Source organism: Marmota flaviventris, chromosome 3, assembly GCF_047511675.1.
Source record: "Marmota flaviventris isolate mMarFla1 chromosome 3, mMarFla1.hap1, whole genome shotgun sequence".
Taxonomy (NCBI): domain Eukaryota; kingdom Metazoa; phylum Chordata; class Mammalia; order Rodentia; family Sciuridae; genus Marmota; species Marmota flaviventris.
The window spans coordinates 30,112,340-30,256,518 of record NC_092500.1 but is presented as its reverse complement, the minus strand read 5'-3'; the positions used below and the strand labels follow the sequence as shown (position 1 = coordinate 30,256,518).

The following is a 144,179-nucleotide window of genomic DNA, read 5'->3' as shown; positions in this document are numbered from 1 at the left end:
ACTTCAAAACTTATGCCTTGCTGAGTTCACCAGCTTTAAATTTTTAGACCAGAAATTCATCCCCTGATGAAATCAGTTTCTCACACTGAAAATTCCACCTTAAAGCAGACTCTCCAATCTTTACAAATATCTATGCTTGAAATCCTTCCTCTGAGATGCAACTAAGATTCTGTCAAGGAAGCATTCTTTCTATTGCATTAGCAATAAACTTGACTTGGCTTGACTAACCGGTTATTTTGTTGGCCTTTGCAACAGGTAACAGGACAAGGAGATCAATGCCTGTGCCCACATTCACTAATTTTACACAGAGAAGGAAGTAAGGCCAGGATTTACTGTCCAAACAGACATGCAAATCACTTGAGTAAAGAAAGTTTTAGGAAAATTAAAGGTAGAATTCTTTGTATCTCTTACAAAGCTTAGAATAATGCTAAGCTGAATTGAACCTGAGCCTAGACCAAGGACAGAAATAAGGTACTCAAATGATTATAGCCAAAAGCATCATCCAACCAGTCAGATGAGAGAAAGATCAGGGTGGGTAAATTCCCAAGGCACTATCAGGCAGATTAAAAGCACTGTCTTTATTTATTTATTTATTTAGAAATTAGTTCTAAGAACTGTTTTCACCATTTACTAGTGATTTGACTTTGGACAGTTAACTGTTCTGAACTCACCTGTAAAGTGGAAATAATATTAGTGCTAACATTTTAGAGTAAACATGGGGACCAAGTGGGACAAAGTCTGCCAAGAATTTGTCATGGTTTAATTGGTGGCATTGTCTTTTTTATACTTTGCAGTAAGATTTGAGGGCTGCGGAGGAGGGACGATATGATGAGTGGTATACTCAAAAGGAATTGGAGAATTTGAAAAGAAAATAATTAAAATTTTTCCCAGTGGGGAATTCAGGTTTAGATTTTGCTGTAGTAATTTGGGGTTTTTTTTTTTTTTTTCATGAAAACTGGTTACCAAAGCCAGCACCCCCTTTCCAGGCAAAACTCTCTCCATTTGGGTGCTAAAATGCCACACTTTATTTCAGAGGGCTGCCTAGGCAGGGTGTAGGATTGTAGCAGGAGGCTGACCTTAAAAGGTCAACAATTTGGAACCCTGAGAGAGATGAAATCTGTCAATGAAACATCGTGGGATGTGTGGGAGGTGGAGCTGTTGCTCTCCAGATGCTATCACTGGTGATGCAGAAGAACATGAGCTCACTGAGCCCAAGATTGTTCCTTTCCAAATGTGCTCATTCACCCACCAGGCAAGCCCTGCCCAGAAGTGCTTCTCCACACTTCAGTAAACCCAGCACTTTCTGCCTGCCACACCAGTTTTATGTGTGGCCTCCAAGGACAGAGAATCTTAGGGGGGAAGAGACTTGTTATTTCTGCATCTACAGAGATGGTACATATAGTGGGTTTACCATATGACTCTAGGTACTGTGATTTATATGCATTAATTTATTAATGATTCTTACAAACCTCTGAAGGTCTTATTATCCCTTCCATTGAACTCTTAACTTGATTTCTTTGTGTTTTCTTATTAAGTATGACTTTGTGAAAGACGTTTTTGAGATCAAGAACAATTCAGTGAGTTGTAAATTGACAGGAGGGATACGATGTGGTGTTTGGCTAAATTTTGGATCAGAGAAGAATATAAAGAATCTAAAATACCAAGTTCAAATTAGTAAGTGATAAGATGGGAAAAAGGCAGGGTGAATAAGAAGGGCTTATAGCCTCCATTTTTTTAAAAAATGGAATGTATGTATAGGTTTATTTTGTTCCATAGTTCAAGTTTTTTAATCTATTTATTTTAGTTTCTTATATATGACAGCAGAACGTATATCAATACATAGTACACACATAGAGCACAATTTTTAATTTCTCTTATTGTATACAAAATATAACTTCCATTTTAACAATGTGAATTTAGTAACTACCCCGCCAGGAGAGAGTCTCATAATATAAAAACAGAAATCTTAAGCCGGGCACACACCTGTAATTCCAGTGGTTCAGGAAGCTGAGGCAGGAGAGTCGTGAGTTCAAAGCCAGCCTCAGTAAAAGCGAGGAGCTAAACAACTCAGTGAGACCCTGTCTCTAAAATAGGGCTGATGATGTGGCTCAGTGGTCAAGTGCCCCTGAGTTCAAACCCCAGTACCAAAAAACAAAACAAAACAAAACAAAAAATACCCCAGAAGTCTTTTAGGTAATCTAGACATTATGAGACTGGAAAAGTTGGATTATTTTCTGTTTCTGATGTCCCTCTCTGAAATTGGGTAGTTTTCTAAATCCCTAAAGAATTTTTAGAATATGGTTAAAAGTTGTAAAATTTGATATTATATGTATATTCTTGCCCTCACTTCCAATTTTACGTGACTTGAGTTTTTAGTTAATGCCATCTCAAAATGAAATCTACTGGGTTTAATATTTTTCATTCCATCTCTTATCTCCATAAGATATAAGAATGATTCATTTCTGTGCTAGTAAATATCATTCCTTTCTCAGAAATAGTCAAAATACTAATAAAAGTTTTTCAAAAGTAACCCAAGGGCAATAGCTGAGCTGTGCTGGTGTGTTAAGTAAACATCATTCCTTTCACAAATGTTTTAACGTGTTGAGCAGTGTGCATTTCCAACTTACAAAATTACTTAAAGGTCCTTGAAGTAATTTTTTTTTTAAAGTACCCTAGAAATAGGAGATTTGCCCAACTCTTCATGTGTCCTTCAACAACAACTTAGCAAACATTCGTGAGCATCTTCTGGACAAAAACTCCAACTCTAAGTTGGAGATGAGTCAGTGCTGGAAGTTGCACCAAGGTAATGATGTCAGAGAAGGGAGAGATCGCTAGATGGAAAGCCCTTGTTGGGAGGTGCATTTGAATTTGAATCTGAGATGGGCAAGTGGGGTGGGGTAGACGAGGGGAGCAAGGAGTGGGTGGCTTAGAGGAAGTAGAATGGTTGGTTACTAACCTATTTTGACTAAAGTGGGATTCAGGTTGTTGGGGTCTCATAGTGTAATGCTGTGAACTCACTGGGATGCTTTCTAAAGAGAGCCATTGAAAATTGGGTAAGGATTGATTTCTTTGCATAATGTTAATAGATCAGTACAAACACATCCATTTGCCCTTCATATACATTTTCTACCAGTTCTTCTCCAGGTCTCTAGAGGTTACAGGAACTAGGATCTTCTTTGTCCTCTGGTTTGGCCAATGGGGTAAATCGCAGGAGATGAAATTTATTTCCCAGTTTCCCTCCTTGTGGGGTCATCGACGGTAGCTGCAGTCCACAACTTTTCTCAGTGACTTTGGGTTTTATCAACTCCTCCTCCTCCTCCCTTTCTGGTGGGCCTGGAGGTGATAATAGCCTGACTTGATGCCTTCTCCCTACCATCCATCCTGCCACACCTTTGTAAATTGTGCTTTTTTTTTTTTTTAAATTAAACTTTTCTCAGTTTCTCTCAAGGTGGGTCTTTCCCCTGCTGAGACCTCCACCAGACTGGAGATAAAGAAGCAATGGGATCACAGGAACAGCATCAACCTGCGTGTTTAGGCTGTATGATCTCACACTCCAGGCAGAAGTTTATTGGAAGAATGGACACCTGACACAAATTGGGCTAATCAGCTATTCTGTTCAAGAATCTTCAGGAAAAAAACTCTCCATATAGATGGAAGAACTCAGGAAGTGAACTCAGGAACTGAACTAATTTTTGTACCCTACATGCGTTGAGAGGCAAAGGAGCTTAGTCTATAGAGAAATTTACTTATTGAAGTTGTCTGAATTTGGAATGGCTTTTTGGTCTTGGGTTCCAGTCTCTCCTGAGCACCAGGTAAATTCTTGTGCTCAGGTCTTATGAGATAACTCTGTTTTCTTACAATAAATACCACACACCCCCACCACCACATACACACACCACACTAATTTTTTTTGTTGTTGTTGATTTAAGCATATTCAAGTTATTTTGTTACTTGTAGCCAGAGTATTAACAAATACAATACCTAATGCATATAATCCTAATTCCCATTTACCACATATGAATTACTGTGTGCAAAGTTCATGTGAATTGTCTTGTTTAATCCTCTCAACTCTACTAAAAATTGTTTTCTCGTGATTCAGATCCTTCTTGACTTAAGTGTTTCTTCCAATAAATCTAAGTGCCTCTCAACTTTTTTTTTTCTGAGTGTCCCCAAAGGGATGTCTCACAGTTTTTCATAAACCAGTGTCAGACTCCGCCATCATGCAATCTGTTCTGTTCTTTGTGTTCATTGATGATTTCACTCACAGATGGCACTGCACATCATGAAAATGACAATATCTACATTCAAGATATCACCTGGAGATGCTTCAGAATTTTCTGGTCCTCTAGGGACTCAAACACCTCTGAGTTTGGTGAAGTGATAGGGAATGTGTCTCATTTCTCGTCTCACCTCGGCTCTTTAGCAGTTCTTCCTAGGGCCAAAGGCTTGCATATAACCTCCAGATGAGAGCTATGAGTTAGTGGCCGAACTCCCCTACTTTGTGCCATGGTACACTGGTGTATCCCCAAGGTTACAGGGTTGCCAGAAGAACTCGTTGGCCACTGGGGCAGTCTGGTAGTGAGTAGAGTCCTATCATTTGGCCTTGAGTCATCTTATTCTATCAACCCCAGTGTGGTCTCATTTTTATAAGCACAGTATTAGAAAAGAGCTCAGTGATCTATTCGCTCACACAAATTTTCTTCTCTATGCTAACCAAAGGGAGTTCAAATCCAATCTGGACCAAATCAACAATAGATACAATGCCATCATTTGCATGCATACATTTTCTGTTTCCTGGTATCTCTTCTTTATTAGAAGAGATATATATATATATATATATATATATATATATATATATATATATATATATATATTCATTTATATCTTGTATATAAATGAATCAAGGCAGGTTATGGTGTGTGTGTGTGTGTGTGTGTGTGTGTGTGTGTGTAGGAGAGAGATGGAAAGAAAGAGAAGGATGTTGTCTAGGTGTCTCATTAGCAAGCTCCAAATACCCACATTATACATATAATTTCCTACAAGGACAATCTTGAGAGTTAAATTGCCTACATTATCCTACTCTTTCCTACAAGGATTCTGTCTCAGCAGGTTTATTGAGAGTTAGGTCACCTACATGAGGTCACCTATTAAGTGACAGAGCTGTGATTCCAGCCTATACTTGGTTGACCCCAAAGCCATGTGCTCAGTTCCTCACTCTTGCCACTCTTCTCCCCAGTGTTCCATTGAATAGGGTAAGACTTTCAATTCCCCATCTAGGGAATAAGTGTAGGGCATTCATGGAAGTATGTGTTCCAGAACTCCCTTCAAGAGAGAAATGTCAGGAGTTTAATCAAATGACAACCTTTAGCTGCAGCAACCTGGGGATCTGGTACAATATTTGAGGCAAGGACACAAACTCTCCAATTAGCTCCAGCCAAATACCGACCATGACTGGGGAGCTAGGGTCTCACCAGCTCTACTTAACCTGGGGCTCCTCATACAAGAGATCTGTAAGCTGGAGTGCCCCATGGGGCTGGCCAGCGTGGTCTCAGAGCTGCACTATGATCAGAGACTTGCTCCCCAGCCCTCTATCCTTCTTCCTTCATAGTCATGCCTGCATTTTGGTCTTAAGGCTCGCCATGCCTACTCCTGCTCTCTCACCTCTTTGTCACTCAGAGGCATTTCCCCCAGTAGATACTTCACAGCCCTAACTCCATTGATGTCTGTCCCTGATACAAGGTCCATGAGAGTAGGTGCCATGTCACATAATTCTGTTTATACTCAGTAGCACTTAATTTTGAGCGTTTCTGGATTTCATTTGCATGAACAAGCAGTTTTACATAGTGGCAAGTGGGCAATTTCAATGTCTTCCTACCAGTTCTGGGAAAGCTTTTAGCCTAAAGATACAGAATGAAAGATTAAAGATGGCTTTAGAGTATGAGACTCACCCACAAATTTTGTTTAAATGACAACTCCTGGGTCACATTTTCAGATTCTGGCTCAGAAGCATGGAGGAGGATGAAGATCCCCCATTTCTAGTGAGTACTGCCATTGGATTCTGAGTGAGGTGACCCTCAAACCACATTGGAAAAACACAGGTTTGAGAATCACTACAAAGTCCCCACTCTCACAGTCACCACTACTACATTACTATGGATTAAATGTGTCCCCCAAAGGTGATGTATTGAAAACTTGATCCCCAATACAATTGTGTTACCTTTTTATCTCTTTATTCCAATGCCTTGTCCTTAATCTAGAAAATTGAAGGAGTTGAAATGATGGTATGAATAGATGGATGGATGGACAGATGGATGAAACGAAGGAAGGTTGGGAGAATGGAAATTGGGATAAACTAAAGGTGACCAGACACTTCTTGGGATTGTGTCATTTTACCTTATTCTCACATCCATATCCAACATCACATTAACTTCAATAAAAATGATATCACAGAAATATCATTTATATCAATATCATTATACTCAGTAGCACTTAACTTTGAACGTGCTTCTGGATTTCATTTGTATGAACAAGCAGTTTTACACAGTGGCAAGTGGGCAATTTCAATGTCTTCCCACCAGTTCAAATATTCATTTGTGTATTTTAAAGTAGATTTAAATCAGTTGAAAATATTTATGAGAATATTTTTAAAACTAAATTGAAAAAGTGTTGTCCAGTCAAACTGAACAAATTTAGACTATAGGAAGTAGTATAGTGGGATCAGTCTGAGGTTAAAATCCCATTTTATTACTCACTGGTTGTGTAGCTTCAGCTTTCTCCTCTATAAAATGGGATCAATAATATTTGTACCATAACATTTATATAAGCCCAAGCCAATCGCCTGGCATAGAGTAGGTGTTCCACAAGTATTAATTACGGTCTTCCTTTCTGGCCAAAACTTAATAGAATTCTGTACTTGGAGATCAAACTCATCATTTTTTTTTAAATTTCTAAATACATAGACATAGAGTAGATGCCCAAAAAGTACATGTTAACTGAATGAGAAAATTGTTTCATTGCTGCTGGCTTATTTCAATTTCTAATTTTAGTTCCCTTCGGCATTAGGAAACGAATCTAAAATCATAGCAACATAACTCAAAAGATTAAGATTTTCTATCCAGAAATCTTGATTTAAATCTTCAGTGTTTGACTTTTGAGGAGAGTGCAAATGTTGGCATTATCTTCTTTATTAGCAATTTGTAAAGAACTGGGATCTCACACAGCTGCGTGCATCTCAAAGATGTACCAAGCAAAGAATAAATTTCCTGCCCACGCAAACTCCAGGCAAAAAAACCTCAAGCTGTTTTATATTATTCTGACAGCCTCAGCAAGGTTTTCTTGTTTTTCTCATACAGAAACTTGACAAAATCACAAGAATTCTCCACTAAGTAGCATTTTTACCTTATCGGACTCTCAAGGCTGGTGATACATTTGTTTTAGGAGAGACTAAAGACTCACAAATGACAGAATTTTACAGATCTCACTGTAGCAATTCAGTAGATAAGAATTCCTCTTTTTAGTATCCAGCTGATGAGTGGTTTGAAGTCAACGAGATCTGCTTCCCTCCCCTCTTCAAGGTGCATTCTGGCTGATAGGAGTACTTCATACAGCTAGAGCAACTCACAGCTGAGGCCCAGGTTAAGGTAGTCAGCCCCTCTTAAAGTCCTTCTGGAGCCCACCTCTTATTTAAAGTATATAGCAAAAGGGGATTGAACAGATGGGAGTTTGCAGAGAGCTCCAGTTCCTGGAATCCATCATTAATACAGAACACTGAAGAGGGCTACAAAAATCTAGTATTCTCAGTACAGCTAAGTACTAGGCAAAGACCAAGGAAACTCATATACTGGGCATTAATTATGTGTGAAGCATCTAACATTGTTATGTATTTGTGTATATACTAGGCCTTTGCCTAGTCCTTAGCTAAACTGAAAATACTAGATTTCTGCAGTCCTCTCCGTGAGAGATACTGACAGATTCCAGGAAATAGAGGTATAAGCAGAACCACTCTGTTGAATTCTCCTTTCCCACTGCTGTCCATTGTTTATACTCTGACTTCTTTCAAAAGGAATATAAAGCTGCCTATGGGAAAATATTTAGGATATGTGGGGATACAATACAGCAGGAAATAAAGATGCAGCCAAAAGAAGGTACAAGCACACAGTGCATGACTCCTGGTCCCCTGGATCAGCATCAGGCTACAATTCTAATTTGGATATTCCAGCCAGCCGATGAATGATCCCTTTACATGGTTTGCAGTGTCCAAAAGATAAAAGCAAAATGGTGGTTCTGAGACACGTAACAATTCTTTTTTATGTTTTTATTTTTATTTGTTTTTTTAAGATATACATGAAAGGAGGATGTATTTTGACATATTATACATACATGGAGTATAACTTATTCTAATTAGCATCCCATTCTTATGGTTGTACATGATGTGGAGTTTCACTGGTCATATATTCATATATGGACACTGAAAGTTATGCCCAATTCATTCCACTGTTTCTCCTATTCCCTTTTCCCCTCCCTTCCCTTCATTCCCCTTAGTCTAATCCATTGAATTTCAGACACATAACAACTCTTAGTACTGAGACCCAAGGGAGGTATTTTCTCACTCATGAGTGTGAAGGATGAGAAATATTAGTGTATTGATGGGGTGGAATACAACAACCCAGATGTGCCTGAATATGCCAAATTGTCTCTGAGCTCATTGTAAAAAACCCTGTGTACATAAAAAAATATCAGAATGGAAATCAGATTATTACTTGATTAATAGATGTTCAACCACTTGATATTTCCCCAATTCAAGGCTGTCTCATAAAAGCTGACTTCGACATGAAGCTAAAGTGAGTTCTCCTATCTCCTCCTGGAAATGCACATAGTGTCTATTAGGAAGGATTAAGACACTCAGGTTTTCTGAGTCTATACGTCTATACTATATGAAGTAGGAGAAAGAAGAGAAGTGGGCAGTTGTTAGCTATGTAAGAAACCACTCCATCCATTGGGGCACAAAACAATTATAGTCTCTTATCATTACCATTATCTCTGATAGTTCTGTGGGTTGATTGGGCTCAGCTATGTGGTTCACATTCAGAGGCTGCTACACAGTGAGTCAGATGATGGCAGGGGCTGGAGTCATCTTCAAAACTTTCTCATCCATATCTTTGATGTTTGATGCTGGCCATCATTTGGGATCACATCTGGAACTGTGGCTAGAATACCTACAACAAGTACACCTCTGTGGGCACTGGACTTCCTTACAGCATCATGTATGAATTCTAATTCTAAAAGCAAGTGTCAAATGAGAGAGAGAGAGGGAAAGAGGGGCAAGGAAGAGAGAGAGAGAGAGAGAGAGAGAGAGAGCGCACACCAGGTGGAGGTTGTATTGCCCTTTTATTTTTAAGTACACTTAATTTAAGACATAAAAAGTTGCAAAGCACAGAGAGTTTCTCTATGCACCCCCCATCCAATTTCCCTTATTGTTACTGTTTTTCCATATTGTGGTCCATTTGTCAAAACTAAAAAACTAACAGAACTTCATAAATATTAAACTCCAGACTTCATCAGGATTTTACTAGTTTTCCCACTAATATCCTTTCTTCTGTTCCATGATCAAATCCAGGATCCCCACCTTGCACTATTTTCATGTCTCCTTGGTCTCTTCTGGTCAATGAATCTTGTTTTTCATGATCTTGACAGTTTCAAGGGAAAGTGGTCAGTTATTTTGTAGAAATTTCCTTAAATTGAAACTGTCTAATATTTTCCTCATTAGACTGAGGGAAGGTCCGAGGGGTAAAGTGCCCTACCCTGGAGTACATGATATTTCTGTGATGTCACTCTGTGATGTCATGGTCATGTTAACTTTGATCTCTTGGTTAAGGTAGTGTTTGCCATGTTTCTCCCCAATAAAATTGCTATTTTTCCACCTTTCCGTATTCTATTTTTTGGAAGGAAGCCACCAAGTCTAATCTACTTTAAGTCTTCCCCTACTTGAAAAGGAAGGCTAATTTCCAACTCTTGGAGCGGTAGTATCTATATATGTTATTTGGAATCCTCCTGTATGGAAGATTTGTCTTTCCTCCCTCACTTACTTGTATCATAATTCAAAACTATGTTATTTATTTTATAGTTTGATTTTTTTCCTGTTCTGGACATTGAAGGTTCCCTTAGTTTGGCTCCTGTGCTCCTTTGACACAACCCCTTCCTTTAATTTTTTGATTACTTCCTTACATTCTAACACTGCAAGATGCTCCAGGCTAACTTATATTTTCCTTACCTTAGCTCTAAAATGAGTCATTTTTTATAAAGATCATTGTTTGAATGGTATTGTCACACCCAGCTTCTAGTGGCCTAGTGTCTCTTTTGGTGGAGGAAGTCACAGAGGTCCACCCAGGTTCATGGAGAAAGGGACATAATAGACTCCATGTCTTAATGGGGGAGTAGAAAAATGACATCTTAAGAAGAATCTCAGGATGGGAGATATTGTTATGGATATTTGGAAAACACAGTTATAACAATATCACAGGCACTCAGTGACAAAGTACAATTAGAGCAAAGATTTACACAGAGTGCAGAAGTCAGCTATGTGGCTCTCTATGGGAAGAATGTTCCAGAGGTAGCAGTTAATGCGGAAGACTCATCTAAGACCCTATTTGATGTCTTTAAGGAATAGCAAAGAAGCAAAGGAGCCCCAGTAGCTAATAGTAGTGAGGTAGAGAGTCACAAATGAGCATGAAGAGTAAAGGGAAGAGGGCAGATGATTTAGGGTTCAGAGGACATTTGGGTATTTAGGTGAGCAGCCATTGCAAATTATGGACTGGAAAATACCATGATCTGGTCTATATTTTAACTAGGACTGAGAATTGACTTTGAGGGACAAGGTAGAAGAAGGGAAACCAACTAGGATCCAATTTCATTGATATACATGAAATGTAGTTTGGCTCAGGGGCTAACAGTAGACAGATATGGTTAGATTCTAAATATCTACTGAAGTTAGAACTAACAGCATTTCCTATTGGATTGGAAATGGGATATAAGCAAGAGGGAAGTCTAGGATGACTTCTAAATGTGACATGAGATACTGTTAAAAGTGGAGCTGCCTTCAACTGATGTGAGAAAGACCATGGATAGGAGCTTATTTGGGGCATATGTCTGTTGGATGTCCAAGTAGAGATGTCAAGTAAGACTCTGGTACAAGTATTTGGAATTCAGGAAAGGATCTAGGCTGGTAATGAATGTGACTGTGTGTAGACTGAATGTAAGAAGGAGATCATCAAGGAAGTGAGTAAAGATAGAGAATCAATGACTGATCCTTGAGACACTCCAAAATTAAGAAACAGAAACCACCAAAAGAGACCGTAACCAATAATACAAGAGGGTGTGTTGTCTACAGGAAGCCAGTGAAGAAAGTGTGTCAATGGAGAAAAGAGTCATCAGTGTGATATGAAGTCACGAAGTTCAGTAAGATGAAGACTGAGACTGAGCATTGGATTAAACACTATGGACATCACAGATTTTCTTGTCAGAAGCAGGTTAAGAGGAATCACAGGGGGCAGAGAGCTGATAGTAGTTTTAAGGAAGAGTGTAAAGAGGAATTGTAGGGATTATAGAGGAATTTTATACACACACACACACACAGAATGTTAAAAAATAGTGAGTGGTAATTAGTAGAGGAATATAAGTTCATGAGAAGGTTCAAGGTCATGGGAATAAGCCAGCAGAAGGTAAAAGGCTGATGACTTAGGCAGGAGGTGGCAAATTACTGAAGCAATGTTCTTGCATAGACGAGGGGGCCTAGGATCTGTGCACAGGGGCTTTGGCAGAAGCACATCTAATCCCTTGGATTCCAGCAGGAAGGCAGAGTGCGTGTGTACAGATGCTGCTGGAGTCCATTGGAATTCTCTTCTGATTGATTTAATTTCTTCAGAGAAGTAGGAAACAAGATCAACTTTTGAGAGTGAGAACGTGAGAGGGTTAGATGTTTAAGGAATGAGGAAAAGGTGTAGAATAGGCACCTTATGAAACAGGAGAGTGAATTGATTAGTGTCATGGGGCTATCTGAAGACCCTCGTATAAATTCAAAGTGGGATCTGTCAGTGTGGCTGTTTTTCTCCATCTTTAAGAGCCAGGCCTGAGGAGGCAGACATACGGATGTAACCAGGATGGGATGAAATGAGAGAGGGTAATGGAGATGAGAATGTAAATGAAGAGAGAGAGAGAGATTATAATGGCTAAGTATTTAAGCTGAGTAGGGAGGATAGTGGAGGCTCATCAGGGGATGAAAGACAGTGAAGAATTTGTGCCATCATGGTGTTGAATGTTTTGATGACAAAAAGCTGAGGAATATCATATATTAGGGCTAAATTTTATACTGAATGACACTGCCTGCTAGCAACATCTGCTTTATGAGTATACCAATCAGGTAACCAATTCCTGGTCCCTTGAGCTGGAAAGCTTCCAAGAGAAGAGTAGAGAGAAACTTGAAGCAGGAAGGAAGACACAATTCCCCCCTACTAATACTTGCAAAAATTAGACCAGGTAGAAAATGAAGTTCTTTGTAAATGCAGTAATGAGTTTCATAGAGTCTTTTTCTCCTATAATAGCCTGTAATGAAGTCTTCTGGAATCATGTGAAGGCACTACACTGACATTTAGTTGGTACCATCTTGCGGTTGCCCCATGGAGGGTGTGTACCAATGCTGTTTGCCACTAGGTTGTTGGATGTTGAGCTAGATCATGCCACTCACACAACTAACAGAATATGAAGAGATTTGTCCCTCACACCTTAAGGCTTTCTGGGGAGAAGAGGGCAGTAGTCACACAAACTAGGCAGAGAATAACTGGAAAGAAGGAAAGGGGGAGTAGAGTATGTGTGTGGGGCCAGGAAGTAGAGGTGGAGTGTGGACTTCCTGGCTGGCACTAAGAGAGTGAACACAAGCTTTTTCAGGCTTGCCTAGAGGTGTGTGTGTGGTGGGGGGTGCAAAAAAGGAGGAGGAGGGAGTTGGGACATGAAACCTGTAAGTGAATGAACATTAAAAAAATGGAATCAGTCTTTATTATGAATACCGTATATGCCACAAATCTGTTGGGCAAGGACTACTGTAGGGGATTAAAATCTTAAACTTGGAATTAGGTTGGAATTCAAATCCTAAATCTTTAGCTATGTGATCTTTATTAGCTATCTGACCTTAGACAAATAACTTAGGCTCTCTGCTGTGTATAAGTATCCTTGTCTGGAAAATGGCAATAAGTAATGGACTTCTGGGTTGTTTTGTGGCTGAGTATTATTGGTAAATTGTTTAATATGGTTTTGCAACTTAGTGGGCCACATACTAATTTCTGGGGATTGATGTTTCCATTTCATATATGTGTGATCCTTGTGGCTGAACTATGTCTTGTTGCCAATTCACCTGAATATGTAATTTTTCAAATAATTCATTTTCTTTACATTTGAAAGCATTACATAGTTGTTGCACAAAATCTAACTTTTATGTTCTGTTTAAGCATCTCTAAGATTTTATAATTAGAAAACAAAACTGAGCCCTAGATAAATCAGGGAGAAATCTTGGGTGAATCTGTTTCTGAATTAAAGGTTTCTTTTAACTTAGGTGTTACCAATTTATCTTTGAAATTTCATTGTTCATAGGTAGATTTTCTGAAATCATACAATATGGTTTTTTTTTGAGACAGAACAAGTATGACTTTCCAGTATTTGATGAGTGAATGATCTCCTATAGTCATTCATTCACTCATCAAATAATTATTGAGCACCAATTATGTGTGGAACAGTAGGATAGCTCCTAGGGATAATGCAACATGAACAAGCAGATATAGCCTCTACTCTCTTGGGGCATGGTGGTCTAGTTACATACCTGGACAGTGAAAAGATGTCACTTTTTAGGATTTTTAATTGAAGCAAACAAATAAAAAACAAAACAAACAAACAACAACAAAAAACCCAAAAGACAAACAAAACAAACTCAGGTTACCATAAAGAAAGAGGCAGTTTTACAATAGTGCTCTGCCCCTATGGATACCCCAGAAACCCATAGAGCAATAACACCTATAATGGAACCTTATGAAGGTAGTGTGGGCCCTGGAATCAGGTCAAAGACTAGTTGGGGCCTCTCTGCTACCCCTGCAGAATCCTGACACCATATCACTGCTATCATGGGACATCTCTGTGCAGTGACCATGGTGGCCATTATGAGCCCTAGGCTGCCCTGGCTTCTTTCAGCACTTGCTCTGTATTCATCAGCCCAAGGGGGCATCTGAGTGCTGAGATGTCATCCACACACAGCCTTGTTGAGGCGGTCAGGTGTCTGACCTCCTGGTTTTCTGTGCAGGGAGGTAAGAGATGCTGGGCAAGCACTCAGCCAAACAGATACAGTTATTATTGACAACACACATAAAGAAAAAATCTGTGATGATAAGTGCTTGGAAGAGGTCCTGGAACAAGGTACCAGCTTGGGGACAGCTCATTTTATCTGAAGCATACCACATTTTAAGTAACACACACTACTCTGGGTGCTTCACCATCAGATGCTGGAGGTTATGCTGGTGGGGAGGCAGCTTCATCCAGGAACCATTTCTCCCACCCAGGTCATCCCTATCCTCCCACCTTAGGTGGTCACAACCTGTATAACATCTGCGCTTGCAGCGGCAACTGCTCTTTCCTACTTGAATGCACTGAAATTTATCACCCTTCTAGATGGAAAGACAGTATCATTTGCCATAAATAGAAGGTAAAAGTAAGAATAAATACAATGGAAATGAAATTATGAAGACCGGGAAGGTATCTTGCTGCAGGGTCTGCCACTGGGGTCCACTTTCAACAAGTGTAAGGTATTGAGAACATAATGGCGCCACTCAGTGACATTATCCTTGACCTTGTTGGAAAAACTAAGAGGAAGAACAAGGGAAAAATCTTTAAACTTTACATTTTAGTGATTGATTTAAATGCTCGCTGCGCATCACCATCTAAAATGACTATACATAGCACTAGTAGTACCATGTTCCATGATTTGGGTAGTAAATAATAGAAAGAATATAATACACAGTAGGAACAGGCTTTAAAATGGGCAAGACTTTTTAAAATTTTAGCTCTCTCACTGATTGGTTCTGTGCTTTTAAGCACCTTATGGAACTTTTTGAGCCTCAATATATTCATCAGTAAAATGGATACAATACCAATTTTCCTGATGTGTTAAATAGACCAGTGCTGCCCAGATTGTATATACAGATCATCTGAGGATCTTGTTGACATTGAGATTCTGATTCCATAGTGAGGCCTCAGATTCTGGCTGTTAATAAAATCCCAGGTGATGTCGACACAGCTCCTCCTGGTCACACTTTATGTGCCAAGGCTGTAATTCTGTGCCATCAGTGTGGTAGTCCTCAGACACATGTGGTCATGAACCCTAGGAATGTGGCTAGTATATTTGAAAAAATGAAGGCTTTATTTAATTTCTGTTAATTAAAAAATTAAAAATCTGACATTTGGCTCAGCATAGGGAGATCATTTTTTAGCACACCTGGAACAACTTATGGATCCTTCTTTTTAGCTGTGAGTTGTATGAGATTTAAATGAACCAAAAAACGTATTTCCAATGAAAATTGAATGTTGAAATTGAGATATACTGTAAGTGTAAAATAAACACGAGATTTCGAAGACTTGGTTTTAAAAACAATATATTTACAATATCTTATAAATTTTCTATTGATTGCATGTTGAAATTATTATATTGTGGATATGCTGGGCTACAATATATTATTTAAATTAATTTCTTCTGTTTCTTCTTCCTTTTTTAAATGTGGCTACTTGAAAATTTAAAATTACACACGTGGCTTGCATTATGCTCCTGTTGCAGTTTGGGCACATACCAGTCTGCACAGGGCCTGGCTCTCTGGTCAGCTGCCCCTTTCCTGTCTAAATTTGGTAGGTGACCTCTGGCTGGAAAAAGGAAGTGAGGGGTGGAAAGAGACAAAGTTTCTTCCTTCCCTGCAGGAGGCTGTGGCAAAAAGTCAACATTGGACATTTGCAGCAAGTTCTTCAGCTCGGACTTTTCACTGGTGGTTTGTTTCTACTACATTCCAAGACAGGCTCTGCTTTTTGGAGAGGTGAAAAAAGAGACTTGATGGCATTCCAGAGTGAACTGCTCCAAGCCGGCTCTCCGGAGGAGATGCTCACTTTCCAAGAGTGAAGGGTCATGGCAAAGGGCCTGCTTACCCGCCCTCCTCGGTGACATTAAGGGGAGTTAATTAAAACAGCGTGGGCTCCTGCAAATGTACTCCATTATCTCCTGGTTGACTCAGCAATTCCAAAGGAAGCTAAAACGTTTTATGAAGAACAGTAATGAAGACATTTGTAAATTTGACAATAACCAAGAAATTAGCAAAAAGAGACATGTCGAAATGAAAGTTAGTTTTCTTGTATCATAAGTTACATTATGGTAACCTCACCACCCGCCCGCCCCCCCACACTTGTAAAGAAAAAGTTTTTTTAACCAACTCAGTCAAATATTTACATGCAGAATCAGACCTGGCAGCAAATTCAAAGACAACTATTAAGGCTGGCAAAACTTGCTTCTGTATCAGAGGCTTTGAGACTCCAAGTCTCAATTAACCTTTTTAAACAGGAACTGACAGCCTTGGATGGAAAATGCGGGGAGATGAAAATGTTTTTGAAGAATGTTTGACTACAAAGTAAACAGCTTAAATAGAAAATATTAAATCAGATGCTGCCTCCACATTCTATAAAACTGAACACACAGTAAAATGTACTGGAGAGTTAAAAGACTTGGATAAATGAAATCACAAAACAAGTTGCATTTGGTGATGATACTAGCTTCGTGGAATTAGTTGTATTGGAATAAGAGAATTCAATTTTTAAAATTATATTAGAGCTTGACATGACATTGTTCAACTGGCAATAAAGGCATAATTTAAAGAGAGATTTACAACTAAACCTTCTTGTCATTTTTGTCACCAAATCAGCATGAGAAAATATTTACCAGGTATATTATTTATTAAAAGAGTAGAATGCCCTTTTAGTAATCAAAATATTATTTTTATTTTGTATGAAGTAGCACACTATTCTTCAGAGTCAGGGTTTATTTGGTTTTAGATGGACACAAAAGGAAAGTGAGTTTGGCAAATTCGTGGTAAAATGATTACACAGGGAAAAGATTAAATTCTAGATGTGTTAGTGTTTCATTGTGGTGATCAAAACAAATGACCCCAACAACTTGGAAAAAGAAAAGATTTATTTTGGCTCATGCTCTCAGAGGTCTTAGTCCCTGGTCAGCTGGCTCCATTGCTCTGGGCCTGAGGTGAGGCAGAACATCATGGTGGAAGGGCACAGTGGAGGAAAATTGCTCAGCTCCTGGCAGCCCTGAAGCAGGGCTCAGGCAAGATACAGTGCTGAAGGGCACACCCCCAGTGATTTACTTCCTTCAACCAGGTCCCAACCTCCTGCAGTTTCCTTTACATTATTAATCCATTGAGGGGGACCTTGCTGCTTCATTTTCCAGTCCTCTTGGAGGGAGGCTGCCTTTATGAATAGTTGCTGAGGGCTTGGATCACACAGCTCTTCACTCTCACTCTTGATCAATGGTTGCCTCTGCTTTCTTCCCCTTGGTTGGTCTGGTTGCCATGATTAATGGGCCATGGCTTACTCCTTCATACATGTGGATTTTTCTTTTTCCTTTCAGGTACCTCTGGTCCCTCCTAACAATTTGGATTGCAGTGGGCCATTTCTAAGCCCATCCAACTTGTTTGTGTTTACAGTATCTAAAGTTGCAACTGTGTACAGTTTCAATGTCTGGCTAGATAGAATAAAGCTTTTAAATAGATGCACCAAAAGTTGAAGTCTGGATATTGGGACTAAAGGGTAGTTTTGTCATTATTAACTTTCTAATTTAACAATGGACATGGGTTATTCTTATAATCTGAAATAAAAACAAAGCTAATTTACACTTATAATGCAAATTCTTATGATACGAATTCTTCTATAAACATGTTACCAATCCAAGGTAAAAGTAATCTTCCAAGAGGTAAAGTGTAAAAAGCTGAGACGTTTTCTTAATAAAGCTAGAAGCTATAATTTTTTAGTTATATCACCAAATTAAGTCAATTAGTCACAGGATAAATCTCAAAAGAGCTTTATATTTTATATATACTAACATGGCTCTTTTATTGAGCAGAGGTCCAATTGTGAATTACCCATGTCATCTGCTTTCCAACTCCTGTGGGCTGTTTCCCCTTCCAGAAACTGGTAAGGGGAAGAAAAAGAACACAAAAATAAAATGGTTTAATTCAGTCATTTGTTATTTGCACTAAGCACTGTTTTGGAGGAGCTTGAAATTATATATAAATGTGGATTTGTTATTATTGAAGAGCTACTTACAAAGACTTTCTGACATGCTAAATCCAATTTACAAACTATAATCACCTTCAGAGGTATGCTTTAAGGTTCTATGCTTTCAGAGGACAAGTTCTACTCAGGTTGTCTATTCCTAAAAAAGGAAAATGCAATATCTTTCAAGTGATGTCTTCAAATTTGCTACAAACATTGCAGCAAAACTAAAATGTACTAAGCTGAAAAGTTTCTTGTAGCTGTCAGAAAATCTTTCAGAAAGCCAAGAATTATACAGTGTTTTGTAGAAGGAAGAGGCATTAGAGGGTCAGTTTACCCCAAAGAGAATTTATCTTAATTTTTATTATTTCAAAATTATAACAAAAAAAATTAAAAACTATTTTTTTTTTTGGTTGTTTTTGTCAGTGCTGGGAATTGAAACCAGGGCCTTGTGCATGCTGGGCAAGCACCCTACCACTGATCTATATCCCCAGATCTAAAAATAAAAACTTTTTAAAGACCAACAAATATAACTAGAAACACCACTCCATACCAAGAGCCAGCCTCAACTTGGGTCACCACCTCTCTGGGGTCTTAACCCATTCATCTATACCAGGAAGAGTCTGATTATCTGATCCAAAGTGCTGGTTCCATGTAACTTTAGAATTTTATGGGAGGTTGGATATTCCACAAAGGCTCACAGGACCAGCAGGTAATGCATATAAATGAAGATGACCAGCGTCAGAATTTCTCTTTAAAATGAATTCTTAACAACTTTTCATTGTTTAAAATTTGATAGCAATGAAACTTTTTTTTAACCTTCTTCTTAGTTCTATTCTAACAGGGAGATCATATTAAATGGCCACTAGGTAAGTGACAGCGATTGGAACCAACAGGGTATGGTGAGGACAGTGGGAGGGGAAGAAACATACCATGTTACTGTCACCATGTGGGAATGAAGGCCTAATATTTCCAAATGACAAAAAACGTGTGGATTTTTTAGTGAAGTCTAATTTATAATGTAGGCAAATCATTAAAAAAAATATATATGCATATATATGTAAACCCAACCACCTTATAGGCAATAATTATGGCCAAATATAACACATCTATGGATTACATAGGACTCAGGGTTACCAGTTTATAAGTCTCTCATCTTACTAGGGCCAGAACATATTGAATAATTTGCTAGTAATACTACTTCAATGAAAGTTCTTACTATCATAACCCAAAGTGTAATTACTGAGTTTCTTTTATAGGCTGTGATCTGTGCTTGGACTTTCTGACTCTTCACTTCATTTGATCATCATGATAATTTGGAGAAGTAGTCAATATGCTGATATCTTCATTTTACAGATGGAAGATGAAGTAAAGCTGAGGCCAAATAATGTCCCAACCCATGGAACTATTTTTTTTTCTCCAGAATCAAGACTAGAATCTTAACATGGAAATATTTATAATACTCCGATGAATGAAAAAAAAATCAGGCTATAAAAATATGTATGATTAAAATTTCTTTGCATTTTTCATGATTGCATATTATTTCATCATGAAAATGTTATAAAATGCTTATTAAACCTCTATTATTAAAAACTTATGCCACTCTAAAAAATCTTGTAGGGAGGCATTTAAAAAAAAAAAAAAAACAATTTCAGGGCTGGGGTTGTGGCTCAGTGATAGAGCACTTGCCTAGCATGTGTTAGGCACTGGGTTTGATTCTCACCACTCTTTATAAATAAATGAATAAAATAAAGGTCCATCAACATCTAAAAAAAATTTTAAAATTTTCACTCATTCATTTAAATCATTAGTTGATGGCCTCTATGTCACTTTTTGAGATGCTATCCTCAAAGGGAAGTCAGATGTACAATGAATCTCTGGGTGGCAAAATTCATTGTTAAGTAAATAAAGGAAAAAAATCCCACAGGTTTCTTTGAACTTTAAGAAGGCATTTGGCTTAGCTCAATACATTTTAAAGATGTTTAAGCAATCAGCTCTGCATCAATAGCCAAGTTTCCAGTTATACTCTTGGTCTCTTAGCTTTTGAAGGAAGGTAGGCCTCCTCAAGAGTTAAACTTAGAGCCTCAGCAGCGATTGTAGCAATCATCTTTACCAGACACTGTACGAGGCTTCATTGAGATTCACAATCTGTCAAGAGATACTCATATATAATTTTTTTTTTTTTAATTTGCTGGGGCTTAAACCCAGGGTTTTACACATGCAAGGCAAGTGCTCTACTACTATGCACATCTCTAGCACAAAGCTATTCCTATTAACAGGATAAACTTATGAGCCCCTTTGTCACCAATACAGATGACAGAAAATGGCTCTGTGTTTTTTCTTAATGTTTCACTTTCATGTTTGCTTTAATGTTTTACATAGTAAAGAATTCCATACTACACAATTTCTAAATAGCTGCAGAGGGATACAAATACATTGGTGGAAAGGAACCAAGAAGATAATACAACTTGAAAGCATGCAATTTTGATCAAACAAAAATACTTCTGAGTGTGAAAGGGGTTGTTCTTAATCATAATGGGATGGCAGACTTCTGTGCCAAGACCATGTTTGGTAAACTGGGACATGTGGGCTCTCTACAGTGGTAGAGCTAGAGACACTGAAGGTGGGAAGATGAAGATGGAGCTTGGGACTGGGGGTCATGCAGAGCTGCTGTAGTGCATCTGAAGAATTCCATGATGAACTAGTTTGATGTGATTCTGGTTTTAACATTTAGAGTAACTGACCAAACTGAAGAGGCTTTATGGTTTATGTAGCGAAATGGTCATAAGTTCAGCTGTTGAACGATCCTGGAATCAAATCCTATTATAAAAGAGGGATATCTTGTAATAACTGTGGTAAAATAAGAAAGCAAGTGATCTAGAACAGGGATCAACAAATGTCAGTGTGCACACTGCAGCTATTGCTGGAAACACTGAAGGCAGGAACAACCTCCAGTTCTGGATGTTGTATTACCTGTTAGGGGTTAATTAAATGGATGGGTGCAGTGAACATTTTTAACTAACTGGACTTAAAAACTGTCCTCAAAAACAGAAAAAAAAAAACCATTTGTAATTTTTAATGTAAAATTGGGAAGTATATTCTATTATATGTATCAATATTTAAATATCAATATTTTAATATGCTTAATATTCACCATGATATTTCTGCCAAGTTCTTCTAAAAAGGCTTATTGCTTGATTTTGAAACTACATCTCTAAGTGTAGACTAGAATTTTAAAAGCAAATAAAGTTTCATAATCTGATATTTGAGATCCTTTTGTTTTGCTTTCACATAACCAAGTATCTTATTTTTTAAATGGTCATAAGTTTATTTTAAAATATGAGATGAGGTGGGCATATTTCCACAAAATATATTATTTCAAGTTAGTTTTTTAAAAAAATTTACTGCAATTAAAAACTAAGTTTAATCTAGTGCATTCACTTCTTGACACTGAACTTTAGTGTGTAAAAGATGTTTTTTAAAAAGAAATTTAGAGCAAGTAAACCATTTCTGTTGCTAAACATCAATTTTGAAGGGCAAACTTACAAATTACCTTTTATGTTCTTCATTAAGTTCTTGCATTTCAGCGTTGTGGTTCTCAAAGTTTCCCACTGTAGTTCCCAAACTTGGGCTGCAGATTAGAATGATCTGAGAATTCTAAAAGCATGCCAATGCTCAGGCCACACCATGGACCACAATGCTTGGGGGCAAAAGTCAGGCACCAGGATGTTCTAAAGCTCTTAAGTGACTTCAGTATACAGAAAAGTTTGGGAAACACTGATTTTTTTCATGGTTTATTATGGGGATAAAGATATGACAAGGAACAACAGCAGCTATTAAATCTGGATAACAGTCCCACACCATCAGAGCACTAGGGGTGTTCAACTAAGTGATAAGTCGTAAAAATTAGGAGACTGAGTCACTAACACACTCACTTGATCTCCACCACCCAGATGTGCAACCAGTAAGCAAGCAGCTGCTTTTTAAAGGGAAAAATGTTTCTGTTAATTGACTAAACACAGGAAAAAAATGGACAGAAAATGAACATTATTTCTAATGAAATGACTCTCCTGGCTGGTTTATATAATGCTTGGTTAGGATTTACAAGCTCTCTTCAACTCAAAATTATAAATTTAAATTAAATCTATTAGGAGAGGCAGGGATAGCTCTTCGCACAACTATTTTAGTTGCCAAGTTAACAGTACCATTTTGCATTGTCCTTTTAATTGTTAAAATGCTTCCATGTTTCCAAGTTCATCTCAACAACTATGGTAGGGCAGGAATCCTAATATTCATATTTCTGTTGAGGAAACTGAAGACTCAGGTACTAAAGGTAGCACAAGACACAGCAGGAACCAGAACCTGGTCTGCTGATGGCTAGGCAAATGCTCTTCCCATATACTACTGCCTTTATTGCCTGTCCCTAAACCTTTGAGAGCCACTGAGTCTTGGCACCCTCTCCCAGAAGGGTGATTTTCTGAAAAAATGCAGTCTTGACCATGTCTCTTACAGGTCTGTTGTATTCAGGAGCAGAGATAGGAACAAGCAGAACTCAGGGGAACTTAAAGGGGAGGGAATAATAGGAATACACAGCGTGCTCACAGCAGCAAAGAAAGGGGCAGGTGACAGCTATATGAGGAGTGCTATTCAAAACTTTTTTGGGGTTATTTACTTACCTGGCTTTGAGGAGGAAAAAGTGATGTGGGGAAAGTGGTGATTTAGGAAGATTTTGAGTGTTGAATAGATTGGTGACAGGGGAGAGAGAAGGTAGGATTTGGAGAGCACAGTTAAAAGACCAAATGTGTAAGCCTGAGGTAAAGAACTTGGAAATAAGTTGTCACTGAAAATAAGACAGTGACAAAAAAGAATACTTGAAACCAAGGAAGAAATATTTGTAGCCATACGGGAAATGTAGCTGACAGCATCTCCATAAGGCCTCATCCAGTTTTGGAGTTGATGACTTTTGGATTCTATTTATATGTAGGATGATGGATCATTTAATTAGATGATCCTTAATTGATTGAATGACTGAATGACTGCAGAAATATCAGCCCGGTAATGGTTTTGAGGAAAGCAAGACAAATGGTTGTTTACCTATCTTATTTTTGTCTTTCAGTTTTACTGTGAAAGCAGTTGTTCTAGGAAAATGGAGGGAAAGCTCCTTACTATCTTGTGTGAGAACAAACTAAATGACAAAATTCTGCGGTCAAAGTGATATGCATTGACTAAAACAATTGTTTAATATGGATAGGTGCAAAATTCTGCTCTTAAGGACTAAAACCCAGTAAGAAGACAACAAGGGAAAGCAGAAGTTTGCTAACCTAAGTGAAGAAATCATAAGTTTGCACAACAAGAACACCATAGGTTTTGTCAACAGAATGGAAAAGGTGCATCTGAGTCTGACAAACCAGGCACCGAGTCTTGGCTCAGAAGTAGATATAAAGATTTGCATAACTGTAATGAGAAAAGGCTCTGAAAGAATAAAGACAAAGTTTGCTCAAAGCATTGAGAAAAGCCAGGAAGTAAGTGAATCTTTATTACTGGCAAGATGGTGAGCATAGTCTAATGCTTAAAGTGGTTCAGGTTTGGGCACCAAAGTAGAGTAGGAGGCAAAGCCATGGAGGCCAATGACAGGGCAGGATGAAGAAACCAACTCAAGTGCCTTAGGCAGGACCAGAGCAGATAGAGTTAGTAAGCTAAAAAAGACTGGGGAATCAAGAAACTGGCCATCATGTCTAGGAAAAGAACAAGATCAGCAGGTTTAATGAGTTTTTACAAAGCAGATGAAGGGTAGTTTGGAGAAGACATGACCACAGCCTTGGAGAATGAAGAGAAGAGAAATGGCTGCCTTCTGTTTGTAACCATGTTGTTGAATAACAGTAAAAGTGAAGGCTGCTGTGATCCATGTGGAAACTTGCACATGGACTAAGGCAAAAATGAGGAAAATATGTGAGATGACTAAAATTGATGCCAGACTTGGTGTAAATTAGATAAGCATGACAAGCATAAAGTTAACACAGCAAAAGGAAATAAGGGTCCACAAGATTCTACACAAGAGACTACAAAGAAGTAGAAAAGGTTAAGCTGGACTGGAACCCGTTTGAAAAAGGCAATCTCTTCCTAACTGGTTTTCTAGCTGTCAATCTATCCCTGGTCACAGAGAAGCTGATGATCCTTTTAAAACCAGGCCATGTTGCTCCTCCTTAAAATCCTCCATCACATCCTGTCGAAGTTCTTGCTGGGGCTTATGAGATCAGGAGAGGTCTTCCCATACCTGTCTAAACACATCTCCCACTCTCCTGCTGGTTCACTCCACTCCGGCTACACTGGCCATAACTCCTTTCATTTCCTCAAACTTGCCAGGTGCTATCTAATGGAATCTCTGACGGGAGGCTCTTCCATATAGCTCAACAGTGATTTATACCTTATCTGTGAGGGCTTCCTCAACCACTGTCACATGGCATCAACCCCTACAACCTGATTTAGATCTGTCTTTCCCACCCAACAGGATATCAGCTCTTTTGAGAGCAGGGACACTGTTTGAAGTCTCCCAAAACAGTATGAATTCCTCATGACAAATACCAAGTGTGTGTTGAATGAATGAATGGAGAGCAGAATATGTGGACAGAGAAGTGTCAGCAGTAGCAGATAATTCTGGAAGCTGTGAAAGTGGGGAACATCAGGGTAGTGTTATCTATAAGACACTGAAAGGATCCTAGGCTCCAGAGACTTGGTGTGGCTTTATTATGATTCACCCTCTATCCTACCACACTAAGGTTGAGAACTAGCACCCATCCCAAATCTGCAGCAGAAAATGAGTGATCAAGGGGCTGGGGATATAGCTCAGTTGGCAGAGTGCCTGCCTCACATGCACAAGGCCTGGATTCAATCCCCAGAACCACCCCCTTCCCCCCCCCCCACACACAGTGATCAAAGCTTTTAGATAGACTATTGATTTTCCCTTCTTGGGGAACAGGCTTAAGATTAAAATTTTAGAACACTAGATATATTAAAAGGATCTCAATTTAAACTTCAAATACCATAGTTTTCCCTGAGTTCTTGTTCTCATTTTTGACTCCATCCCCAGGCTATTTGTTAAGACATACCTATGACCAGATACTTAACAATTTAAAAAGCAGTCTAACAGGAAAAGTTTCAAAACTCTTTATCTTCATTAAGCTATCTTAATGAGGTCATAAAAGCCAACCAACAAGCATCTAATTTTTATAGACTAAGGGGGACTATTCACAAACCATAAACCACATTGCTCTAAAATGACATTAATATGGTATTGAAAAAAATGGCTCCAATTTTATTTTAAAAATGGCCCATTTAAAAATCAAATGTGCAATAAAGTCACTCCCTTGGGTTTTAAATATTAAAGCATTAAAAATTTTCATCAAGGAAACTACTAAAGGAAAAAAGTCTTTCTTCATTTTAAAAAAAAGTGAACTAAGAATATTCTTGTCAAACACAAGAAACACCTTATTGAATAGGTCATTAAATTATTGCTACACATGAAACTTAAACATACCCATCTTTAAAGTACCAAGTCACAAAATTCTCTAATTAAGAATGTTATTATAATAGAACATTCTACTGAGTTAATCTTTGACTTCTCAGCAAGAAGTCTGAGAGGAAAGCTTGGATTGATTATAAACATTTTAATAGGTGATTCTTTGCCTCAATGTTTTGAGTTTTTCCTCTAGGAAGGGTATGAAGACTCCTTAAGATCATGTCTAAAGCATTTTCTATCAGGAAAAAAAAAAAAGGGAACACAAGATATAAGGGCCCTGGGCCCTGATTCATGTTAACAAGATGCTAGTACTATGGCAAAGACCCATTGCTGAGGCCCGCTAAAGGGTCTACATCAAGAGAGAATCCCAGCCCTACTACCTTACCATGGGACCCAGAGCAAGCAACTGAACAGAACTTTAGTCTGTTTCCCCATAGGAAATAACAGCAGTTCACAGGGCTATGATTTACATAATGCATAGAAAGTGCTTAGCTATAGCAAGTCCTCCTAAAATACCAGTTTATGCTATGACAATAACCCTTTTAATAACCATTCGCTATTAAAAGTTAATGATCTGAAAGGTGATTTGGAAAAAACTGTGGTTCTCAAAAAACACTGATTTAAATCAAGAGAACCTTTGTTCTGCATTGAACCCAAACTTAAATGTGCATGTTAATTACTTGGGAACTAGTTTAAATAGGATAGTGCTAATTAAATAAATTATATCAGAGACTGATACTGTATAAATATCTACATATCTATATTTTTATATGTTTATATTTTAGGTTCCTATTTTGGAGCCATTACAATTAAATTGTTCAATAATAATACCTTGAATTCAGAGAACACAGATTAAAGATGCATACATTTAGAATATTCATCTATATGTTGAAGTGGTTTTTAATAGGGACAATGCCTAAAGTAATATTTCTTATGACAAAAACATAGAATACTAAGTGCAGTAACATACTAACCATCATTGACTTCCCTTACCATATGAAACATTATTTATGATATAAAAACACTTATTCTAAAAGGTCATTTTTCAGAGATTATTTTTAGTAAGTTATGCTAATAAGTGTTTTGTCTTCAAGTATTTAAGAATAATTTTAAAAGATAAAGGTTAATATGGGGTTTGGTTATGAGAGTCTTAGAGTGGCATATGTTACAGAAAAAGATAGCTACAAAAAGACACGCGCTCTCTAAAGGATGGGGAAGGAAAAATGTCAACAAGCAAAAGTTTAGAGAAACTCCCCTTTCTTATTCAATTAATTTTACAGAGAATGTAATTCAAAATTCAATTCTAATACATAATACATATATAAAACCCAATTTGACAAAATGAAAATATCTTTCATGTCATAAATGATATTTAAATATATTCAATAATGTACTAATAATTTATACTATCAAAAATATGGTATTTATAATCCTTTAAAAAGTTACTCAATATTTCAACAAAAATGTGAATTTATGGTAATAATTTATTATAAAAACCAACTAAGGGCAATTTTATTATTTTTTCACCATAGAGTTCAGATATAATTGTATTGACAAGTTTGTATTATCTGATGAAAAATAAATTCTTAATAGTTAATGTGAAAAACTAATCTGTTCTACAACGAAAGCATTACATTCTCATGGACTGCAAAAGTAAGCTATTGTACTAGAAGGATTAAAGCTGCGGGTAGGAAGAGTGGGGAAAATGTACCCACTTTCATTTTAGAGGCAAGACCATGCATATTGATATTAGAACACTGATTCACTGTAACACAACCATAACATTTCAAGTACATTATAGAATTTTCATCAATCAGATTTTAAAAATCTCAAGTAGAAAAAAGTAATTCCAAAATAAGATATTTAAGTAAATTTCAATATTCAAAGAGTTCAGTCCCCATTCAGAAACAGATAAACAGTATATTTATTAAATGAGTTAAGACAAATAAACTTTACAAATAGACAAATAATAAAAGGCTCAGTGGCTAAAATAGATGGTAAGCATCATTGAAAGAAATCAACACCATCACGGTATCTCAGTTGGCTTACACGTGTAAAAAGAAATTTTCAAAGAGCAATTTCACAGAAATGTAGCCAGTTTTTTTTCTTATAAACAAATCACCATTTCTTGGTTCAAAACTGACATCTGTTATGAAAATTACCATATCACATATTTGTAAGATGACAAGGAGTAACTCATCTTCAAAGTGCAAGTAAGTCTATTTACAACCACAAAAAAGGCAATGATGAGGAGAAAAGGATTTTTAAAAAATATACAAAGATTAAAAACATTTGGGATGCAAAATTAAACAATTTTTTGGTTAGAGGATAAAAGAGAAAAAGTGATTGAATTACAGATGCTGATTTCAGCTATACATACTATATAATGGGATCCAAGATCTTTAACAGCTTGCTTGCATTTTTTTTTTTTTCTACTTACATAATGCTCTGGAAATTTCTGGTAGAAATTACAGTGTCTCAAAGAGAGAAATACACATTAAGCATGTCTTGCTACTACTTCATGGATGTCTTAAGACCCATTTATGGATTAGAGTTGGTGTAAAAAGCCATTGCCTTTAGTTGAAAAATGAATACTGTAAAAGCTCAATACAAATCCTCCAAAGCACATGCACTTCTAAATCTTTTGGTAATTACATTCATATTTAAGCATAACCAAAATAAAAAAGAAAACTGAAAACATTTCCCTTTTCTCTATTCCCTATGCCTTGTAGTTAGGCTTCTCCAGTTGATAGGGTCAATGTTTAGAGTTGAAAGGGTTCTTCAAGGTAGAGTCTAATCTACCACCCTCATGTAGGGTAAATGATTTTCCCAAGATCATGCAGCACATTAATGGCAAAACCAAGACTAGAAACCAGGTCTTGACTCCTAGTCTAAATATGCTTCCCAGCATATCATGCCTCCTCTTTTTACAGTATGAATCACTATAAATACCTGATGAATAAATGTACAATGACAAATGCTGACAGAGCCAATGTGTTTCTAAGACTTGCAGAGGATTACTGCAAAAAAACTGATGGAGAGAAAACGATTTCCCCCACCCACCAAAAATATCAAGCACCATCAACTAAATTTCTTTGCGGGGTCAGCACTCTCAGATGGAGTAGTCCTCGTAAACTTCACAACAGCCTGAGGATTGTGTATCTGGTGAAAGCTAGGCCCTAACATGATGCCAGTTTATACAGGGTAAAGACAAGAGGCAAACAAGGGAAGAAGGCAGACAGGAAGAAAATAGCTAAGGAATCCAATTGGCTTAGAGATGGGCATTCCTGCATATGGTTAATTATTATAATCTCATTTTACCATTTGTTATTTGGCCACTTAAGAATTAAAATAATTGTATCAAAGACAATGGTAGTCATTATTTTTTTTTTAAACTATGAGACTATTTTGGACCAACTAAGTTCTATGAAAAACATGTTAAATGGCAAGATTGTGATCATTCACTTAATCTGATTCTATTAGATTGCCACCATCTTCAAATTTATTCCAATTGTGGCTTAACAGGACAGACATATATGCAGAACTGAGGAAGGAAGCTGAAATGTCAAAAACATTGTTGTGTATTTATTTAATAAAAGGGCATATTTATTTATGCTTACAAACAAGTTTCAAAAACAAAAGAAAAACATGTATGCTTCTACTTATTAACCTTTTTCAAAATGCCAACGCCCTCATGCTGTATGAAGGTCTCTAAGAATTTATTAGAAAAATCAATACAGTTCACTCACAGTTCACCAAGACATCACTGAACTAACATATTTAGACAAAAACAAAAAGGACTAAGGTTCTCTTGTAGTTTGATAGTTTGATTTAATCTGATTTGCCTGAAATAACAAAAGCATTTCAAGCACTCTTTCATTGTGTAGTTGATGTCCTGCATTAAACAATCTACTAAATTCTGAACAAAAGGTTATTAGCAAGTTTTCAAAAATTTTAAAAATTAAACAGTTGTTTCAAAACCATTAAGTAGTAAATGTATTTAAGAAACTAATTAGGACAGATGCCATAACTTCATTAGAACACCACTGCTCATGTTTTTTTTTTTTTTTTTGTTTTGTTTTGTTTTGGTTTTTTTTAAACAAAGCATTAGTGTTATCTATTTGGCTATTAGTATTAGCAATTTATCTACAATATTTAACAAGGTAAATTGTAGGCAAAAATTTAGTACAGTTTCAATAGAAACACCCCCCCCTTTTTTTTCCTGAAAATACAGCAGTATTTGAAGGACTAATTTTTCTCTGCATCAGTTATAATGAAGCTTCCCATCTATGAACAGGAACAAAAAAAGTATCTACAAACCTTGTAAACAGATCTGTATCATTTATAAACATAAATAATCCAAATTATTAACAGCCAACAGCAGAAATTAAAGTATCAATTCAATGATCCAGGGCTCTTCGTCTGGCCCAGCTTTACTCCTCCCTCTCTCCCATCAAGGATTAAGATAAACTAAAGTTCTGCTAATACACTGTTCAGGACCATTCTTGGGTACTACTGATGATCCACGGGTCACTTATACTGAGTTACTGTTTATCTGTCAGTTCATTTCTCCCACCCCCCAAAAAGCACCCTCAGTCTGGCAGAAAGCTTTGCTTTTTTTTTTTTTTTTAAAAAAATAAATCTACATTCGTACAAGTGTGTCTTCTGTTGAAGTCCAAAGACAAGAATACTATCTTGTCCGTCACAATATGTGAAAAGACCCAGTTTCAATTTGTTTCTTTACAATGCAGCTAGTGTGTTAACATTCAGCTTACAATCAGAGTGATGTTTCCAAACTATGTAGTGGGCTTCCTGGGGATGAAGAGGTAGCAGACTTGTTCATTTCTATTGTAAGGTGAATTCCGCTGTCAACAGCATTGTTATTTTTGTTGGGAGAGGGTGGAGGGCTGGAGTTACGTTTTGTAGGAGCATCATCTTCAGCATCAGTGTCATCAATAAGGGGTATATGAGGCTCTGAATCTTCTATCCTAAACTCAGGATGTGTCATAAAGTTGTGAATCGAACTTCTTGATTCTGGTTTTTCTAACCCTTCATATAAAGAACTACGAAATGCATTCACCACTCGAATCTGTAAATATCAGAAAACACAGAAAAATGTCAGTATATAATCAACTTAACTTAAATTGGTTCATTTATGAGTTTGAATCCACAAACAGCTAGGTATGAGTGAATCAAATTTGCATGTAATGCAGTGGAACTTGCAATACACTGTAAAAAAAATGAATATTTTAGTAGGACACTACAGAACAACAAAACCACATACTCTACGAATTTAAGAAGTATAGATTCAAAGTAATACTAAGAAAATCTCATTGTCACTGGCTAAAAATTTAATAGCCATTTTATAGGATTTTTTTCCCTAAGAAAACAAACAAAAACAAACAAAACAAAACTTAACCATACACAAGCTTAGCCGACTTTTTAAAAACTAAAAATAATGTATATTTGAAAACAATTCAAATAAGTTAAAGTCAAGCACAAAGGGTTACTATTTGTCATGCTAGGAATCAGGGTGTCACCGACTATGAAAAGCCAAGCAAATAGAAGCTGAATGCCACATGAACTCACATCTACCCGCCACTCCCTGAATCACAAAATAAAAATACAGACAAAACCCAAGTAAATATCTACAAAATGCCATTAAACAGCTATAAATATTTGAGTATATGCCTTTTTTTTTTTTTTACAAAGTGTTAAGGGGTTTTCTCTATCATAGATTACAACTTAATCACTATATTCTCTAGAAGAAATAGATTTTCAAAATGAAAATTTAAAAATCCAATGGAAGTCTATGAAAAATATCCCAAAGAGAATACATAAAGTTTCAAAGTTTTCTAGTACTTTTACTCTAAAACATAAAGTCAAAGAGTTGTCTGTCTAGATTAGAAGTCTGTTATATAAAGGAAAAGAGGCTAACGGTCAATTAAACTGAAAAAATATTACCCCAATGTGGACATCAGGTCTCATTAACCCAGTGTCATGCATATTTAGGGAAAAAAGATAAAATCTACTATACATCAATTTAAATACATTGTTTTGGTTTCAATTCTAATGAAGCATTTAATAATGAAGACATCATCTATTAATAATGCTAAAGGAGGTAACTATCACTTATGGTGCCATAAGATACGGTCACCAAAATCATAAGACAATGATAACGAATAAATTAATAAAGTTCTTCAAATGGACATCTGAATATATATTAAAATATGTCTAGTTTAGGGCCATGTGTCCATTTCCAATTATTACTTATCTCTCCTCAAATCTATCTTTCTTGCTAAACAGGTTACAGCTCTGCCAGTTACTAGTTGAGGAACGCTAATCAAATGGATTTTCTCCACTATAAAATGGGAAATAACAATGGTACCCATACCTTATGGGGTTGTTACAGGAGATTAAGTTAGTATACTACAGACTTAGAAGAGTGTTAGCATGTAAGTATCAACCCAGTGCTTCTCAAACTTTAATGTGTGTATGAGCTAGCTGGGGATCTTGTTAAAATGCAGATTTGGATACAGCAGGGGCTTGAGATCCTGCATTTCTAACAACCTTCTGGGTGATGCTGATGCTGCTGAATCATGATTTACACATGAAGCAGCAAGTATTTAGTATATATTATCTTGTTATTTTATTACATATTATAATTCTAGTCCATTCATATTTATACATTAGTTCCTTAATTTGACAGACTAATAATAACAAATACATTGTCAATTTATTGCTCTGTTCCCTTTACTTTTTACTAAAATGTAATGCTTAACATAAGGAATAAGACAATGCTTGCTAAATATACTGTCATAACCATTTATTTAATGTTAATTGTGCACTCTTGCAATTTACATTTTAATACATGCAAACATTCAACAAATATCCTGACTGTTCTAGTACTAAACCATAAAGTTTAAAAAGCAAAGAGACAGCTTCAGAAGAAAAATCGGTTGGTGTCAAAGCCAGCAGGCACAAAAGAGAACAGAAACTGTAGGATCAGCCAGCAAATTTGATGGGTGGCTAGAACTGTTCAAGGGGACTAGGATATCTTTGCAATTTGGACTAGGTTGCTGGTACTGCTGTTAATGGTGTCAAAGTTTTCTGTGATTTTTTTTGTTTACTTTTAAATCAAAATAGGTATAAAAGCAAACAGTGAAGGGTCAAAGAGGAAATAGACTGATTTTTTGAATATATTTAATTTAGAAAATAGAGCTCATAAGAAAGGTATGGGAGTAAGACAGATATCTGTGAGTTCCCAAAGCTCTAAGAGGGGCAGAGTATAGCCTGCGGGTGAGGATAGCAGATGTATATACACACACAATCACACACATATCTGTAGCAGGTGAAATCAGCGAAGTCCTTTTTACCCAAACTTGGTAAATTTTTCTTACTCACTCAGAAAGAAATTACTGAAAGGATATTAGAGATGTTTTATTCTAACCACTTCATAAATATAATAAAACTGAGCAACTTGTCAAGTCAAGTCACTCTTAGTGCCAGAGATTCTTAGAACCTAGGCTTCTGAACTCCCAATTCCAGAATCCTTGGAAGTCAATAAAAGACAAAACAGAAGACATTCACTTTATCACTAACTCACTAGGAAAAAAAAAAAATCATAAGATTAAAGTTAATGCTTCCTTCTTTCTTCTCCTTTACGTAAGCCACAGAACTGTGGTTAGTAACCAGTAGAAGAACAGCTCACCAGTGTTCCCCAAAAAAAAAAAAAAACACCCAAAAACCAAATCTCGAAGGACAGTCTCACAGGAAATACATACAACAAAATCTAGATTATAAAATATATGAATAAAACACCCCTGATCTAAGGCTTAAGCCTGAGCACTCTGGTTCAGATCTTAAATGTCCCCAAAGACTCATGTATTAAAGGTTTGGTCCCTATGATGGTGCCACGGGGCGGTGTTGGAACCTTTGAAGGGTGGGGCCCTATAGAAGGTCCTTAGGTCACTGGGGGTGTGCCCTCAGGGGATCATGGAATTCTGGCCCTTTCTTTCTTGCTCTCTGGCTCATGATCCATAAGCAGTTTTGAACCACCATTCCCTTCTTGCCATGATATGCTGCTTTGCTACACTCCAAAGCAACATGGCCACTTGATCATATCTCAAAAGCTGTGGAACAAAATAAACCTTTTCTTTTGATAAATTATCTCAGGTATTTTGTTATAGATAGCAAACTAACATACTGAGCTAAACTTACAATTGCCCTGAACTTTATTATCTTCTTAATACCACAAAGAATCCAGTTCAAGTGGAAACCCAAGACATAACTGTTAATTTCCCATTCTTGACATCTAATTCCTCGCTATTTACTGTCTTTTAATTCATTTCCCATTTGGTATCTATTGAGACCTATTATGCACAATATAATTATACCCCCTAAGATTATCAAAATTAAAAATTTTAATAACACCTATGTCCAGAAAAATTTTAATAGGAAAAAAAAAAAAAACTGAAGAAAATACTGCATGAAGTACATGATTAAAAAAAAAAAAATTAAGGTGATTATCATAATCATTAAGTAATTTCACTTTAAGAAATTAAAATCGATTTTCAAGGTAAACAATTAACAAATCAAAATTTAATTAACGAATCAAAACCAGGTACTCTAAAAAAACATTTTCCTAAATATCCTCCTAACTCTTTTATTAAGTATATTTTTTTAGTTGCAGATGGACATAATATCTTTATTTATTTCTTTTTATGTGGTGCTAAGTACCTCGCATGTACAAGGCAAGTGCTCTACTACTGAGCCACAACCCCAGTCCCTCCTCCTAACTTTTGATAGCAGATAAGGTTAACAATACTGTTGCCCAAAACATGGCATATAAGGAGACAGCTCTAAAATACAGAACTATTTCATTATAAACCAATATGTCTTATTTTTTATAACAGCATGGTCACTTCTAAAATCTGTATTCATCATTATTTTTACTATATGCACTAACTTAAAAACTGCAATGATAAAATAAAGGTTTTTTTTGGGGGAGGGGCAACAGAAAAGAAAATTTTAGGCTGTTTTCCAGAGTTGAATAATTTACATGTTGAATTTTCTCAAAGGAAGACTCATCTCTACTAACTGATGTTTTAATTATCAGAACAGGGGTGGAATCTTTTTTTTAAGCTACAAAGTCTCTGTTGTTAATTACTCAATTTTGCTCTTACGGTGCAAAACTGCCATAGGTATACTTTTAAAGGAAAGGGCATGGCTATGTTTAAAAAAAAAAAATATATATATATATATATATATATATATATATATATATATATATATATATTTATTCCCCCCCCCCCAAAAAAAAAAAAAAAAAACAGGAAACAGGACAAATTTAACCAACAGGGTGTAGTTGGATGACCCTTTGCTTAGAAGTACAATTTTTTTTTTTCTCCTCAATTTCTCCCTTCCAGGAAGATAAGTTATAGATTTAGCAAGAAGAATTCAGTAATGGTAAAAGGGATATCAGAATGATATAATTTACAAATAAAGAAAAACTACATAATTTTTCTTTAGAGATCTTATAAAGATCCTGCTAATAAATGAGGGGGAAGAAAAGATGATCTCTGTGAAGATGTTTCAAGTCTAATATTTGACAAAGCTAAAATGGATTACCATTTCTTCTATTTAGCAAAGAAAGGGCTACAAATAAGAGTAAAAAAAATTGACGTTTGTAGATATTTCTAAGATTATTCAGTGTTAGGTCAAAAGCACAGTGAAAATGAAACTTTTCATTAAACATACTAATACTCTTTATTAATTTTATATATTGGCTGGTATCCTATACCACCAAAGACTATGCTTCTCAGGCAAAGCTTCAAAGAAATTTAAAAGAACAGCAATATAATTACTGCAATAGTGTATAATGATAATTACTGGCAGGATATGATCTAGTCACTGAGTACTTCCTCATGTCCTGAGAACACAGGATATAGAATAAAGAAGTAAACATCTCAAAACTTGTGAAGTAACAGCCACAAGCCTCCTTTTGCCACTTTCTGAAGTGTATTGCTACTTCCCTAAAATATAATACCAGATGGGTCCAACAACTCAGATGTTTCAAATACAGCTGTGCATCAGAAAACAGCCTGGGGCAGATGTGTGCATGTGTGTCTTAAAACAGAGTTTGTAACTGATCTGATATTTAACATAAAGCCTGGAACACAATCAGACTGAGAACTATAGTCACTACAGTATACCTATGATCATGTGACACCCTCCCAAACTAGAAAATAAATTAAAAATAATTCAGCAAAATATTGCTGAAATAAAAATGAATACCCAACACCCATGAGATAAACTTGTCAAAAAATTTAACATGCAGCTAATCAGTAGGAAATAAATCACATAAATCTGGAATGTAGGACGCTTTATGAATGGCCTTGATTCTTCAAAAAGGACCATATCATGAAAAACAAAGGCAGGGAATAGATCCAGGCTAGAGACTAAAGAGTAATAACAAATTGTTGTTGATGATCCTTTCTTGGATCATACATCAAAACAGCTATAAAGAATACTTTGGCAGAAACTGAAAAAATCTAAATATAGACTATATATTTGGTAATAGGAATCAATGTTAAATTTCCTGAATATAATATAGTATTATTGTTTGCAAGACTTCTTAAGAGGTATATGCTAAAGTATTTAGGGATGAAATGTCAAATATGCCACTTTCAAGTGGTCTAAAGAGATTATTAATATATAGACAAGGTAAATGTCATATTAAGATGTGGTAAATTCAGGTGAGATGTAATCATGTATTAATCTTTCAACTTTAAAATTTTTCAAATTTAAGATTTTGGGGAAAGGAGGTCTTTCAGTACAGCCTTAGTTTGGCTGCTTCTTGTGATACACAGATGTTCATATTTGACTTCAGCTTTATCAATTTTCTATAGTTTATCATTTTTTTTTTTTTTTTATTACTAAACTATTGCCATAGAGGCCTGCTTTTCTCAATTAGCAAAATTTACCAAGGAGCAAGTTGGGAGTCATTTCCTTCAGGTAATTCTTTCTGATTTCCCAGGGTAGATTAAGGATCCTGCTATAATATTCTGTAGGTCATTGCCATGTAGGAACTTCCAACTTCTTGCTTGTTCTCTCACTAGACTGCACATTCTGGAGGTTTTAAAATAGCCCTTACATATGGTAGGTCTTCCACAGAGGTTTGTGAGGCATTTACCATCTAGGGCTGCATGATGAGAAGCCAAAGATAGTATGAATTCTACATCTGACTGACAATGTACAAGTGTAATGCCAGGCAATTTACATTTGCCATTTCATTCAGGTAGGTAATTTTTAAAAGGAAGACTCCTATCTGTCCATGTAAATGTTGCATCCTAATGTTACAAGGTCAGTTTGTTTTTAGGGAACTTGCCTGCTTTTTGTTTTATACCATGTTTATTAGTTATAAGCAAGTCATTTAATCTCTAAGTTAGTGTTCACACCTGTAAAATGGGGACAGTTCTGGTTCTACCTGTTCTACAACATTGTTAAAAATATCAAATAAAAATTACTTAAGCTAATAGGCAATAGGTAAACAGTCTGTGCTGCTTTCTCCCTAGATTGACTCTATGTCCAGCTCACCCAAGACTCCTCTAGTTTTTCTCTGGCTGGAGACCAAACGAAAAAGATAGGTCTCTGCCCAAAATATAAGTCTAACCCTAAGAATTCTGGCAATTGTATGAGTGGAATTTGGTATATATTTTTATTGCCTCCAATATACTGAAAACAACTGTGAAATCAGAAGACCCCAATTTACAATAGGGTCATATAAGGTTAAAAGGTAGTTTGCCATTTACTAAAAACCTAACAGAAAATATGTTATTCAATTAGTGACATTATAAGATGAATATATTATTATATTATTGAAATATTGGTTCAATAATCAATCAATATATTTATCCTACTTAGAAAACAATAGAAATTTCTTACCTTTGATGTCAAACTAAATTGATTATGCAAATGGGAAAAAACCCCAAACTAACCATAAATACCATAAAAGTTTATATAGGTACTCTCTCTTAAAAAACACAAAGTAAGATAGACAAAGTTCAAATTAAGAAGACAAACAATTGACTATATATACTTTTTTATATAGAACTTTTCTAAGGCTACTAATTTACTTTCCAAACCGGACAAGATAAAGCTGAAATACTAAATTCATATTTTATTTTTACAAATGCAATTTCCTGGTTCTGTTAGCTCAGTTTCAAATAACATGCTTCTGGGAACCATGCATATGAACACGTTTAAAGGCATATACTCAAAAATTTATAGTAGTTTCACAAATTCTAAGCTATAATTTTATTCCCCATATTAACTGTAAGAGTTAGCATAGAGACAAGCTCACAGAATTCATAGCTAATCTTTGGTTGCAATTGTTCCACCTGTTATCTAGCCCTCTAAGAAATAAAACAACAACAACGACAACACTTTGAGGTCTCAATCCACTTTACGAAAAGAAAGCTTTATGAAAAGCCTGAACAATGAGTTTAAACATTAAGGAGAAAATGAGAAACGTTAGGTGTGTGAAGTAGGAAATGTTAATTTCATGCACTTAGGAACACACACTCACACCCCACAGTAGTAGAAGCAGTAGAAGAGGAAAACACTACATGTGTAGGGGTAGAAATATTTGTTACATCATGATGCTGGCTGGCGATGGAGGGTTGCCGCCTTAGAGCCCCCTGAATGGAACTTCCACTCTGGAAAGCATTCACTACATCCATCTGCAAGGAATCAGAGATTGTGACAGCTTGCTCAGCAAGAGAGAGAGAGAGAACAAGAGAAAGGACCATTCCATCTATCAACATATAAAAAAGTAAAGAAAAAGGCACTTTTTACAGAGCAAATAGGCAAGAATAGCATTTTGAGATGAAGGGGGTGGTTAAAAAAAAAAAAAAGCTAGGAAAAAAGGAGCTTAGGGGCATATAAGACACATTCTTTCATAATCAGTTAAAAGTTTCATTCATTCCAGCCACCAGTAGTATTTTTTCAAAAGAATAAATTTTGTTGGTTGGGAAGGCTAGAAAGAAAGTTTAGGAGCACATGTGAACCTCCTCCCCAGGTCAGAAAGCCCTTCTCCCATCACCTCTCCTACCTCTCTTCCAGGCCCATACCTGTGTCTGGATTCTGTTCAGACCTCTAAACCACAAGATCTGGCCACGCCGCAACTCCCTTTCAGCGTGATCAATCTCTTCAACGTCCTCTGCTAATTCCTCCTCAGGTATTTCTTCCTTTTGTGTTCCATGACCAGCTTCTTTTAGGAATTTTAAACGACTAGTTGGAATTGTTGAAATAAGCTACAACACAGGGGAAAGAACTTAGAAATGTATCATATTGAGTACAGTTAAAATGAGCAACTTTATACAAAAGGTTATAAAAATTGCAAGAGTATCCACCTATCTTCACCAAGGAAGCAATGAGATCCTGTTGATCAGACTTTCTCTCCCAGAACAAAGAATAGTCTTCTTTTAGTTACACAAAAGATTTAAGTTTGAAGTACAAAAGTTTTCCTGAATAGGAATTCACCTGATTACATTTTTTTATACATTGACTTGAATATTTACAACAGTATATTATATAATCATGCTCTAATATACATATGTTTACTTAAATTCCTATTAACTATATTCACTCCAAATAAAAGGAAAATGCAGGTGGTCTTACTGGATGTAAAACAAGCTTATGTTTCATGAGTGCTATAAAAATTCATGAGGAAAACATATTAGAAATTAGAAAGTCATCAGTTATACTAAAAACAGTTTTAATAAGTGTATTTATTTTTATGTAAAATGCAACTATTTAAAAATAAATTAACACTGATAATGAAGTTAACACTATAATGACACCAAATAGAAACAGATGCCTAAGAAAACATAAAGGATATAAAAACACCGAGTATGTATTAGCTTGTAAGTGTAAAGAACCATTCCTAGTGAAAGTTTATCAGAGAGAAACAAGCATTGAGTCATACAGAACCAACTCATTTTACTGAGGTGAAACAGGCTCAAAGATACTTGAAGTAACTTGCTCATGGAGTGCTAAGACTCCAGGTCTCCTGGCCACCAAAATCAGTGTTCTTTCTACCATCATGCACTTAAAATCAACAGACAAGATCATTTTAATCCTGCTGGGTATGTATACTGTATTGCATTTCTACTTCCTGAATTTGGCCAGAACTTTGGAATTTGTGGGTTTTATTCTGCCTAGCAAAGAATACTATGAAATAATTAGAATGGTAAATCAAGAAAGAAATGTGGAACAAGCAAGGATTCCATTTAAAAGAAGATCTCTAATAATGAGGTCTTCAAAATGTATAAAAAAAACTCAAAATCTAAAACACAAGAGCAAGATTAGATAAAAGAAACAAGACTGAGCAAAGTTTAAGGAAAACCTGAAAGTTTGGTTTGACTTACATAATGACAATAAAATGAGCTTTATATAAGTTATATATCATAATTTGCTAACCTGAATTTATGAAAATGATAGTATAGACTCTCTATCAGCTAGTTTTATACTAATGATAATGGGTTACAGTGGACAATTACAGAGTATTACTACTCATCTTTAAAAATAATGACATGCATTTGCAAGGAAGTTGAAAATAATAAAGATGAGGTTTATCTCATTTTTCAGGAATTAGTATTTTATAAATATACTGTTAAGGTTATTCAATTAAAATACTCTAAAATGACATTTTGTAGCCTTACTGTCCAGATATCATAATTTTTATGGAAATGTTCTCTAAATTAAACCCCAAGTTTTCCAATGCAACATCCTAGAATAAATTACACAGCAAAAATAATGAAGTAAGTATATTTTATTTTCACATTTGTGTAAAAATTTTAACCTGAAAATGTAAAAATAGGTGATAGAGTAAAAGATACAGATATAAGCATCCTAACCAGTTATAAATACATTATCTTTAATAACTACTGAAAAACTTGTTCTAAAGAAGCTAAAAATAAACATAATAAACAATAGGCATGATAAACAACAGTGATGTACTGGAACAAATACAAAAAACCCCCAAAACCCCCTAAATTCCTTTTCTTTTTTTCTCCCCAGAATTCCTTTTTTTGACCCAAATGGTCACTATTTAGAATCAATTAGCAAAACTGATTAAAGAAAATATACAGTAAAAAATTTTAAAAAAAAGAAACAATTCAATTTTAATGAAAAATGAAATTTTTACCTGGCCCCAGAGTAATGTCCCCATTCCTAGGAATATTGACCATAGCCACTGTTCTACTGAAAGTTCTGAACAACTGAAAGGTTTTCCACCAAACTGCACAATTATTATCTGAAGGAATAATCAAAGAGTTAAGTTTATTTAAATCTTTTAAATTTTAAAGTCCACATTCTTAAAAAAAAAACAACTTTATATCCTCTAAAACACAAGGTGAACAACCATTATTAAAATAGTCACATCTGTAAATAAAACAACTGAAAAAAAACCTCTGCCCAAATTTCAAATGCATTCTTTTTTCACGCTTAAATTACACTTCTAAAAATTAAAATTCTCATGGTTAAGAAGTATAACTTTATAATGTTTCTAATATAACAACAAGTAACAACATTTCCTTGTATTTTATCCACTTCTTTGAATAATTTATGGCTTTTACAAAAGATGGTAAATATTTTTGTGAAAAAGAACTACAGAAAAGCTGACAAAACATTCAACCCCATTTTTTCCTTCTACAGAGTTGTTTCATTTCTGGTTAACTAATGTTAGGATAAATATAAATGGACTGTAGAGAAGAAAAGCAACTTGTAAAGTTGTATGAAACATGGGCCAGCCAAAGTGGTATACCCTTAGACATCTACTCTCCTTTCAAAGTAAAGTCCGTAAATACACATAAATAAAATTCATAATTCTTTTCTCCTTATTCTAAATGTCCTAAAGTAATGTATACGGGAACATTAAAGATCAAGTAACAAAATATTCGCTCTTCTGTGAGTCTGACAAGCTTTTCCTTGGCAATTAAGCAGATGTCAAATATTGAAATTAAAAAGAATAATTTCAGTAGATAACAGTAGTTAACATTGAAAATTTCTTGAAAATAGTAAAATTCCATTCTGTTAATTCCACCATATTTTAAAGTCAAGATTATTTGAACACTTACAAAGATAGTGTCCCAAGTTTTGTTAGTAGTCCACTCAATAAGATTATAAGGATTTTGACAGTAAAGTCTAGATTTTCAGAGATAAAACTGAAATAATTTTCTTTTGTAAACCAAGACAATAATGTGAAAAAGACCAACATTTACTTTTATACAGTGTTCTTAATTTTTAAAATTTTTTTTAATATAATAAGGGATGTAAAAAGGAGGATATTAAGATGCTGGGGACTTTTTCATTTGAGAGTTGGAAAAAATAAAATAATTTATCTAGTCAGTTGTGACTCTGACTTCTAAGAACAAGGGACCAAGTTTCCACATTTTATTGTACATCTTAGATAAACACGAAAACTACAGGCATCATCAAGGCAATATATAGAAGACCCACACACACATCTGAAATTATGTTCTACAACAAGGTACCTGTTTGCTGACTATCTCCCATGTAATAATCAGTTTTGAAACCATCTTTTCTAATTACCCACCTGTACCACAAAAGTGCCTAAAACAATCGTGCAGAAGATGGCATTATTAAAGATTCCTTCAAACACATTTCTTTCACCATGAATTTTCCGGGCATTTATTTCATTGAAAAGTTGCATCAGCACAAAGGTATTAAAAACAATAGTATAATGTTCCGAAGGTGGAGCATGCAAAGGAGCATTTCTTCCACTATCAATATCAAAAAACTTTTCTCCTGAAAGAATGAAAAAATTTTTTGTAATTACCATACAAAATCATAACATGTCAAGGAATTATGCAATAATAAAAACTAGCCAGACTTTTTATTTGACCTGGAATGACAACTATTCTGTTTTATAGATGAGGACACTGAAGCCCCAAAACTATGTTGACATGCCAAGTTCAGACACATAAGTGGCAAAGCCAGGATAATGATGATGAAGATTCTTTGTCCCTCCCTACCCCGCATCACACTACCTCCCAAAATTTACCAAGCACTCCCTGATGAGAAATTAAAGATAAATAGGGAGTCAGGAACAGAACTCAGACTCAAAAATTTTTAACACTAAAACATGTTGAATGTTATTAACATGGATTCGAAAAAATTAACTGAAGCTTAATTAAGACACTGAATCCTTACCAGCAAATAAGAGTGTAAAAACTACTACAAGTTGATAGAATGCATGACCCAAAATATTCTTCATCATTGTGCGTGAGATGAGAGGCTTATTTCTACCATAAGGTTTCCGAAGCAAGAGGGATTCAGTGGGTGGTTCCGTTGCCAGAGCCAAGGAAGCAAGTGTATCCATTATGAGGTTTACCCACAGCATCTGTACAGCCTTAAGCGGTGAATCCTAGAAAAGATATGTTTCCTAATAGACATTCACAACTGTTTAGGGACTCAGAAATTCTCAGGAAGCCTTTAGGATTTAAAAACTTAAGGAACAGAATAGGATTACATTTTTTATGATAATTAACCTAAATATTAAGTTTCAGCTTATTTAAATACTTAAGTACTTTAAAAAAGTTTTTTTGCTTTAAAATAAGCAAGTTTTAATAAATAAATCATCACCTACTTGAGTAATACAAGCTCCCGTGAAAGCAACAATGACTGCTACTACATTAACAGTAAGTTGGAACTGAAGGAATTTTGAGATGCTGTCATAGACATTTCGTCCCCACATAACTGCCTTAACAATGCTTGTAAAGTTGTCATCTGTGAGAATAATATCAGATGCTTCTTTAGCTACGTCAGTTCCAGCAATCCCCTGTATAAGAAAAAAAAAATCTATTAGACTAATTGTTTAGAATATAATTCTTATATACTCAAATGAGTAGTATAAAATAAATAAAAATTTGCCATTATACTTAACAGTGACTTAAGAGTCAGGCTAGAAGAAGGTATTATAGATGTCTGGCTTAGCAGAAATCAAACAAAGAGGGAAGTATGGAAAATAAAATTCAAAACTCTTACAGACTGGAGGGCTGGAATTGTGGCTCAGTGGTACAGTGCCTGTCTAGCATGTGTGAGGCACTGGGTTTGATTCTCAGCACCAAATATAAATAAAGAAAATAAAGGTTCATCAGCAACTAATAAAATATTAAAAAAAAAAACACCTTACAGACTGAAAATGGATAAACAAATGGTAAATAACTCAGCAGACTCAAGAAAGCTGAATCTGAAGCCAATGGTAGGGACAGCAGAAAAGCAGTCCTATTTCTGATAGTATGAAATCTTTCTATCAGGCTCAGGAAGTACCAGGTTGCACTTGTAGGGGTAAAGGCAGGGATGAAAATAGAAAATCTCTTTAAGTATCTACTGAAGAAGCACTCAACTTCTAATAGTAACAACGTTGTCAACAGCAGAAAGGGATATGTTAATATACTGCATATTAATAAAGATGAACTACAGCTAAATACGTAGATAAATTCTAGAGACATAGTGCTAAATAAAAGATGATGAACTCCGATCATTCTGTACAACATTCAAAAACAGGCAAAAATAATGATCTTAAGGACACTGGTTATCTCTGCAGAGAGATAGAGTTGACTGGAGTGTCTGGGATATAGGTACCATTCTATTTCTTGCCTATATAGAACAGGTATGTTCACTTGTGTTCAGTTGTATTCTTATGATTTAGGCACTTTTCTGTATTAGTGTTAGTAAAATTTTAAAAAGGCAGTTTGATCCTCAGAGGCCTTTCCCAAATCCATGTGATAGGCAATTTGCCATTCCCTCTGCAATGCCAGATTAAACATGTCAAGAGGTAAAATAGGGATGTCTCTAAGTAGGAAAGAGTGGTTTCAAGTCTGAGCTGCTAAGCACTTACTCTTTCCTCTTTATTTTGGAGATAAATTTAGACTTTTGATGAATTATCATTAAAAAAAAAGTGGTAAATTTGAATCTAAAACCTTCAGAGCTTAAAAACAGAAACAGACCAGTCATTGTGCTATACTTTTGTTTGCATTACTGTATTTATCCACATTTATTAAAACCCAGGCTATCTGTCACATACTCAAGTTTTGGAAAGAAAGCTTTTTTCTTTCTTTTTTCGTTAAAATGCATCCTACATAATGTAGTTTTCTGGTCACTGTCAGATAAAAGCAGCAATAAGAATACTACTCAATGGCTCAATGCCCAACTGCTGTAGTTAGTGATCCTGTTTGCCTGGAGTACAAGACAGAGCACCTAATTATTTCTTCTTCAGTGACTCTTCACAAGTCTTCAAAAGATCATTCCAAAGCAGCTGCCTATGAATTTGGGACATGGCAGGGTAAGGATCTCTGGATGCAATCTTTTTTGGTTGAAGAAAATTTACCAATATAATTTCCTTTTACCATCTCTCTCACACCTGTTGAAAGGCTGCCAGGGTGGTAAGTCTCCTTCTAAATCTCTATTTTAGCAAAAAAAATATCAGAGGGACAAATCATGTAAACATAGTGGTGCACACAAACATTCTCTCATCTAAAACTTTAGGGCCAGATTTTGTTTCAGAATTCAAAGTGTCCCATATGCTAGATAATAAGGCACATATCTCATATCACAAAATTTCCCAAAGAGTTAAGCAACATTAACACATTAAAATTTCTACAATGGCTATATATATTCATGCTAACGGGACAAATAATAGCCCTACATCAATTCAGAATAGATTTTATAAGTCAAACACAAAATTTTTAAATGAAATGTGAAAAATGACCAGGCAGCCAATTAGGGCAAAAAAAATTCAGTTTTCTTATAGTTTTGGATTTGAGAATTGTGATTATCAATCAGTATTTTCCAAAACTAAAGAGAAAATAATTAAATTGAGGATATGGGGGGAAACAAGAATTTTTTTAATCAAAAAAGATTTTATGTGTATATAAAAAAGACAACATTCTATTATTCTTTAAAAGAACCTTAAGTATATTTTTAATGTAAATGTACATCTGTTTTAAGCTTGTGTTCTGATTGAGAAGGTTGCTATATAAGGTTCAGATGACATGAGAGATGACAACTTACAGAGTACAAGGTAAATTTATGACATTATTTCAGTTGTCCAAAGAAATCATCATCTAACCAGATTTCATGGCATCAAATAAAGCTAGTGTATAAACTAATTAGACTTACAAATCAATTTAGGTTTATCGATTATCCCTCAAACTAATCTTGAGGGACAGCATTTAGAATCAATAGTAATACAGTCAACAAACAAGCAAACAACACAGCTAGCAAATTACATCTGAATACTTGAATAAGTTAATTCCTACCATTGCAAATCCAACATCTGCTTTCTTTAATGCTGGGCCATCATTTGTACCATCACCAGTTACAGCTACAACTTGGCGTTGTTCTGAGACAGTGCTGTCGATTATACCTTAAATAAAAGTAAATATTTGTGCTGTAAAAACATTTTCTTTAATTAATAAGGTGATTTGGCAGAATATCCTGACTATCCTGACTGGTCAGTTTTATAGTCTCAAGGTTAAAAATACATAATTAAACAAACACAGAAATGGAAACTGCTTGGATGTTGAACAAGGATCAACTCAAGAAACTAAGGTTACATTAGGAGCAATATCCTGTTTTAATCAGAAGATAAACACAATTCACATAAGATATCAAAAGGAAATGTATTTAAATTTTATTGTAAAATATGAGACTCAATCTAATATTCCCTATCTATTACTATTTTTGGAAGCAAAACATATTTTTGTATTAGGAAATTGTGAAATAATTGTAAAATCTACTTACCTTTAACAAGAGTATGTTTGTCAGTAGGAGATGATCTTGCAAGTACTCGAAGCTTTGGCCAAATCTTGTCTATTCGCTCTTGCTCAATCTATAAAATTTTATCAAAGTTAAAATGTGTCCAAACCTAGTTCCATAATTCTAAATTAGCTATCTACCATTATTTATCAGTGTTCTCAAAAGTACAGAGCAATTGCATCAGAAACTCCTGGGAACTTCTTAGAAATGCAAATTCTTGGGCACGGCCCAGGTTTATCTCATCAGATACTCGGTAGTGACTTCAATCGATACAAGCTCAAGTTTGAGAATTCTTACTATATACATCATAAGATCAAAATTTTAAAAATTTGCTCACTGTCTATAAAACTGGAACTTCCTTAATGTGAAAAGTTCTGAGTTTGGAGTCCCCTAAAATATATCCACATCAGCCTTTCCAAACCCATCTCCCTTTACTCCCTTGCATACATTGTACTTCGGAAACTGGTCTTGACTCAAAGCAACTACTTTGATAAAGCATAATAGCAACATATGCTCATTCCCTCTAGGACCAATTTCTTTATCACCCCTTTCATCTAGAATGCTAGTTTTTTGCTTCTTAAGATGTGGACAGCATTTATTCATGTACAGTGCCTAATATATACTTCATAGTCAATATGTATTTGTTGAATGAAATTCTTAATATACAAGTTAATCAACTAAAAAACTTTAAAAAAAAAAATCCTTACCTCTCCCTTTTCATTTCGTATTCTTCGGTTAAAATCTTTACCTTCCAGGCATAGGAAATCTTCCCCAGGATGTAAAATACCACATTTGGTAGCAATAGCCCGAGCAGTATTAATATTATCACCAGTGACCATCCGTACAGTAATTCCAGCCCTCTGACATTTTTTAATTGCATCTGGTACCTAGTTTATATAGGAAAAAAAATCACATTACAATAGAAAATTAGTATTTCCAAAGTGGGGGGAACACTAAACAATATATAGTAGGTAGTGTACAATCCCACAACTAATGACAATTTTAATTTCATCTTGAGATATTTAGTATTTCTTGAATTATTCCCAATAATCTCTTCTTTCCTATTCTACAACTGCAATCTTAGTTCGGGCTTCATTTTCAATTGCCATCATTCCTAACTTGTTCGCACTACTTATCTACCAAAAGCTTTTAAAAGCACCTTTTCCCCCTGACAACCAAAAAGCTATTCCTTTCTGGTTGGCTTTCTACCTTTCTGGTTTCACTGCCCACATCACACCTGAGTTGGTGTTCTTTACAGTGTCTTGTTTTTCCCTTCCCAATTCACACAATTCATATTTGTTAAGGAAATATGTCACCTACTCCCATACAATTTGTGTGCTAAAGAATTTCAAATCTACATCCTTCCGTCATCTCACTTTGAGAGGGAATCACGGTGCCACCTGAAAAGTGGGTATCAGAATTTGAGTGTGTAAAAAGACACCATCTTTTCTAAACTTACCTACAGAAGCCTAAGTCATCTGTACCTCCTCTTCCATTTTCCTTCTTCCATGCATCCCTTAAGGATCAATATAACTCCTATGGATTCTTCCCCAAACCTCCCTTGTATCATGTTCCCAGTGCTTACTGCCTGAGTTACTGCAATGGCTTTTAAATTGGTATCACTGCCTTTATGCTGTTCCATATATACTTTATTCTTTTTTTAACACACCAATATGCTTCCTTAAAAATACATGATTCCTCAGCTGTTACACATATACCACAAAATTCTTAGTACAACTGAGTATCACAGTTAAGCCTCAGAATATTTTTCTAGATTCATCTAAAATTTTCTCTATTATACACAAGTTGTTAGATGAACAGTTTATATAATTATTTCTGTGCCCGTGCAACTACATTCCTTTTTCCTAGAAAATCCTTTCTGGCTGGGCATGGTGGAACACACCTGTAATCCCAGCTGAGGCAGGAGGGTCAAGGCCAGCTTCAGAACTTATCGAAGCCCTAAGCAACTCAGTGAGGCCCTAAGCAACTCAGTGAGACTGGTATCAAAATAAAAAGGGCTGAGGATGTGGCTCAGTGGTTAAGTGCCTTGAATCCCTGGTACAGAAAACAAACACCCCCCCCCCCCAATCCAACAAACTAAAAACAAACAAACAAACAAACAAACAACCACATCCTTTCTGGCTCTAATTGGAAAATCCATACTGATCCTACCAGGGCTTGAGATTGCAAAAATTCAAATGGCTACAGGGCCATGCTGGTAACATCAATAAGGAAAACATGTTGAAAATGGCAAACCCAAGAAAAAAGTTAATGAAAGAGCTACTCAATTCTAGTCTATTTTTATCATGGTGAAATGAGAGCTCAACATTAACAGAACTTAAGATTTCAAGAGAAAGGAGACACATTCTAATTTTGTATATAATCTCTCAATACTTAATGATTTTTATACACATACAGATATCCAAAGATAACTTGACAGAATACTAAATTAGGTCTGCAGACTCCCTATTTGTGATTTCTATTCTAAATCCAGTTTAAATGTAACTTCTCTGGGAGCTTCCTTGGTCTACATACCTAGACAAAAGTGTGTCTTCTTATTACAGACTTGTTATAAGTCATTGCATCATATTATAGATACTCATTTGTCGAGTCCTCTGCAAGTCAATGAGCTTCTTGAAGGAGGACCCTTACCACATCTTTGCATCACAATTAATTCATTTATTTAACAAAGAAGTGTCTGGCATATAACCAAAGCTTAGTATTCATGCAGCTACTAAATTACATATTATTGGAGAAACAGTCATCACTGGGGCATTCTTCAAGGTGTGGGTGGAAGGTAAGGGGGCACAATTCTAGACAGGGTTCCACAGGAACAATGTCTTAAAAAAACATATGCAATTTAATTACTAGAAACTTAAATATGTATAGGCTTAAAGATTATAATCCTAGCAGTTCCTCAGGCTGACATATTAGGATCACAAGCTCAAAGCCAGCTTCAGCAATGGTAAGGCGCTATGCAACTCAGTGACACCCTGTCTCTAAATAAAATACAAAATAGGGCTGGGGATGTGACTCAATGGTCAAGTGTTCCTGAACTCAATCTCCGGTACCTCTCCCCCTGCCCCCCCCCCCCCAATTCCTTCCACCCTGTCTCAATTCTCAATCATTCAAATCACTGAAGGGAAATCACATATATTCATACAAACTAATATTTACTGTATGCCAGGCACTGTGCTAGGTCCTAGTGATGGAGTAATGAATTAAAGGAAAGAGGCTGCTCAAATTCTTTTAAAATCAGTATTTGATTTTAAAAACATTAGGTTACCAAGCCAGATGCAATGGTGCAACCTTTAATCCTAGCTATGTGAGAGGCTAAAGAAAGAGTTTGTGGGCAACTTAGCAAGACCCTGTCTCAAAATAAAAACTATAAGGACTGGGACTATGGTTCAGTAGAAGAGCACCTCCAAGTTCAATCCCCAGTACTGTGAAAAACAAACCAAAAAACACATTAGCTGTATAAATGCATATAAAAGATCTCCTGACATCTCATTGGAGGTAAGATGTATCTTAAATTTGCATATCTAAGTAGTCACCGATTAGGAAGTATCTAGGGAACAATGATTAAGAGTGACACACTAGTCTTGGGCAAATAGTATTTAAGAAGGGTAGAGAGTACAATAGTGGTTGACAGGGGCTTGGGAAGTTACGGCAGAGAGGCAAAAGGGAGATCTTGGTTAAAAATATAATTATAGTGAGATAAGATGAACATGTTTGAAGTATCCAGACTGGTAATTACATAGCCAGAAAATACAAAAGTGTTTCCCTGAGGTTGGGGAAAAATGGGGAATGGCTACTGACAATTAGGGAGTGTAATTTTTGGATAATGAAAATGTCTACAACTGATTGTAGTGATGGCTACAGAACTCTGAGCATACTAAGAACCATTAGGCCATACAATTTAAGGGGTAAAGTGTATAATATATGAATTTTATCTCAATAAAGCTGTTTAAAGAAATAAAAGCAAACTAGTATTTACTGACTACTAATCACCAAATACTTCCAATTTAAAAATTCAGACACTACCTCCACTTTTACAGATAAGGAACTGAAGGAAGGCTAAGTATCTTATTCAAGTACCTATGCATATGCAAGAACACTGGATTTGTTCTAGATACCTAATTAAAGATCCTCTACACCAAGAGGATCTTTAATTAGGTATCTCACTCTGCACAGCCTAGAATAACCACTCAAATAAAGCTGTTTCATATTAGTCATATTTTAATATAAAAGTACTCATCTTATTTTGTGATAGTGAAAGAAAAAAAAAAGTGTTCCTTACATGTTCAAAAAATAAAACAATAGGGCTGGGGTTGTGGCTCAGCAAGTGCTCGCCTAGCAAGTGTGAGGCCCTGGGTTTGATCCTCAGCACCACATAAAAATAAATAAAATAAAGGTATTGTGCCCAACTACAACTAAAATAAATAAATAAATAAATAAGTAAATAAATAAATTCTCCATCAATTCAAATGCTAAGAGCATAACAAAGTTCCCAAAGTTATAGACATCCTGATTTAATATATATATATATTAGGTTAAGATTTAAATACAAGCCCATGTATAAAACTATATATGTTTTTCCTGAGATCAAAAGTTGCCAAACATTACACAGCTGAATGAAACTCTAAAACCTAAAGCTGAATTTATCTTGATCTCTCAAAAGGCTGTGTCTTCTGATTCTCTTATAACACTGGTAACACCCTCTACCACCCATCAAATACTGCAAGAGAGAGCCTATCTCCTCTTCCCTATCAAGACTTCTAGTTATGTTGATACCTTGGCATTAAGGCCTCTCTTCTGGCTACACATTTTCCCCAGGAGATTCCTTTTAGCTTATAAATAATTATTCCACCCTAGACCTCTTTGTGACTCCGACGTCCAAATGCCTGCCTGACACACATTTGGATATTTCATATACTTCAATGATATTGAAAATATCATACACAAATGCAGTATATTCATTCCTACTGGACCACCTCCATTTACTTTGAAATTATCCCTCTATTTTCATCTTTTCTGTCACAACTGTAGTCTAAGTCATGAACATTTATTGTCTGGGACCACTGCAATAATCTTAATGGCTTTCCTCTGCTTCTACTTCTCTTTAATCTCTTTCTTATACAGTATTCAACAATACAATTCAAAGAGGTGCAATAATCTCTTTCTTATACAGTATTTTAACAATATATGTCATGTTACTTCCCAACTTGAACTTGAATTTTAGAATGAAATTCGCAGAACTTACATCCTAGTAATGCTGAAGATATCTCATCTCCCCATTTTTTACTCTGCCAGCCACACTCCTTTCTATTTTTTAAAAATCCCTCAATACTTTTTCTCACCTTCAGGTCCCTGCATTTTCTGCTGCTTGTCTGGAATGTTCCTCTTGTAGTTATTTATTTCCTTGGTTAATTGTGAGCCATCAGATCTCAACTCAAATTCTCAATGCAGTCTCTCTCAGTTACCTTATTTCATCACCCAGTGTGCATCCTTTATAGCCCTTAATACACTTGTGATCATCTTATTTTACATCACATTTCCACCCTTACCCTCAGCCCTCCCCACCGCCTGGCACCCAGAATGTAAGGCCTACAAAAGCAGGTATTTAGTGGTATTTCTTAGTTTTGTTTTGTCTTTTTTTTTTTTTTTTCATCCTAAATCTCTCCCTTGGCTTATATATAATCATTCTACCTATTTGGTTGTCTTCTTTCTCCAGAATATAAATTTCATGACTACTTTGTTCACTGAAGTACTTACAGTACCTAAAACAGTGCCTGCCACTATACATTAAGATTTGAATCAATTAGTTGGCAGTTACTGGACAAAAGCAGTTTTTGCACTAGTGCTTTTACTTGTGTTGCTTATTTATTTGAATGTACTTACTGCTCTCTCTTGGTTTAGCTAATGTCTCCTGATCCTTTAAGACTCAAATCAGGTAATTAATCTCTAGGAAATCTTACCTAACCCCTCCAGTGGGTAACAGAGTTTAGTGTTCTTTTAAGCACATATTTTAGACAAAGTTGGGATTTGAAAATACCGTGTCAATGATTTAGAGCTCTATAAATCCCAACTGTTTTATCTGTCAATGAGAGTAATAATACACCACATAGAGGTGAATACTAAATGAAATAATACATGTAAAACACTTGCTATAGTACTAGGCACACAGGGAGACCTCAATAGACTAGGTTGAGAGGTCACATTCTCTGCTCATACAACAGGCTCTGTATGTACCCAGCCATGTACAAACAGCCTCAGTCAGAACATGTCTGTCCACCCTCATTCAAGACAGTGACTTCTTTGAGGCTAGGGATCACATTTCTAAACTTCTAATGTTGCTAATGCCTAGGTTTATAAACCTAGTTTATGTTCTATAAACTTTTAAGTGACTTAAAGGAAAAAAGCAAAATCTAGAGATGCATGCCATCTAATACAGAAGCCACTATCCAGATGTTTAAATTTCAATAAAAAATTCAGTTTTTTTCAGTTGTGCTAGCCATACTTCAAGAACTCAATCATCACAGGTAGCCAGTAGCTACTACCTTGAGCAACATACAGATAAAATATTTCTATCATCATAGAAAATTCTACTGGACAATGGTGGTCCAGAGATTGTGAGAACAAATCACTTAAGGACATCAATCATTAATTTAAGACAAGTGCCAATTGAAAAACCTACTCAGTTCAAAGCACTGCGCTAGGTTATGGTGCTATAAATACACAGGATCCCAGAAAGAAGCTGTCTAATTATACACCATAAAAAGGATATCATATCATCATAAGCACTATTATTTCACTCATCTTGGGTTCACATAGAAAAAATAAAATCATAAACATCAAATTTTACTAGAAAGCTGGTTACACTTAGTGCCTTGAGTCTCTATAGTTAAAAATATTCTGCACATGCAGAGCACAGAATGTTTCACCACCTCAGGTCTCACAGGATCTTCAATGCCCACAACAGCAATGCATGTAAGGCCGGTGACAATATCATTTTCATTATCCCACTCTGGTTCTGGTTCTCCTGCTGGAAAATCTCTGAATGCAAGACATATGGTTCTCAAGCCTTCTGATGCCATCGGTTCAATCACAGTTTTTACAATATCATCACGATCCCTTGGTCTGAATACTTTTGCCTCACCATTAGCACTCAAGATTTTGAAACACCTAAAAGGAAATGTTGAATCCAAACATCAATAATTAACAAAAATAATGGTTAATGCCATTTAAGTGAACTGGAAGGGCGAGAAATCATGGGATCTGATATCTGGAATTTAGGGAATTACAAATGTTGCATTTTATAGACTCAAGTCATATTTACTTTTCCCTTTTTAAAACAGTTCTAAACCTGCATAGTTCTCTACTTTATCAGTTACTACATTCTTTAAAGCTCTTTTAGAAACTATTCTGGTTAAGTTTTCACAAATTCTGACTTGCAAAATAGAATAAACTATACACTTGGCCATTTTGGTACAAAATTAGACATTACTTTTATTTAACACAAAAATAAAATAATTTCTTCTTTTAAGGTAAAAGGCCAAGTTCATTCAACCCCTTACCTGAGAGGCTGTTTCTTCACCTATATTGTTTTAACCATAAAAGAAAACAAAGTCCTACTGTTAAAATAAGCAAATAAGCATTCCACTGAGGAGGGGGGAGGGGAATAGAAAGACAGAGACAGAGAGAGCGAGCAAGCGAGAGAGAGAAAATGAATGAGAATGCCAAAATAGTTTCATTTTCAGTGAAATTAAGTACAATCTTTTTTTTTTTTTTTTCAATTGGATAGTAAGATCAGAACACCTCTTTATACCTGTCTCCCTTAGTGGTGCCACTTCATCCTGCTTCTATGGAGGTGCTTCCCAAATCCATATTTTCTGAAACTTTCTATCACACCCAGATGTTATGTCAATACTTTAAGCTTAATGCACGGAGGGCTGGAAGTCACCACCTCACTGCCCATGTAATAGGATCAACATTACCCAAACTACTCTGAGATAAGTCTAAATTTCACTTACTTCCTCATCCTCTAGGTAATATCAGCTTTTAAGTCCTATATATCTTTCTTCTGAATAGTCTAAATGTCTGCTCCTTTCTATTCCACTTGCTACTATGCTCTTTTGCCTCTTCCAGCTAGAGCTATTACAATACCAATAGCCCTTCACTGGTATCTGTCTCCAGTCCATTCTTTCCCCCCAGCCCACCTTATCCTTTGATGGAAGAATTATTTTCAATCACAGATTTGATGATTCTACTATCTGATGAGAAAAAACTTCAGTTGCACTATCTGGCCTAATTAAGTTTTAACTGCTCAGCCTAACATATAAGTCTCTAATAAAATGTAAACATTGCTGTGGGAACTTTTATAGTGTACACTCACTATACATTATGCTCCCCAACAGACATTTTATTTGTATTATTTTACTTCACTGTCACAGAGTTGGTGGTCATCATTCCCTTTTTCCAATATAGGAAAGTGGAAGGTAAGAGGAAAATCTGACCTAGATTCCAAAGCTAATTAGTTGTAAAGGAAGGATCAAAATCTGGTTAGTTCTGATTTAAAAATCCCTCCTTTACCATTTATCTACTACTAAGCAAGCTAGGAATGAGATTTCTAACCCTTCACACTGAAATCGAATAACCAAGCATACCATGGAGGGAACAAAGCTTCGTGTGGTCAGTGTGCCAAAAGACCATCTCACTCTTCTGCTGAGCTACACGGCTAGGCATTCCCTTAATATCATTGGCATATTCTCATTGTCTTTCCTCTGCTGTGGCTTCCTTTACCTAGATGTTGTTACTTCACACCAAAACCTATCTTAAATGCCACATCTCTCATCCTGAAATTTTCATTCATTTATCATATATCGTTCTTTCAGTTATTTATTTATATACTTTTTTCAGACTCTTTAGACTACAATCTGTCAAGTGTTTACTAAGATAACAGTAGATTATAACCCACATACAAGCAAATTAGAAGTAGCAATATTTTAAATGCTGTGAATTCAAATGAATTGCAATTTTCAAAAAAAAAAATTTTTTTAAACAGTCTCTATTGGAATATAAGAAGCCAAAATTAATTTCAACACCTGTAGTAATAGATAAACATTAGGGAAATTATAAGAAAATATGAAATGTCAAAATGAAAGCTTCTGGTCTGTAAAAGAACAGTAAGAAACAAGATTACTACACAAAATGAATGAGATATTTAAATATGACATTGCAACAATAAAAGATAAAGGTCACTGTGATATAAAAGGGAAATTTTCATGATCTTATAAAACAATAGAATCAACATGCCTAAGACCAAACATTGAAGTTTCCTTCATTAAATTTACCAGACTGAACACAATAGGCTTAATTTCCCTACAGCAAAATAGTAAGAAATAAGAGAAACTAGAGTGTGAAAATGGCAGAACACCATAGTGTAAGTATCTAGATAACATAAAGTACTCTAAAGGGCTCTAAGATTCCATCAAGTGCCTGATACTCACAAAAAGAAAACCATAAGAAAAACAACAGAGAAGGTTTTCTATAAAGCATGGATAGGCAGAAGCTTATTCAGCTAAGCATTTTACTTACTTTTTCAGAATTATCTCAGATGCACCCTTGCTGAATATTCGAAAACTTCCATCTGAATTTTTCAGGACAGTACTCATGGACTTCCTGACAGAATTGAAGGTATAGACTTTGTACAGTGCTTCTTCTGGTATTTCATTTCGAACATCCTGATAATCCCGTTTTAAATCCAAGAGAAGTCCCAACAAGGCACATTCAGTTTTATTACCAACATGACGAGGTAATCCACCCTCTTTCTCTGGTGGCTTTAAGAGAAAAAGGATTAGAAGCTAGTGTCATTGTATTTCCCTATGAAAACTTAAATTTATAGTGTAAAATAGAATGTGACATTCTAAAGCAAAATTATATTGAAATGTCTGTTAATATCAATATTTAAAACAACATAGAATGGCAAGGTAGAAAGGAGCTTGAAGTAAGACAGAATGACATGAGTTCCAATTGCTAGGCACTAGCTAAGTAAACTTCTGGCAAGTTACGCGATTTCTGGTCCTTGGCTTCAGCATCTGTAAAACAGGAGCACTCGTGACCCAAGAATTAAACAAAATAAATATGTAGTTTATAGTTGTTTCTTGATGCACAATGGGAATTAATTATAACTCCTTTTTCTCTTCCTGTTTTAATTGACTTTTACTTAATAATTCAAAGTAAAATCTACATTACCGATTTTTACATCTTAAAATAAGGTACTATTGCCTTAAGTGCATTAAGAAGTTTATTTTTTCCCCCATAATACCCTCACAAACATTTCCTTATATAATCACCACAACGATATTAAAGGCAGATGTGATTATCTTTTTTTAAATAATTAAAGCAAAAGCTCAGACTTTCAGCTAGTAAAAGACAAAAAGGGATTCAGAACCAAGATCCCGTAACTTTCCAGTCCACTCATCCAATTCAAGTCACTTTTCACAATATAAACCATTTGTAATATTATTTTGTTTACGGTTTATATATACAAATCATTAGTATATATGAAGTTGAACATAAACTTTATGCTTTCTGTAATAAATGTTTGGAATCTGCAAAGTTGAAAATATTTTATTCCAAGGTGGCACAAGCCTATAACTTTATTGGCTGTAAGTCTACAGACAATTTTAAAGATAGGGACTACTGAGAAACAGGGCATATTGCAGGCATTTATAAAAAACATGTCATTTTCAATTGAAATTTGTCTTCAAAATTATCTCTGAAAACTGACAGCTGACTTTCTACAATCTGGTCTTTCCTCAAATGAGCTTAATAAGAATTTAAAATTAGGAACGTGTTCTGGTGTTCTGATTCTAAGACTTGAGATTTCTAAATACTCCCTGGTACCAAGAAAAAAAAGAAAGAATGAAAGAAAAAGAAAAAACACATAAGTAAATAGAATGTGTATGTTGATTAACAAATCTTACTTATATTACAAACTATATCAAAAGAAACATATATTATTATAAGGATGTCTTTTAAAAACCTAACACTATGCAGTTCAAATTATAGATCTGAAAGATTACATGCAGTCTAATCATTACAGATTTAAGAATTAATGTTCATATATATATATTAATTATTAAAGAAACCTTACCAATATTTTTGATGTATAAGCACAATTGACTGAAATTCCTGTTACAAGATAGGACAAAATATTTGGTGGAATAGCTTCTGGTTCAGGAACCTTTTTATAATGTTTTTCATTTATATAAGCTTGAACAACTGTCATTCTGTTCATTGTCAATGTTCCTGTTTTATCTGAACAAATGGCTGTAGCATTTCCCATGGTTTCACACGCATCCAGATGCCTTACTAAGTTATTATCTTTCATCATTTTCTACAGTGACAAAAAAAAAAAAAAAAAAAAAAAAAAAAAAACAACAAGAGTTAAACTACATACAAAACCTATCATATCATTATAGTAAAATGACAAAATCAGCATTAAAACTCTCTGCCTTACATAAACACATTGTAAAGAGTACCAATTTAATACTGGAAGAATATTAGTTCATTTGACCTATTCAAATAAACTACTAGATTCTCATGGTTTCACTTTTCTGTGCATAATATAATCTAATAAATGAATATGGATACCCATACCTATATGCAACTCACAGTGACTATGCACCTCCAACAAGCTCAGGAAAATATCTTCACATTATAAAAGCAATGACAATATGTACAGGTACAGTGGTTTTCAGAGTACTCTAAGATAATATGGATGAAGTCTCCTTATTTAAAGTTTAAAATAAAAGACTGCTGTATCAATCAATCACCAAGGAAAAAGTTAATTCATTAAGATAAACAAAGAGCTTATGAGTATGCAGTTGCTTCTTTCTTTCTTTTTTTCTCCAACTTGATAGACTAAGTTAATATATCAAAACCACAACTGGATCATTTTTATCTATTCCATATGCTGGAAGATTTGATATTTTTATACTAAGGATCAAAATGTGTCTCATCACTTTCTCTCATTTACAACTAGAAAAGAAACCAAGAAGCCAAAAGTTTTCATGACTGTTTCAAAGAGCATTTAAATATACTTTATGATTAGCTTTCAACACATGTAGAATGGGTTAAAAACTAAACAGAGTTCTTTTACAAAGTTGTTTTTCCCCCCCTTGTGACTATCAACATGCAAGATGCTACAGAAAATCAGTTTGGTGAAGAAATAAATATGGGGAAGAGAAATGTGTTCTTCCCAATTAGTGTTTAATTTTGCAAAACACTAAAAGAAGATCCATGAAGATTATAATGTAAAAAGAACAGTAATTGGTAACATCAGGGCTAAACATTTAACAAAGGCTTAAAAACATTCACTTAAAATGTTTAAAATGCTCTCATTCATTTTCTATTCAACGATACAAATCAATCTACTTATATCTTTCTCATCAATTGAAAAATTAATATCATTAATGACTACTCAAAATGAACTAATTATAGTATTGACAATGACTAATCAATGTGCCTAAAACTTGTATTTACTTCAATTATTTCTAATTATTTAAAAATATTTTTAAAAGGACAAATAAATGATTATGTTGTACTTTACCATCACTTTGAAAATAAACTCAAAACAATAAGCAAAAAACATTCTTATCTTGTCCGGCCTATCTACTGTAAAACCCTTTGGAATAGTTGAAGACAAGAGTGCTAGAGCAGAAACTATGACTAATTACTTTATATTTCTCACTGTTAACAATGTTATTTAAGGAGAACTGCTAATTAACATTTCAAAATTTATGAGAGCAGCATTCTTTTTTCTTTTTTTTTAAACCTGTAAAACCAGATCACAGTTGGACTGTTTGAAAGCCAGCAGAAAGGCTGGGCCGGAGGGAGAGCTGAACATATGAGCACTAAGTCAGCAAGGGCCATATTGACCACAGTAAAGAGTCCTATGGTTTTACATAAGGAAATGATAAAAGCTGAATTATTTTTTGGAAACATCAATCTGCCTACAAATATGAAGACCAGATTGTGGGGCAATTATGGGAATGGATGAGTGAAAGAAAGAAGGCCTCAAAAAGTTGAACCTTACTGAACCCTCTTTGCTTTTGTGCCACAGGAGAACAACAAACATCCTTACCTTAATTTTACAGGTAGGAAAGAGGAGGTGATGTGACATGACCATAAACTATAACATAATGAAATTTAGGTTAGAACTTGGCCTAGCAGAGTTGTGCTTAATACTGTATCAAGGATGCCTTCCACATGTATAAGGTCTCTATGAAAAGAGATATTCAGCTAAGGGCAGGTACAATCAGTAACTGCATTTCTAAAGAAAACAATGTACACTTACAGAGATCCTCCATTTTCAGAACCAGAAAAGAGAAACTGGATGTGCATTTTCCAAACCAGCTGAAGTTTTAAACATAATACATCAACTAACTATTTTGTACTAACCTTGACTGAATAAGCCAGTGAGATAGTGACTGCAAGTGGAAGACCTTCTGGCACTGCAACCACTAAAACTGTAACCCCAATAATGAAGAACTTCACAAAATATTGTATGTAAATCGGTGTGCATTCAGCAAGCCAAGGTTTCTTCTGAACCCAGAAGGTATCAATTACAAAATATAATACTAGAATGATAACTGTGATGGCAGACATCAACAAACCTTTCAGGATACAAAAAAAGAGAGAAATATGCAATTATTTAAATATTCCAGACCCTACCACTGCCAGTTATATATTAGCTACTGTAAAGAAATAACTGACTCAATAATATTTATTTTCATTTCTGAAAAACTGTTACCTCCTTTTTGCACCTAACTCATCACTTAACATTGTCAGATTAATTTCTGCTTCCAGTATAGCCCTGACTCTAGGAGGACTGGGAAAAATGTATTTACAATTCTTAGATTTAACTGTATACTTTGCCTTCTACTAAGGCTGAGACAAAATAATAGTTAATGAAAAGAAAATACTAGATGCTTAGCATAAGCTGGAGCTTTACAAATTCAAGAGGCAATTTGTCTAACACTGAAACAGAAGCCAGTAAGAATCTGATCAACTGGGAAACTTGGAAATAAACATGCAACACTATGGTTGAAACAAACATGCATGTATATGTGTATACACACATACACACACACAATCTGAATTATTATTTCTCAAATTATTTTTTGTTATTCTTGCTGCTTCACTGACTTGGAAAAACACTAAAGGAGTCAGTATTATGATTTAGCTACATATTATAAAAACAAATATTTTTTACTAGATAATAAGCTTATTGAGGATACAAGAAAAAACTTGGGCTGGGATTGTGGCTCAGCAGTAGAGTGCTCGCCTAGCACGGGTGGGATCCGGGTTCGATCCTCAGCACCACATAAAAAATAAAATAAAATAAAGGCATTGTGTTGTGTCCATCTACACCTATAAAAAAAAAAAAAAAAGAAAAACTTTACCCAACATCCTCCTGGAAGCAATAGAGTGATGCAATTTAAGTGATTTTAATAATGAGTATGAGGATTTATCCATATAGTATTCTTTAAAAAGGTGATAATGCTGGGGCATGCTCTATCTTTTAAAAGCTCTGCTTTTTTTCTTAAAGAGGGGTTCTATTAATGATGTTCTCTAGTGAAGAAACTCAGTAGCTTCTGCCTCACTACAAAAATTCCATTGGGCTTGGCTAAATTATAATGTTTAAAGAAACACAAATTTTTCATAGGTAGCTCATAAAAGTATAAACAAAGTGTGTGATAAAATTTCTTTTTATAGTTAGATAATCTGTTGAACAACTTCATAGCAAGCTCTCTCTCTACTACCATACTACCCCCCAAAATTTGGAGAAATTTAGAGATGAGTGTATGGCTTATAAACTGGGCAAATTCAGACATAGATTCTAACCTGATCACTTACTAGCTAAATGATGAAGGACAATTCCCTTTATGTAAAACAACGATAACAGCCTAAGCTGCAATGCTATTCTGAGTATCTATAGTAACTCAAAGGGCCTGGTACATTGTGGCTAAAAATAAAAAACTATTTTTAATTTCCCTTACACTCACAAAGCAACAATTTTCAGCCTTATCTGCATCAACCGATACTTTCTGAGCAGAAAGTGCGCATTTTAAAACAAACACCATTTTCTTCTATATATCTTACCTGCTTTCCCAATCTGGACAGCCAGTTTTGTAAGTTTCCCTTGTAAAACAGATTTTTCCTTTTTTGGCAAATTTGCTTTCTTTTTGTCTTTTTCATCACCATCTCCACCTTCTTCACTTTTTAAAGGCTGCATTTCCATGGCTGCACCATCCTGGGCTTTAGCTACATTTGCAAGCAACATAATTTCACTGCATCTTAAAGGCACCTATTACTATTAATACTTTGAAGCAATTTATTTAAAAAAATCAGATTCTTAGAAAACAGAAGAGGTAAAAACATTCAGTTATGTCTGTGTTTATGTGCTCACATACAAAGAATAACACAACAGTGACATTAGGGTATGAAACTATATCAGATTTGAGAATGTCATACTATGAGATGGAGATGAAAATGATCACAGGGTCCTTAGGCTAAGAACTAAAGGAATACTAAATAATTTATTTTCCTGTATTAATGTTTTTAGGTAACATCCAAAGTCTATAAATGCCTCTCAGATTAACAGAACATTATGACCACACATATGGAGAAATATGCATATATTAATATTCACATTATACATTGTTTCTTATGCACATATGCCACCAGCTATAAAAGAAAGAAGATTTCAGGTATGTTAAAATATTTGAAATGCTTATGTAGAAAGTTACCTACATAAGCTTACTACCACAAATCATAATTAAAATCTTCTTAGCATCATAAAGACAACATGACTAAGGCACTAGCAGGAAGAGAGGTTAATCCAAGTTAATAAACATTGTTGATGTTCCCTGCCACATGTATCCTAATTTTGGATGGATATAGTACACAGTAGAGCTATTTCTGGATATAATGAAAACAAGCTAACTGTACTTTTATCTTCTTGAATTTACCTTTGTTGCGATTCTCAATAGCTCCATCTTGTTTCTTATCTGTAGGAACAAAATGGGAATTAAAGCTTTCCAAAAGAAATGAATACAGCCCTGCTAAATTATGCAAAGGTAGTTCACATTTCTATAACAGAACTGTTACACAATGGGGTATGTGTGTGTGTCACAGATTAGAAAACATTTAGTTTGCAATGACCTGCTGTATCAATCACTCCCTAGGTTTTACCATAGGGGAATAGTCCAAAATAATTTAGGGCATCTATAATTGTTTGATTTTTTTCATAAGGCTTCAATCTTTTATCAGCTGTAATAAACCCAAATATGGTACAAGAGATTTTCAAACTAAATACAGGAATAACCTTAAGAAAGCAGAAAAAGGCTGGGATAAAGAGGGAGGGAGGAATGTTACAAAAAGACAACAGGCACATAGGAGAGCTTTGGTAGGAATGAAAACAAAAAAGGCATGGATACAAGACAGGAGAGGAAATATAGCAAAACCAGAATATAAATGTACAGAATAAGTCAGACTTACAGTGAAGGTGATTCCCCAAACTACCTTGGATTTAGGAAACACAGAAAAATGAGCTATCTGAAGTAAAAGTAATCACGAAGGGGATGAGTTTTTTTTGTTTGAAGCAGGCAATATCTTAAAATGATAAGGGAGAAGCATTCAACCTATTTTCTTCCACCTTCTCTATCAAACAGAACTATCTTCAAACTGGAAAACATGGAACAAATATGGTCAGGAAGGAACAGAAGCTCAGGACAGATGAGGAGATAGTAAGAGAATACCTAGCTACTTTCAAAGAGTTTAAGTCTGGAGAGACCAGCCAGCCACATCCTGGCTGCTGAGGAAACTGAGACAGTTCACACTGGACTGCTTTTGAGTTAGTCGCCAAAGTAGTCAAGAGAATGGGAGAAGAGTTATAAGTCCACAGAAGGAAAAATGTCCTGTTTTATGAAGGGGGAAAGAAAAAAACCAAAGAGACAGACAGCAATTCCTAGGAATCTTAGGGAAAAAAGGGTACTCATTAGAAAAGATACTGTGGAATCAATAAGAATAAAGTAATGATGTAAACATTTTTTTTTTTAAATAGGATCTAGTGACTTTTAACTCTTGTACATTAATATGGAGCAGAATGGAGAAGGTTGGATCTGTCTCTTACTAATGCTCTGACCTGGAACAAGTTTACACAATCTCTATAAGTCTCATTAGTAAAAATAACAACCGTCTTTACCTCACATAGCTGTAAGAATCTAAGAGAGGGAGCATGCAAAGCACTTAATCACCATCACCACTGATTTTCAAACTACACTACACTCAGTCTTCAGAAACCTATGGAGGTTCACTGAGGGCTTGAGGAACAGAGTAAGAGAAATCTAGAGGCTTGCCTCCCTCACTTGCAAAACTTTCCAAAAACATTTTTGTTTGAAATAAGGATTTCATGGCTAAAGATAAAACTCAAAGGAAAAAAAATCCATCCAGATATTCAACACTGCTGCAAGGAGCTGGAGAAGACTGCCTGCCTAGCAGGCAATGTTTAATATTTGGATGGATTATTTTTGCCTTTGAGTTTTATCTTTAGCCATGAAAGGTCTCTGAATGGACTATTAAGTTTAAAAGAAAAATTCTCTCCTTTAATACTAGTATTTGGAAGTATAGTATTAGGTAATTAAATTTCTATAGAATTTTCCATATCAGAATCTCACGAAAGGAGTCTATTTCTATAGAAGTTCTTATGATCCTGCTGCTGTATTTCTAAATAGTAATTTAAGAACAAATTGCTATTCTTACTTTTCTTTTCCTTTTTCTTCTCATCTTTCTTCTCTTCCTCTTCACCTCCAGCTCCAAGTAAGGTAAAGATAATTCCAGTTTGAGAATTGACACCTACAGCAGTAACTACCATTCTTCCAGAGCCTTCCATCACATGAGTACCTATAACAACAAAAAACTTTGTAAAAATTATAATACATTTCTCTCCCACCATCAAATTGAAGCTTTAGTAATACTTATCCTTAATATCAATATTAATAAAACAAACCGATTAAGACATTAAATAAATCTAAATTCTTGTGCATAAGATTTTAACCTAAAGAATCATTTGTGTTCAAAGCTCACTCTATCAACACGTGATACAGGGCAAATTACAATATCTCAATTCCTCATCCATAAAATGCAAATAAAAATACTTAACACTTCACAGACATATAATAAGATCTATATTTCTCAAACAAGCCTATATATGTCAAGGGTTCAATGAATGCTTATTATTATTAATAACATAAAGTGTGAGGAATACTTTGAGAAATACATTGTTTATAAAGAAATGTGCTTATATCCAAAAATAATTCCACTGCAATGAATGTCGAATTTCTCACACCCAACCCTATAACCTTTATCTACCCCTAGAGTCTCAGTTCAGACTGCCTAGATTGCAAAAATAGCCCCCTAGCTAATCTCTCTTTCCAGCTCATCCTGAAGTGTGTTTTTATATTCTTATAATCTGATTTCATCATATGCTCATGCCTCAAAACTTTATGACACTACATTTCTTACTGAATTAAGTTCAATAACTTGAGAATATCCAACCTTCAAACTTTCTCACCCACCATTCTAACATAAAATTCCATTACAGAAAGCAAGGGAGCAGAGATAGGAAAACTGAATTCAGATTATGCCTCTCACACCACTCTTATAGTCAGAAAAGCATTATTATTCTTATTTTCTAGAAACTTGCCCAAGGTTATATAATTATCAGGTGGTAAGGCAAAGATCCAATCCAGCTCTGTCAAAGGACAAAGGTTATCTTCCTTTTATAACAATGATGCATATTTATAGTTTTCCAACTTGTACATGCCTATTTCTGCATCGTTCCTTACTCATTAAAAGACTTCCCATTTTACTATTCCAATCCTTTTTTTTTTGATCTGTACTAGGGATTGAACCCAGAGGCCCTCTGCCACTGATCCACAACCCCAGTCCTTTTAATTTGATTTTGAGACAGTCTCTTTAAGTTGTTGAGATTGGCCTTGAATTTGTGATCTTCCTGACTCAGGCTCACGAGTCACTGGGATTATAGGTATATGCCACATGCCTGGCTATTTTAATCTTTTTACCAATTTTAAACAGGCTTCAAAAATTCACTTTCTCTCTGTTTACATTCAATAAATCTTATTTACACTTATTGCTTATTTGCATTTTATCAGTTCAAATCCTTCTGGAGGGCAGGGTCTGCAGCATCTACCATCATCTTATATACCAAACCAGTGTTCACAGGGTATTTACTCATAAAGCTTATGTATTTAATTCTAGCACATAAAGATGTATATTTAGCTATTAATTACTGAGTAACTTGTCTAATATGAATGTTGAGAATATAAAAACTAAAGTTTTCTTGCTTTCAAAAATCTACATTCTACTAAAAATCTATATTTTACTCTGCCAGTGAAAATGCAAAAGAATAAGAAATGAAATTCAAGATAATAATGTCATGTATAAAGGACAATTGGTTTCTTTTAACAATTCTGGCTTTGAAGATTTCAGTTTTTATGCTCTGTTCCTCCTTACAGTCTGATTAAATGTTGGCAGTTAATGTGCTCAGACAAAGTAAACAATTTTTGTTCAGGTCATATCCCACCACTGACTGAATACTGCTTTTAAAAATCTAAATTTAAGAAGCCAAGAACAGCAATGAGAGATGGCATCATGAGAGTAAATTTAAAAATAAATGCATGTCATGTTTTTTAGTACATTTTTAGAATAGGGAAATAAATGCAGAAAAACTTTCCCACCCATACTGTGATAAAGGACTCTAAAGTTATTTCAGTCTTTTCTTAAACATGGAAAATTTATAGTTTTTCTGATATACTTGTGTTAGGAACCTGAGTCTACATTAAGCTCACCAGTCATCTCTTGTTAAAATAGAAAAAGACCAAAGTTCAGTTAAAGGAAATCAACCTGAACAGCTAAGCACTATGTAAATAAGCTAGATGTACATAAAAGTCCATGAAGTATATATAGCACAAGGCAACAGGAGACTATCTCAGTTTGCCAAATAACATGGCCCAGTTAGCCTGTGGTGGTAAGGTATGATTAGATACCTTCCTTTCCCTTTGGCAAGGTTATAGATTTTATGTGATTAATATTAACTATAGTTTTTCAGAAGTATGCAAAGAATCAGTAAAATGAATATGTATTACTTAAATATATTACATATTAAAATTTTTCTATTTGGTATGAATTACAAGTACACTACTACAAATTAAAAAATCAAACAGGATGAGTATCCTAAGTGGCATAGAATGCTAAAGGTATATAGGTCTCAGGTTTTTTTTTTTTGTAAATGGTGTATATTTATGCAATTACTCTGATTTTTTTATAGCAAGGTTCTTCAGCATATATACATGTAATTACCATAATTCTTTTTATAAGTGTTTAAAATTTTTTTTTTGTAGTTGTGGATGGACAGCATGCCTTTATTTTATTTGTTTATTTTTATGTGGTGCTAAGGATCGAACCCAGTGCCTCACACATGCTAGGCAAGCACTCTGCCACTGAGCTACAGCCCAGCGCCTTATAATAAGTTTTTTTCATCACACATTCACAAATCTTAAAAAGGCAATAGTTAAACTTAGGTTCTGCTCTGAAGTTCTGGTTCTAACTTAACTTACCCTTGCAGATATCGTAGGTTTGACTTCAGTTTTAGTGAAATCATGTTCAACTAATTAAAATATAAAACTCACAGAAAAGGATTAAAATTTACAGTTCCCAAGTTATTAGTTAAATCAGCAGAAATCTTCTGACAATGCATAAAATGTTAGCATTCCACTAACATTTGATAGTAACAGTAGAAGACAAACAGGCAACAATTGGCTTCTCCCAAACTCTATACAAATTCAACCTAATAAATATATTTGTGACAGTTTCTTAAATTCTTTAGAGAATACTGGACAATTAAGAATAAGTATCTTAGCAATCCAACTTAACAAATTAGCATCCATTTCTGATACTTCAGCTTCTCATTCTGCATGTCAGAAGGCAGCTTGTGATTTTTTTTTTTTTTTTTTTTTTTGAGAGAGAGAGAGCGAGAGAGAATTTTTTAATATTTATTTTAGTTTTCGGGGGACACAACATCCTTGTTTGTATGTGGTGCTGAGGATTGAACCCGGCTGCACGCATGTCAGGTGAGCGCGCTACCGCTTGAGCCACATCCCCAGCCCCAGCTTGTGATTTTTTTTTTTTTTTTGCATCATCCTTGCCATTTCATTTCCAACTAACCTCAGTTCAAGTTATCACACTTAGGCTACGGCCTCCACCTCTCCCTCTCAAATGGTACCCTTACCTATACAAATCCTTCTTTTCTCCAAGTCTTAAACATGTACAAATTCCTGACTGGAATATATGAATGCTACTCCTGTATTTACTGTTAGCTAGTCATACAAATCTTGGATAAATGGTTTACATTTCAGACTCATTCTTCACCAGTTAAAGGAACGGGTTAGATTAGGTAAACAAAACACCTGTCCTTAGTACACCATCACAGAGTTTTCATTAATTTGCTTTAAACCTTCTTTAATTTTATACTTCAACAAGCCTTAAGAATAAAGGTGATAACAGAACAAAACCAATTCAATAAATATCATTATATTTTAGTTTTATCATTAGACATTAACTAGCTTTCAAATCTCTTGTTTTTATGGACTCAGATACCTCATTTGTAAAATATAGCTCTGGATACAGACCTGTAATGTCTCTGCCATTTTACAAAAAAAAAAAAAAAAAATAGTCTCTAAGAATTTTAAGGGTAAGCTAGTATAAAATACTGATTCCTCTTCACATCATGGACTCTTAAGTGAAAGAAACTGCTAACAATGGTACATAACTGTGGGGGAGGGAAAAGATCAAAATTTATTAAAAAATTTCATACCTGATAGAAGTAAGGGATCCTTATCTAAAGACTTCTTAACATGATCAGATTCACCAGTCAAGGAGCTTTCATCAATTTTAAGATCATTGCCTTGAATAAGTATGCCATCAGCTGGAAGAAGATCGCCTAAAACAAAAAGTAGTGACATGTTGAACCAGAAACAAGATTATAATAAATTTTACATTTAGATCATATGTGTTACTCCTTCACACTTACCATATTTCACTTGAGCAATATCTCCAACAGTAATGTCAGCCACAGGTATCTGAATGACCTGCCCACCCCTGATGACGGTGAACTTCTGTTCTTGTTCAATTCGACTCTGCAAACCTCTGAACTGTTTCTCCTTACTCCAGTCATTGAAAGCTGTAACTAATACCACACACACCACTGACAAGAGGATTGCAGCTCCTTCAATCCAACCAGTTTCACCTTCACCTTCTTCCTCCCCAACAGAAACTTCTCCACAAACTAATGGGAAGAAAGAAAATGCTTATCAAAAAAAAAAAAAAAAAAAAAAAAAGATTTTGAATGGATGACTATATATATATATGTCTAAACAATGTTTTCATGTATTAATTTTTTATTTCATCAATTCTACTTATAGTTTTAGACACCCTGTGAACTCCAAGTATCTACAAATTCAAGAATGTTTACTGTGTCAATTTCAAGTTCCCTGTCCCTGAGAATTTCAACAGTAGGATGGGGAGATGGTCCAGGGTACTAGAAGAAAACACGCTGAAGATCAAATCACAGGTGTCACAGTTTCAATTCTAGACCACCGCAATAAAATGAACATTGCAAAAATGTGAGTCACACAATTTTTTTTTGGTTTCCCAGTGCATGTGTCTATACTGAACTGAAGACTATTAAGTATACAATAGTAGTGTGTCTAAAAAACGAATACTTAATTAAAAATACTGTCAAAAAATGCTAATAATCATCTGAGCCCTCAGCAAGTCATAACGTTGTGTTGGTAGAGGGTCTTGCCTTGATGTTTATGGTTACTGAATGATCAGGTGGTGGTTGATGGAGGATGAAGCGGTAGTTGAGCTTTCTTAAAAATAAGGCAATGATGAGATTTGCCACATCAATTCATGAAAGACTTCTCTTCAGCACTTGATGATGTTAAAGTGTATCTTGCCTACAGATCTTTCAAAATTGGAGTCACTCCTTTCAAATCCTACTCCTGCTTTATCAATTAAGTCTACATAATATCCTAAATTCCTTATCATTTCAACAGTGTTTACAGCATCTTCATCAGAAGTATATTCCATCTCAAGAAATCACTTTCTTTGCTCATCTACAAGAAACTCTTGGTCCATTCGAGTTTTGTCACAAAAGTGCAACAATTCAGTCACATCTTCAGGGCCCATATCAAATTCTACGTCTCCTTCTGTTTCCACCACATCTGCAGTTATTTTCTCCACTGAAGCTGTGAACCCCTCAACATCATTCATGATAGAATCCACTTCCAACCTATTATTAATTCTGATATTTTGAGTTCTTCCAATGAATCATCAATGTCTTCAATGGTTTCTACATAAACTGAAAATCTTCAGGAAATAAGTCACCTATTTACTCGATCCAGTTCCAAAGGGATCATTATCTATCTAATGTCTTTTGTAAATGAGATTCAAAGGTAAAAATTATTCATTGATCATGGGTTGTAGAATAATCAACAGTTACATCTGTTATGTTAGCAGATGTTAAAACAACATTAATTTTGTTGTACATCTTGATCAGAGCTCTTGGGTGCCCAGATTCATGGTTAGTTAGTAATGATATTTTGAAGAATCCACCCCCCCCCCAGCAGTGAGCCTCCACCATGGTCTTAAGATATTCAAGAATCATTTTATAAACAGATGTTCTGCCATTTAGGCAAAGATTTAGTATAATTCTTAAGGATTTTTGAAATGGGCAAATAAGCATTAGCTTCAACTTCAAGTCACAAGCTGCATCAGCCAATAACAGAAAGTGAGCCTGTACTTTGAAGCCAGGTATTGACTTTTCTCTAGTTATGGAAGTCCTAGATGGCATCTTTTTCTAAGATAAGGCTGTTTCACATACACTGAAAATCTGTAGTCTAGTGTAACCACCTTCATCAATCATTATAGCTACATCTTCTAGACAAATTGTTGCAGCTTATATCAGCAATTACTGCTTCACCTTACACTTACATGTTCCCCAAAAAAGAGTTCTTTACTTAAACCTCACGAACCCACTGCTGCTGACTTCAAATTTATCTTCTGCAGTTTCCTCACTTCTTTAAGCCTTCATGGAATTGAAATCAATTAGCACCCTACTCTAGATTAGACGTTGGCTTACAGAAATGTTGTGATCCTCTATCTAGACCACTTATATATTTTCTCCCTATTAGCAATGGACTATTTCACTTTCTTATCAATGTATGTTCATTGAAGTAGCACTTTTAAGTTGTCCTAAGAGCTTTTCCTTTGCATTTACAACTTGGCCCGTTTGGAAAAAAAGAACTAGTTTTCAGTCTATCTTTGTTTTCAAATGCCTTCCTCAGTAAGCTTAGTCACTTCTAGATTTTGACTGGAAATTGGAGACATGCTACTCTTTCACCTGATATTTATATGACATTGTAGAAGAATTAGTTAGTTTTATTTCAGTATTATTGCCTGAGAATAAGAAGGCCTGAAGGAAAGAAAAATGGGGGCATGGTCCACTGGTGTAATCAGAACCCAACATTTTTCAGCTAAGTTCACTTGTCCTACATGGCTGTGGTTTGTTGTACCCCCAAACAAGCACAATAGTAAGATCAAAGATCGCTGATAACATATCACCACAATAGATATAAGATGATGAACAAGTTTAAAATACTGTGAAAATTACCAAATGGGACCCAGAAGAATGTGACCAGAGACATTAGTGAGTACATGCCAATACCCAAGTAACTTGGTGGACATAGGGTCGCCGCAAACCTTCAATTTGTTAAAAAAAAAAAAAAAAAAGTGCAAAGTGCTACTTCTTATTCAACTGTACAAGAACCTACTAGGTGTCAGATACTATCTTAGAAGATCGAGATAAAGAAGTAAATAAAACATATGAGCTCATGGATTTCACATGCAGACCAGTAGGTAGGGATGGTATATAACAAATTCAAATAATGAAGAAACAAACAATTAACTTCAGAGATCTGTAGTGCCACAAAGAAAATAAAACATGCTGATGTGCTATGAAATGAGGAGGGTTAATAGAGGCTGTATGAACTAAGGAAGCCCCTCTGAGGTGTCTGTGACATTTGGGCTAGGGAGTCAAATGTTAACAGGGAACCAGCCATATAGACTCAAGGGAAGAGGATTTCAATGACAGATTAAAGTCACTACAATTGCTGTATGTCAGAAAAAGAGTTCAGAAAAGAATGGGGATGGAAACCTATAAAACCCCAAAACCGTGGGGGTCAATACAGTGAAGAAAAATGGAATGACGGTTTTTGGGCTTTCTGCTATAATGTACTTGTGAGTCTAAAATCAATTCAGTGGCCCACAAGCAATACTTTGAAAAATGAAACAGAAAAAAATAAGGATGATGTAGGAAGAGTTTTAAGTATTATTTCTTGAAGCTTTACTCTGGCTGTTTATATATATCAACTGATGGGATATATTCTTCTGGGTTGCTATGTAAATGTTATTTTCCACTGAACTGAAATGCCTGAAAGTCACTGGTTGGACAAACAAAGCAGAGGAAAAATGATACAGAAGAATAAGTAAATAAGTGACACTAGCAATGAATAAGCATGTTCCAGAACTGTGTGCAGAGACTGAAGAAGAGATCCTGGGTATGAGGACGCTAACTGAAGATTAATCTTGGGAGACGCAAGTGGGACAGTTTTAAGAAGAAGGCAACATAATTATAAGATCAACAGGGGATGAAATGTAAGAGAGAGATGAATATCCATAGAAAGTATCCTGAGAACTATCAGTAGGATTCAGTCATTAATGGTATAAAGCAACTTTTCTACAGAGCCGGATGGTCAACTCAAATACTGCAACTTATGTTTTAATTATTTTCAAGCTTAAGGAAGGATCATATGTCATTGTATATAATAACAAATTAAGAGAATTATTGTTTACATTTCTTTTAAACATAGGAAGCTTAAGGACAACTCTTCTTCATCCTTTCCATACCAAAAGGATAGGAGATTAACAGTAACACTCTGAATTAGAGCAAGTCTGGATTTGAGAACAGATGAACACTGAAATGCCACACTGAACACTTTCATCAACCTGAAAACACAGCTAAAATATTATCCAAGTGAAGCAATAAGTGGGTTTTATATAGTTTATTAAAAACAGAAAAAACAATATTTTATAATAATGTGCAAGAACCAACTGACATCAGAAGATGGAATCTGTCATGCTTCAACAAAAAATTTCATGTAATTGATAGATGAACTGAGAATGAGTATCATGATTAAGTGAGTACACTTTTCAACTTGGATAAATAAATATATGTTTCTTTTAAGCTATGAAAGATAAAACCAAGTTAAGAAGTAAATCAACTTAGATCAAATTAGGCTTAACACTTTTTTACAGCTATTAAAAAAAATTAAACCTTTTTATCCATTTTCTACTTTTGAATATGCTTAAAATACATTACAAAAATAGTTGTACATAAACTTATAAGTAATATAGAGGCATGTGCTCAAACTTTTTACTAATAAGAGTAATTAACCAAAAAAGTTTTAAAGATCAATGTAACAGAGGCTAAGAAGAAGAAAATGTATGACAATTACATAATTTTCAGTTTTAAAACTCACATGCATATTTATCACTAAATGAATGAATAGTTCAAAAGAGAATTTGAAACAAATTAATGACACACTTCATTTCATATATGGCACTCCTCTATATTATATAGATAAGATCAGAATGATAGTGAAATAGTAGCAAAATATTTCTAGAAATTGAATCCTTTTCCTATTTTTGACTATTACAAATTTTTAGAGGAGCTGTAGAAAAAAAGAAAATAACACCATGTTCAAAGTTACAAAAATATTAGTTTACAGCCACATAAAAAAGTATTTTAATGTTTTCAGTTAAAAAGTACAAATACAATAACAAAAATCTATTTTACCAAAGTGTTTCCCTGTGTATATATTGATATGCACAACCTAATTTTCATCTTCACTCTTCGTAACACTAAAACATTATTTGCCTTATCTTTCACTGATGTGTAATAGAATTTTCCAAAGATAACATTATATGAGATAATGTGACACATTAAATTCAGAAGGAGATAGAAGAACCCAGCTCTCAATTAAGCCAGACATTAAATACAGACACAGAAGTGGAAAACACCACCACCTTTTTCATTATTTCCTTAAAAATTTCATTATTTGGGGAGGTGACGAGGATAGTTAGTTACTATCAAAATGCTACTCATCTATACTAACTATAATAGGCTTATTTTAAAATGCACTGATAAATATTTTTTCAGCTTTACTGAGGTATGAGTGACAAAATTCATATATTTAAGGCATACAACGTCACTTTTGATACATATCTACATTTTGAAGTGATTACCATAATGAGTGAATTAACATGTCTATCACCTTATATGGCTACCAAGCCCCCACTCTGTGAGAACACATTAGCATTTAAAGATTTCTCTATTTAGCACTATATACCTATAAATAAATCACATAATAAAAAGCTCTTTATAGTCCTCAATACCATGAGTCCAAACGTGCCCTGAAACCAAAATGTCGAGAACCACTGGTATGCAAACATGAGCAATCACAGGTTTGTACATGGTGTGGGCACATTTTCATGCCAACCATTAGCAAGAAATTTTGATAATTTAGAGTTCAATGACTGGGGATTTACAAATATGCCCTTTCTTTAAGCAAGTTATTACTGCTTAGTGTTAAAACATAATTGGAAAAGCAGATATATGCAGTATTCTTACAAATATTAAAAAAATAAAGTGCAAACACTAACTTTTCAACATGAAATGGAGCAAAAATATCTTTATGTTTTAGTAAAAACTTCCAGTGTATTCTGAGCTTTTAAAATGGCTTTATGACACTGACAATTCTAGATTGTCAGTGGATGGATTCTGATGCCAGCATTGGTAACAGATATGGGAAGGAGCCATCAAGTACATCCTATAAATGAAGTAGTTTGAATTCCAGAAAGATTTGCCCTAGACCTTGTTGTGTAATGAATTCCACTCCACTGAAAATCATTTTCTTTAGTTTTCTTTTAGTCTTTTGAACAAAATTTGAAAGTAAAGATATTCTTGAAAATTTGCCAACTCACTCAACTCTAAAATACAAATTGCTAATATTCTACAGTGACCGTTGGTACATGGAAAACTGAAAAATTCAACTCTACATTGCTAAACCTGGTATGACCTCACTTTTCAGATCAACAGACATATCTACACATCTCCCACATCTATCTATGCATGCTTAGTCACATATGTGAGCACATAGACATAAAACTCATCTTTTAAAATCCGGAAGGAAATATTTTTAAAAAATGGTATACCATAAATCTCTAGAAAGTGGGATTTTTTCCATGAATATTACTTCATTTGAACCATCTCTTCTCCTAACTTTTTTAATAGCAAAATATGTAAACTTTATTTAATAAGAATAAATGAAGTTAGAAAAATAATTTGGCTCAATAATGACAAGAGAGCATTGCCTAAATCTCATCTACATCAGTGGTTTTCAACCAGAGGCAATTTTGCCCCCTATAGAACACCTAATAAAATGTGGACACATTTTTGGTTTCCTCAACTGGAAGGTGGTACGATGAACATGGCAACAAAAAATTTTCTGGCACAAAACGTCAACAGTGCTGCTCTACATGGATCTCTGATAGACGAGCTTATTCTGCAACCAACTTTCTCCAAAAGAAAAAAATATGTTTTAGCCAGGTACAGTGGCACATGCCTGTAATCCCGGTGGCCTAGGAGGCAGACATAGGAAGATTCTACGTTCAAAGTCAGCCTAAGCAATTTAGTGAGGCCCTAAGCAACTTAATGAGACCCTGTCTCAAAATAAAAAATATATATATATAAACTAAAAAAGAGCTGGGAGTGTGGCTCAGTGACTAAGCATTCCAGGGTTTTAACAATCAGGCACAATTCACATTTATTTCCCTTTCATGAATTTAAACTTATAAGCATTTACTGATGATTTAAGACAGGTGGGAATCAAGGTAGCAAAAAAAGAATGGATTACAGTATTCTAGTTAAGATTTTTGAGCCTCAGTTTCTCCTGGATAACATGAAGATTAGATCTTCCTTGCTTGAGTCTATCAGAAACATTTTAGCTAGCTCCTGCACTCCAGTCGTAACTAATACTGATGGATGACCTTTGTTAAGGGCTTATTATGTGCTTGGATGATTTTTTTTTTTTTTTTAAGAAAAATAAATTTTTGCATCAGCACTAGGCACACCTTCAAAGGAATGACACGTGATTACATAAGCCAACTTTTAGAATTACCAAATATTTATTAAACTCTCTACAGCTTGAAAGTACTAAGAATGAAACTCCCCAAACAAAAATATTTGGTGAAATCCATCTTGTGATATATAAGGAAGAAATTTAAAAGATAAATGAAAGGTATAAAAAGACAGGAGCAAACAAAATAATTTATAATGACAAGTTAAAGCAGATCCACCCATTCTTCAGTGTATTTCCTCCATTGGTCAGGATACATTTTATAACTCTAACATTGCTAATTCCAAAATCTAAAATCTGAAACCTTTTGAGCGATTACACGGTGCCACAGGTGGAAAATTCTACATCATGAAACTTTGTTTCATGCAGAAAATTATTAAAATATTATATAAAATCACTATTGGGCTATGAATAAAAGGTACGTATGAAATGCAAATAAATTTGTTTAGTCCTGGGTCCCCTACCCAAGGTATCTAATATGTATCTATGAATATTCTAAAATCCAAAAAAGTCTGAAATTCAAAATTTCCAGTTCCAAGCATTTCAGATAAGGAAAGTTCAATCTGTAAAATAAACATTTATATAATGGCAAACAAGGTATGTATGTAACAACATACATTAACACGGATATAACAAAATATTTTTAAGAACTTGAAAAGTAATGGATTTGGGAATAGAATTTTGCTTTCATAACAATAGTTTCAAAATATTCAAAAATAAAAAACTGGAATTATTTCATAATAGAATAATGTCCTAAAAATCTTAAAAACCCTGATAGTACAATGTCATACATGTGAAATGTTCACATGTAATAACCTCTATGCCTTGCTGTAAAATGCAGGTGACGCTAACTCTTGGGGTTATTGTGAAAATTATCTGAAATAATATAACCCACTTTTAAAGTATTCAGAACAGGGCTTAGCACATAACACAGTTAATAAATGTTGGCTGGCTATGGTAATATATGAAGTAAATGAATGGAAGTAAACTGGAATCACACATATCCCCTACCCACATTTACTTACGTGCATTATCTCCTTCTGGAGGTTGATAAAAAGAAAGGCCCAAAGATACTATGGCTGCGATTTCTAATATAATTAAAGTGACATCTTGTAATGCTTCCCATACTAATTGAAGAAAGGTTTTTGGCTTTTTAGGAGGTATAAAGTTCTTTCCAAACACTGCTTCTCTTCTTTCTAAATCTGCAGGGTTTCCACTTAAGCCTAATAAAAGGAAACAAATTTCAATGAACACTTTTACTACTTACATGTGAAAATACCTATTTTATTCTAAACATTAATTCATTACAGTTTAAATTCTAATTCATAAGATGCTATAAAAATGTTTATTGTGCTTTAGACCAAAGTATACAAAACTTAAATTACTGAAAAACACGTGTACTGCTTTAAAGAAACATTTTAGGACGACAACGAGTGGATTCAACAATTTTCACTTTCCAAATTGCTTACTTTTTATTATACTATCTTAAGCCATCTTGTAGACTGATACAGACCAGAACTGATTATAGTTTGATGGTTTTTATGTTGGGATAAACTTTTCCCTGACATTTACTTAAGATGCTTTCTCTCTGGAAATGAGGGAAGTTTACATGCAGAGAGATATCTGCCAATTTGATTTTGTTATTGAACCTTGAATACCTAATCACTGAGGAGTCTATAGTATTCCCTCCTCACTTACTGACAACTGATGGAAAGTTAACTTATCACAACCTCTAAAAGCTTTTCTACTAAAATGTCTGTCATACTGACTGATAAACAATTTCCAAGTCACAATACTGGGAAACTTAGAATGACCTTTCTTTTAAGAAACAGGTAGTGCTATTGACTGACTGTCTATTGTCACTCTAAGAGAAAAGGCACACGGTGGGACATGATTTTTATTTCTTGGAATGCAGAATTAGCAATGGAGGAGACTGAGAGGTGACTAGACAACACTTTTGTCTTTCCTTCATCCCATCAAGCACACCCCTCTAATTTAACCCTGTTGATCCTGCCAAACCCAGATATATCCAGTTATCTAATGCAAAGTGCACACACATACATGTTCTGGAACATAACAACACAGACAGCAGGGACCAATCAAATTTTCCCTTAGGCTATTTAAGAATGTCAAGGAAAGGGTCAGAGATACAAGAATAACACTACTTTTAATTTACCATATTAGTCCTAACTTCAACTTGTTTTTTTGTAAGAGTCTATTCCAGGAAAAATATCAAAGAAGGAAGACAGGAGAACAGTAGATTACTGAAAGACTCTTGTTGTTTTTAACTCTTTTAACTACTAATCTCAATACTGAGGCAGGCAGAGTTGAAGAGACTGTTGGAATAAATGACAAATGGATTCAACAATTTTCACTTTCCAAATTGCTTACTTTGTAATATGTACTTTGGGAAAGTAAATGTAATCATTTACTTTCTTGAAGGTACCAAAAAAGATTCCAGAGAATGTTCTCACTGGCAACTGCAATGTGGTCTATACTGAGCAGTTTGAAAAGCATTTTACATTTTTGACGACAGATATCATTAACCAAAACCTTCCACAGACCTGAGAACAGAGATGGAGTCAATGAAAGGAAAGGCAGTGAAGGACTATAGTAATAAGGATAGTATCACATAGTGGGAATACTGGGTAGCTTTGCCTTGTCTCATGTTTTAGTGCCCTAAGAAAATGAAACAAAAAGGGCTACTAACCCTCCCTGGATTGGTCTCCACTCCCCTACCCCCAAGAAATGTGTTTGAAGGTATTAATTATATACTTTATCTCACACTATAATAGACTTTACCATTAACTGAATATATAATGTTATTTTAAATATCACCAATATAACAAAAAAAATAGTCAAATCTTAACTTTTACTGTTTATAACAGAAGCCAAGATTTTAGGTTAATGTTGAAAAGAATAGTTATAGAGCTAAAGATAGCTTTCGGGACTTGGGGATGTTTAAAAAAAAAGCAACTTGTTTTAGTTTTTTTTTTTTTTTGGTGCTGGGGATTGAACCCAGGGCCTTTGTGCATGTGAGGCAAGCACTCTACCAACTGAGCTATATCCCCAGCCCAAGCAGCTTGTTTTAAGAATTATTGTGAATCTTCTAAACTAGCAGCAGCACATATGTTGGATTCTACACCAATAAAACTATCTGGTTTAGAAGACCCAGCGACAGTTTACTTATGGAAATCTTGTTTAAGCCACTTGACCCCCTTGGTGGTGAAGAGAGTATTAATATTTGTTGGTGTGACTTGCAACTATTTTGAAGTACCAAAGATATGTCATAAATTAAATGGCAACTGTTATTAAGGGGGAAGACATGTTACAAATTTATTGCATGGAATGGATGTCAACTCTATTTTGAGGGAAGTTAATTTCTAATAATAAGTTTACTAATCTAAATAATAAAGTTAAGCATTTTATAACAATAGTCTACCACCCAATAAATATTTACTGAAAATTTACTACTTTTAGAGACTGTTCTATTACTGAGGAAACAGTGTGAACAAGACAAATTCCACATTCAGTAAATACATATTACATGGAAAGGAGAAAAAAAAAGATATACAATTAAAATAATTAGAGATGCAAACAGGTAAAATGGAGACAATAAAAGGGCCACTAGACCTCTCTTAGTGAACTGCACTAGCCTTTCTGAGGAACTAGCATTTCACTTGAGTCTGAATGTTGAGGAGTCAATCATGGGAAGACTCCAAAGCAAAGCATTCACAGCAGCACAAAAGCAAATACAGTCTAATATTTAGGAGTAATTGATGAGTAAAAATAATGAAATATCTTCTGCCTTTTTCTGTGGGCTCAGTTGCCTTCAGTGGAGTGGCAATGAGGCCAAGGTCATGCATGGGATTGATCTCCTAATGGTCCAGTTAACTTTACAAAGAGAATATATAACCACAACTCATCAAAAGCAGCATCAGAATTACATGCTTTTTTAGGTCGACTGTAGAGAAAAATAGCTTACATTCATTCTATGAGTACACAGTGGCTCAACAGTACTTTCTTTATAGTTGAACAGAAAATGACATTTTTATGAAATAAAATGCAAATTATATCAAAACCATGATGTTTTACAAGTAAATGTGGCTTCTTTAATTGCTTAGACTAATTTAGGAAACGGAAATAGGGCAATTTACTGGAATGTTGTCAAGATGGGTTTAAATAAAAACCATGGCTAACATACACACAAACTACAGTTCTATCAAATTCTGTACTTGAAGTTGTGCCTTATGTGTATATGTATGTGTGTACAGGTATGTATGTATGTATGTGATCTTGGGTGGAGATAGCAGCCAACCGGACTTTTGTGAGGGCCAGATCAAAACATACAAATCAAGAAAGGACGTGAAAATGTGTGTTTATGTACATTTTCAATGTCAAAAGAGAAGGTGATCCCTTCTCTAAAGTCAAATTTACATATCCAATTCCAACAGCCTACTATGTGCCTGGAACTGTGAAAGGCACTAAGCATCCAAAGAGAAGTGAGACTGAAGGATGCCTTCCCTGGTACTTCCCCCTCCAGGAACTTAAGAGTTTGGTAGGGAAGACTGATAAGCACCCAGTTAAACACAACCCCATGTATTAAGTATTATGATGGGAATGGTGAAGATATAGAAGGCATACATACAGAGGGCTGAGATACAAATTTATGGGGCTGGGGTAGATAACAGAATGCCCAAGATATCAAACTTGAGCTCTTAAGAATGCTTAAGAAATAGTCACATTAAGGACTATATCTTTATTAAAGAATAAAGTATTTTATTCTTCATAGACGGTAGTGTTTTAGGTGGAGGTAAAGTATTTTAGGTGGAGAAATCAGCAGTCCAGAAGCAAAAGCACACATGACATAATAGTATTTAAGATAACTGAAAATTTTGCTATGTCCTAAACACTGAGGTGCGGAATTGGGAAAAGGAGATGAGATTAGAAAAGTAACTAGGAATTAGATCCCAAGATTTGTAAGCCTAACAAAGTCTAAACTTCAATCAGAAGGAAAAACAAAACTACTACTGGCTTTAAGCAGGAAAGTGATAGTGTAAAAGAAGATAGGAAGAAGCACCAATCATGATGTTACCTGAATTAGCACGAGAGAGAATGGTGACCTCAAATGGAGTAGCATAGACATGCACAAGTAGACACCCTTGGGTTAAGAGAAAGCTAGGAGTTAGGAATCAGGTTTTCAGGACCAAAGCTTGAGGGCGATCCTGAATGAGCTGCTCAAGTGGGAATCACCAGCACCCAGATGGCTTGTGTAGTGACAGGCATGGATGTCATCACCACAAGAGTGTATAGATGAAGAGGAGGATATACAGACAGATGGAAACCTCAGATAATCAATGTTTAAAGTAAAGCAAAGGAGATTGGCTAGATGAGATTGGCCAGACAGGAAGAAAGAAAACTGAATGTATGACACTGGGAAGACAAAAGAATTATTTAATAGGAAGTATGTCTACTGTGACCTGAAAAGTAAAAATAAGCTTAAACAACAACAACAACATACAAAAGGCTGTGCTACTTCAATATTTTCAACTATGACTTTTAAAAACAATTTTATTACAATAAACATATAATTATCCATTATATAGTAGCACTAATTTTCTAGGACAAGATCATGCATGATCATCAATATAAAAATTTCAAGGATGACTCTATACAAATATAAAAACATAGATGGCTGACACACACATGGCCATGAAAATACTTGCTCAGTGCCTGTGCTAACCAAGCATATACATGGGGGCATAAGAGAATTCTTATAGTAGTTTATAAGCTAATAATGATTTACCATGAGTAAAGGGCTGATTTTCTTAAAGAGCTAAAATATACTTCCATGTTTGTTAGTTTTATTCTATTATACCATTAAAACATGGTCAAAGGACACCATTAAAACAGGTTTACTTTGGCAAGTGCAAATATAAACTGTCATCTGAAACATCACGGAAACTTTGGGCAATCAGGGAGAAATGTTGTTGACCCCACTTTGCTTCCTACCACACCTCTTTAGTTTATCTGTCTCCTTTCTTATTTGCTTTGCTTTTTTCCTCTTCTACCTAATTGTAGCAACCACCAAAAATCTTAAGATCTCACTTAACTTCTTGCCCTTTATAAGTCCATAAAGCCATGCCTCTTAGAGAATACCAACTGGTACCACCTTTAATTTTTATGTATTTATTTTTATGTTTTGCTCAATGTAATACTACTGAAAAATAAGGTACTAGGTATAGAGGCCTGCATTCCTGAAATTCTATTACCAGAGAAAGACTACCTACTATTCAATAAAATATAACATAGACAACATAGGAACATATTAAAATAAAAAAGATACCAAAAGCTTTTGTAAAAAAGAATCAAGAAGTATGATTTAGAATATGAATAAAAAAGTCAATTGTAGCAAAATAACCAAGATACAAAACCAAAAATTGTTAAGGTAACTTTATGCAGTTAGGATGTTCCAAGCAGGTTATTTTGATATAAAAGTACATTCTTAGATTCTGAAGACTATGAAACAGATGCTCGCTCTAAAAGAAAGAGCTAAAAATACAAAGTTACAAATCTCAATTCCAGTTAATTTTACAGTTCCAGTTCCTTTAATGATGGTTATCAGAACTGCTAAGAAGTTTTAAATGTAAAAAACTCACATCTGGTTCAAAATAATTCCTTTTGGTCAGTACCCATGCAGTCTTCTTAGAACAAGTTCAAGAACTACTCTATTAGAGAACAAGTATGGTGTGACAAAAAGGAATCACAAACATGTAATTGACTGATAAGGTGGGGGCATGCTTTTAAAGACTAGATTGCCACAGAGAATGCTGTTGTTTGGATCTTTAATGTCTCCAAAGACCTATGTGTTGAAGGTGTGCTCCCATCTTGTGGCTCTATTTAAGAATGGTGGAATCTTTAGGCTGTGGGACCTTGTGGAAGGTGCATGCCCTTGAAAGGAATAATGGGACTCTGGCTTCTCCTCTCTCTTTCTCTCTCTCTGCTTTCCATCCACCATGAGACAGTTTCCTTTGCCCTGTATTCCTGCCAAAGACGTACTGCCTCACCATAGGCTGGAAGCAATAGGCCAACCAACCATAGACCAAAGCTTCCAAAATTGTCAAAATAAACCTTCCCTCCTTTTAAAGTTGATTATTTCAGTATTTTGTCACAGGGAATAGAAAGCTGACTAACACACAGAACCATAATCCATTTTTTTTAACCATGTAATTCCAAAAAATTTCTGTTTTTCCATAAAAACTTATTAGATGAGAACACATGTGCCTCTTTTATAGTATCTCAACTTGTTCACAAGCTATGTGAGCTAAACTTTTATAACCAAATACAGTGGTTAAAAGCATGGCCATTGTATTAAAAAATATGACTATAACCAGAGTGAGACTTGTAAGGTATTTAACCTTTTTTGTGCTCTTTGGTTTGAAAATAGGGTAAAGGTATTAGATGGATAAAACGAATTAATACTTGTAAATGTTAATAACCAACCTGATACAAAAAGTACTACCTATCATCAGTGCTATCCATAATTATAGTTGTTATTGTTCTTAAGAAATTTCCTGGGTTGTTCCTCCAGGCTTTACACACTTAGCAGGTACCTGATAATACTATATTTCAGCAGTTTTTTTTGATGGGGGGTGGTGCTGGGGATTAAACTTAGGGCATGACACATGCTAGGCAAGTACTGTACCTCTGAGCTATACTCCCAACCCACATTTCGGCAATTCTAAGAGTTACATATTCTTACATTTTATTAAAATATCTGAAATTGGAATGTGATTTAATTATATACTTATAATTGTCTCACAGTAACAACCAATACTTTTACTTTTTTAAAGAGGGTATATAAAATATATGATAATCAACATCCTAGGTCTGATGAAAGGACCAATGAATGAATTCATAAATGAAAGAACTAAAGGCACAGGCAAACAACTTTAGCCTTACTAATCAAAATCCATATTTCCTAGAGTATAAACAGATTATTCTAACAAGAATGCTTGCTGTCTAGATCATTTCTTTGTGCAGACAAACTTCTGGTAGGTGCTCATTTCTGATCATGTTTCGGTGACAAAATATTCAATGCCTTCTGAGTGATATATTCCTACTAGACTAAAATCATGAAAATTCCTTTGGAAATAATATTCCTATGAAAGCTGTTGCCATTTTTATTTATACTTTCAGTAACTGCAAATACTAATCTGATGCTTATGTTTTGCTTTACAGTCTTTAAAAGAACATTGCAAAATGATTAAGCGTTTATACATAAATATTAAAAACAATAGGTTGTACAAATTTTAGCAAATATTAAATTCATAATACCAGGAAGTACAAGAGCAAAAGATTTGTAAACAAAGAAGAGGAAAAAATAATGCATATTTTATTTAATGCACAGACTACCAATAATTCACAAAAAATTCTTAATGTCAAAAGTTCTAGAGCTTATCCATTGCTTCTACCATGTTGTCAAAATGGTATGTAATCACTGCTTCCTAAAATATAAACCACTATACTAGAAGCAAAGTTTCAATTAACTTCACTAGTTAAACCATAATCAGTGTAGGGAATTCTACCCAAAATAAGAGCACAGAAGAAACTGTACTGCAAACCAAGAAGAAATCACGTTTTTAAAAATGAGAGGGCATAAAGGAAGGTATTCAGTATTAGAAAACAAGAAATTTGATTAAGAGCAGAGAGGGGAAGACAGTTAAGTATAGAACTGAAACTGGAGCTCAACAAGGCTTTTATGAACAAACTGTTGTCATACTGAGGACTCTTTAATGTTAACATCACCTGTTAATCTGGTGATCATGAAGCATTCATCAATTTAGGTTTAGCTTAAATTTAACAGGTCTTACAGAAAAAGAGGATACACCAAGTATCTGAAGAAGGCTTTTTAGGACATGAGTGAATACTGACACTAAGTTTTTCTAAGTTATACCACTTCAGAGAAATCAAAGGAACTATTTATCGATACAGTAGAAAATTACATGAATGTTCAAAGAATATTTGGTGTGATTTAAAATTCTAATCTTGAAAAATTACTTTTTGTTATTATGTTAAATATTATCATGAGCAGCAATGTGGCATGTTTCAGAAAATATGTTAAGAAAAGCACTTTTGCATAATTTCTCTAGAAGTGACTTTGGAATATATACTAACTTAATATATTACAGTAATAATTCCCCATCTTTACTAAAATAAATTATAATTACCAAACATTCATCCTCATATGTTCCCTCTACTCTCACCTTTGCAATGTTTAAATGTCTTCTTGAAATTTCCTAACGTAAATTTTATGTTCAACACAATCAACGTATCAAAGATCATCTTTTCAAATCATTTCAAAGACCATAATGCAATGAAGTTACAATAAATTTTCCCTTCTTGATTTCAAAAGGAAACTTCGGACAAATCAAGAATTATGAAACCAAAAGTTTCTTTGAATGAGGGAAAATTCAACTCAGTCCAAAGTTTGAAAACTATTTTTAATCAAAGAAATGTCTGCTAAGTGAAAAACTATGTGCCATCTAAACTACAAGCTTTGCTTTAGGACCTCCTGAACTAATAATTAAAGTCTAGATTATGCCCTGTAAGTTGAAAAGGACTTGGTCAGCTACTGGCAAAGACAACTATTTTAAACCACCTGGCAAAATGAAGAATAGTGAGCAGGGTTTATTTCCACTGAATCCCCTGGGGGCTACCAAGCTTGCTTCCATCCTCTACAGCTCGAATGGAAAGACAATCTTGTTATTGTAAACAGGCAGCAATAATACATACAGCGAGACAAACTATTTCATCCCACTAGTCTGAAACATGTAATTATTCTATAACATTATTTCTTGGTCTAAATTTAACTTTAACTGTACCAATCAGGTACCTATTTTTAACATCACTACAATTATGCCATGGTCACATAATAGCCAAGAAAATATAAACCAATATAAACATGTTTTTATGAGTCAAATATATAGCACTCTCTGAACAAAGGACTAAAAACAAAACTCACCTTCATTAGGAGATGTTTTCAACTTGGCGCAAATTCCATAGACATCTCCATAACTTTCCTGTATTTTTCGTAATGCGTCTGTGGACCTGAGCTCCATGAGAGCCCGCAGCTCTGCGAGCGTAATTCCAAAGTCTCCATCATGATTAGCTTCTTTCAAAGAGTTTTTCACACCACTATATGCAACTGAGTTGTTTGCCATGTCGCCCATTACAAGTATAATTTATTAGGAGGAAAATGTTTCCCAAAAAAATCTAATTTTCACTTGATATATTTCCAAGATGAAAATCTTTTAAATATGAAAATCTTTCTTAAACCAAACACTTCATTGTGTGACTTTGTAAAGCAGCATCAGCAGCAACATTTCCCAGAGAAGTATCTTGACCTTTGGTCCATGACTCATTTCTTCACATCAATCATGAGATGTACACATCTGCAATAAAATATGTAAAATTTAGTAAGATCCGTCCTACAGTGTAATGCACATAAGCACACTTTCTAAATGCCATCAGGTAGCTAATCATGGTACATTGTTTGCTTATAAAATATTTGTTTCATACCTTTAAAATTTTCATGCATGATAAAAGATCCAAGTATGACTTCTAAATAAAATCATATATCAAAAGACATCCGATCTCATCATTATTAAATTAAACTGCTTTTCCCATAACTGAATTTCCTTTTTCAGTGTTACTGTTACTAACAGCTATTACTGAAATACTTAGTTCCAAGCACTATGGTTGATAAAATAAGATTCATTCTCTCATTTGATCATCACAATTTAAACCTGGGAGGTGTTACTACTCTGTACTCTCCTAAGAAGGATTAAGGCCCTGTGAAATTGAATTTTCTGCACAACAAATGGCTGAAATATCTGAGTGCCAACTATTTTTAATTCTAATTTCCTTTTCATACATGGAGCCATCTCTCTAAATCTTTCACATGGAACAGCCTCTGAAAGGTCAAAAAAACTCAATGAACCCTTTAATACAGTTTTGCAGTTCTCCTTGGCCACTCTGCCACTCTACCATCTTCTGACTTTCCAAAATAAAACTATCTTCCACATGATTTAATGGCACAGGTCACCACCTCAGGTCTCTCTCTCTCTCTCTCTCTTTTTTTTTTTTTTTTTTAAGAAAGGGTCTCACTAGGTTGCTTACAGTCTTACAAAATTGCTGAGGCTGGCTTTGAACCCATGATCCTCCTGCCTCAGCCTCCTGAGCTGCTGGGATTATAGTCATGTACCACCATACCGAGTTCAAGTCTTCTTTTGACTCCCTAGTTAAAGAATTCTCTACTCTTTAGTCTTTTCTGTTTTATCTGAAATAATCCTGTTCATTTGCTTATGTTATTATTTTGTCTACCTCCACCTACAATATTATTTGAGGGTAGGGTTTGTTCGCCACTATATTTTCAGAACCCAGAACTGTGCCAGACCATGGTAGAAAATGAAAGTCGGAGAAACAAAAGAATGCAGTGCTTCAATTTCTTCACCACAATTCTATCTCCTCTTAGATTCTAACTTACCTAGAGACTTATCTAAAGATTCTTCTTTTTCCATATATATCCTTTAAACAATCACCTCAAAGTGAACAAGTCAAAGATTGAATTCATTATATTCCCTAATAAGCTCCTTTCCACAATCACCATCACCCTAATCGCCTAGGCTTGAAATCTTATACTTGATTCCATCCTCTCCAGGTTCAGTTACTAAGTCTGGTTAATTCTACCTTTGAAAATACTTCTTCTGTACAGTCCTTTGTCTTCCTGATCTTCAAGTCCCTCTATATAAATCATAACCACTTCTCCCCAGGTTCGTTCTTATTCTGAAGTCTCCTACATCAAATCCCTTGTGCATTTTGCTACTACATTTAGCTTTTTAAATAGGTTCCGTGATACTATCTGAACCTACAAGAGGAAAATGCAGTTCAATCACTCCTGGGTGTTTGGCACCAAGCTATGGTTTACTGATTCAAATTTTCTCCATCTCCAAGCAATCCACCTGTTCCTTCCCAAAATATTTAATAAGATGATGATAAGGAACTCAAAAACATACTTCCAAGTGAAATTAATCTTTAGCTATTCAACTATTATGAGGATGCTTTAAAATCATGATATGTGGTCCACATACTTCAGCATGTACCAAAGCCACCTGGAGGACCAGTTAAAACACAAATTGCTGGGCCCCACCTCCAGAGTTTTAAATTTAGTAGGATTAAGTAGGAGCTCCGTAATTTGCATTTCAATCAAATTTCCAGGCAATGTTGATGCTATCCATCTAGGGAGTACACTGTGAGAACTATTGGATTGAAGAATTAATAAAAACTTGGGTTCAAACCAATGACCTGAAGATGACTGGTTGAGTAAAGTTTGGATGCCTTGGGTTAAATTTGCAAGAATGTGATAGTAATGGATTCTCTAAGACATTTTCTTTTGTTGTGTGCTTCCTCCCACTTCACAAACCCTTATTCTCGCCCAATTATTACCAATTTTACTCATCTCCTAGGCAAAAAGTGTTCCCTCCTACACACACATCAATTATCATAATAACCTAATTTCAAAAACTAGAGAGGGTGGTTATTTGATAGACATCCTTAAGTCTCCATACGCAAAATTTATTGGCCTGAACATAATACCAACCCCCAAATCGATTTTTATTTGAGTAACAGATGAAATAATTAAGATTCTTAAGTCTTGTGTTGAAGGGAAGGATGTCCATCTGTCTTCTGGTTTTCATTAAAAAAATTTTCTCAATAACTCCTGGCCTGCTACCCCACCAGTTACTCCTGAGGTGAAATGTCCTGCCTGACAGAAGATTTTCCCAGAAAACCAAATGTTATGCAGTAGCTTTTCACCTCTCTGCTTTCTTTTGGGGCCATATACCTGCAGGACTGAACGATGCATTCTAAAATTAAAGGGGAAGATCCCCATGTTAAAACTACTACTATTGTTCAAAGTGCCTGGAGTGGGAGGAAATAAATGTCTAGTATGTCTGTTTCAATATTAGAACCTCACAGTTGTTACACAAAAACCAAGTCCTCCATTTCACCTTTGCTCAGCAATAAAATTGATTTTTTTTCCTATTCCTATGTACCAATCTTTTTTCTTCTGATACAATTCAAATAGGAGAAGAGAATTCTTGGATATCCTTACAGTCCTCAACAAGAAGAATATATAATAGAACTAGGAGTTGAAACTATATTTTTAACAAAATAGCCATGTTCCTCCTATGAATAATGCCTCCATATTAAGTCTTCACACTTACAATGGAAGTGTCATAATGGAAGTTTCTATAGGTAAAAAAAAAAAAAAAAACAGTCAAATAATCCCAAATGTACCTACTTAATCAAACTGGTACTAAAGGGGTATGGTTATGAATATTTGCCACTTCAACATCCTTTTCCCCATTTTTCAGTAACAGCCTCACTTCATATTTAGAGATTTGCCCTTGCCCAATGTTCAGTAAATCTGAGTGGGAATCCATATTAGATACTGCCCCCAGCCATATTTCACTGGTTCAGAAATTTGAATGTGACCTGAAAAGGGTCAATGAGTAGCAGCTCGACTTTCTTTCACTGTGACTTCAAGGCAGAGACACATTTCTTCTTACTGAAGGTAAATCTGAGAAAAACATGAGGTATAACTGTAGCCATTTTGTTCCACAGGGGAAAGTCTCTGGAAATGGATCCAGTAGAGAACAGAGCATGTAGGAAAGGAACGGATGGACGAACGGACGGACACACACACACACACACACACACACACCAAATGAGCAAGGCATGTACCTGTGATATCATTTGAGTCTCTGGGTCATTCAATGACTAAGATTGGTCCTATCCTTGATCTTTTGTCCTATCCTTGATCTTTTTAGTAATTTATCAATTAATTCCTTCTAAAGATTTAGTTTTCCAACACTCTGCAACCTGCAGCTTTGATAAGCACATGATTACCAATCATGTTCAATTTCCCCAGTGTAAGAAAACGATGTCCAGGGAAAAGCAACCAATTTGAGAATAAGCCACTTTTCAAAAAGTATACTATTTGAATTACCAATTACCAACAAATTATATATCAGGTTGTATCAGTTTCTTCATTGTCTATCACATCTCTCTTCTACCGTTTGCTTCTTTAACTACTATTTCATTCATATGCCCCACTGACAAACATGTGGATGACAAGAAAAAAGTTGTGCTTTTTACTTGTTTGCTACAAAATGACAAGCAAAAGCAATTCCACTATTTGGAATGAGATAAAATAATAAGTAGAGTAACTATTTTAATTGTCTTTGTTATTTAATTTTCTTTTAACTCTTCCATTTGAAAATCTTAAGGGGGGAACAAACACATTAAGTGGAAGCACAGAAGAGGGGGAATTTAAAGAAAGCACACAGCTACTCTATGTACTCTTAGTCTACAAAATATATCCCAGGATAAATAACATCACTGATCAAATTAGTTGTTAGTCTTTGAGAACATATGCAAAGAAAAGAGGAAGTTGAAAACCAGAGTTGGGCAAAAATGGCTATGATCTTTAAGACAGGGAATAAGGTAAATCCCTATTGATACACAAGCTTTCTTAAGAATGGGCAGGGTCTTAAAAGAAGATAAAAGGATGATTGTGAGAGCCTAGTAATGACTGGCACTCATAAGAGCTGTGTTAATAATACAATTTCAATTTCTTCTTTCACAAAACCACTTGATTTATCATGGAAAAGTTGCATGAATGTTATCTAGACTCAACATGATAATCAAAAAAAAAAAAAACCTAAAAGAAGTATAGGGTAATTAATTAATTATGGGGTAAAATATGGAGCTGGGTGAAATATGAAATGATAAACAAGATTCTGGCAGGAAAGCGAGAAAATATATGCTAACACAACTGAAAACATTAGTAACGAGGAAAAACCTGGAAGGAAATGTTTTTGTTTTTAAATGCATTGTTTAGCACTCAATTCCTGATTGATTCTAAACATTTATTAGTGACCTGGAGACATAGAAATTGTATTTATCCAATCTATAAATGACTCAAAGCTGGATAAATCAGCAAATATGTTAGATGACAGGATAAGATAGACAGATGGAAGTGAGGCTAAATGTAATTGGAACAAAAGTATGGCTCCTATATTTAATGAAAAAAATATAACTGTATAAATATGATACACAAGAGGTGCAACAGCCTGTATGCAAAGACCAAGGTTCAATTCACTCCAAGCTAAATATGTATTCTATTGGTATTAATTAGCAGCATCATGCTAATATTAAAGTAGCAACATAATCAGAGTAATCACAAAGTTTTTGGAGTGATTATGCAAAGTATTGAATTTTATAAAAGTTACTCAATTACAATCAAAATAAAATACAAAGTATAAATAAAATTTTAAAAGCCTTCATTGTTCTAAGTAATAAAAAGAAAAGAATCCTAGTATTTAACAACTGAAAGAGATAATAGAGATCAAGTCCAATTGCTCATTTTATAGTCACTGAAAACAAACACTTATAATCATCTATTTCTAAAAAGGACAAAGATGCTTACAATAAAAGAAAACAAGTATTAAACACTCACAGAATCATTAAAAACAAGAGTAAATGACCAACAATGGTTAAATTATGAGATAATTCATAACCCTGTGCAGGTCTTATGGAGGCTCCTACTATCAGGGAAATGTATTGTACTTCAAAATGGGCACTGACATCCTAATAATTAGATGCACCAAAAGACCGACAAAGAACTAAAAATAGTTTTTAAAAGAACACTTGAAAGACCTCCATTTTCTTGTGTGTGAACGTGTGTGTGTATGTTCCTTTAACATAAAATCAATTCCACTTCCTCTGCAACTAGCCAGGCAGTTATAGGAAGAAGGATAACTAACCTTTATAGCTGGTCTTCATATGGCTGCCATTGGCATTTGATTAAGTGAGAACTACTTCATAAAGTACTTCATCCAGCCCTGCTCCATCCAACCCTCCTAGATACCAGTAGTGCTGACAAGTCAGGTAAACAACCCAAAACTTACCACTTATTTAAATGAATAGTGTTATGGCTTGGATACAGTGTCCCCCAAAGACCTGGTCCCCAATGTAGTAGCAATGTTCAAAAATGGAAATTTGGGGAAGTGATTGGATCATGAGGGTTCTGACCTCACCAGTAGATTGATTAATTCACTGATCACTGAATGTACTACTGGGAGGTGGTGGAGGCTGTGGGAAATGTGTCCTACTTGGAGGGAGTGAATCACTGGGGAATGTTCTGGAAAGGTATTTCCTATCCCTAACCCTGACCCTTCCTCTCTCTCCTTCTCTGGTGCCACAAGCTGAGAGCTTTCCCCTACCATGCCCTTCCACCATGTTTTGCCTCACCTCAGTTCCAGAGCAATATAGCCAGAACGCTGTGGAAGCCATTTGACTATGAGCCAAAATAAATCTTTCCTCCTCTAAATTGTTTTCCTCAGGTATTTGTCACAGCAACAAAAAGCCAACTAGCACAGATAATACAACTGCTACATAACTGAACCTAAATTTAATGCCTATTAGACTGAAAAACTACTTCAAGGCAAAACCAGGCCTGAGCAATCTCCTATTTTAGCAAGAAGAGCTATGATCTTTCAGCCATCTTACAGAGTCATTTTCAGCAGGGGCAAAAAAATAAACTTTGACCTGATTCACACACTGAAAACTTGAAGTCTTCCAACAATTAAAATAATTTTTAGTAAAAAATGGTAAGTTACGGTAAACTATTAGAGTGCAATAGTGGAAAGTGTAAAATGATAGACATTATACATATCAAAGAGTAGACACTTGAAGATCATAAATGGTGGGGAGTTTATTGTATGAAGTTTTGGTATATTCAGATTATTTCATTAAAACACTTAGAAGAAACCAAGGGATGGCGCAAATTTAATTCACATTTTTCACTTTTCAAGGGGCATATAAATGCTATACAGCTTCGTTAAAGTAACTCACATCAGATGAACAATGAATAATATACACATAAATGAATAAGTTTACCAAAGAGAATTTCAACTTCACAGAAGTGTTACGGCAGACAATAAGCATTGATTACAATGCCTGGTTTGTTAATCTCAAAGGTTTCATAAATACCATCCTGTGTCTGTGTTGACTAAAATTAGTCCCACTCCCCTCGTAATTTACTGATCATCTAGTAGATTCTTCAAAAGGCACAGACTAAGTACACTACTTTAAAGGGCAAGTTATAGCTCCTGTCAGTTACAAATTTGACATGACGACTTTAACAAATCTCTCAGAGTAGGAAATAGGGGAGGCATTAATTTGCTCTTCCGTTATAGTTTTTATCACATAGCTGCAAGGATTTGTTTACCTCCCTTTCTGTCTTCCCAAAGAACTCTGAACACAAGGTAGGGATTTGTGCCATTCATTTTTAACCCCCAGCACTATCTGGTACATAGTAGAGGCTCAGTATTTACTGAACAAAAATGCTCATTTGAATCTTAAGCTATAATCAATTTTAAAAAGAGGCTTTGCAACAGAAGCAATGACAATTCAAATAGCAGAGCAAAACACAACCTTATAACATGCTTAAAGTAATATGCTAACTGTGTTAGATGAGTTCAGAGAAAATCAGCTTTCAAAGAGTTTTCAAATTACCCTGGTATACAAGATCAACTTAATCTTCCTCTAAATCCTTTTAGACAACAGAAGTTAAAAGCTATTTCAGATTTTCAAATGAATTACTCTTGCGTGGCCATGGTTTTTAACCAGAGTCATTCTAGATCCTCAAGGGTATGCAAAATAATACTGAATTTCAATATTTCATAAAGCCTGGAAGGAATGACATGTTTATTTGGGAAGTAATTTGTTAGGATTACCTAAGCAAAATAAAAATATGCCAAATCAATAAATGACAAAGAGGGGCTGGGGATGTGGCTCAAGTGGTAGCGCGCTCGCCTGGCATGAGTGCGGCCCGGGTTCTATCCTCAGCACCACATACAAACAAAGATGTTGTGCCCGCCAAAAACTAAAAAATAAATATTAAAAAATTCTCTCTCTCTCTCTCTCTCTCTCTCTCTCTCTCACACACACACACACACACTCTCTCTCTCTCTTTAAAAAAAAATAAATAAAATAAATGACAAAGAAACAAAGATCTTACCCATAAAGGCATTTGGTAAGAAAACCCTCAACCTCACACCTAGCTACCGTCTTCTCTGAAATTTGATGTTTCTTCATCTGCTACTTACAGCTCAACCCATTTCAACTGAGCTTCTCCTTGGCTATTTACTGCAACCATTCCTAGGTAACCAAGGACCCCTGTTGTTCTTAAGTCTAACCAATGCCATTTAGTCCTTATCTGGCCCACTGGCAACGTCTGCTACTCCTGATTACTCCCCCACTCTTGCAATGTTCGGCTGTGAGAATGGTCCTCCATGGTTCCACTCTTGTTCTCACCACTTTGCCATCTCTGGCTGCTTGCTCTCACTTTCTATTGTTGTTCCGCTTCTGGAAGAACTGTCAAGGGACTCGATGGGGAGGGGCTGAGTGGCACAGTAATCTTTATCATAATTGTTTTCATCTGGTTTTAGTCAGAGAAAATGAGACTGGTTTACAGATAATAACAAATTATTTGCATGTGCATTTACAAGGCTTATTTATGGTTTTTTTGTTTGTTTTTCTCATATTTCAGAATTTCACAATTCAATTAAAATGATGGAACCACACTATAGCAGTCTGGCTCAGTGAAAGTGTGAAAAAAATGACTCAGTCGCCTTATTCCAAGCCCAAATGCAGCTCTCATTCCCATAACCTTTAGTCTATAAAGGAATATGCCATACTGAAGAAGAACAGGTTTTATAAATTGGTGATTCATCCTCCCTGGGGCTTTTGATAACTGTCATTTCCAGCACAGATTATTTGTTTATGCCAACAAAATACTAATTAGGCAGAATACATGATAAATTTTTAATGTGAATGATCCCAAACACAGATATCTTGAAGCTAACTTTAGACATGTTTGCCTTATGGACAGGTTAGTTGGTACCATCTTATAATGCTTCTTGTATCTCCTTAGGATACTGGTCCAATTTTGCAATGTTGTACTTACTTAGAGTCAAAAAACCATAATCCTTCTTAATTTACCCAAACCAAGATAAATTTAAAAGTTAATTCCACATAACTACAGATTAGTGGTTTTCAAACTTTAGTGTGCAACAACATCATCTGAAGGGCTCCTTAAAACACAGACTGCTGGGCTACACCTCAGAAATCTCTTCTGTTGATCTGGGCACAGTGTGAGACTTTACATTTCTAACAACTTTTCAGATGATAGCGATGCTGATGCTACTGGTCTGGAGATTCACTATTATAGGTAAATGTGCCTTGGGCTTTGACTAAGGAACAAATTGTTGAACTGTCATGCCTGATCTAAAATTTCCTGATGAAAATACAAGCAAATTACTCATGGTTCTTTTATTATGCTTTTCTTAATTTGCATGGATAATTAAAAACAGACCATTTTCTAAAAATATTCTGTAAGCTGGTTCTTTGAACTGCTTTGGTTTTTAATACCAAGTATATTGACCTTTTTCTACTGAAACCTTATAATTCCACAAATACTATAAATAATTTCCTTCATTCAAAGTAAAAAGGTGAAAACTCACATTGATACATTTAGGACACACATTAAATTAACTTAAATACCTGAAAGTATTAATTATAACAAATTTAAAAGAGAACTATATAATTTAGATACCTGCCTCCTCCTACTTTCCTACCCCCAAAATAAAACTGCATTTTTTTCTCCTATTCTATTGTTTTACTTAAGTATTTTAGAAACCTTTCATTCTTACAGTAAGCTTCATAGTTAAAAGTAAGCTTTTGAAAAGCACAAAAATAGGGAAAGTTAATTTTATATAACCCTGTGCAACTTACCAAATATAAGAACATACTATAGCTCCAGTTAAATATGAGAACCAAATGTTCTATCATTTTCTAGTCTCTCTGATGTTGAAATTTTCAGCTATAGTCAAAGAAGAGATTTCTAAATTAAAACAGTGAGGTTTTTTTTTCCTTCTGTTCAGGAGCTAGAAGGCAACATGAACACTTGAATGTCACACCAGCTGCTTGGTCGTCCTACTCAGTTCTTAAGAGCTTCTATCCTGTCAATTCACAAGAACCTACACTTAAATACTTAAGGAAACAGGATGCTCATTATGTCACTGAACAAGCTCACAAAAATAAAGTTGGCAATGTTGAGAGAGGCATAAATCTTATCTGTAAGTTAACATGTAAGTTAACAAGAGCTTTCTGTTCTATTAATTAAAAACTCTAGATTGCAAAAATTTATTCTAGTATTAGAACAACTGATTACAGAACTAAGCATAAAATGATTTCCCATTTTTATCCCCATTTTATCTGTTGTTTGATAATTGATTTTTTTTGCAATTTCCAGCTGTAGTTATGAAAGATTAGCTCAGTAAATTAATTCTCATTTTTGTGATACATTCAAGTAATCTGGATGAAAAATAAGGTAAGCTGTATTTTAAAAAGATGTCAGGTACAAATTTGATTTATGGTGAGTTCAATAAAGTACAAAGAATATGGACATTAGATATGTGTTGAACTGTAACCCACTCTATCACATCATGTTGATGAACTTTTGAATTCTGGTTTCATATATCCATAACCTTCATCTTAAGACTTTGATGTATACTTCATAACTGCTGTTCAAGTCACAGCCACATATTAAAGTCATCATCACCTGAAACTGTTCTATTTTCAAAACTTCCTCTCCATTATAACTTACCTCCCTTCACTTATACTGAGGTTCTATGAACACATTCTGACCTTCAGCCTCAAAGGCATAATCAATACTTGCCTCCCTTAAGAGCTAACTTCCCAATGGTCTTTATGTCTGACTTGTTCTTTATCCTCCTACTACACCCATCTGGTTAATTAGCTACCCTTGAGTAGACAAACCATCTGGCTGAGTAATGCTGGTAAAATTTTAAAAAACCGAGTTCTTAGTTTCATTATAAACATTTTTCTCAGTCATATATGATCTACTGACACATCTCTTAATTTCCCAGAATGTTCCTCTTTCAATTCCAAGTCTGTCTTAAATTACTCAAGCTTTTGTCTCTACCTAGTACTCATGTCTGCTCCAAAATCTTATTTCCTTGATTGTCAATGTAAGCCACCACCACCTGAATCCTCTTTCTCTTGGCTCCCTCACTTAGGCAATATTCAGAGGCATTCAACTCCACAGAAGACCAAGTCTCATCCTCCATACTTCTGTGGTGTTGGCAGTTTCCCCTTCTATCCCCTGCATTTCTTACTTAGTTTTCACTCACCAATCCTCCTCCTCTGCCCATATTTGGTGGCTTTTTAAATCTTTACCACATCCTAAATGAGGGTATCACTCAGGGATCTATTTACAGGCCTCTCTTCCCTATAATATTTTCTTGGCAACTCACATCACATCATGACCTACATCTACCACCTTGATACAGCTCCAAACCGCGTTACAACTGTCAGTGGACATCTCCACTGGAAAAATCTGCACTACTTCAAATGCCATCACCAACAATTAACTTTTCGCTCTCTCTCCTAAATCTGTTTTTCCTTCTCCAAAGTTTCTACCATTCGCAAAGACATGTGATTAAGTCCAAGGCTCTCTCTTCAAAGACTTTACAGTCTAAATGAGAGAAAAAGCATTGTGGAGAAAATCACAACAGGAACGGTGAACATGCAAAAGACAAAGTGTAAAATTGTATGTGGTTTCAACTATGATGCAGGGGTCGGAAGGGCTCATGGTTTGATATGGCCAATCCCAGGAGAACAATGCAGGGGGAGCCTGATACACATACTTATCTCTGAAGGGCTTCTTCAAAGTTAATCATCTCTTAAAATACAACCTACGCTTTCTGAGTGCAGGGCAGTAGCCACAATTTGAGTTCCTTTTATAGCCCCTAAAGAGGTTAACAGATTGCTTAACTGATTATTAGACTATATATGGGTAAGAATAAAGTTTAAATTGCAAAAATTAATGTTATTTTGAAGCCCTCAAGCTCTCCTAACAGAAGATCAAAGTAACAGCACACACATAAAAAAATGACTAAAACCTTTGATTAATATAGAAATGAGAGGAAGAAAAATGAAATTTTCAGAAGCTTCTAAATGCCTAATTCTTTCTGGTAACTTTTTAACTTTTTAATAAAAACAACTGAAATCGGTTTATAAGACTAAAGTGAGCTTTGCATCATCTTTTGAAATGATCACAATTCTTAACAATTGCAATAAGCAATGAACTAGAAAAATAATGAGGATTATTTTCAGAATGATGATAGAAATTGGGAAGTACCTAGTCTGTGAGCATTCCCTCCTTCAGAGGTCTTCAACAGATCACATACAAAATAGCTCAACAGAAGAAGTATAGATACTGAGGGACTCAGCACAGGTGTCACATATCAAATAAGACCCTTCCTCTCATCCACTTGATCCAGTGCAGCTCTGAGAAGCCCCAGACTCCCCATCTCCTTTTTTTGGGGGGATAAGTTTCAATTAACAGTTTCCTACTATCATACTAGTGGAATTTCCCCTGTGAAAGCTGGCCTATTCCCTTTTCCTTTTTATTAACTTCTCCTTCAAGGAACAAATAAAATGTCCCCTTTACAAGGAGAAATGGAATTAATCTATTTCTCCACATGGGTAGTGTGGAGCCTCTATACGAAAATCAGTACACACAGCAATTTCTTGTGTACACATCTTTCTTCCTTATTGAACTGTAAAGTCTGAGGGCAGATAGTCAAGCTCATCTCTTGATCTACTAGTGACAACTCTGGTAACAGTACTTAGAAACTCTCAACACTGGGGAACTAAACTGAACTGGAAAACATGTGCTGATACCATTAAAGACAAATGATAGTCCTTCAGTAAGTAAGGCTCATCTCAGAGGCTAACAAGAGAGACTGGCAATCCCAGAGAAGCAAAGACTCTTTCAGAGGATACCTGCTCCACCCCTGAATCATAACCAGGATAATAAGTCCATAGCTTCTTGGAACTCCAACACTTTCCTATACTAGCTAAGTGAACTTGGGCAATTTACCCAACGTTTCAGCTTCCTCATTTGTAAAATGGAGATAAAACCATCTACTCATAATTTATATAGGATTAAAGAAATTAACACTTGAAATATCTTACACTCATCTTAATGTCTTTGAGGCAACACCTGAGCTTAATAAGAAAGACTCAATTAACTATAACTATTTTAACAGTTGTAATTAGCAATCACATATTTTAAGTTTCCAATAAACTGACACATTTGGCATATTATATGGTGCTTAAATTAACCTGATAAAATAGAAGGCACATCATATATATTTGAAAAATATTTAATTCAGCATTTCAATGTGATGTCTCTATATATAATGACTTCAAGAGGCATTTTAGAATTAAACCGCCAAGAGGGCTGTATCACACATCTAGAATTTTATAACAATTGATCTCCAAATTAGATTGGTCTACTTTTAAAAGAATAGTAGAGCAACACCCCAGAGAGATTAAAAGGTTTTCTTCCCAGAATTAAAATTAGATGTTTGGATGATTATATGTTTAAGAGTCTTTGAGACTTAAGAATAATAATTAGGAAAACTAAATACCAACCTGGAAAACTCTATGGCACAATATTCAAAGGGAAAACAGAAATGTATCTATCCAGTGATTACAATCATGTAGAATTCACATACTATGAAAGGATAAGAACCAGAAAACAATAATGAGCTGTCAACAACCATCTACAGATTATTTTCTAAATACTAAAAAATGATAAATGCATTTTAAAAATAAAGAACAAATACAGATTAATTTCCTAAATGCTCTGGATGTTATTTGTGCAAGCTTTTTTAAAAAACTGGCTTGAGCCTATCAGCATTTCATTGAAATTCTAGTGCAATGGAAGAATTCTGACAATGCCAGTATAACAGTCCCCATAATATTCTTACCAAGACATTTTACACCTAATCAACTGACTTAGTCTCTGTTAAAAGGAAATGTTGGGATCATCTAGGAGGGATAAAATATAAAATCACTGTATTAAACTAAGCCAAACGACACTGCCATTTTTGTAGATGAAATCAGTAAAATAACGGCAACTTTATATGGATCAACTTACTATAAAGAACTGAGCTGAACGTTCAAAACAAGCATCCTAAGAACAATGAAGCCCATGACTCAAGATCTACCATTAGGAAGACTGAATAACTAAGTTTAACTCAATGGGGGCTGGGGCAGGATTCAACAGTCAGAAATGGGCTGATCAACACTCAAAATACAAGCAAAGGATGATCATCTGAGTAAGAAAAGAAAATCAGGTTAGTGCTCAGAAGAGTGTTATAAATTCAATGTTAGGTTGAACTGTGAAGAATTAAAACACTAATGGCAGTTATCAGACCTAAGAGGGGAACACCTCTGTGGGTAATAAATACGCTAAGGAATATACTATACACACTACGGGGATCATGTTATCTAATCCTTCCAACACCCTACAAACAAGGTCCTAGTGGTATTACCCACAATGGCCAGATGAGGGACCTGGTCTCTGAGAGAGATTAAGAAAAACCTGACTCCATTATACATTCTAAACATACCACTAGCAGTTTCTGCTTACATACTCACTAAGCAACCTTCTCATTATAATGTGTTGGCCCAAGTAGCAAATCAATAGGGAAGATAATGTGCTAATCGAGACTTTAGAGTCTTCCCTAAAAACTTCTTTAATCTATAAATTAATAAACTGACATTCTGATGTTTACATCAATCTCACTGTATTAGTCAGTTTTTCACTGCTGAGACCAAAATATCTGAAAGAACAACTTTTGAGGAGGTGAAGTTTATTTTGGCTCACAGTTTCAGAGATCTCAGTCCATGGTGAGGTTTCAGTCTCCATATCTTACTTTTTGCCACAATGAATCTACTAAGGAATATAATCCCTGTCCCATGAAATTCCTTCAGGGACAACCAGTCCCTTTCTCCCCAAACACTTTGACATCATCATTAGCAAATCACTTCCTTTTTGAAATCTTTAAAAACAGCAACAGCGAATGGACAAAATTCTGACTCTGCTGTATTGATCCTTAATTCCAAGAGCAAACAGTTGGGTCCAATGAGCTTACATTCCTTTCTTATCTGATACCGGTAGCTACCTATCTCATGAAACACTCCTATCTTACCTTCCACATGCAATTTCTAGTTTTATATCTACTTGAACATTCTTTCTGTGTCTCCAGCTGGTTTTCTTCTTCACTTTGTCTCTCCCCCACCCAATTACTACTTCCAAACCTACTCCAGCAGTGTAAATTTCTCTACTTTTAAAAAAAAAAATCTCATCAGCACCCCTAGGACTCTAGATTTGTATTTATATTCTACCTGTACCCTTCAATCATGACATTGTGGCTCAGAGTCTAGTATATGCAATTCAATAATTGGTTCAACATTACAATTGCATATTCGGATTTCTCTTACAAGTTTTGCCTCTTGCTTCCACTAGTTGACTACACAACTGTACTTTCAAGCCTCATTTCTTTCTCATCTCTAAAATCTCCAAATCCTTGAAAGTAATTTTTTTTGTCTTAACCTCAAATTCAAAGCCCAAAACTCTATTCCTATTACTAATCCTCAATTCCTCTAGTCTAGCCTTTGCCACACTAGGGTCCTATGGAAGACTAATTCATATTGCATTAATAGTTATGCTATGAAAAGGTTTTTTCCTGTCCAGCACTGTTAAACAGGTTTCTTGTGCCAGAAAATTTTCTTAGCCTTGCAAATTTGTGCACACATAAGAAGGAAATAGTACATGTAGCATTTCCGGAACTTATTTTAAACTATTCTTTCTTCCATTAAGCACTATTAATATCCCCTGGGACTACTGTTTCACAGAATTTTTTTTTTTATGTTGCTCTAATCTTTCCTATTTCAAAGTACCCACCACTTAACATGTAAAAGCACCTCAGATTTCTTGCACTAGCCTTAATATCTAATCAGTAGCTAAGTTGCTTTTTCTTCTCAATTTTATCATGTTCATCCCATCTGTTCCCTTTTAAACTACTGAATTTTAGATATTGTCATATGTAAGAGTTACTGATATGGTCTATAAAATAAATAGTAGATATATTCCTATCAATGCCTGAGAATAAATGTGGGTCATCTATCTTACCGCTTCATATGCCCTCAGCATTTCTCCTAGACAGTTAACTGGAAATTGTTCTTTATTGTGCCAAATTTTAATTCAAAGTTCCAAATCAAGAAGACTTCCACCTTCTTGGTTAGGGCAGCATATTATATAATTAGCTATGTCTGGAGGCCATTAAATAAACTGGAAATGTAGACAAATATGACATGAGAAATGACAGTGGTATTTGGAAGGTATTTTTCCCCCTCTCAAATAAAATCAAGAGGTACAGGATAGGAAATAACTTATAGCTGATTTCTCATTTATTCAAGCATTTTAAGTTGATTTTTTCCAACTCTATAACTGTATATTGCATACTTCAAGTAGCCTAGAAATTTCTGAAGGGATGAAGACTGTCATTCATGTAGAGTCTTTTTAATCCATTACTTCCATTAGCATGAAAAGAGCAGGTATTAAACGTTACTTCCTCATTTGAGGCATATGAGTTCTAGGTGTAGGGGACACAAAAGAGACTAAGGAATTTATATTTTTTTTTGGAAAAGACATATAGAAAAAGCTATCTACATCTATGAAATAATATTTAATTGCAACTGTGGTAAATGGTAACACTAGTTGTTTCTTTTTAATCTTGGTTACTTACAGTTCTGTAAAACAGGGAAAATGTGAGCATACAGCTAATAATGCAGGGTTCAAAATATTATCTGATTAAAGACTTTTGAAATTAACAAGAAAATGCAAGGAATTTGGAGGAAGACAGGGATGGGTAACCTTTGGCAGCAATGAAGTATTAGAAGCAAATTCCTTGAAACTGTGCCTATGACAGCAAACATACCTCAGAGTAGCACCTCTTTGGCTTGTTACCAAATATAATCGAAAAACCACTCAATTTTGAATGCTTAATACAGAGACAGCAATATACTGTCAGTTTTACATAAAAGGAATGATTATGATGATGATAATGATAATTAATAGTTAATATTCACATAGTATTGAAGTTTACTATGGCCCTTTAAGGTTGGTACTGCAGGTTGAACATCCCTGATCCAAAAATCTGAAATGCTCTGAAATCTGTAGCTTTTTGAGTGCCATGTTGGATCCGGAGCATTTAGGATTTCAGATTAGGAATGCTCAACAGGTAAAGTCTACACAAATATTCCAAAAATCAAAACACTCCAAAATCTGAAACACTACTTAGCCCCAAGCATTTCAGATAATTAACAGGTACTACTTCCCATTTCATGGTAGAAGAAACTGAAGTAAGACACATTAAGACCTTTGCTTAAGGACACACTACTGTTTAGGGGTAGAGCTGAGATGTTCCTTATCACTCAGCCCTGACTGCCTCACTAAGTATATGTGAAATATTGTCCTTCATTACAGGAAACACTGGCCATGACAGAAAATCCATTTACTTGAGCAGAATACTTGAGCACTTAAAATGGTAACATACCATAATAAGCCCAAATCTGAAAAGCACTTACAAGTTGTGTTTTGTAACAATACCATTTTTTAAAATGACACTGGGTGAGGAGTGTCATTCATTAGAAGGCTATCAATAAAATTCTTAGGAATCCTATGTTTGAGGGATTAACATTATCATCAATATTTAATAAACTCATTATGTAAAAACTATTATATAACATTATGGGAATATGAGGATAGAAAAGAAAAAAGGTTCTGTCCAATTTACAATTCAAGAAGAGAATTCTTTATTAAAATGGACTAGGACACTTAAATTTGTTCTGCTAGTAAGCTTATGCTCATCCTTTTCATAAGTAAGATATATATGTATATATACATATACATATATATATGTAAATGCAGCAAATCATATAAATGTCAATTTATCTCTTTCAAAGTCAAAATATTCAAGTGAGATCAATTCATCTATTCTGAAGGATGACCGCTTATATATTCTGAAGGCAGAAATACTAGTTACTCATTTAAAAAAAAATCATATTCCCAAGTTTGAGAATATTTGTGTTATTGTTGTTATTAGTAATGAATCTAAGAAGGCCATCTTTCACCCCTAGACTATGTGGTCTGGCACAAGGTAGGCAGCCAAACATTTGCTAAATGAATAGAACATACTGTCTTACTACAGTGTTAAGGGGAAAAAAAATATGCATTTTAAATTTGCACCCTCTCCAATGTATAGCTTATAAGTGAAGCAAATGAAGTGCTTTTACCTCATTCCAGAAAAGTGGCCACCACAATTCAAGATCAAAACTATCAAGATGTTTCATGTTTCAAATATAGTTACTACTATGTCAAAACAGGTAAGAAAAGAGTCCTTTCCAAGCTACTGCAGCCACCAATATAGTGATAGGTATGCTGTTAACTTCCTGGGGAAAAATGCCATTTTTAATACCTTAAAGCTCTCACAAGCCAGAATTTAAGTGTCATTATTTCAAAATCAAATGATAAAAGGATCTTGGAAAATAATGTTACTTAAAGAATACTTAACCTATTTAGTCCAGAAGAATTTTTGTTTACACATTAGAAATTAATATCACCAAAGATTTCCTTATTGGGAAGGAGTTAGTTATGTTGAATTGTATAACACAAAAATTCAAGCTGGGGGTAGGTGGGAGTGGGATGAAAATTAGGGAAAGAAGTACAGAGATGGAGAACCTCCCAATATCTCATGGTAGGAATTCCTAAGTTTCTAGGACGTACAGATTAAAGGGTTAAAACCAAGGGTGTTCAATTTATGCTCAACAATAAGTGTTTCCTGAATTCACCCTGGATGTGCAGAATTATATCAGGCATTACAAAAGAAAATACAAACAAGAGTTATACAACTGACGACTGTTAGAGTTACTAGTGATAAATTTTGCTATATTTTGGCAGCATCTGACTTGGAATACTCATTTAAAAATTATGATGTTCTTTTCTGAAAAAAAATTTACGATTTTTAAATGAGAAGAGTTTCTATTATTGATGTTTATGTAGATACTATTTGTATTAACAGGAAAGGGTGACATAAAAAGTTGGGGGAATACAGTCTTCCCCAGTTGAAGACCCTTATTGTGACAAAGACTATAAAAATCGCAAACAGCTCATTCAGTTTATAGCTCTTGCTACATACATATGCATAAAACAAAACTTTCTGGCTCCTATATTCTTACAAGATAATTTTTATTTAATTAATTTAATTATCCTTTAAATTTCCATTTCTAAAATAATCATAACTCCTAATTCCCAAACTTACACAGATTTTTTTTAAAATGATATTGTTACAAAACACAAAAGAAAAGTGGGTCTTTTATTAGTGGCAAATCACATTCTCTCCTTAGAATAAATTTCTATAAGAGTCACTATATATTACATAGTTTTTAAAAATGCAGAAGTCACTCCCTCACTAAAACAAAAACAATAACCAGAAATCAATCAATTAATCAATCAATAAAAGAAACTACAGTGCCACTCTGAAAAGCATTTCACAATTATAAGGATTAACAACTACGTGACATATCCAGTAGTGACAGGAGAGAATATGAAGATCAACTGATAGAAGCTTCCTTTATCAATGCCAAATGATACTGAATACAGACCCTGTAGGATATTAAACACCTCATATTTTACATGGATCTAGGGCCCAGCTTTTGAGGTACTCCTATGTAGAGCCCAGCTGTTTTAAGTGATTTATCCACAGGGGTTTAATTTCAATTGTGTGCTGGGAAGTGGGAGGCAGTGATTATACCTTCCCCCAAATCTTTCTAGCCCATTAATGAACATTTTAAGAAATAATCTCCAACTGAGATTAATTTGTCCTTCAAATATTCTCCTCTTAACTCACTAATGGCAATATCTGACTCACTACACTTTAAATGGAAGAAGACAACACCAAGCTTACAATGAAACTTATGTTCCACTCATTGTGAGACTGAAAATGCCACAGAAGAAATAGAACAAATGTGTACTCTCTGCATCCTCCTCTGCTATCTTCAGAGGAAAACTGCACCGGGAATACTGGTAATACTACTTACTTCCCTGAAAATGCATGAACTTGTTTCTCCAACTCTTTTTTCACCTGTTTTCTTCAGGTACCAAACCTCAAACCAATGTTTATTTCTTCTGTAAGAAAACCAGGTGGGGATATCAGAAGGTTACCAATAGAAGAATATTAACTAAATTGCATATTCAGCCTTTTCTTTGTTTTTAATCAGAAACATACCAAAACCAAGGGAGATATTATATGTCTAATGGCACATGACATGTTCAAAGAATGGGACAGAAAAAAGACCAAGGTGAAATGCTGAAAATATTAACCACTGCTTTTAGACTTTTAAAAAGAGCAGGACATATGTAAGTACAGAATAGAAAAACCTTCAAAACACTCTAGGGTTTTTAGCTCAACTACAAACGCAAACCTAAGCCTACCTGTGGGATACTACATTAAGTAGGGAAGGCAGCATTGTGGCTCCAAGTCTTTTGAAGAAACTAAGGAAAAGTATTATTTACTCGAAGAGGTCTTTGATACTGAAAAAACCTGGCCAGCTTTGAGGGAGGTGGGTGAAAGACTTGCAAGTACAAAAAAGATCTCCTTTTCTGTGTAGGTTGATGTTTAAGGCCAACTTAGGGGAAGTCACATCTACAGAACTCAAAATTCACGTGCTCAAATGGGAAAACATGAAAACCATTCTCCTTTTCAAAACCAAAAAACATCTTCTGTTTTCCTGGCACTTAAACAGAAGTACAATTCTATGCAATTCTTTAACTCACGTAACTGAACACTGAGATTGTTTTTTAAAGGTAGCTGATTACAGAACTTTCCCAGACATAGTTACACTATTACCTGCTTACCCTTAATTTCGAAATCTTTTTCCTTAAAAAACTTCATTCCCCCAACCTATGGATTAGGGATGGTCAAAGCAAGTCAAAGTTGTCACCAGGTACATTCCAAGCTCAGCCAAACTAGCCTTTAACTTCAACTATGAGAAGTGGCATGGCAGTAGAAAAAATACACCACTGTTTATATTTTATCAATATTGAAAGATTATAATTAAAATTTTAAAAATCATATAGACTTGCAAAAACTTCATTACTCAAAATAAGTGTCTACTATGTGCTAGGCAATGTTAGGAAGACAGAACTCAGTGGTGAACATGGTCATGTCCCTATTCTAATAAACCTTGACTTCACTAATTTATCTGTCTGGTCCACCTATTTTGTAAGAATGTAAACACTTAAAAGAAGGGTACTGTGCAAGGGGTTCTAAGTGAGAATGAAAAGAAGTACCAAAGTCTCTTAAACTATAACAAGGAAGCAGCCTCAAGAAAACATGGGAGAAGGGCCTCCCTGGAAGAGACAGGAAGATCCCATGGTAGGAAGTAGGTAATGCCCAAAAGGGACAGAAAGGCCAAAATCACTAGTGTACAAGGTGAAGAATAGCAGGCAATGAGTTGGGTGAGTTAGAAAGGACCAGATATTGAGGGGCTTGTAATCCACAGAAAGGAATTTGAATATTATTTTCATTACAACATGATAAAAGTTTTCATTTGTGTGTTATAATTACTCTGGCTTTATGGGAAAAAAAATGTGGATCATGGTGGGGGAAGGAGGAAGAAAATTAAGAGAAGCTGCAAATACTTTTGTCTATTTTCTTGTTTGGAAAGGAAATGAGGTCCTAACATGTCTATAGAGGAGGGTTCAAGGATACTACATCAGACCAAATTACTAATCTGACTCTGCCCTTCCATTCTCCATACAAATTAAGATTGCAAAAGACTTTTAAAACACTGACTACATCAGTGAAAATGAAAAACAGGATGAGTGGTGACCAAAAATAAAGGTGACTAATAATGCCTTATTATTTTTTTTTTAAAAAAACCATACTTTAAGCCTTAGTATTTCTATGGTGGAAATCAATCCACTCATAGAACACAAAGGGATTAAATCATATTTTAAAAGTAGCCATTTGACCTCTACTTCATGTTTTCTTCTAGTGGGTGGACAAAGAACCTGTCAGTGAAGGATATTCAATGACTAATGAGCCTGTTAGCTAAGCTTTATTTGCTCTCATCTTTATACTATTATTCATGTTATGTACATTTCCAAAATAATCTCTTCCTCCTTAAGTCTTATGTGTGTAAAGCCTCCTGTTTACTACTGCAGTTGAGGGAAAAACACAAGTGGGAATTAATGGTTATCTACATAGTAAGATCCCATGCACCTTCTCCAATACATTCAGACAATCTGATTCAGCTTTAAGACTAAAAACATGTCCTTTAGCCATGGGAAACAGGAGGCTATTTTGCGTCTGTCTTGCTCTCACAAGTCAAGAATTGCCTAAAGAAGTAAGAGAAACTATATACTGCCAGAAAAGCTCAACTTCAGCTATGCAAAGCCAATATCATTTTGGTATAAATTCTTAAAATGTAAACAGATAATCCTGGAAGGATATTTGCAACTTATTCTCCAATGACTTCTCACTCAAGTGCATACAGATGCCAAGCACTGAGGTGGTCATTAAGCTGGGCACCCACGGAAGTTCAGTGCTTGTAAAATTAGGTGTTTTACAGGAATCATATAAGGTTCTTTGGTTGTTACAGCAACTAACAAGTAACATACCCACATTCAGATTTGCCAAATTTCATCTTGTTACTTTTATGCTTTTTGGCTTGTACATCCCAAAGTAGGTTTAAAGCTGCTTAAAACATTAAAAGCATTCCTTATTTCAGGTTCTCAGAAAACGGTAATATTACAAAAAGTTTCAATATAAACAAAAACAAAACATGTTTGAAGGTGGTCTAAGGCAGGTTAGCCAAAATCACCCACAATCTATTTTTGCATTGGGAAATATTTTTTGTTTTATTTTTTACTTTGAATTTTTAAAGGAGAAAAACAGAAAATAAGAACCTGTGACAAAGACTGTACCTGTCCCCCACAGCTTAAAATATTTAATATATGACACTTTATAAAAAGAGTCTGCTTACCCCCAGTGTAGAGCAAGCAGTTCCCAAAACCTGCTGTGTATACAAGTCACTCAAAGACCTTTAAATAAAACATAAGAATCCTAGGTGTCATTCCATCCCAAGAGAATCGGTATTCCAGACTAGGATATAAGAATCTTAATTCTAAAAAGTTCCTCTGGAATTTCTGAGTCAGGAGTATAATGGTAGCAGCCTGAATCCCAGTCTCTCTCCCAAAAAAGCATAAAAGCACAAGTACAAATATAGCAACACATGACCTCCAATATTAGTAGACAGAACACCACAAACTTCAGATTACCTGTAAATAGAGTAATAGACATCACATCAAAATCCAACAGAGCTCCCACTGCCCCTACAAGTCTGTGGGTGTAGAGCACAGAAGAGTGGAGGCTTAACACACCAAAAAGGAGAAGAGATCAAAGGACACAGATGAAGCAGACAAAATCACTCACAGAAGAGAAAACCCAACACTGTGTCAAAATGCTGAAGTAACACTGGATTGGTGGTTCACAAGATCAAGATACACAGGAGACTGCAAGGGAATAGCAATGGAACTAGCATTCTTCTAGAGGGAAAGCAGATAAGCCAAAGAGAGAGGTGCCCCTTAGAAATAGGGCAATGAAGGAAAAGAACAGGGAGGAAAAAAGATGCTGTAGAAATCAGAGAAAAAGAAAAATTCCTGCCTACTTCTCTTCACTACCACTATTATCCATTAAAAAAATGCCAAGAGAGGTAACCAATCTCAGGGAAGGAACTGGATGACAAAACTATTTCAAAAGTTAAAAGCAAATTACAGAATGCCCCAGGGAGAAGAAATTTGAATGAAATCTAATGAGAAACACTGAAGAAATGAAGGAAAATGAGATAAAGGAGTAAAAAGGGCACAAGGAAGTGCCTGAAATAGAGGACATGCAAGTGATCTAACATTGTATAACTAGAGCCCTTTAAGAAAAGAAAGTAATAGAACAGAACTAATATTTTAAACTGCAATTCAAGAATCCTTCAAGAAATAAGAGAAAATCTAAACTAGCATATCAAAAAGGTGGGAAATTCGACCTAGAACAGTCTTCTGAAAAAGACATATACTAGTTAAACTGCTAGTTTACAGAGAAAGAAAAAATCCTGGGGGGGGGGGGAGTTAATTAAAACTGCTTTAAAAAGTAAGAAAACTAAATTTTAAATGCAAAAAAGAAAAGCAACAGTACAGCACAGCATTTGCAAAAAAAAAAAAAAAAAAAACCTTCAGAATGTGTGAGCCAAGCTCTCTCAAGTATTAAGTCAACAGAAAGAAAATCTGCTTATTTGTTTTGCTTTGATTTTCTTTTATAACTTTATTTTTAAAATTTATTTATTTGTTTATTTATCTGTATGTGGCACTAAGGATCAAACCCAGTATCTCACATGTGCTAGGCAAGCACTCTACCACTGAGCCACAACCCCAGACTTAGAAAAACAGCTTTGAAAGTACAAGAGCTCAGAAATACTGCACATATGTGCCCTTCTTGAGGAATTTACAAAATAGTGAACTTTATACAACCAAGATGTGACTGGGGAAGCTGTATCAAAAGGACTAATGATAAATTAGAAAAATGCACAAATATATTGAATGCAATGACACTAGAGGAAATAACCATTTACTATTATACAGAGGAAATTCCAGAAAATAAGAGATTGAAGACCTCTATGAAAATAAGTAATAAAACCGAGAAAACACAGCTTACTAAAACTGCTATAGCCAAGAGAAGAAACAAAACATTATGGAGGAATTCTACTGAATTTCTGGAAACTAAAATCTTAATACCACATATATTGTTTCAGAAAATAGAAAATGAAAGTTTCATATTTCTTATGAAATAAATATAACACTAATATTTAAACCTAATAAATGTAGAATAAAAGAAAATCATAGATCAGTATCACAAGAATTGATGCTAATACTTTAGTTAGGATTTCTATAAACAGACTCTTAACACCATTTTAATGAAAAAAATATACAGAGTAGAATTTATATCAGGAATATAAGAATTGTCCAATATTAGAAAATCTACAAGTAAATAACAATGAATGGATGCTTATATTATAAATTATATAAACCTCAGTATAAAGTCAGTATCTTAATTGAGAAACAGGAATTCAATAAAAAGTCAACAACAATCAATGGATATCCACCAGCTCTACTACTATTTACATCCTTCAGAAGATTATCAGTAAATCAATTTCAGAGCATAAGATTTGGGAAAGAAAAATAAAACAATCTCTATAAATCACATGAAAATGTACCTGTAAAATCCCAAGCTCCAGAACTGAGAAAATAAAACAACTGAGCAAGGTATGAGGATTATGATTGACATGCATAATTCTAGAGTCTTTAAATGCTGATAACCAGTTAGAAGACATGGAAAACTCTATCACCAATGGCAACTACATAAATAAAATTAAAACCATCTAGGAATAAACTTTACAAGCAAAGTTAAAAATCTATATAAAGAAAACTATAAATACACTCCTGCAAGACAATAAGAACTTGAACAAATAGATACATTCTTTGTTAATAATTAGGACTTCTCAACATCAACATGTCAGTTTTTTCTAAGTCAATCTGCCAATTTAATGCAAGCCTACTAAAAACAAGCTTTTTTGACAACTAGGCAAGCTGATGCTGAAATATGTACAGAAAAAGAAACACAATACTAGAAAACCACAGCAAAGAAAGAATTATGATGGGAAATTTAGCTCTACCAGACCCTAAAATATACTGTAAAGCCCCTAGGAATAAAATAGTGTAGTAGCAACACATGAAAAAAAATATTGGATCAAAACATGAAGTCCAGGGCTGGGGTTGAAGCTCAGTGGTAAAGCGCATGTTTCTCAGTGGTAAAGCGCATGTCTCCCACGCGTGAGACCCTGGGTTCAATTCTAAGCACCATATAAAAATAAATAAATAAAAATAAAGATATTGTATCCATCTACAACTAAAATAATATTAAAAATTAACTTTTCTACAGACTGTGCAACTACTGAACAATCATTTAGATAAATATAAAATCCGATCTGTTCATTCTTTGTAACACAACATAAGCAATGTCAAGAAATAGGTAACAAATTTAGTGAAAGTATTACTAGTATCACAGGAACATGGAAAATTTCCCTAACACATTAAAAAATTTTGAGGTAAAAAAGATCAAATATCCTAAATAAAGAAGATGGATTAAAAGTCACAAAAACTCATCAATGTAAAAACAGTAGGGAAAGATGTCCAATTTCACTCATAAGAGAAATGCAAATTAAAACTATGCTGAAATATTTGTTACCAATTATATTAATAAAAATCCAAAAGCTAAAATATGTACTGTTTTTCAAAGCTTTGAAGAAAGTCAATTCACCAGCAACATATCATACAACAGTTTTAAAATTTGCTTGCAAATTTTCTGACATATTCACAAGGAGAGATGTAGTCTATACCCCTACCCTTTAATTTGGGCAGACTTGTGACTGCTTCACTTGATAGAGTTCCATAGGAGGAACATTATGGGACACAAAGCTAGATTATAAAAGGTACTCCAGCTTCTGTCTGGAGCGTTCACTCTCCTGATAAGTCCTCTCAGAACTCAAGTAGCAAATCTGTGAAGTCCAGGTTACACCAAGAGTCCACATGTACATGTTCTGGTTGATAGTCTGAGCCCAGTGTCAGTCATCCCAGCCTGGGTACCAGATGTGAGTAAAGAAGTTGACATATAATTCTAGTCTCCCCTAATCGATTGAGACTTCTCAAGAAAAACTCTAGACACCATGGACCTATCTCTTATCCACATTTCTGACCAAGAATCTAGAAGCATAGTAAAACAACTGTTTTACACAATTAAGTTTGGGGTAGTTATGCAGCAATAGAAAACCGAAAGATGGCATATCACTCTGGAATGGAACTTGACAATAGTTTAAAAAAAAAAAAAAACAATGTTAATTTACCCTGCACCCTAGAAATTCCAATTCCAAGAATTTACTGTGAAGATATACCTTAGAAATACAAAAATACATAAATAGAAAGGTATTCATTAGAGCATTAATTATGACTTCAAAATGCTGGGAACTACCTTTATAAATGTCCAAACATAGAAGAGTTGCATACAGAACAGCAGTGAACTAAGGATAAGTTACAGTGTACCTAGGTCTTAGTTTTCTCATCTATAAAACAAATGATTGCACCAGGTTCTCTAAGATCTTTTCTAGTTCTAAAATTCTTTGTCTACCTCAAAATGTTGTAAACTCATTACATCTCACAGGCCAAGTACAAAATCATTAGTGTTCTCATTGCATGGGCTTAGAGCAATTTGTATTTTTTGCTTAGATTCCTCTACCAGAAAATAACACATAAAGAAACCTCAACCTCAATCAGAGTGACAATTTATTGTCATTATCATGTTTATTTTAATGATTCAGATTGTTCATTGTATTGATTTCAGTTGTTGCCATCCTGACTCTAAAAACCTCATGTCCATTCTGATTGGCAATGAATACATGTTCTTCAAATTTTTGTTTTCAACACTGGTAACTTTAAAAAAACTTGGTCCACATTTCAGGTTTGCTGTTTTCCAATACAGACAAAAGCTTCATTGCCCTGTCACTGCCCATCTTGTCCGGCACTAAAAGGGCTATTAAGTAAAAAAATACAGGATACCTAGTTAAATTTAAGATTTCAGATAATCAAAAATAATTTGAGTTCCATGTATGTCCCATGTAATATTTGGGACACTTATACTAAAAGAAATTTATTCCCTGGCAACCTGATTCTGATTTCCTATCATTATAAATTACTAGTTTTAAAAGAATCAATTTTTAAATGTAGATTGAACACTAACGATAACTTAATCTTTGTTTGATTCAGAAGGAAACTGGTTTCCCAATAGCTGGGCTTCAGCTTGCTCTGGTTTCCCAACTTACCACACACATAAAATATTGGAAGCCTTTTCCATCTGGCCTATCTTCCCAGCCTAGACTAATAACCATTATACCTCTAAGAGGAAAATTTAAAATATCAAATTCCTAATTTGCAGTACTAAGGTGATTTACACACGTTCAGTCCACATGTAGTATCATTTCATAATCCTTACATCTTCTTTGTTATAGCACTACTTTTAGTTTTATTTTACCTAACATTGTAAACCAGTTTGGGAGACAATTTTTTTTTCCTTTTGTATCTTCACCTTCATCCCTTTCCAAATACAGTATACCATCCTCCTGCCTGAGCCTCCTGAGCCACTGGGATTACAGGTATGCACCACTGCACCCAGCTTCACTTTTTGAATTCATATGAACTTACTTTACTGTTCTCTAGTTCAGGCATAAAATGTGTGAAAACCCCTGTGATAAGCTTTCTGGATGCTTGGATTCTTAGAATTTACGAGGCATCTGATAAATTATAGATTCTCTTCTTGATGGTGTTTATTACTACGTAACACAAAGTAATCACTGATATTCTAAGTATACATCAAAATACATACAGCCTAATAAATGTTTATTTTCCTACCAAAAATTAATTACCTTAAATCATCCTAAGAAGGCTGCCATGACTTAAAACATCTTTACTCTTATTTTGAAATTTTCCTGAAAACCAGGGGTACTTTTTAAAGATAATACCTTCAATGATAGCAAGTCTTCATCTTTTTGAAGCTGTATCACCAAGAGTAATTCTGTAAATAAGTCTCATTAATAATGTGGATGGCTCACATGCTGTATGTTATAGAAATGTTCATTCAAAATGCGTGCGCGTGCACACACACACACACGCACAGTACCACAGAAATTTCCAGAGTAACTGAAAGGCAACATTTTTTAAAACTCAAGAGTGTTAACATTTAAACAAAAATTTTTTTAGCTGTAGTTGGACACAATATCTTTATTTTATTTACTTATTTTTATGCAGTGCTGTGGATTAAACCCAGCGCCTCACACGAGCTAGGTGAGCACTCTACCACTGAGCCACAATCTAAGCCCCAGAATGTTCACATTTTACAACTAAATGAGTTATTAATTCTCATGAGATGAATTCAATAGAAACCTACTTGTTTTTAAACTAATAAACGTGTGTTTTGCCATTTAAATTTACTATTTATTAGTTTTGACACTGCATGCTTTCTAGGATCTCGAGTGTTATGTTTTTCTACTTGAGACCTTCACTTTTCCCCCCAGTATTGTAAAAATACCACATTTAATCAACAATTACCATTTTCTGCTAATATCTCTGATAGTGTAAGTTCTCCCTTTAAGATCAGGATAACAGGGCTGGGGATGTGGCTCAAGTGGTAGCGCGCTCGCCTGGCATGCGTGCGGCCCGGGTTCGATCCTCAGCACCACATACAAACAAAGATGTTGTGTCCGCTGAAAACTAAAAAATAAATATTAAAATTCTCTCTCTCTCTTAAAAAAAAAAAAGAGAGAGAGAGAGAGAGATCAGGATAACATCAAGTATCCATTGCTTGTATTTCACTTTAAATGCGTGACACAATCTTCCTACAACCAAAGAAGAACTAGACTTAAATCTCTCCTTATACAGTCAATATTTAGAATCATTAAGAATAAATCAAATCCCTAGCATTTTTCATTGATACTTATTTGGTGAAGGCAAACACTGCAAGAATCATCCAAGAAAAAACTGAATCCAAGAAAAGAAAAAGGGGGAAAAATCTAGTTCTTAACATTACTTTAAACTTCTGCTAACATGCCAGGGACACTACTACATAGCTACAACAGAAAAAGCAGTGGACTAGAGAACTGATCTAAAGGCTTTTCTGCCACTGGGCACTTGGAGAAGAAAAGTGACTTTTTTTCTGTCTACAGAGCAAGGAAGCATCACATTATCGGGAAGGCTGCTGCACACATTAAATGACACCAATTGTTACATGTAACATGCTTCTGACAGTCTTTTAACCGTAAAAGAAAATCACACTCTTTATCCTCATGACCTGAAATACTAAAGCCAGTAAGCCAAATCCATTTTCTTAAACTAAAGCGAAGGTCTGAAGTCTGTCGCTATTATTAGTATAATACTCAAACTCTTCTTCATGTCAAAAGCACTTATTTGTTCAGCAGTATTGGATTACAGATATTTGGAAATATCCTTATCAAGGCAGAAACTTTATCTTAGATATTTTACATAAAAATCCATGCCAACATATCACAAAATTACCTTGGACAATTTTTAAAAATCAAACATAATTAATATCACAGAGTTTAAGACCTATAATACATGAAGAATTCTTCTAGGTCCCGAGTATACAACAAACACCAACCAGACTTTGAAGAACTCAGTCCATCTCAGGGGACAGACTTGCAGATGGATAAATTTAATATAATAAATGGTATTTTAGAAATATTGTATTTCCGTGGCTCAAAAAAATCTTTCCACTTCCTAACATTCTTGGCCCCTAAAATAGGAAATTCCACCCCTATTTCTATGTTGAGTCCATAGGAATTTGAATCCCTAAATTTTTATTTAAAATCTTTCTTTTAGATGTCTACAATTAAGGAAAATACAGAAATCAAAAGCTAGTTAACATATAGATTGACTGTCTTAAGTCAGACAAGGCAATTAAAGGGAGCAGAATCTGCCAACTCTAAGAAAAATGACAGATTTTTCACACTAAGGAAAGACAGCATTTCCTTTTTATGCATTAGCATTCTTGGTCACTATTACACTCGAGACAAAAATAAAAAAATTTAAAATCCACAATTAAAAAAAAAAAAAAACAATAAACTGAGATTAGCCAAGAGGGAATTCAAACAAAATCTAGATACTTTCTTAAATTTCAGAGTTATGGGTCCACTGTAAAAGTATTGAGGTGGTTAAGATCACAAAACAGATTATAACAAGCATACTACCATGATGTTATTCTTAATCCATGGTTAAAATGATTTAGTTTACTTAAAATCAGAAAGACTTAGATAGATTTTTTTTTTTTTGATTGAAGAAAGCAGATGGTACCCTGTTGATATATACAACTTTTATGTTTTTATTTATTGGTTAAAAAAAACAAAATAAAGTTGACTCCAGAAAACCTCTGGAAAAAAAGAAAAAAAGAGTAGAATATGCTTGTTTCCATTACTAAACATATTTCTGCATGCATATTTAAATCTCACCACACACACAACTATTATTAAACAAACCATTCATCTTCTACCTGATGTTTCAGAATCAAGGAAATACTGATTTAATACAAAAGCAATGGCAATACAGAGATCAAAAGGACCCTGCCTAAGGAAGCAAGGGGTAACAGCTTATCGAAGAAATGACCTTTAGGTTTTGAATGATGAACAGAGTTTTGTAATAAGAAGAATTTAGACAGCAGGAGTATGACATGCAAGAGGCACAGGGCAATTAACAGGCTGCACATGTCTGTAAGACACCAAGAACTCCTGGCATGACGAGGCAATCCTTGTGACAACAGGAAAAGGACAGTACTAGAGGCTGAATCTAACTGGACACACACTGATTCAATAGGTACTAAGTGAGAAGCTTCTAATTTTCTGGAGAGGTCAGGAGGGCTTCATGAAGAAGTTTCATGGTGAGTTATAAAAGATGACTAGTACAGATGAAGGCATTCCAAAATATGAAGGGCAAAAAGAGCCTTTTTTTTTTTTCAGACAAATTGTCCTTGACTATTAAATTTTATAAATTCTTATTTAAAAAATCTTTTATACCACCAAAATACCAATTTTCAAATCTTTCTTGTGGTACTTTGGCTTGCCTAAATAACCAGAGGTTTCTCAAATTTGCTCTGTCATTTGCAAAGTATTAGGAAACCAGCTATCAAAATGTTAAAAGAAATGTATTTGAACTATGAGTAAATATACAACATAACACCTAAAGTGGAATCAGACATTAAGAGTTTTCATAAAGGGACTTCTGGCTTCTTAGAATGCTTTTCTGCCAATTTCCTGGTTCTCTACTTGTTTTACACGGTTCAGGAAACTGGATAAATAACAGCCTCAGGCTAGTGGAGAAATTATCCGTCACCTCTTCCCACTCTTCTTCTATTTTTGCTTCTTTCCTTTCTTCTCATTCTGAATGTCAATTACTCCACTAAGTGCATACCTCAAAACAGACGACTGGTTTTCACTGACCTCAATGAGGAGAATGTCATGGTATAGTTAATTTGGTACATTTCATCCTTTACACCTGTAACTTTTCTAAGTAACTAAGAAAAATCACTTAAGGAAAGAAGAAAAACCTGTCTTAATATCCAAATATGTATATATAAACATCTATCTACCAATTAAATGTAAAAACATTCCAATCAACTAAATAATCTGTTCTTTTCTCTCCCCCATCACATCCAATTCTTCTGCAGCTGTCATCTTACTTTAAAGTACTAAGGCCACTATAACCTCTGTGACCTTCAATGATGATCCCAAACTTGTGTACAATCACAATTCTGTGTTAAACTGTAATCTTTCTATATCCACCCACCCCCAATCACTCAAAATTTCTTTATTTGACTTCCTGGGGGATGTTTTATGAGGCTACCTAATATAGAATGTATTGGAGGAAAATGGCAAAGAATCTTCTCAAAGGAGGAGTCTTCCCTCCTTTTAGGACAAAAATCATCATAGAGCCCAAGACTCACACGCCCAGAACTAACTGCCTAACTGGGCATCTAGACTATGTGCAGAAATATAAGCAAAATTCAGTGCCATTTGCAACAAACTTTACATGTAATACAACCAAGACAGAGATTACCATAAAAAATAATGGTAGCAGATTCCAGAATATCTCTTAATTTGTGTAAGAACAGCTGGAAACAATACATCTCCCTTTCATTATAGGCAGGGATCAAGGACCAGGAAGGGCACATGTATACACACTTACACTGGTTCCTGGAAGCACGCAGCACCTGATGAATCACCTCATAAAAAAAGGAAACTGAGAGGGAACATTGGACACACCAAGTGAAGCTAACTTAAGGCTCTGAATAGCAGTATCTCATCTCAGCAGGCTGCAGTCATTTCTGTCTAGCAAAAAGATCATGTGAGTATCTTTTAAAAGAACATATTGATTTTAAATCTTCAATTTTTCACTAAAATCTGAAGGCTGACAAAAATCAGATATAATGTCATAGGAAGATCCTACCAGGACACCTTGAAACTTCCCTCAAGTCTTATGAATTAATAAAGCTTAATTTTTCCCCCATAATTTTTTTTGGATTAACCCTAATGTAGAATTGCACTTAAAAGTTTAGATGTTAACATTCTGTAGAGTTCTCTTTTATGGGGGAGGGGGGAGAACAACAACAAGAAGAAGACAAGTACATTATCCTGTTAGAAAGCATTTTACAAAAATTGCTTAATTATTCATTGGCATTTTGAACTAACAGTAACTTAGCTTCCTCTAAACATTCTTCTCTATTTATTAGTATGTTCCTTCCCTTTACAAACAGAGGTGATGAAATTCTTTGTTTCAGTAAAGAAATTTACATATCATAGTTATAACAAAATATTTCTCATTTTCAGTTGCATCATTCAGCTGACACATCATTCAACTCAAAGTTAAAAGAAACAGTACCTGCAGAAAAATTCTCACCCCAAGCATATTACATTTTCTAAGAAGAGACAAAAGAAGCATTTTACTGGAGTCCAGTGTCAATGGATCAAGCCGAAGGCACGAGATGTTAATTCAAGAGTCATTAAGAATATCACAGGTATAAATAGGGCACTGTGCCAACGATGAGTGATAGAAAGCTTAACAGTCCCTACTCTCAAGTTGAACATCCCATGGAAGTGTCAAAAACGCAAACAACAATTTTTAAAAGTGCAATGAGAATTTAAGAAAGTAGAACACAGACTCAAGGGTGGATAGGAAACACTGTTATAAATACACAGCAAGAAAAGACAAAGATCAAAAACTTGGCCAGAGGGAGGCTGAAGGAAAATTCTAATCAAAAGGTCATATCACCCAAATCCTTTAAACCCAGTAATTACAAAGAAAATATATTAAACAATAAAGATCCGTACTGGAGGAGTAACAGAAAAATTAAAATCAAAACATACAATAGAAAGAGAATGACCATGAGATAGAATATGCTCATTAAGATAATGTTAATTAAAAAATTTAAATGTCTGAAAAAAATGATACAAAGTTTTCCTAAGGCACACAATTATACCCATATGCTCTTAAGAATGTCAATATGTACAAATTTTATAGAACACATTTTTTAAAAATTTAACATTTAATTAAAATGTTAAGCCTAGCTATTTCTTGAATGTACGATTGAGAGACTCATTTCACTTTTATATTGTTTTGTATTTTTCAAACAGTATACAATCAGTGTTGCTACACTTTTAGTTGGTAAAAAGTCAATGTATTTTAGAATAGCCTTTTAAAACCATTTATAAACCTTTTCATCTTTTTCTGTAGAGAATCTCGCCCACAGAACCCATTTAAATGGGTTAATATTTGTAAATTACTTAGAAAAATACCTAGCAAATAGAAAGCAGCTACATAGGTTCATTATTCAGTAATTTCAAGTTCCTTTTATCTAGTCAAAGTAACTAGAGTGGGCCTATTTTTCAATAGACCAGCTTTAAAACATACTTAAGAAATCAAAATGACAAGCAAATTCATAATAAAGAAATTTGAACTTGCAAAGTAGGGAAGGACTTAAAGGAGAAATCAAAGAAAGAAAGACCTTAAGTTGTCTGTAGAGTCTCTGCTAAAAAAACGTTCAGTGAAGTCCGTATCATTTAATTATGCTTTCGTTTTAATTACTTTACACAAAATAATAGAATTGTACATCAAAGCTGCACAAGAATGCAGAAACATATAACAGGTGACATTTGGGCTATCACACATTTCAACTTATTCCATACACATGTTCAGTTTTAGTTTCATGTTTTTCACTGCTACTGTTGTTTTTTTGTTTTACTTATATACCCACAAAGTTTGTTTAGAGAAAAGGATCTACAAAGCTTTTTTGTTGTTAGTTTGAATGCTGGCAGTCCTCTTAACATCACTAACTCATTTTCCACTCACAGCCAACCAGAAACAGTACTTTCAAGTCCTTTACTTTTCATTTTAGCACCTGTTATGTTCTGGATCTTAAATGCTCCCCCAAGAGACATGTGCTAAAGGCTTAGTTTCCATCCAGTCTGTGGTGCTACTGGGAGGTAGAGCTACCTAAAAGTGCTACTACACCTTTTGGAGGTGGAGCCTAGGAGGAGGAAGTTAGGTCACTAGGGGTATACCCTTGAAGGGTACATTAGGACCCTGGATCCTTCTCCTTTCTTTTTGCTTCTCAGCTGCTATGAAGTGAACCACATTTCCATCAAGACGTTCTGCCTCACCACAGACCCAAAACAACAGGCCCAACAAAACATGGACTGAAACCATTGAAACTGAACCAAATTAAAGCTTTCCTCAAAGTTGATTGTCTTCAGGTATTCTATTACAGCAATGTAAAGTTAACAAAGTACCTAACTCCATCTCTACAAATAATCCTAGCAGTGCTCCTGCTTGACTTTCCAGTTTGAGGACTCGTATACAACTTTCACTACTATTTTTCCTTCTTCCACTGGAACAAATACAAATACCTCCCAACATTCTTTTATCTAGAATATATAAAGGAATTATAATTCAATAAGGAAAGACTACACTAGAACCAAAACGTCCATCAACAGGTAAATAGATTAATAAATTGTGATATATCTATACCACAACATCCTTATCAGCAGTAAGAAGGAATGAACTACTAATAGAAGCAATATGGATGAATCTCAAAGTAATTAGGCCAAGTAAAAGCCAGACTACAAAAGAGCACATATTGTGATTCCAAATATTAAAAAAAAAAAAATTCAAATTAATCTATTATGGACAGCAGAATAATGGTTACTTGAGGGGGGGGAGGAGGAAACAGGAAACTTTGAAGAGAAGATAAAGAGGCACAAAGAAATTTTTAAGAGAAAACTTAATGGACTGTGATGGTGATTTCACTGGAATAAACATACACCAAATCTCAAGCTTTTTAATTTAAATACATGGACATTTATTATATATTAGTTATACCTTAATGAAGCTTTAACTTTTTTTTTTTTTTTTTAATGTAAGAGAAAAGAACAGGACACTAATAAGCTAAATGGAAGTTCTGGACCTAAATGTGTGTCTTTCTAACTATGGCTTTCACCATAGGGTAAACTGATTAGGATACTTTCTTTGGAGACAAACACATGTCAGAATTTTTGTCTTTTCCCTTGAGCTGGAAAATATTCTGAAAGAGAATTCTATTCAGTCCAGCATTCTAACAACTGAGTGAGGTGAGAAGCCTGGGGATTTGTAAACTCTCATTCAAGCCTTCAGTGTGGTACCTTGGTTTTAAATAGTGTTCCTCCTCCTCCAGCCTTCTGCAAAGATGGGAGCAGAGGAGACATGGGTCTACACATAGAGGGGAAAGGGATCTGGGTAATAGATTATTCAATTTTCAGTCATTTCTCTAGATGTAGCCCCACTGTCACCTCTTCATGAAGCACCTCATTTTTCCCAACTCTGAGTCTTCCGGGAATTCTGTAAACTTGAACAGCTACTAGACTTTTTCATTACTGGCTTAAAATTCAGCTTTTGAGTCTACTAAACCAGCTTCTCTCAAAATTCTGGAGTACGTTTCTCTTCTTCCTTATGGATTTATAACTTTTTAAAGGATTCCCTTACTCTCATTTTTGTAAGTTTGGCAGAAAACCAATTTAAATTGCCAGTTATATACTACTTGTTCAACTGAAAAGTTTGAGATAATTTGGTTTTTCAATAAATATATTTATTGAATAGATATATTTATCTTCATGAATGAAACAGCATATTACAGATGGAAACTCAAATGGAGATAAGGTGGTTAAAAGACAAAATTAAAAGACAAAGCTAATAATTTAAAACTAAATGGTTGACAAATGGAGGTGGGAATATGCTGTGAATCTAAAAAGATTTTTGAAATCCAAACTTAAAGAAAATTAATTAAAAAAGAAAAAAACAACTCTGTACTTTTTCAGGAGGTAAGAAATCAAAGTGATTTATTTACTCAAGGCCACTAGGGTTTTCAGTGGCAAAGACAAAACTTATATCTGAAGAGACCATAAGACACCACAGTGGAAAAAAACAAAAGCAAAAGCTTTAGATCCAATCACATAATAGGAATATCATAAAGGTACACAGGCTCTAAGGAAGGCAGGCATTCCTAGTTTATAGAAGACTTCAGCAAGAGAACCAAGAGTGAAAGAAAAATCCAACACATTCCAGTATTCTACATATATAAAAACAGTGGGTTTAATCTGAAAGGCAAATATTTTTTTCACCTCAAACCACTGTGTATGCAGACAGAGGCTGATTCATCTTTATTTTTCTTTTACCCGACACTGAGTTTTATGCTGGAGGAGCTCCTTTTCCTCAACTTTGCCATCATTTCTTTCCCATTCCACTGACTGACCTTTCCTGTTTTCAGTTCTCTATCTGCACTGGGGCCCTTTCACTCAGCAGTTTTCCATCATGGTATTAGTTTCCAAAGTAAAGTACCTGAAGTTCAAGAGTCACTTTTTAAAAGAACAAACAAAAATAGTAGTTATAGTATCATTTTGTCGATTGAGTACAAATAAAGAATTACAAAAAAGGAACAGAAAATCTCACATGATTTTAGGTGTCAGCAAGGAGCATGAATTAATATGCCCGTATTACAGTAAAAGATCAAGACCTACTGCTCTAATCCATTTTACTTCTTCTGGTTCTGTTGATTGTTGCCTTCAGACTTCTTTTTCTTTTTTTCATTAACAAAACCAATTCTGTGCTTCTCTCTGACCAACAATTTTATTATGACTGTCACTGAAATGTTAAAGCAGGATCAAGTCTTAAAATGTCTTCTATAATACCTTATCAACAATTAACTCTACAAAATCTAAATGAATTGGAAGAACACTCAATAACGATGTGCCTGTACAGTTTCATCTGTGCTAATCACTGGAAAAATGGAAAATTTCTTTAGAGTCATTTTTATTTTTTTCAAGCATTTTTAATGTGATGATGTATATACTAAATTTATATAAATTAATTGATCTAAAATTACTACTCTGCTTACTACATAAGCACTCAGTATAAGTGATAAAGTACAGACTTTATTTTTTAAACCATGAAAGAAAGGTGGAAGAATATCCGTATTACCAGACTTCAAGTTTTAGCAGATCACACACTTGTCCTTCTTTCTGATGCCTCCAGTGATTTTGTATCAGGTTATGTGCTAACAGTTGACTCTCAGTTCACAGAGGAGAACCCTCTTAGAAAAATAAAGTACCTGTAAGAAACATTTTAAAACAGCTCCAACAATACTCTTAACAAATAGCAACTACAAAAATGTCATATTTTAAATTTTAAACCATAATATATGCTTCAAATTATGGCATTTTACATCATACAATGTACTAATGGATCACAGAATCAAAAAGCACCTCTCAATTAACATCAATCCTGATGAACAAAAAAGATGGCATAAGCCAAAAAAAAAAAGCAAAATTAGTCATTTTAAAATATAAATCTTAACTGCTATTACAACTGACTTACTACAATCAGAATAAATTCTAATGTGCTCTAATTAATTACCACACTGAAATTCAGAAATGGTAAAATATTTCCTATACAGAGCTAAATACTGTCATAGTAACCTTCTATGAAATGCAGCTACCCTCCAGAAATAAGACTGTCTTATTAACCCATATCAGCACTGTTAAAATGTTGGAAGTTGAAAAGGATTTAGAAAGTCTCCCAGAGAAATTACCTCAACCTTCTGTGCTTTACCTTAACAAAAGTAGTGTCCATTGGGGCTGGGGTTGTGGCTCAGGCGGTAGAGCGCTCACCTAGCACGTGCAAGCTGGGTTCCGGCCTCAGCACCACATAAAAATAAGTAAATAAATAAATACAAAAAAGGTAAAAAAAAAAAAAAAAAAAAAAAAGTGACCAATTCCTCAATCAGCATGCAGAAATACTAACTGAAGGTATGTTGGATAAAATTCTATCTATACATCCTCAAGAACCTATGTTTTATCTTAACTACACCATCTATAAATGAAACTAAGACAAAAGGAGAAATAATATGCAGGAAGCATACAGCCTAAATACGAGAAATCCCAATAAAATTAATGAGAGATAACTGAAAAAGGTGGACTAATTCTAAGTTTTAAAGGATGGTCAGATTCAGACAGACCAGAAGACTGAGGTGAGAGGAAAAAAAAAAATATGAAGTCACAGCAAAGGGGAAAAGAAAACTGCCAGAGCAGACAAGTGGGCAGCCACCTACAATGCAGTATGCAACACAGCTCGCTCTCCAGAACACACACCTAATCGTGTATTCTATGTGAATAGCACCCTCTGGAGGTGTGCAAAGTAGTGATCCTGGTTAGGCAGTATATTCAAATTGACAGGTGAGATGTTCCATTAAAAGGTAGTCTGTGAAATGGAAGAAAACACTGAACATTTGGACAGATTCAGTCCATATTAGCATATGAAAGCATTGAAGAAATCCCAAATGGGAAAACTGCATAAATCAGCAAATCCTAGACTTTAATTTTTTGCTACTTTTACCCTACAAAATCCCTATTAATATTTCTTACAAATAGTGTTTTAAAGATTCTTTAGAAAATACTATGCTCCTTTATACAAGGTCTTCTGAGTCAAGTTGTTTTGAAAAAAGGAAAAAGAAGAACCACTAGAAGTTTTAGTAAAGAAATGACAGCAGGTAGGCTATTTTAAAAATAACAAAAAAATTCTGGCACAAATATGAAAGGCAGATTAGTGTAGCAGATCTGAGAATTCTTGAAAGAACAAGATTATTTTTTAAAAATCCTCCTGGGAGAGAACTCCCTGGATTAATAAAATGAATAGATCATATTGCTAATAATAAAATTATTTAAAAAGTCATCTTTAAGGTTAAGCAATCAAACCTTTTTAAAAATTTACTTTTCAGAAAAAAACAAACACAAACTTTACTCTTGAATTTATTGAGTTTGTACAGTAGTCTTACCAGTTTACAGTTAGACAGTATAATCTCATATTTCATAGTGTAAGCAAGCATTGGTCCATTCAAAAACTGTATTCTTTCTCTAAAGGCCCAGGTGACAGTAATTTAAAAAGCAGGTATCCCAGATTTTAAGAACCCATGTTACTGAAATTTACTGTACTTATAAATACCACATAAACTCTTACCAAACAGGTAACTAAAAACACCACATGCTATTTAGCAGAGTTGACACTGTCCTAGGAAAAATTAAAAGAAAATTGCTATAAGAGAATATAGGGGCACAGGGGATATTGCTCAGTTGGTAGAATGATTGCCTCAATGCACAAGGCCCTGGGTTCAACCCCAAGCACCATTAAAGGGGGAGGGGGAGTTTCCCCATAATGTCTCTGGCAAAAACCTTTATTTATATTTCCACAATCATTAGTAAATTATAACCCATAATTCCTAACAATCTGTAAGGTGTAGCCATCAAGCTTAAATTTTTTGGATAGACAAAAAATAGGTTCAGTTTCTTGAGATGGACCTACTTTGAAATTAATTTTAAAATATATTTTAAATACAGGTATAGGCTATTTACTATATTGTAATATATGAAGTAAAAACAACTGCATCTTAAAAATGGTCTTATATAGGATTATTACTAATGTCAGTTAATCTATAAGTGAGATACAGTATTAGTATCAAATGAACTACAAAGATCAAATAAACCTTATAAGAGATTAATGAACTACAAAAACTATTAAGATTTTTAAGTGAAACAGCACTAAATTTTGTTTTGATACACAGAATAGTAAACTATCAATTAGTCTATTATCATTAATGCTCTTGAAAGGTCATTCAGCATCAACCTGTTGTTTTTGAAGGAGTAACTGCTTTTTCACTGATATTAAAAAAGGATGACTATCTATCCACTGACTTATGTCCATTTGGTTTGAAGGACTTTCCCTCTAACAAAAAAATAAATAAATAAAACTAGACTAAAGCCTAAATATAGTTTTGTGATGATACACTGTGCATTGGTCTTTTGGAGACAGTAAATATTAAGACATGAAAAAAAAAACCTCTATAAAAGCTTACAGTGCTTAATAAATAACTACACAGATCTTCTGAAAGACTGCACACACAGATAACAGAAATATTTTCAATTTATCACTTTTATGATTGTCACAAAAAACATTCAAATAAATAAATCAAACTTTGCTAAAACAGGCACAACTGCTTGGAAGCTCTAATTATGCTAAAATAAACCCATAATGTCCTCCTGATTTAATAATGGCATCTCCACTATGTAATTCTAACTTACTTATAAATTCAGTTTATTTCTCAAAATGCAGACTTCTGGGCCCCTCCCCAGACCTGCTGAATCAGAATTGCAGGGGCAATGTTTTCCTGTCCACACTAAGGCTAAAGAACCATTACCTTCCCTGTCACATTTATAACAAAAGTTTTGAATTACAGGAACTAAAATCTCTTTGGGGATCTTTTAAAACTTTTACATTTCATTACATAACAGATTAATATTTCAAAAAGATTTAGGTAATAAACGTGGCAGAAAAAAAGTGCATAAAAAATTACAGTCGGAATTAAAAGAAGAAATTTTTAGTATAGAACATTTTATTTTTAACTTAAGATTTAAGACATCTCTACTACTTATTTCAAAGACCAACAGGTGTTTGAAAATGAAATTCTTAACTTAAAAAAAATTAAAAATACAGTATTTCAAATATGTTCAAATTAATTTACTCAGCTATTAGTAAATCAGGGTATGAAATGTTTGCATCACGCCAAATATAAGTAATGATTAGATTATAAAAATAAACCCAATCTATTTATATTCCCTATTGAGTTTATTATAATCAGAAACTGATTTTTCATAAAGTTACATAACTTTCATAAACTTATATAAACATGTATAGTGGGAAGAGTAATGAGTAAAACTAGAAGCCACCTAGAGTTCATTTCTTGATAATCTAGCTGCTAGGTAAATGATCTTAAGGACCTGCTAAATCCTTTTAACTGGGGTGGGGGTGTACAACTATCTATCTTACTTATCTCACAGGATTATTTATTGTGAGAATCAAATGAGATAGTATGCAAATACATTCTCAAAAACTGTAAAGCACTCCATAAATCATTACCATAAAGTATTCAGACACAAAATTTGAGAAATGCTATCTGTAGGCACCTGATTTAAAACAGACTATCAGAAAAAAATTTAAACAATACAGAACACAAAACTGAATCTTTCACATTCAATTAAATATTGAACACTATTCATTATATTCTGTAAATGGTAAATAATAAAACATTAAAATTCAAGTCCATTTTCTATCCTATATGCCCATTTATAACAATCCATTTCTTATACGAAGATACAAGTGGAATTAGACAAGCCATGAGGATGTCAAAAATGGTTAGTTTGCCAGTCTACTTTCTCACATTTGACATTTCTATAATAAAAATTGTTAATAACTGTGTCTTAGCTTCCTAAAAGCTAAAAAAATTCTCTTTGAAATTATTCCTATAAACTATTGTATATATTTTTTCTTGTAATGATATCTCAGACTCTATAAAAAATTCTCCAATAAGCTACTAGTTCCTTTCTATATAGACACCTACTAGAAAATATTTTTTTCTCAATGAATCCAATAAAAATTTTTACCCAATATGCAAAATTTAAATCTTAAGTTTGTCAATCTTTATTCCTTTTATTGCTTTTTTCATTAATTACAAAATTTCAAAACTCAAAAGTGAAAATATAAGTTTTAACTGTGTAGACACATACAAAATAAAACCAAAAAACAGCAAATGCTCTTTTTGTTGTTGTTCAATATCGCAAAAGTTTTGGGTGGCCATTCCTTTTAAAACTCATTTTAACATAACAGTTTAATCCAAAATGAAGTTAACACGTTTGTCAAAGGAAATTAGTAAACTTAATCCCCCAAAATAAAGGATTCTATCAAAGTATATGTAACAATGTATAATTTCTCTGCATTAACCCAAGAGCTTAAATAATGTCCTTTTACCTGGGGCCATAATCCTCCACTTGAAAGAGACCATGTAATACAAAGAGCATAAACCATCTTTCATCTCAAACAGACTTTTGGCTTAGTTTTTGTTTAATAAAGATCTACCTACAATCAACAGCTGATGCTTTATAGTAGTCTATGAAGAAATCACAAGTGTTGAATTAAAATTTGAAGGAAGACAGAATGGTAATAATATCTTGTGGTTTGTAATTAAGATTACATTAGATATTATACACATGTCAATTCATTCATTATTTGAGAGCTAAACCTTTTTTTTTCCTCATGTTACAGCTGTAGTACAATAATTGAAAAGTATGTTGTGCCTAAAGCGATAGTGTACCTGTACATTTTTGATCTGGGAAGGAGTAAGAAAGGGAAGGAGCAAGCAGGCAGGGGAATCACAACAATTCAGCTGTCACTACAGCATCTGTTTTCTAAACATGAAAAATTCCATTTATTTTTATATGCTCTGAACTTGAGAGAAGCCATATATAGAAACCACTTTTTCCAACATGGTCTTTATTAAACTGAATATTAAGTACTCCTCCTAGAAGTGCTCATTTGTATTACTTTAAAACAAGTAATTGTAAAACTGAGTAAACCCATAAAAGTCAAGTAGATGGAAGATAACAAAAAATTACTACACCTTATGCAAGCAAGGTTAATAATTTCACTGATTTTGCATGTTTGTTTAAGAAACTGTTAATATTCAGAAGCTCAAAATATTGTAAAACCACTATAATGCTGGTAGTGGAATAGCTACCTTTAAACATCTATTTACATGCATCTATTACTTTTCTTCTAATTCCTAAGCAGATCCAGACTACCAATACGATGATTACTTTATCACAATCATAAATCAAAATCAGTTTGTCACCTCATCTTAGAATGCTATATTAGATCACAAGCTTCAATTAAAAAATTATAATTTCTATACAATTGAAGAAATTCCTTCCAAAAGACTTAAGAAATTACAGAAGACAATTTCCCCTTATAATGTTTAAATGGAGATGTCAGAGATGACAACTATGATAAAAATCAAGAAGGCGTACTCTGAATTTTTACCATTTGAATAAAAGTAAATCAAGAAATTTAAAATTAAAGGTGGCGCTCTGTCCTCAACTCACCCGAATGTGACTCACTTTTGCAGACTATATGGTAGGAAATAACAGTTACTTTTCAAAGATCTTTGCAGTTACACCCAAGCCAAAATCAGGACAGAGATCCACCCTTAATTACAGCAATTTAACTGTCTTACCAAAGCAAGGTAGAAACTAAAATGTCCCCCTGAAATCATGGCTTTAAAAAGCCCATTTCATATTAGCCTTCAAAGGTTCCCGATAAGAAAAAATGTCTCTATTTACTTCAAATTTGAACTCACCAGAAAGGGGGGAGATAGGGGGAGGGGAACACAAGTACAAAAAGCAGATTCTCCTCCAATCCCTCTTAATTCCCCCCAATCCGCCTCTGGCCACACACAAGGACAGGGAGTCTCCCCTGGGAAGGCTAGTGGCAGGGAAAGGGAAGGCCCTCCATTCACTCACGTGGGCCACCATCCAAAGGGATGCCCGAAGAGAGCTTCATACAAACCAGGCCCTTACAAGTACTTCTTATTATAAAATGCACCCACGCTGAACAAGAGCCTTATTTTAAAGTAAGACTGTCCTCAGGTGGAGGAGGTTAAGCACAACAAAGGCTTCCATGTTGAAAGGCAGACAGCCCAAGACATATGCACATAACTAGACACGTATGAAGAAATTCATGTAACTAATTTATCAGAACAGCAATCAACACCAACAGAAACCATTAGATTATTAATACATCCAGAAAAGTAGCGTGCATAAGCAGCCAAAGGTGGCTGTCCGCAGCGCTCTAACCTAGGGGATAGGCAAAAATCAGCGTACCGAGGAGGGTCCAGCCCTCTAGGTTTTTGCAGACTCCCTCAGCTGTGACCAAGACCTGCCCTCTTCGCCAGGGCGCCAAGCAATGCTACACGCACTGGATGAGTGCACTCCCAACGCTGCGAGTCCCGCAGAAAACTGGTGAATGAAATGCGCACAGAGACCGACTGGCCAGTGACCGAGGCGCAGACCCAGGGGTCGCTAACTAGCTTAGCTATGTGATTCTCCTGCAGGATGGAATAAAGGGAGCACACCCCACCACCACCCCCGCAACTGAAATGTCGTCCTCTTCCTTACTGATCCTTTCCAAAGAGGGGAGGAGAAGATTTTTTTTTCTTTTAAACTAAGTCCACAAACACGAATCGGAAGCAACCGTGAATATCCTGCGGGGGCCAGACGAAAGACAGGAGAAGAAAGGCGAGGCGGCCCTCTAACTCCTCGGGAGTCACTGTCCTGTCTGACATGCATCCATCAACCAGCCCCGCCGGAGGCCGTTGAGGGCCCCTCGGCTCCCCATCCGCAGTGCGTCTGGGGGGCTGAAGCAGGGGATTAAAGGGGTGACCCTCCCCGGGCGCAGGGATAGGGAGCGCCCGGCACCGCTGCCCTCAAGGTCACCACGCGCCGGGGCGGGGGCGACCCGTGTTGGGATGGGCTGTGGCGCGGCCAAGGCGGTTCGGTGAAGTCAAAGAGCCGCGGGCGTAGACAAGGAGGCACACTGAGCACCGTCCCTCGGGTCCGGGGCGGCGACTTCAGGCTGGACCAAGCGCTGAGGCGCGCGGCGAGAACACGCTCACCTTTAAGATTCCCCAGCAGGAGACAACCTGTGAGGCCCCCAGCCTGCCCCCGCCAACTTCTCTCGAACGCCCCGCAGTCCACCCGGCAGCCAGCTGTCAGGACCCCAGCCGCGAAGCCACCACCTCCCGATTCCGCCCGGCCTCCCCCGCAGGTGACCACCCCCACCGCGGGCGGGCGGCGGCCGCCACTCACCTCGCGCGGCAGCGGGAACCATTTTCCGAGGGGGAAAGGAAAGGGAGGCTGCAGAAGGGTCGAGGGGGGGTAGCGAGGGGCAGCGGGAAGCGCAGAGAACAGGGGCTCGGTCCTCCGCGCGTCCGCAGACGGCTCGTAGGACTTAGGGCGCCACGCGGAGGTGCAGCTGCACCTCTCGGATGAGGCGGCCGTGGAGCTGAAAGGCTCGGCGTCCACCAGCCGGGGCTCCCTACTCACGCTGCACTGCGAGGAGGCGGCGGCGGCGTTGAAGGAGGAGGAGGCGGCGCCCGGCCGGCCCCCGCCCAGAGCCCGGCAGCCGCCGAGTGGCCGCCCGCGTCCCCGCAGGACCCGCCTCCTCAGCTCCGCAGAGCCGCACACTGGGCGCGCCGCGCTCGGCACGGGCTGCTTTGCCGGCCTCACGCTGCCGTCCGCAACGGCAGCGGCGGGCGGGGTGCAGCCCCCTCAGTGAGCACCGCAGCCCAGCCCGTTCGGGGCGGGGCCCGCGGGCACCAGAAAGAGGATGGCCAAGCACGAGGAGGCTGTGCGCAGCTCCGGGCAGGGGCCGCTTGCATCGGGTGGCCCGCAAGATTGCCGGGAGTAGGCAGAGGGAGGAGGACGCTCACCCGTTCCGGTCTGGCGCTCCCTTCTCTCCACACCCACACGCCTCCCGCTCCACGCTGGCGGCGCAGCTGCTCCCACTGCCACTGCCACCGCTGCCGAAGCTCGCGCCGCTGCCGCCTTGGCTGGGCGCGATCACGTGACGCGGCCCGCGGGGAACCTGAGGGCGGGCGGGCGCGCGCGCGCGCGGAGGAAGCGCCGCTCGGACGGGGACTGGGAGCCCAGCGGCAACGAGAGGGCGTTTAAGGGGAGGACCCGGCGAGCGCGTCCCCGGCAGACGAGCGCGCGCCCGGCGTTTAGAACTTGCCGCGCGGTGGGGAAAGGGTGGCCAGAGTGAGGAGCCCGGGGACTCGCGCCTCCGCGCGCCCCTCCCTCTCTTCCTTCCCCGAGCGCTTCGGCTCGTTGCTGCCCCCGCCCCTCCAGCTCGCCCCTTCCCTCCTGTCGGTGCCTGCGATTGGCTGGAAGGTTCTGACGTCCGTATTTCCATGACGTGTCGGTGCGGGGAGGGAGGGGGTGGCGGGGGAGGAGGGGGCGGCTCGGGAGCGCGGGGCAGTGACTCCGTCAGTCACAGCTGCAGCTTCGGCGCGGGGCCGGGCTGCTCCCGCGACTTGTGGAGACAAGAGAGCCACGACTGCCGCAGGAGCAGTGCGGACGCCCTTCACCTGGGGCCCAGCCCAAGCACCCCCCGGGCCTGCGCCCCTCTAGGGCCCGGAACCTGGGCCGGCGGTCGGGAGCGGGCGAGCGCTCCTGGAGAGGACAGGTTGAGTCGAACCCCAGTCAGCGGCTCCTCGCCGCGTCTCTGCGCCCACTGTACATTGGACTTGTTGCCTGTCCCGGGCCGTGACGCACGCGCCGGACGACCAAGTGCTTCCCCGTTGGCTCGCTCCTTGAGAAGAGAGCCCACTCCCCCTAAGGGCGCGAGGCACCCTATCTGTTCCTGCTTTCCGGGTCCACAGATACCGGGGATCCACGCTGCAGCGCCCAAGGGTTTACTCAGGCGTTTGGTCGATGCACGCAGGCCTCGAAAGATCTGTGCTTAAATCCTCGTGTTTTTGTTTTGGGTTTGCTTTTTTTAAAATTTATGCTTTCTACCAAGCCGATGGTTCGTTTAATTCACTTGTGGCATCTTAACCCCGTACCCTTCATTCCTGGGGTGGGAGGCTGAATGAAGAAAATACTGGGTATCGTGCAGTATTTATATGCGAGAAAGTAACAGTTTTGCTCCGACTTTTCAAGAGATTTTTGCAAGTTAAAAAAGAAAAGCACCCATCTTGATATCTGCTTTAAAAATCAAACGGGTTTTCCTTCCTATACACGCATCTTCAAAGATTTGTGTCTTGCCTAGGATACCGTGCTCCATCTTTGTCTAATCGCCTCTCTTTGAACTAAAAATCCCCACTTGCTCAGAGACCTTGTCAGTGTTATTTTCAGTATCACTTAACCAGAACAAAAAGTTCTGCAGTCTGCTCCTCTCCCAACTTCATAGTGGAAGATTATTTGTGTAGTGTTCTCAAAAGCATACCGGCAACAAGAAGTACTCTATTATATGTATGTTCACTCTCTGATAGCATTTATTAAAAATATTTTTAAAGGATTAAAACCAAACCACTTAAAAGAAGTTCAAAAGCTAAAAAAATTCCCAATTGATCCTGTTGAAAATAATTTTTTTTTAAATTTCACATATCTCACTAGATTAAATGTTACCAACCAAGAGCTGTGCCCTTAACATACAAAATTAGCACTGGGCAGAATGAAAGCATTTTTTCTTTTCTTTAATCAAACTGTTACAGAATTGGTGAGTACTTTACAATAAATAGCCCTTCCGGATACTATTTCAAATCTGCTTAATAGAAGAACAAATTAACTAAATTTCACTTAGGTAATTTCCAGTATTCTCTCTCCCTGAAATATCTTCCAAATGGCTCAGACACATTCAAGAATCCTTGGCTTTTTTCCAAGTTTTCCTCCAAGGAAGTTACAATAGAAAATTGAATTATGCATTCTACTTTAATCAAGAATTTGACATTAAAGTAATATATGAATCATTACTATAGTACACTAGCAAATGGATAATAGATTAAACTAATATCTGTTCACTTTGTGGATTTGTGACAGTTCTAATTATAAAATGTGTGCTCTAAAAGTGTTGTGTTTCAGAAATTACTGAGCATCTTCATTACACAATGTAATTTCAATGAAGTTTTATTTATGGGTATACAGATACACCCATAAAAGACTATGTGTTTGAAAATATATATTCAAAAATACATCCGGGTATATGAATATACCCATAAAATAATTGTGTATGTTTGTGTGTGTGTGTGTGTATATATATATATATATATATATATATATATATATATATATATATATATATATATATTCTAGAACATATTTGTATGCATTTCAAAGAAACGTGAGTCATGATAAACTTTTACTGTCATAATCAAGATAATTATACTGTATTTGTTGGTTTTAGATTTTTATTCTTCAAATAGAACATAAGAACTGAAAACAGTATAGAAATAACTGCACATTACACTAAGATATTTAATTTTTGTCCCATAAGCTTAGTATTGAAACCTCTGTAATGGCATATTTCTCAATGTAAAAATCAAGAAAATATTGGATTGCTTAATTAGTGTTTCTTAAAAAAAGAGAGAGAGAGAGAACTACCTGCAATCAATGAAGCCATTGTGTATCACATAACCATATCTTCCTGATCTTAGAACTAATTTATCCCTTGTGTTTAACTTACCTAGAGATTTATCAGTGCAAAATAAGGGAAAATGTAATATACTTTACTGTTGAAATACTTAATCTTACAAAGTTCTTCTACTATGATTTTTAGTTTTAACACAAAATTTGTGAAGATACATAAACCCTATGACAAGGTTACTATTTGGAATGTTACCACTGAGGAGAGGATTCACATTCAAAATAATATATTTGGCAGTTTTTAAAAGTATGTTCCTTTCAATAGAATAAATCTAAATTATATCTTTGCTGGTAAATCAATCAATTCAAGATGTATAACTCACACAGATAGTTTTCTAAAATTATCAGGGTAACTAAGCATAAAGGAAAACATTAGAATCTTTATTCTCTCAAGAATTCTATCACATGCATCTAACAACAATACAAAAATAAAGACATACCAACAGCTGAATATTTTTAATACCACATCTTTCCCCAAATACACATTATGCATATATGGATATGTCAGTCCTAATCATTGCAGAGCACTAAAAAGAACTGATAGGTGTAGGGAGGGGAAAGGGAGGGATATTAAAAGCTTCATAAAAATAGTTTTATGTATTCTTGAATTTCCATTAACCTGGATCACTGGAGAGAGAGATGTCAAGAGAAACATTACTTAGCTGAAAACCACAGAGAATCGTTATCTATTAGAAACAAATTAATTACATTGCTGAATTAAATGGAGCATAATTACAAGTAAGCCTAAAATAAGAATTTTCAAGTCATATAATGGAAAATTTTTATACATGAAAAATGTGAAATGGTTAGATGTCATCATTTGCCCAGAATTATTTAGCACCTAAATATCTTCAACCCTATCAGATATAAGGCCTTTTTTTCTACCCCAAATGTTGTATACTCTAGGTCATGTTGAATGGTTCTAAATCTGAATTCCAGGAGATCAAAAAAGAGAAAGTTCACACTTAAATGTTGTTGAAGTAGACTGCTTAAGGAAAATTTGAATCTGACTTGTACCACAAAGGATATATAGAATCTAGGTTGCAAAGGGAGGTGCGCAATAGAAATGCCAGGAAAGTTACCTGGAACTTAGTGAGTTTGCTGCTTTTATTTTCTTATTCTGTCATTATCCAAGAAGCATATACTTACCTTTGATATCTCTCACCTCCATAGGTGGAAATCATTAATTTTTGAATTAACGATGAATTTTGATATATCAGGGTTGTTATAGTTTGGGATAGATGCTTAAAGTTCTTAACACGATATTTGATGTAAAGTAAAAACTGAATAAATGATATCATTGTTATTCAGAGGCATTCATTCTTTACTCTTTATTAGCAAGTTAATATGCTGCAAAAAAAAGAATAGACATTTTTAATTGTTTGGTTAAATAGGTTATTGTCTTACAACAGAATTGTTTGTTTTCTGTGAGACATACACTGTTTGTGATCCTTTTAAAGCATACATCATTTAATCACTGATCCTCATGTAATTTGACATAGTCTAAGCCTCCTCAAGAAAATAAAATCTTAAATTTATTGAATCAGACATGCATTTGGCCAAAAGTAAACAAAAACTAGAGTAATAGCAGTTAAATAGTATCTTATCAGAAGTTCAGACTGAGTGATGGTATGTATGGTTGATTCAGCGGCTAAACACAGCCATCAACGATCCAGGCTTAACAGCTTTCTACTCCACTATCTCTGGTATATGTTACCAATTAAAAAAAAAAAAAATCAAGTTTTTTTTTTCTTCATATCGATGACAAATCCTAGATTTGTCATATTTTAATGCTTAAATTTTTATATTATTGTTCATTTTGCCCACTTTTTCTTTGAAACTGTTATGGTTTAGACATGTGGTGTCTCACAAAAGTTCATATGTGAGACAAGGCAAAAATATTCGGAGGTATAATGACTAGACTATGAGTGCTATAACCTAATAATAATAGTGGATTTATTAACTGATATGGATTAACTGAGTTGGTTGGTAAATGTAGGCAGGTAGGATGTGGCTAGAGGAAGTAGGTCACTGGGTGCATGACTATGGGGTTTATATTTTGTCAGGGTGAGTAGAGATGTACTCATGCAGGGGGCCCATGAATGGGCACTCACTGGCTCCCTTCCTCCCTCCCTCCCTCTCTCCCTTCCTCTCTCCTTCCCTCTCTCCCTCCCTCTTTCCTGGTTGCCTTGTCCTGAGCTACTTTATTTTACCATACCCTCTGCCATGATGTTCTGTCTAACTTCTGGCCCAGAGCTATGGAATTGGCCGACCATGGACTAAACCTCTGAAACCATGAGCCAAAGGAAATTTTTCCTCTTCTAAGATTTTCTTGTTGAGTCTTTGGGTCACAGCAACGAAAAGCTGACTAAAAGCAAACTTCTCATTTGAGGCCATACAGAAGAATCACCTTTGAGAGCTTAGCACTGTAGATTTTTGGGCCACAGTACCAGAGCTTCTGATTGAGTCTTGAGTTTTGGGCAGTCCTTGAAGTGATTCTGATGCACCACTCTGTCTCCCCCCCTCTGTCATAACATTCTTCAATGTGTTCTTTACTAGCTCTTATTTTCATCCTCTGGCTATCTTCCATAGTAAGTTTTATACTTGAACATTTCTCTGTCCTGACTTCTATAAAGTTGACCCATTTTTATGACTTCAGCCCTTGAGGACAAGAATAATGTTTCTTATTCACTTATTCATTATGCATTTATTGATCCTGACAAATATCCTCTGAGGTTGTGAAGGTAGGAAAATAAGATGCTATTTAGAAGGCATTAGCATCAAGGTGATAGTTCATCCATTCATTTATACAAAGAACCTTTTATAGAGCTCCCATGCTTGGCCTTACAGAATTTGACACATAATAGGTGCTTAAAATAAAAATTTGACTCAAATGAATGAAAAAAATAAATGAATTATCACTTCTCTGATGATGAATTCTAAATTTATATCCACAGCCTTATTCTTTTATTCCAGTGACCTCAGGGAACTTCTTTTAGGGTCAATATTTTCTTCTTCCAGTTAGAAATGATGGAAAGAAGCCAACTCACCAGTCATCAAAAACAAGTCACTGAAAGCCATTTTGTTGACACATGTATTTTTGATGACAGTGGAAAGGGGTCAAGAAAGGAATGCTGAAAAATGCTGGAAAATGGAAGGAGAGGTAAGAGGGAGGTAGAATCTAGAACAAATAGAGGGGATTTACTGAACAAGAAAAAAGAGTATCTCTTTTTCTGAGGAAAGGCAGGGGAAAACACTGAAGGAAGAGCAAAAGTTGAAGTTTAGAGGGAGGTTGACTTAGGCATGCAAATGTCCATCTTAATATTCCTTTTATTTTAGGCACTTTCAGTCATTAGCCAGAGTTGAGAATGGCTAAGGACTGGAATGGGCTGATTGAAGAAACTAAAGGATGAGCAAAGGATAAAAAAAATGCTATCCAAGATAAATTTAGCACCACAAGTTGGCATGACATTCTCTCATGGTTCAAAGTTGGGGTTTCCTGTTATGGTCATATCTGATAAGAGTTCAAGACAGTCTGGTGCAGAGTTTCTTAGCATGGGCATGGTCCTGATAATCAGACTGTATTTGTCTGTTCTGACTGCAATAACAAAATACCACAGACTGGTTGGCTACAGCAATAGATATTTATTTTCTCATAGTTCTGGAGGTTGGAAGTCCAAACTCCTGGTGAAGGCAGGGTTGTTTCTGGAGAGGACTCCCTGATGACCACTTTCTTACTGTGTCCTCACATGGCCTTTCATTGATGTGCGTTCTTGGAAGATTCTCCCTTCCTCTTGTTATAAGGACACTGGTCCCATGGATTAGGTACCCAACTTTATGACCTCATTTAACTTTAATTACCTCCTTAAAGGCCCTTTCTCCAGTACACTCACATCATGGGTCAGGGTTTCAATATATTAATTTTGAGGGAATACAAATCAGTTCATAACAGATTCATTTGATGATTTTTTTTTTAAATTCACATATCAGTGTCCTTCAGATCTACTGGATTAGGTTTTCTGAATTATATAACTCTGCTTCTCAAATGTCTGTGTGTGGTGTGTATACATGCTAGGGGAAGTGCAGGAAACAATGTTAATATGCAACTGAGTACAAATAGAAGAGGTCTGTAGTGCTAGGAAAAAAGAACTGACAGGTAGAACAGCAAGCATAGTAAATAGATATTGACAGAGGAGATTATTGAACCTGGAAATAAGTCAGAAATGTGTAAGCATGGAGTTCTAAAGATAGAAGATATAGCAGGATCTGAGCAAAACAGGGAGCTAAACTTGAACCCTTATGTGATATTATGTCCCACCAAATTTATATGTCAAAAGACTAACATGCAAGGTGACAGTATTAGGAGGTGAAAACTTTTAGAATATGATTGGTCATTTAGGTCAGTAAAGCTTTGCAGAGCTTTCATGAATGAGATTAGCACTCTTCTGAAATGGGCCCAAAGGAATTCTTCTACCTTCTACGCCAACTCAGGACACTGTTTGAAGGTATCATTTATGAGCTAGGAAACAGGGTCTCAATAAACACCCCAAATTCCTTTACCTTGATCTTAGACTTGCCAGCTTCCAGAACTAAGAAACAAACTTCTTAGTTTCCAGAAATGTTTATAATCTACCAAGTCAAAGTTTTTTTTGTTAGCAATCAGCATGGACTAAGACACCATCTGAAACTAGATTTCTTCTTTTTAGCACATGGTATGCTGGTACGAATTCCTAACATTTCATCTAGCTCACTAAGTATCAAAAAAGCATCAGAGGCTTATCTTTTGCCCTGGACTTTGAGGAAAAGGTACCAAGCACAAAAGACATAACAGAAATTCACCTTAGATACTTCACTGAGAAACTGCATGACACCAAAGACAAAGGAGTCTTCGCAGCCACCAGAGAGCATAAAACAGAAACAAGCAATTAGTATGATAAGTAACTTCATACAGCAAGAACAGAGATGAAATAGAGGAGTATCTTCTTCAAAGTTCTTGGGGAAAATAGTTTCTGCTAGAATTCCATATTTAGCTAAAATGTCATATAAGAATGGATAGTAATCATTTTCAGAAAAAAATATTATTTCTTACAAACCAAGGGAACAGGTTCAGAAAGTCATTCATACTCTTAAATGCTGGGTTTTCTGAACAACATATTGGTTGAATGTCTGCATAGGCAGCAGATGTGTTATCAATGCCTGCTTTTAACTTAAAAGAGCAAAGAGAAGTGAAGGGATGGCAGGGTGTGTGAGGACTGACAGAAGAGTTATCTGTGTGTCCATAACAGGCTCAGCATAGATGTCTAGGTTTCCCTTTGGGAAGACTTGAAAGGTAGTTACCAGCCAGGTGGAACACCTATCAGGAGACAACAAGGCATAATTCCAGAGGAGGGAGTTAGGTTAGAGGAGCAACAGGTTGGTAGGAAGCCTATCATAATAGGAAACAACAGTAGAAGGCCTTGCTGAGCTGTCTAAAAACTCCCATACATACCCCTAACTCTCCAAGTTTGGATGCCTGTCACACCAAAGGCATTTACAGCCAGAAGGGAATTACAAATGTAGTCTAGTTAAGAAAAGAGGCTTTGCCTTTTTCTCCTCCTTCATACTTCCTGTGCTCAATACTGGAAGAGCTACAGCTTTGAGAAGGAAAAGGTGAGTCAAGTGAAAGTGCAAATATTAAGTACCCTCTTCCCCTCAATACACAGTGACTGGAGAAAGAACATCTTTGGTTCAGGTGGAGAGTCAAAGTTTTAACAGATGTGGTCTTGAATTTACAGAGTTGTAAGATCCCAGAAAGTTAAGGAATCTGCTTCAGATATTGTTAAGGAACAGGTGTGGGGGATTCATTGGGTGATGGGTCACCAGTTGAAATCAGTTGTTCAAGAAAAAGTTTTCATTCAGTTGAGCTAAAAGACCATAACCTAAGAAGTAGGCAAATGTCTTCAGAAATTTCCTTGAATGTATTGGGAAAAGATCATGCAGTCACAAATCATAGTTATGTGAAAAATATCTTAAGTAGTTTTCTAGGGAGAAGGTTGAGATGACAAGTAAGGAGTTAACTAATGGCGGAGTCAGGAAGAGAGCACTGACTTTGAAATGTTGTAGATAAAACTACTGAACGTTATGATGATGAAAACCTGTTAACGATGGAGATTCCTCAAAAGACTAGGAATGGAACCAACATAAGACCCAGCTATTCTGTTTCTTGCTATTTAGCCAAAAGAAATAAAATCAGAATACTACAGTGATACAGGCACATTCATATTTGTAGCAGCACAATTCACAATAGCCAAGTTATGGAACCAGTCCAGGTGATGTCAGTGGATGAATGATAACATGTAGCACATATACACAATAGAGTTTTATGTAGCCATAAGAATGAAATTATAGAATAGCTGGTAAGTGGATGGAAACGGAGAACATTATGCTAAGTGAAATAAGCCAGATTCAGAAAGTCAAGGCTTGAATGCTTTTTCCCATATGCAGAAGCTAGAGCAAAATAAGTAGGGGTGTGAGGAGAGGGAGGCCCCATGAAAATACAAAGGAGATCAATGGAGTAGAGGAAGGAGATTGAGGAGGAAGGAGTAGCAACAGGAATAGGAAGGAACTATGGAATGAAATTGACCAAATTATACTATGTACATGTATGAATATACCACTGTGAATTCCATCTTTATGTATATCTATAAAGCACCAGCTTAAAAAAATAGAAGGAAAACCAGTAAATTAGAAGGAGGAGGAAGGAGAATAGGGGTAGGGAGAAGGTGAGGTAATGAGGAAGTACCAGGGACTGAAATGGAACAAATTATATTTCATGCATATATGATTATGTCAAAATGAAGCCCATTGTATGCTTAGCTAAAATGCACTAATAATTTTTTAAAACTGGGAATAAACTGTATCTGGTCTGATGTGTGTCTTCCTATTTCTACTTTCAAGACCCAGAAATGCTGAATTCTTGATGAGAATTTCTTTATGGTATTGATGGAGAAACTTCTGTGGACAGCTTGTCACAGAATCAAGTTGTCCTACCTACTCTGCCACCTGACTATTGTTAAGTTTTCTGATTCCAGACCATCTGCCAAGTTCTATGTGTCTTATTTTTCTATTTTGGAATCTGAATCCTCCAGTTTCTCACTGTTTGCCCTGAACTCCAGTAACCATGATGTTGTAATCTTGCCTACCCAGTTTCTGACCCAATGATTAGACTTACTTCTCACATCTATTTATATTTACTTCTGCTTGTTTGTTGCTCAGTTTCTGACCTCACTGGCTCATCTTGAACTTTAATTATGACTGTTTCTGAAAACATGTCCCAATGGCTGAATCCCTTTCCTTGTCAAGACTCTTCTGTGTTCTGGCTTTCCCATTTCCAAATGCTGGCCCCTTTAAAAAATGCCTTGTTATCAGAAATCATAATCCTAGCACCAAGGATTCAGCATGTTTGTCCATGATCTGTTTCATCTTCTTATTTTTTTACTAGTTTTTAAAAATTATTTTTCTCAAATGCCTTGCTTTAATGTATGCTGAAACTATGAAATTACTCCACCATCAAGTTACTCCACCATCAACTCCACAAAGTTTACCAAACAAAATTGTTTTTCTCTTGTTTATGAGACTACAGAAACATTTCTACATATATAACCTGTTGAAAAGAAAGAAGATTTGATCATTTTGACTTAGTTATGTAAAATTCTCTTTGGGCTACCATTATTCTGTTGATACAAGTTTATACATACATGACCTACTGTATTTGTATAAATGTTTTTTTAAGATAGTCCTAGTCTAACTAAAGGTGTTTTTTTTTTCTTTTTTTAATGTTTTTTTCCTGTTACCATTATAATTCTTGTTTTGCGTATATTTTACCATTCCTTTCTTACTATGATATCCATTCTCACTATCCTTTATAATTCCTCTTCATGTCTTTAAAAATTAAGTGTTGTTCACTTAATAACCTCATATTCTTTCTACTTCTGTGATTTTGACATCTTTCTCCAGGTTTTAAGAACCTTATCCATTGCTATTATAAATAGAAAAATAATTAAGATTAATTTTCCATTTAACTCCCTTTTCTATCTGCAAGAATTTAAATGGTAAAACCAGGCACATTATATAAATGTGCACACACACACACACACACACACATTCTTTTTAGTTCTTTTCCTAATATCTTCCACATTGAATATTTATAATTAGATTTTTATACTAAGTATGAATAATTATCTGTGTATATATATATATGTATTTTTTTCTAACTTTAATTTGTTCTATATATATAAAATATATGTATAGTGCAAAAATCTATAATCACATGAAGGGTAAGAAGTTGAAATTTGTGTGTTGTAGTTCTTGCTGAGGACATAGTGTCTGGACTTAGGGAATGCACATATCTAGTAGTATTGACAAGTCTGAGCAACAAGAAAAAAAAATTCCAAGGAAATATATAAATATTAACAGCATGATACTTATTGAATAAATTCATGCTGAGGGCATTAAAATTAACTGAAAACATTGCTATAGGAGGGCTGGGGATATAGCCTAGTTGGTAGAGTGCTTGCCTTGCATGCACAAGGCCCTGGGTTCAATCCCCAGCACCACACACACACACAAAATTGCTATGGGAAAGATAAATCTTAAACTTGGCTTTGAAGAAGAGGTAATAT

The 144,179-nt window shown here is 35.4% G+C and overlaps 1 protein-coding gene across 3 annotated transcripts; it reads right to left on the bottom strand.

Moving 5' to 3' along the window:
• Nucleotides 1-27,764: 27,764 nt before the first annotated feature.
• On the bottom strand, nucleotides 27,765-132,928 carry Atp2b1 (ATPase plasma membrane Ca2+ transporting 1). Of its 3 annotated transcripts, XM_071609655.1 has the most exons (22): nucleotides 132,807-132,928; nucleotides 86,144-86,573; nucleotides 77,145-77,342; nucleotides 68,892-69,146; nucleotides 68,676-68,801; nucleotides 64,544-64,684; nucleotides 62,752-62,790; nucleotides 61,883-62,044; nucleotides 60,179-60,393; nucleotides 57,870-58,112; nucleotides 56,309-56,550; nucleotides 53,659-53,896; nucleotides 47,419-47,598; nucleotides 46,697-46,784; nucleotides 46,213-46,319; nucleotides 43,539-43,730; nucleotides 43,103-43,316; nucleotides 42,486-42,697; nucleotides 41,076-41,183; nucleotides 38,998-39,180; nucleotides 38,494-38,607; nucleotides 27,765-30,953 (listed from the first exon to the last, which is right to left on the bottom strand). In XM_071609655.1, the coding sequence occupies exons 2-22, from the start codon at nucleotides 86,349-86,351 to the stop codon at nucleotides 30,642-30,644; spliced, it is 3,777 nt and encodes a 1,258-aa protein (XP_071465756.1). In that variant the 5' UTR covers nucleotides 86,352-86,573; nucleotides 132,807-132,928; the 3' UTR covers nucleotides 27,765-30,641. The 3 variants fall into 3 exon arrangements, with proteins under 3 accessions (XP_071465756.1, XP_071465754.1, XP_071465755.1); XM_071609653.1 differs by lacking the exon at nucleotides 38,494-38,607 and having other exon boundaries at nucleotides 132,807-132,926; XM_071609654.1 differs by lacking the exons at nucleotides 38,494-38,607; nucleotides 132,807-132,928 and adding an exon at nucleotides 132,184-132,413.
• Nucleotides 132,929-144,179: the final 11,251 nt, after the last annotated feature.

What these genes read in the sequence shown, in the direction of transcription:
- Atp2b1 (XM_071609655.1), bottom strand. Translation starts at nt 86,351, where the DNA reads ATGGGCGACATGGCAAACAACTCAGTTGCATATAGTGGTGTGAAAAAC. An exon ending in TGTCCAGATTGGGAAAGCAG is followed by an intron (nt 60,394 to 61,882) that starts GTAAGATATATA and finishes GTATCCTGAAAG; the next exon opens with GTTTGTTGATGTCTGCCATC. An exon ending in CAAACATACTCTTGTTAAAG is followed by an intron (nt 46,320 to 46,696) that starts GTAAGTAGATTT and finishes CTTTTATTTAAG; the next exon opens with GTATAATCGACAGCACTGTC.